The 143,653-nt window shown below is 44.4% G+C and overlaps 4 protein-coding genes across 4 annotated transcripts; 3 read left to right on the top strand and 1 right to left on the bottom strand.

Moving 5' to 3' along the window:
* The first annotated feature begins 51,645 nt into the window (after positions 1-51,645).
* On the top strand, positions 51,646-53,154 carry POU3F1 (POU class 3 homeobox 1). Its single transcript, XM_074191071.1, has one exon. It carries the CDS (start codon positions 51,646-51,648, stop codon positions 53,026-53,028), a length of 1,383 nt encoding a protein of 460 aa, XP_074047172.1. The 3' UTR covers positions 53,029-53,154.
* A 24,675-nt stretch (positions 53,155-77,829) lies between these two features.
* UTP11 (UTP11 small subunit processome component) lies at positions 77,830-88,660 on the bottom strand. The gene is made up of 8 exons (XM_074217583.1): positions 88,503-88,660; positions 84,583-84,644; positions 82,999-83,101; positions 82,170-82,283; positions 81,797-81,890; positions 81,559-81,689; positions 78,450-78,560; positions 77,830-77,914 (listed from the first exon to the last, which is right to left on the bottom strand). The coding sequence occupies exons 1-8, from the start codon at positions 88,563-88,565 to the stop codon at positions 77,831-77,833; spliced, it is 762 nt and encodes a 253-aa protein (XP_074073684.1). The 5' UTR covers positions 88,566-88,660; the 3' UTR covers position 77,830.
* Positions 88,661-97,947: 9,287 nt separating this feature from the next.
* Positions 97,948-108,410, top strand: FHL3 (four and a half LIM domains 3). Its single transcript, XM_074217582.1, has 6 exons — positions 97,948-98,046; positions 106,071-106,242; positions 106,480-106,654; positions 106,776-106,945; positions 107,358-107,544; positions 107,729-108,410. The coding sequence occupies exons 2-6, from the start codon at positions 106,087-106,089 to the stop codon at positions 107,881-107,883; spliced, it is 843 nt and encodes a 280-aa protein (XP_074073683.1). The 5' UTR covers positions 97,948-98,046; positions 106,071-106,086; the 3' UTR covers positions 107,884-108,410.
* An 11,684-nt stretch (positions 108,411-120,094) lies between these two features.
* SF3A3 (splicing factor 3a subunit 3) lies at positions 120,095-138,807 on the top strand. Its single transcript, XM_074217581.1, has 17 exons — positions 120,095-120,233; positions 120,449-120,496; positions 122,182-122,234; positions 122,343-122,448; positions 123,837-123,909; positions 124,390-124,481; positions 125,595-125,677; positions 126,603-126,741; positions 127,004-127,072; positions 127,548-127,615; positions 127,772-127,879; positions 130,003-130,072; positions 131,857-132,021; positions 132,111-132,221; positions 133,933-134,023; positions 134,833-134,888; positions 136,046-138,807. The coding sequence occupies exons 1-17, from the start codon at positions 120,138-120,140 to the stop codon at positions 136,121-136,123; spliced, it is 1,506 nt and encodes a 501-aa protein (XP_074073682.1). The 5' UTR covers positions 120,095-120,137; the 3' UTR covers positions 136,124-138,807.
* Positions 138,808-143,653: the final 4,846 nt, after the last annotated feature.

Here is a 143,653-nt window from a genome sequence, read left to right as displayed (position 1 = left end):
ACTTTCGGCTTTTGCACCTTATTCTTCTGACATGCTTTACTGCCCTGAAGCCACTTTGCAAAATTCATCGCGGCTTTCACACGCTCCGCTGCTTCCTGGGACCAATTCAATCTTGAACAATAGCCGCGTGAGCGGAGGAATCGGGGAATGGTACACGGGAGAGGCAGCCGGCCTGGCAAGGCGGGGGTATCTCCGCGACCCCCGGCAGACTGAAAAAACACGAGCCCGGCCTGCCCGGCCTGCCCGGCCTGCCCGGCCTCCCAGCGCCACCGGGAGGCCCGGCTGCCGGCCGGCCCGGGGAGGGCTGCGCCGGAGGCCGGCCACAAAGCGCTCCCGAGAAGCCACCTCCCCGGGCTCCCCTGCCAGGGACGGTCTGAGGGCTTTAAAAGCAGAACAAAGAACACCAGAGTGGGAGGAGGATTTAGAAAGCAGAACAGAGAATGCCAGGGCTAGGAGGGGTCTTAGAACACCGAATGTCAGAGTTGGGAGGGTCCTTGGAACAGAGGATGTCCAGGCTGGGAGGGTCCTTGGAACAGAGCATGTCCAGGCTGGGAGGGCCCTAGGAATAAAGGATGTTATGACTGGGAGGGACCTTGGAACACAGAATGTCAAGGCTAGGAGGGACCTTGGAACAGAGGGTGTCCAGGCTGGGAGGGTCCTTGGAACAGAGGCTATTATGACTGGGAGGGTCCTTGGTATACAGAAAGTCAAGGCTAGGAGAGCCCTTGGAACAGAGGATGTCAAGGCTGGGAGGATCCTAGGAACAGATGTTATGACTGGGAGGGTCCTTGGATCTCAGAATATCAGGGCCTGGAGGGCTCTTGGAACAGAAGGTGTCCAGGCTGGGAGGGTCCTTGGAACAGAGGATGTTATGACTGGAAGGGCCCTTGAAACACAGAATGTCAAGGCTGGGAGGAACTTTGGAACAGAGATGTCATGGCTGGGAAGGCCCTTGGATTTCAGAAATCAGGGCTGGGAGAGCCCTTGGAATAGAGAATGTCATGCATGGCTGGGAGGATTCTTGGAACATAGGAGTCAAGGCTGGGAGGAATCTTGGATCTCAGAATATCAGAGTTGGGAAGAAAGACCCTTGGATCTCAGAATATCAGAGATTCCAGGAAAGGGCCCCTGGAACAGAGGATAACATGGTTAGGAGGACCCCTTGGAACAAAGAATGTCATGGTTGGGAGGGCCCTTGGAACACAGAATGTCAAGGCTGGGAAGAAGCTTAGAACACAAATATTAGAACAAAGGGTATCAGAGCTGGCAGGGAACTGAGATTATGGAATATTGAAAAGAAGGGAACAAGAATTTATTAAGTAGCTACCCTACAGCAAGCCCTTTACAAATATATCATTTAAGCCCCACAACTACCCTGGGGGTTAGGCTTTATTATCACCTCCATTTGATAAATAAAAGACTGAGGCCTACTATTTCAGCTTTCTTCATCCATGAGCAGAACTGCAATCTAGGGATTTTTGGAGACTGGATGAGAAATGTACATATTTTGTGGGATGCTAGGAGCTTGAAGTTCAGATATCTGTTGACACCATTGTAGATGTATTCTGGAGCTCTGAATACAGACTTGCCCAAGGTCTCACAATAGCACGTTTGAATCCAAGTCCAGGACTTTTATACCTCACCCTGGTGAGACACTTAGGTATCTCTCAGAGGCCTAACCTAGATTTCTGAGCCCTGAGGTCATCCTTGAGGTCTTTTAGTCCATCTCTGAAAGATATGAAATTTGGTCAGAGTCAAAGGGAACAGATCCTGTTGTCAATACCTCCCCCCCTTTCTTTGTCCAATAGCAGAAAGACTGCTCCAGCAGCCCCTGGATTTTGGGAGGCTTATTAATTTTGCAGATGGCCAAAGATTAGGGGGTTGCCCATACCTGCTAACTCCATTGCAGATAGCTTCTGAGGCTCCTAAGAGCTGAGAGAACAGAGCCAACAGTCTGCCCCTTTTCTTTCTCTTTACAGGCATTTCACAGGCATTTCACAGACACACACACACACAGACACACACAGACAGATCCACATACACACAAGCTTACACACACCAGGACGTGGGTCAAATGGAACTGTCTATTAGGGGTGGGGGGAGGCCTGTCTGCAGTCCCTCGGAGCGTTCACATTTTTGCAGCTAGGGAAGGAAGTTGACATGTTAGCCAAGCTATGACGGTGTTTTGCATAAATGCTAATTTATTAATTACCATTTACGAGAAGATGCAATTAAAAAAGTTAAAATTTTTTGCCTCAGAAGCAGTGAGGCAGGTTCTCCAACACCCCCCCCCAGTCTGTCATAAATGGGTAGTCTACCCAGGAAACTGCCATGAACCCAATGCTCCCACCACTCACTTTAAGTCAGAAAATAGAGCATCTGAGTTGAAATGATTTTGTTTGATGAATGGGTACATAACTGGGAAGTGGAAAACCTGACTTCAAGTCCTAAGGCTGCCCTTGGCTTAATAGGGTGACTGACTATGGAAAAGCCCCTTCCCCTCTCTTGGCCTCAGTTTCCTCCTTTGACAAATGAAAGAAATAGACTAAATGATCTTTAAGGTGGTTTTTAACTAATGTGAATTGGAGGACTATTTTTGTATTTCCAATGCTTGCCATAATGAATAGAGAACTTTATTAATTGATACACACCAAAAAAGTTAAATCTCATAAGGAAGACAAAGTCACAAATACAAACAAAAAAGAATGGGATAAGACATGTGAAGGGGTTCAAACAAAATGCGAGGGGAGAGGGGGTAGAGATGAGGAAGAGGCAGAAGGGGAATTCTCATGGAGAAGGGAGATTTTTTTCTTAGCTGCCATTCGAGACCATGGAGACTTGGGTGAAGAGAAGGACTAAGAGACATAGTGTCAAGTCCCAGAATGACCAAAAGTACCCCCCACCCAGAGACCTCAAAGATCCCGTAAAGAATTAAGCAAGGGTCATTCAGAGTCAACAAAGGCCTCAGGGGCATTGTACCCACTTCAGCCCCCCCCCCCCCACAAAAAAAAAAGCCCCTGCAGAAGCTATGAGATTGATTGTTGAAGAATAGCTCATCAGCTTGTAGAAGAATTCAGTCTCTTACCTAAAGGTGATTTAAACCCAGAAAAAAACAAAAAGCAATGAAGAGAAAGTTTGAATCCGAACCAGAGAGGACAGCTCCTGTTGTCAACACCTCCCCCTTTTCTTTTTCCAGTAGCAAACAAACTGCACCAACAGCCCCTGAATTTTAGGAGCCTGGAAGGGAGGGAGGCTTATTAATTTTGCAGACAGCCAATGATTAGGAGCTTGCCTATACCTCCTGATACTATCACAGGTGGATTCTGAGACTCTGGATACATACCTATTCATTAGAGCTTTAGAGCATGGGTCTAAGCTATATCCTTACTCTGACATCCTTTGTTCAATAAGCTAAAGTCCCCTTTCGATCCCATTCTGTGGACATTCTATGTTCTAAGATCTATTCCAATAATAATAGCTAGCTTTATAATGCTTTCAGATTTATCAAGGCCTTTTATGGGTGTCAATTCATCTGATCCTTACAACAATCTTGAAAAGAAGATAACAATTATGCTTCCTATTTTATAGTTGAAGAAACTGAGGCACAATGAAGTCATGTGTCTTGATCAGGTTGTGGGAGAGGATTTGAATTCAAATCCTCTTGACTCCAAGGCAGCAAAGTGGTACCATAGTGCACAGAGGGCCAAGTCTAGAGTCAGGAAGGCCTAAGTTCAAATTCAGCTTCAGTCTCACTGTATAACCCAATTGTCTCCATGAAGGAAACAGCAAACCATTCCAGTATCCTTGCCAAGAAATCCCCAAAAATAGGTTTTGAAGAGTTGGACATGACTAAAACATGACTAAACAACAATTTCCTAACTCCAAGGTCTGCTTTCTTTCCTCTTCACCATCTAGTTACCTCTTGGACTGAAGTTTGGAACCTGAGTTCAAATCTAGTCTTAAATTAACTATTTGGTCCTTGCCAAGTCACTTGAACTCTGTTCCACAACTGTAAAATGCATATTCTAATAACAACAAAGGAACAAAGCACTTAGTATGGGATTGACACATAGTAGGCTCTTAATAAATGCTTATTTCCTTCCTTATGTTCTTAGTCAATCATCCTTCCCCCTGCATCTCCTCCCCATCTCCACCCCTCAAATTGAGCCCAAAAGGTCAGGAGCCTAAGGTACTGGTACTGAGGCCATACTTCAATGATGGCTGACATTTCTAATTGCCCACAGTCTGATTCCCTTTTAAGTTTACAATCTTAGTTCCATCTGCCTCAGGAGAACTGATAGCTTGGGGAGGCTCAAGGACCTGTGTCCTCAGTAAAATGTGCTGCAGGAAGCAGTTACCCTTGGTGAGGGAGTAGGGCAAGAATGGCCAGAGGAAGTAGAGGGTCCTTCAGTCTGGGGAGGGGCTCACCAGGGACTTCTGGGGCTCTGAAGTCGTCAGAAGGGAGCAGTGGGTCCCCACAGTGACCAAAGCTCCCTTTGTCCCAAAGGTCAGGAGCACCCAGCCAGCTGTGGGGGAGTTCCGCTTCCCCCCTCCCCAAGCCCACGGCCCAGATGTGCGTGTTTGCACAGCCGATCGGGTATACTGAGGGGGCCTTGTTAAGCAGGATGAAAGCGGGGCTTGTGGACCGGCTGTCAGCCTCCTCCCCACACCCCCATCTCTGGCCCGCCCGACTCCATGACACACATCCAGGAATGCTACTGCCACTGGATAGATGGAAACCTGCTCCCCCAGGCTCTTTGACTTTTCTTTTCATTAGAGCAGCCTCTCCCTTCCATAGGACCCACATTTTACAGTTCAGGAAAGTGAGTCCCAGAAAAATTAAGTGTTTTTTTAAAGTCACTAACTAGTGTCTGAAGTGGGATTCAGCCTTAGTTCTTTCTGGCACCAAATCTAAAAGAAGAAATAGAATCATATATCCATAAAAATCAACTTAGAGGGGCGGCTAGGTGGAGCAGTAGATAAAGCACCGGCCCTGGAGTCAGGAGTACCTGGGTTCAAATCCAGTCTCAAACACCTAATAATGACCTAGCTGTGTGGCTTTGGGCAAGCCACTTAACCCCATTTGCCTTGCAAAAAAACCTAAAAAAAAAATCAACTTAGAGAGCATCCGATCCCAATGCTAAAACTAGGACAGGGCAGCTAATACTTTGCCCCAAGGCCAGATTTTAAAGGGCATCAACTTTGTTGCCCCAGAAGCTCTTCCTTCCCTTCCTACCCTACCCTATCCTATAGAAACAGTACTCTGTATTCTATCTTCCCTTTCAAAACTTAGAAATGTGACTGAGTCCCAGATACACTTCTCCTCCCCTCTCCCAATATGGAGCTCCCAGGGGAGCCTACCCCACCGCACTAAACTCTATCTCAGATGCAGAAATTTCTATTTGCATCATTTTGCAGAGAAGGAAACTGGAGTCCAGAGAGAGAATAGAGTTTACCTAAAAAAACATATCAAGGAAAGAAGCTGAGGGAGAATTTGAACACAAACCTCATGACTCCTAGTAAGTTCCTTTTGTAATACATCACAAGAACCACAGTCTAGAGTTGAAAAATCATAAAGAAAAAGTTGCAGGCTTAATGTATTAATTAATAATAATACTACCAACTATAACCAACATTTATATTAGATTTAACATCTATAAATAACTTTCCTTACAACTGTGTTATATTTCCCCACATCAGAGATGAAGAAACTGATGCTTGGAGAGGTATGACTTATTTATTCAATGCTACTTGACTAAAGTGTCAATACTAGAACCAGAATTCCAGTGTCTGGACTCCTAGTATCCACAGCATCACACTGAACTTTTTAAAATGATAATAATAGCACATTACATGATAATTCTTACCACAACCCTGTGAGATAGATGCTGTTATTATCTCCATTTGACAGATGAGGAAACTGAGGCTGAGATTTTTAAGTGACTTACTCTGGACAAGCATATGAATGTTAAGGAGTAATATTGTTTTATAAGAAACCATGAATGGTCAGACTTTAGAGAAGTGTAGGAAGAATTACACGAACTGATATTTGAGCAAAGGTAGAACACTGTACATAGTAACAGCAACATTGATCAGCTAGGAGGGATGCAGCTCCTCTCAGCAGTTCAGAGTTCTAGGACAAACCTAGAAGAACTATTATGGACAACACCATTCTCATCCAGAGGGGGGAAAAAAACAATACAGAATTGAATGGATACTATGTTCACATTTTTAAAACTTCTCTTATGCCTTTCTTTCCTATCCCATGGTTTTCTTTCTTTTCCCTTAGTTCTAATTCCTAATATAATGACTAATTGTAAATATATTGTAAATAAATTAAGCACACATAGAATTTTTGCCAGATTGTTGTAGAAGGGACAGGGGTGGGAAAAGAAGGTGGTAGTAAAAGGTATAGCATATATATATATATATATATATATATATATATATATATATGTACATAAATGTATATATATACATATATAAGTGGATGAATGTTGAAAAATTTCATAACATGTAATTGGAAAAATAAAATAAGATAATCAAAAAAATCAAATGAGTTGGAGAAGGAAAACAAAAACAAAAACAAAAACGACTTGCTCAGAATCACACAGCTAGTAAATATCTGAGATAGCATTCAACCTTGGATCTTCCTAACTCCAGATCCAGAGTTCTATCTATTGTACCAGCTAGCTGCCTCAATAATTAGAGTTTCCCAAAAATGTTGAAGAAGTAAGGAATTTCTTGTCATTGGAAATGTTTCAGCAAGGACTGGGTGACTCTGTCAAAGACACTATAGGCAGAGGTCCTCTGAAAGAATGATGGAAAAGGAGCTATAAATTGGAAATCTCCAAAGATTCTTCCTTTGCAGATTCCTTATTCCACTTAGTCCATGAGTTTGTTGAATGAAAATGATCCTTTCTCATCATATACATTTCATGAATGATACCCATAAATCTCCTTCATCATGTCATCTCTTTCAGATGTCCACCATTTTCTCTCTGTTCTTTCAGGGGTGAGAAGGACCTTAATGGGCCCTAACCAGGGTGACCTGGGTCTCCTCTAAACCTTGGCCTGTTTGCCTCAGATATAGGAAGCAGATCTGGGGCTGAACTCTTGAGTCTGCAGTCATGGTATGGTCTTGCCTTAATGAAAACATAATAACAACTCCCATTTCTAGAGTCCTTTAAAGTTTACAAAGTGCTTTGTGCCCAACCACTTAGGAAAAGAAAGAATACAAATTTGTGAAGTAGTACAAAGAGCATTAGACAGAATGAGACATATATTTTTTGGACATGGCCAATGAAGGAATTTACTTTGCTTGACTATTCATATTTGTTATGAGGTTTTTGTTTTGTTTTGTTTTGCTTTTTTCAGTAGGCGGTCAGGAAACAGGAGACAGAAATATATTTTTGTTTCCATTTTAAATAAAATTCAATTAAATTTTAAAAAACAAAAATATCAATTTATTTCTATTAAAAATAAATGAAACAAACAAGTTTAGGGTAAAACAAAAGGCATCCTAAAAAGGGGGGGAATAAAAAACAGCATTAGACTAGCTGAGACTAGGAGACCTGGGTTTGAATCTTAGTTAGAACACTTGCTAGTCAGCAGACCCAGCATCCGTCATTTTGTATGTCTGAGACTTTTCAGAGACATGACAAAAAGTCAAAGACATTCTTTTATTATCTATCTTCCAGGGGAGAGACATGGTTTGTAAAACTTAAAACTCAATAGAAATGAAAATTGTTTTTACAAATGAGTAAACTGAGACCAAGATCACAAATTTTAGAACTTGAAAGAACCTTAGAGGTCCCCTAATCCACCATCTTCCTTTTACAAAGGAGAAAATCAAGGCCTAGAAAGATGAAGTAACTTGTCCAAGGTTATTCATAGAATAAATGGCTAGCTGGGATTTAAACTAGACCCTCTGACTCCAGATCCAGCACACACTTCCACTGAACAACATTGCCCTGAACAGGATGGTAGATGACTTGTCCAAGGCTATAAAGTTTATAAGCACTGGATCTTGGATTTGAACTCAGCTCTCCCAGTTTCCAAGATACTTGCCTCAGGGACCTCTTTAGATTATCTTCCAACTCTTCAGTATCTCCACCCTCCTCCTTGGTGGAGACTCACCATAGAAGCTGATATATAAACTTTCTTCTCTTAATGGAAAATGATCTCCTGGAAAAAGAGAAAACTAAGATTTTAAAAGACTTATGGGGACATGATCACTGCCTTCAAGATTCTGAAGGTCTTGGGGCGGCTAGGTGGCGTAGTGGATAAAGCACCGGCCTTGGAGTCAGGAGTACCTGGGTTCAAATCCGGTCTCAGACACTTACTAATTACCTAGCTGTGTGGCCTTGAGCAAACCACTTAACCTCATTTGCCTTGCAAAAACCTAAAAAAAAAAAAAAAAAAAGATTCTGAAGGTCTGCCATGTCTGACATGACCCAGAGGAGCAAGAGAGAATAGGAGTTTTGAAAATTAAAAAAAAAAAAAATGGTCTCCAGATTAGTCTAAGAATCACAGAAGGGATGATTCTATGGATTAAAAGATTGCAGTTTGAGTTGCTGATGAGATATAATATTGCTAAACTTTATCTATGGAAAGAAACACACCTATCTACATGTGTTTATTCAGTCATTTTTAATTCCTGTCTGACTCTTTATGATCCCATTTGGGGCTTTCTTGGCAAAGGTAATGAATAGCTTGTCATTTCCTTCTGCATTTCATTTTACAGACAAGGAAACTGAGGCAAAGAAGGATAAGTTATTTGCCCCAAACCCAACTTGCTTTGAATTCATGATGTGTCTTCCTGACTTTGGGTCCACTACTTTATCCATTGCTTTCCCCTACTTGCTTCTAGATGGTGCAGTAGATAGAACACCAGCCCTGGAGTCAAGAGGATCTGAGTTCCAATATGACCTCAGACACTTGACACTAACAAGCTGTGTGGCCTTGGGAAAGTCACTTAACCCTGATTGCCTTGCATTCAGAGCCATCCCCAGTAATCCTAATTCTGTCAGATGGCTCCAGAGAAGAATGTGACTTAGCGCAGCACCCTCTCATTCAAATTCAATTCTTATGCATGGCATGGCATCTCCCTGAGGTCATGGTCTTCTTCAAGAACAAAGGACAAACATCATCAAAGTCAAACACAGGCACAGGCATAAAGGTCTGTATGCCTAAAGAGGGCACACACACTCAGAGATGGGTCACAATACTGAAGATGGGGTTGGATGGGCTCCCAGTAGTAGATTCAATTCAATTCAATATTAATTAACCACTTGCTATATGCAGAGTCTTTAACTCTTTCAGTGTTAGGGACACATATGAAAGCTAACATAGTCCCTGCCCTCAAGGAGTTTACCTTTTACTGGGGGAATATAACAAACACACACACACACCCTCAAACAAGTATGATATAATGTAGAGTGTGGTGGGGATAAAGTATTCTAAGTATGATGTAAAATGGAGTGTGCTGGGGATTAACTATTCTAAAGAAATTCAAAGAGGGAGAAATTCTTTCAGCCTGAACCTGGGAAGGCTTCAAGGAGTTTTCTGACCTGGACTTTGAAAGAAGTGAGATTTCTACAGACAGAAATGAGAGGATGGGAGGAATGAGTATTAGTATACCCTTCCTCCCTTTCTAAGACTCTGAACAGCTCCTCACAATTCTAAGTCAAAAGTCATCTCCTCCAGGAAGTCTCAGCTCTTAATCCTCCCATCCCCAGAGTAAGGCTCTTCCCATTCAGACCTCACTTGGTGGCTCGGCTTTGTCATTCTCTTGAGCACTTATTTTTTAAATACTAAGTATCATAGTTACGTTGTGTTCTATCCCTCTTCTAGACTATGGGCTACCTGAAGGACTAGACAGACATACACAGTGCTCTAAAAATGATAGGTGCTTTCAGAATTGTTTATCATTGTTGTTGCTGTTGTTGAGTTCCTCAAGGGAGAAGAGAAGGAGGTGGGGAGAATGACCTGGGAATCTGCATGGAAATGAAGAACTTGGCCAGGAAAACTGTGAATCAAATCTGTTGCATAGGAACAAAGTGTGCGTGGTGTACAGGGTCAGACTTGAAAGGTAAGTTGGAGCCAGATTGTGGAGGACTTTGAAGGACATGCTAAGGGATGAATATTTTATTCTTAGAAATGGTGGGGAGCAACTGTTGTTTATTTTGTTTTTTGAGCAAGGGAGTGAAATCACCAGAGGCACTGTGCTTACAGAATCAATCAGTCAGCACTTATTAAGCACCAACAATGTGCCAGGACAGGATCCAACATGTTCTCTGTTCCGTCACAATTTGGTTTTATGAGCTACATTCTATAAATACTCCTTGATCACCAATTTCTTGTTGCAATCTCCTACCTCCAATGCCTTTACACAGAGCATGCCTCAAGCATGTATTTCTTCCATGTCTCCATCTTTCAAAATTTCTCTTTACTTTGGCAATTCTGTTCAGGTGCTCCCTTCTACTTTAACTGAAAATGATTTCCTCCTTTAATATTTTCCTAGAGTAGTGTATCTCAGTCTTCCCTTTGCTCCTCTCATATATCCTGTTTTATAGGAGTGATAATTACCTATGAATACACACTTTCCACTACCTTCCAGTGGAATATTAACTCTTTAAGGGCAGGGACTGAGTCTTTTTTTTAATCTTTGTATCCCCAGTACCAAGGACAGTACCTTGGACATAGCCACTTTAAAAAAAATGTTGAAATGAACTGAACTAAGTGGGAAGGGAAGGAGTGGCATATTTCTTGGAGGGAGGGGCTTTTAATTTCATTTGTTTCTAACCTCCCTAAGGAATAAAGAACCTTCTGTATATTAAAGCAGGCCAGAAAGCTGTTTTTCAGGGAAAAATGAGCATAGGTTTTAGTTATGCTGTCCTAGAAAGAGTTCTGATTTTGAAGTCAAGAGAGCTGGGTTTGGGGCAGCTAGGTGGCCCAGTGAATACAGCACCAGTCCTGGAGTCAAGAGGACCTGAGTTCAAATGTGATCTCAGACATTTAATAATTACCTAACTTTGTGACCTAGGGTACATCTAATAAATATTTTTTTTAAAAAAGAGAGAGAATTGGGTTTGAGTACCACCAGCTACACCATGTACTAGCTGTGCAACCTCATACAAATTACCTCATTTTTTCAAGCCTCAGTTTTTTCATTTGTCAAAATAAGGATAATACTTTCAATATCTTGGAAAAGTCATTAAGAAATCACTTGAATGTAGATAAATATAATATTTCCTGAACATAAAGAACTATTTAAATGCTAGATAATATTATTTTCTGTTCATTAATATTCTCTTCTGATGATCCTGAACTCTAGAAGAGATCAGGGGTACCAAGGTTCTGAAATGTTCTGCCAAGGTTCAGAATCTTCAGTGAGAAACAACCTAGCTAATCTAGGTGAGTCTCGTGATCAAAAATCACCAGATGAAGTCTTTTGCTCATAGTAGCTGATAAAGGGCATCTAACTAACAACAGGTTGGTGATAGAATTGATAGAGGAATTCCACTCTTGGAATCAGGAAGCTCTGACTTCAAATCTGACCTCAGACACTTTCTAGCTGTGTGACTTGGAGCAAGTTGCTTAACCCCTATTTGCAACAATTCCTCATCTGTAAAATGGGGACACACTGGAGAAGGAAATGGCAAACCACTCCAGTATCTCTGCCAAGAAAATCCCATGAACAAGGCCCTGGGATCACATGGAGTCAGATACTAAATAGCAAAAACATCTATTAAGTTATGAATAAGCTGAGCTCTTTATCAATGAAGGGCAGTCTTCCTGCACTCTTTTTCCAGTCAAGGAGATCACAAATTTGCAGGGATGGAACTTAAAGTCAGGAGAATCTGGATAGCTCAAAACATAGGCAAGTCTCTGCACCAATCTGAACCCCAGATTCCTCTTCTGACAGTAGGACAACACTACTTGTAATATTAACCTCACATGGTGGATGCCAAGAGCTCCTGTCAAAAGGTGTACTGTTCTTATGAAGAAATTTGTAAGAGATCTCAGAGGGAGACAGAGGGAGGAACTATTCTCCTTCAAAACTAGGAACCAGAGCTGACCCAAGACCCCCAGGCAATGCCAGGACCCTACCCCACCAGGAGCCAGCCAGAAGCTGGAGTCTCTCGCTACTGCTCTGAAATCTGGGTCCTCCAGGCAGGGAGGGCCCACCCACCCCACTCCCTCCTGGGACCCAACCCACCCCCTACTCGACCCCAGCCCCTCCAGGCCTCCGGTTCCCCCACCCCAGGCAGACCCTGAATGTACTTCTCCTTTGAATACCCTAAGCAATGCACTCTGCATATGAGAAACCGCAGTGTTATCAGAAAGCATTTCAAAAACATATGTTTCGCCGAAATGTGTTGACAACTGCAGAAGCCAAGTTTTTGTGAAGTCTCAGGAGTTTAGCCATGACAAGCAGTATTAATGAATGGAATTAATTAAAAAGCATTTCCAGATGAAGAGAGGGTCTGCGGCGGCCCGCGCGGCTCCATACATTGGAGGAAGGAGGGGGAGAGGGGGTGGTTCACATTATCATGAAGCCATTTGTAAGAAGAGGGCTTTCCGAGACCCCCCACCTCGGGCGGGCAGCGCTGGCAGCAAGCCCCTGCACTCCTCCTCCCTATGGGCCAGAGGGCTGGAGGCGGGAGCCTGGGGGAGGGGCTGGAAAGAAAGGAGAGGAAGGGGGCCTAAGCTGAGAGAGAGGGGGTAGAGCCTCGACAGCCGGGAGGAGGGGGTGGGGTGGGGTGCTGCAAACAGCAAAGCTCAGAGCTTCCCTCTGCCACCTCCCTCCCCAGTCCTTCGGGATGCAGGGCCCACCCCTCCCATCCCTCTTCTCCCCTGTCCTCCCTGATCCAGTCCCTAAATTCCCCCTCCAATTCTTTCCCCCCACTCAATTTCATCTCCTCCTCTTCCCTTCCAAGTCTCCTTTCCCTGACCATTTCCCTTTCTTCTTCTTCTCCTCCCTCTCCCCCAGTCCCACACTTGCCCCTGTCTCCCCACTTTGCTCCATTTCCTGCCCAACTCCGCCCTCCCCCCTCCACTCTTCTCCCTCTAACCCCAGTCCACCCCCCTTTCTCTGTCCTCCAGCTCCAGTCTTGGTCCACCCTTCCTCTCCCTCCAGGGTTCCTCTCCAGTGGCCCTCCCCGATCCAGTACCCTCCCTCAGTTTTTCTCCTCTCCAGATGCCCCTATTTTTCCTCCTCTCCCAACACCCATACCCCAGGCCTGTATCCCAGAAGAGCAGCTTCCCACATCATCAATCTGTGAACCCCTAAATTCACTGAAGGGGCTAGGGTTTGGGGGAGGGTAGCAGCTAGAGAAGCAAAGAGCAACCAAAGAAGGGGGTGGGAGGCAAGGAAAAGCAGGGAGTGGTGCTGGGCCTGCTGTCAAATCTAAAGATGGAAGAAAGGAGCAGGAGGTATATGCTGGGTAAGCTGACCCTTCTGTCTGCAATCTTTTCCTGAGTGACCCAAAACGGTTCCAGTGACCTGGGCAAGACCTGCCCAGGTAACACTCCAAAGCTGCTCTGAGAATTCCTGGAATGTAAGAACCCAGGACACCAGGATACTAGGGCTGAGGCTGGGAAAAGGAGACTCAAGCTCCTTCCTGCCTCATGATGTACATTGCCCTCTCCCTCTTTTTCTTGCCTCCTCTTTTTCCTCTTTCACTTCCTCTCCTCACTTTCTTTCTGATGACTCCTGGTGTCTCTGCTTCTTCTGTCTTTCTCCCCAGGCCCAGGCCTCGAAGCTGCACTAGACTATTCAGTGAGGAAGATAACAAAAAAGAAGAAAGAAAAAAGCCCTGTACTGGGAATGAGAAAAGCTTGATTCTAGTCCCCACCCAGTCAGTACAGTAACTCTCTTTGTGACCTTGGACAAATCACTTTCTCTCTCTAGTCCTTAGCCTGTAAAATAAGACACAGAATTAAATGATCTTCAAAGTCCCTTCCCACCCTAACATTCTCTAGTCTGACATTATATTATAATAACAATAGTTCACAATTATGTATTACTTTAAGTTTTTACAAAGCACTTTCTGTATTCTAAGGGCCCTTCCATCTGTAAGATTTTATGACTTATAAAATCCCTTTGAGATCTATATTCTTTTTTAAATTTTAAATTTTATTTAGTTTTGAATTGAGTTTTTATTTTTAATTTTTTTAATCACAAGCCTTTTTTTAATTCTTTTTTAAATTCCAAATTCTCTCCCTTCCCCTATTCCCCTCTTCAGCCATTGAAAAGGCTTTTTAAAAATTGCAAATATATAGTCATAAAAAAGGTTTGTATTATTCATTGGAAAGTATATAATCTAAGGGACTTTCTACGTTGAATATTCTATGTTCTAAGTCCCTTCTAGACCTAACATTTTATAATCCAAAGTTTTTAAAGTCTGACATTTATGTGTTCTCTGGTTCATCATAAATTGATCTAAATCTAGGCCCTAAAGTTCCTTCTAGCTGTAATATTCTCTTTTCTAATGTCCCTTTCAACTCTGACAGTGTGTATTCTCCTAGTAAGGTCTTTCCAAATTCTACAATTTTATGTTTTAAAATCGTTCCTAATGATAACATTTTATCATCTCAAGAACTTTCCAACTCAAATATTCACTGTTCTAAGGAAACTCCCAGATCAACCATTCTTAATCCTAGGATTCTGAGTCCTGCTCTGGCCAGCACTGTGCTTTAGGATGAGGGAGTGATTACTCTCTCATCAACCCACCCTCCCTCACATCACCATGGACAAAGGATAAGGAGAGGGTTATACCCTCCTGGAAAGTTGCCACTAGTTACACTTCTGATTAAAAAGCCACCATTGCCACCTCCAGCAGTTCACTAGGCCATCAACCCTACAGAAAGAGGAATTTCTCTCCCCTAAAGAAGGACAGGATATCTGCTGGGGCAGGAAGGTCTCTATCAGTCTTGCTCAATGCCAGTTCTCTGCTCTTAGTATTGTTATTTGGAGGGGTAGCTTACAGCTCTAGGGGAACCATTGCTGTAGGATGTTCATTAGAAATGGCAATCCTATTACTCAGCCTCTTACTCCAGCCCCCACACATCAATATTTAATTTAATTACCCATGTTGTGGTGCAAGTCACATCTGATTTAGGGGATAACCATACTTATTTAGTAATGAGAGATAGCATGCCCCAACTGTCACCTCTATCACTGGGAATCAGTGAAGAGATTCATAGAATGTCAGAGATGAAAGAAACCTTAGAACACAGAACACAGAACTGTCAAAGTATATGGATCCTTGGAACATAAAATGTCTGACAAGGAAGGGACCTCACAACAGAGAATGTCAGAACTTAGAAGAGATAGGCTGTCAGGACGGAAAGGTACTTCAGGGATTGCCTCATCCAACCTAGTCCTTTAACTGACAATAAGGCTGAAATTTAGAAAAGGCACATGCTTTGGCAAAGGTTACACAAAAAGTTAGCAGCAGATTTAGGGTCTCCCAATTTCCATTCCAATGTTCATTCTAATATTATATATTATCTGTTTTCAAACATGCATATATAGAGATATATGCATTGTATATTACATGTCTATATATACAAATACATATATGCAGCCTGTCAAGGAGGAAGCAAAGACTTTTCCATGCTTCCACACCTCAGTGTCTCCATAGGACACTAGAAGTTTCCTTTTGTCAAAAAAAAAAACCCAAACCAGTCATGAACTATTGAAACATTCTCAAGCTAAACTTATTTTTAAGAGAAGAAAACCAATACCCAGAGAAGGGAAGAGTCAACTTCTCAAGGGGACATAGACAGTAGCCTCAATGAGTCTCTTGGTTATCAGTCAATGTACAAGTTTCAAAAAACACCAAAGAAAGAAAGAAGGAAAAACTCCACTCCTAAGGCTGTCTCTTGTGCCTTCCAAAAGAGAACAGTCTAGGGGAAAGCCCCAGGGAGAGTCATTTCAACCTGGAGTTTTCTACAAGGCTTGGAAAGGTAGGGTCTGATGTCAGGTTCCTGTAGACTTAATGAAATGAAATAAAATGACATCGCCACTTTTGTTTCTGGCCAGGATGAATAATTTACATGTCTCATCAGTGTCTCCTTTATCTTAGAGGGACTGGGTGGATTTGAGTGAGGGAGGAGTTCAAGCTGATGGGGTTGTAAGGGGTCCTTTGTCTCTTTGCAATGGTTCTTTGTGTCATTTTTCCTCTGTGTATCCCCAGTACAGTGACTTACATATATTTTCAATCTTGAGCAGATCCTAAACTCCTTATCCTTGGGTCCATCCCAACCTCTCTACACAATTATAGGCCATGTGATCCATGTCTGTGGTTTCTAAAGATCCTAAACATCACAGAATTTCAGAGTAAGACGAGACCTCAAAGGTCACTAAATCTAACCCATATTTGCCCAAGAATTCTCCCCTGTCAAAAATCTGACAAGAAGTCATCCAGTTTTTTCTTGAAGGCCTCCAGGAAAGGGGATCCACTATCCCCACAGTAAAGCATTCCACTTCAGGATAAGCTCTTGTTAGGAAGTTTTCCCTGCCTTCAATTCTAATTTTGTCTTTTTATGATTCCACTACTTCCTTCCAGGACCAAGCAGAGCATATCCAATACTTCTTCCAAATGACAATCCTTCCAAATGGATTAATTCAATTCCTTCCAATCCAACATATATTAAGCACCTACTGTTTGCAAACATAGCTTGAATATAGCTACCATATGCATCAAAAGTTCTCTTTTCTCCAGGCTGAACATCCCCTACTCCTTCAAGATAGCCCCAAGACTCTGACATTCTGGTCTACTCCTCTGGATACAATCCAACTTATCCTTTCAAAAATATAGCACCCAGAACAGAAAGAAACTATCCAAACATCCACTTGATGTACTGAAGGTTTCCCTCTAATTCTTTTAGGATTTCATGTAACATTTGAGTCGTCCATCTGCTGCCTCACATTACTGATTTAATAAACTAGTAGTTTCTTGAGGGCAGGAATTGTTTCATTTTTCTCTTTGGATTCCCAGTGCCTAGCACATAGTAAGAAATTGGTAAATGCTTGTGTACTGACATGACCTGACTACAACAAAAATCACAGAATCTCAGAATAAGAAGGAAGTTCAAAGCCATCAAATCAACTATACCTGAACAGGAAACCAGCATCTCCAGCAAATGATTACTAACTTCCCTTGTTAGCTCTACTTGTTCAAAAGTTTTTCCTTAAACCAGAACAAAACCTGTTTCCCTACAACTTCCCCCTTCATAGTTCTGCTCCCTGGAACCAAGTCAAACATCTTTCTTGTACATGATAACCCTTTAGATGATGATGATGATGATGCTTATTCTTCATTCTCAAAGACAAGCACATGACAAGCACATGAATTGTATTTGAATGAGGGAGGCCTGTGCTAAGTCACCATCCTCACTGTATCCTCTGGAGCCATCAGGATCCAGTGGCCAGATATAGATCAGGGCAACTGGAGATGACCCTGGATGAGAGGCAATCAGGGTTAAGTGACTTGCCCAAGGTCACATAGCTAGTAGATATCAAATATCTGAAGTGAGATTCAAACTTACATCCCCCTGACTCCAAATCCAGTGTTCTATCCACTGTACTACCTAGATGCCTTATAATTATATATTCAGATATCTGAAGATAGTTAGTTAAGATGTCTCCTCTCCAAACTAACCATTCTACATATTTCAATCATTCCTCATATGACATGATCACCATCTTACTCAGAACTAAATCAGAGAGAACCATAGCAGTGGACTAAAAGGAAATTTGACTATGAACCTATAGAAACTTTAGCCTCAATCTCGGTATGCCCTAAACATAGGTCTTACCCTTCCTCAGTCCTTGCTCCCTGAGCCCTCCATGAGATGCAGGAAAGAAGAAAGGGCTCATAGAATATTGAATGTATAAGCTTAAAGGAAGCATAGAACATAGAACATCAAATAACTTAGAACATAGAATTCTGAAGTAAAATGGATCTCAGTCTACAAACATGAAGTTTCAAAGTAAGATGACATTGGACATTGATCATAGATTGTCAGAGCTAGAATAGACCTAGAACATAAAACAATATCAAAATTGGAAGGGATTTGAGAAAACTGTTAGAACTAGAAGAGATCTTAGAACATAGAACATCTGAGCTAGAAAATATTTTAGAACATTGAACAAAGATTATCAGAGCTGAAAGGGATCTTCATACATAGAATGGGCTCAAATTTTCCAAGGGGCTTCTTAAAATATGATGGTCAGAATGGAACACATTAGTACAGACATGGTCTGATCAGGGCAGTCTGATACAGCAACACTATCACCCCTCATTCTGGATCACAATCTCTCTTAATGGATTCTGACAGTAAGTTATTTCTTCTAGCTACCATTTCATTCTGTTAACTAGAACTGAGGAAATGTATGCCCTTTGACCAAGGGTCATTCTAGCAAGATACAAAGGGACTCATTAGCAAAGACCATTTACTAAGACATAAAGGGGTCATGAGTCATAGCAATGGCTGGAACTCCCACCCTAAAGAAATCACATATCTTTGAAGATATAGTTATTGTTCCTTTACAGCATTTTACAAAAGCACCTTTCTCCTAGAATCCTTATAAAGTAGATTCTTCAAATATCAATATCTCCATTTAAAACATGAGAAAAATGAGACAGAGGAAATGACTTGCTCAGGGACATAAAACTAATAAGTAGATCTCAAAACATGGATGTCCTTTCCCCTTTGTGCCAGGAAAAGCTGGTGAAAGGCAGAGGATCTTGTGGAATCTACAAGGTGCCCATGAGGGCACCTGATTTACATGACAGGAGGAGCTGTTGATGAACAAGTGCAACTGTGCCTCCTAACCTTTGGGGAAGGAATTGAGCAGACTCATGGCCCAGAAAAGTCAATTCCAGGTCAACTCAATCCTTGGTTTTCATAAAAGATAGAGTGACAAACTGCCAGGGTGATAGAATGTTGCAACTGAACCCAAACCAAGCCTGCACCTCAGAATGACTATCGTCATCCATCTGCAGTCCCACATCTGTTCACAGTGATGTCCCTTTGCAGAGTAACATATGTCTATAATAGCATCTGTCCACAGAATGAGGTCTATCTGCAGTGTGGACTCTTTTCAGTGTGAATTCTGTCTTCAGGGAAACATCTGTCCACAGAGTAGCTTCTGTTTGTCATGTGACATATTTCTGCAGGGAGAATATCCACCCTTGAAGATGACTGTCTTCAGAAGGATGTCCATCCACATTGTGGCATCTGTCCACAGGGGAATGTGTTTACAGGATGACATCTGTCTGCAAAAGGAACATGTGTCCACAAGGTATGACATCTGTCTATAGGGAAGCATCTGTCCAGAATGTGACAACTATCTGTTAGAGGTTATCTTTCTTCAAGATGACTTCTGCATGCAATGTGACATCTATCTGCTGGGGAGGAGGGAGGGAGGCAGAGATGACTTCTGCCTCCAGTGAAGTCTGGCAACAGAGGCATGTCTGTCCTCAGTCTGACATCTCTGCCCAGGGAAAAATCCATCCATAGAATTTTGCCTGTCCCTGGTGTGACTTTCCTCCTGGCGGTGGTATTTTGTCTAGATTTCTACTAGTCTCAAGAGGATCCCTGAAGCAGGATGTGACCTCCTGCAAGCCAGATGTTTGTACCTGAGGCCAGATACATCTGCTGCTTCTACTGTGCAAGTAAAGACAGAGGGAGGCCCAGGAAAAGGCGGAAAGATAAGGCAGGTATATGTCTCGTGCCTGTAGGAGGTTTCTGCCTGTACATCTGAAGCATCCAGTCATAGCAGTGGCCTCCAGGCTATCTGGAACCCATCCAATGGATGTCTCTTTGATCTCTGCACCTGCTGAATATAGCTGCTTCCCCTCCATCACAGGCTGTTCCCCACTTAGTATCTTCTGATTTTAGACCCTTAGAATGTTTTTGAGCTAGAAGACATCTCAAAGACTATATAATCCAACTACCTACCCAATTTTCAAAACAAGAAACGTTGTTATGTAAAGGCAGAAGCAGGGTTGGTTCACAGGCACTCTATCCTGACCCAATGTCCCTTCCACTATACCATACTGTCTGTCTTCTAACCTCTCCCTACCATGCTTCCAAGTCTTGTTCCTCCATGGCTTACTGGTTTTTCTTAGCTCTTCATCATACTAATTATTACTTCAGAGAGTAGGTGTTCTCCTGGCAGCAGAGAAATCTGAGGAAAAGTACCCATCCCAATCAGAGAACACCCTCTAAAAAATTATGCATTAGGAGTCAGGAACAGAGTCTCAGACTGGGAGTCTAGACACAAGGCACCAGACCTGTCTCAGGCATTGTTCTCCCATAGAATGTGATGCTTTCTTACTATTCCCCTCCTTCAATGAAGCTGTGGAGGAAGGCTTTGAACAAGAGGATTAAGGAGCTCCTGGTCTAAAAGAGAGGAATAGTCCCTGCCCTTGCAGACACCCAGTAAAATGGAAATCAAATAAATGTGCAAAAATGACATAAGAGGGACAGCTAGGTGGCACAGTGGATTGAGCACTGGCCCTGGAGTCAGGAGTACCTGAGTTCAAATCCGGCCTCAGACACTTATTTACCTAGCTGTGTGGCCTTGGGCAAGCCACTTAACCCCATTGCCTTGCAAAAAAAAAACCTATATATAAAACAATGACATAAGAACATATGAAGAATGACATATCAATGCATGCAAATACAAATATAAACTGAATTCAAAATTGCTGAAGGGACATAGAATGAAAGTCTTGGTTGCAGTTAGAGTCCTAGAATGTCAAAACTAAACAGTACTTCAAAACATAGAAGAACTGACAGGGATCTTGGAACAAAGAATATCAGCACTGAAAGTGATCTTAGAACATGGAATGTCAGAGCAGGAAGTGATCTTATAATATGGAATTTCAGTACTGAGAGGTGTCTTAGATTATAAATGGCCAGTATCTGAAAGGATCTTAGATTTTAAAATTCAGAGCTTGAAAGAACCTTTTTTGTTGTTGTTCAGTCATTTCAGTCCTGTCTGACTTTATGTGACTTGATTTGGGTTTACCTGGCAAAAATACTACAATGGTTTGCCATTTTCTTCAGCTCATTTTATAGTTGAAGGAAAGTGAAACAAAAAAAGAGGTGAAGTGACTTGTCCAGGGTCATACAGCTAGTAACTGTCTGGAGTCAGATTTAAATTCTTTCTAACTCCAGGCAGAGTATTCTATCCAGGGTGCCATTTTGAAGGAATCTTAGAATACAAAAAATAAAATCTCAGAGCTGGAAGAGACCTTAGAACATGGAGCATTATGGTTGAAAACAATCTCAGATACTCCTTTTACAGAATAGAAAACTATGTACCCAAGAGGAAAGATCATACAGTAAGTTGAAAGCTCCTTAGCCCAGTTTTGAAATCCATTATTCTCATCAGATCCATAAAACAAAGACTGTCTTTGCCTTTCTTTGAAACCTTGGCACTTAACACAATGCCCAACACATAGCAGATTGTTAAAAATGCTTGTTTACAGATTTGTTGCCCGAACATCCTATCCTTTTCCTTTTCAATATCAAATCTTGGCCTTCTCTTTCATCCCCCAGACTCCTCCTTTGGGATAGGAGGTAGATGGAAGAAAAGGATAGATGATACCTAAAGACCCAGAATTATCTTTGAAGGAAGAGTGATTTCAGAAAGCCCATAAAATCTGACATCCCACTGGCAGCTCTGAGTGAGGTTTAGAAATGCTGTTCCTTGTTAAAGTCTATCTGGATTTTTGAGTCTCTTTCCCAAGAAATGTAGCCATGATGCCTTTCATGGTTAATTCAATGTCAATTAGCTGATTGCTGGCCTCTCTCTAACTAGACCTTATTCAACAGTAGCCTAGAGTAGGGAAGGAAAGATGAGAGAAAGCCTTCAACAAGTTAGGCATTGCATCTTAATTATTCAGCTCTGGTCACTACCTCAAAATAGGTGAGTTTATCTGTCCCCACTTTATCAAAAGTGTCTGCATATTCCTGTTACTTCTGTGGCATGCAGATAATCTGAGATACCTAGATGTATAGTAGGCTAGGGCTATTTTCCAGACCAAAGTCATTAGAAGTTGCTCTCTGAAGAAGTCAAGAGCCCAAGTTTGGTCAGTAAGGAAGCTTTTTTCCCCTTCCCCAGAGTTCTTATGTCATTAGCCTAGTACCAGAGGAGGGAAAACCTTCCCTGCTCCCCATCTTGCACTAGATTTTAGAATCTGGACTTTTCAGCACCATGGCCAGTGATACCATTCATTGAGGGTGGTGTGGAGGAAACGGAAAAGAGCAAGGAGAAAAAGGATTGCTGAGGAGGAAGGTGCTGAGGGAAAGGATGAAGTATCAAACTGCAGTCACATTCTAGAGTCAAATTAAATGGTCTTCAAAATACCCTCTCACTACTACCACCCTATTTATAAAAGTTCTTTGGGGCCTGAAACAGAAACTAATACATTTTAATGAGGATGGAGAAAGGACACCAGAAGAGAATCCATCAATAAATATTTATTGACACCCTGTTTGCCAAGCACTCAGCTAGGCTCTGTGGAGGGAAAGTTTACTTTCTCTTACAGTTTACTCCCTGTTGTATAGCAGTATTTGTACAATTACATAATATACATTATGACATTATTATGCATTATACATTATTAATGTATAATATATACTATGCACATGTATATCCATTTGTAACATGTTATATCAGTTTATGTTTTATACCTGATATCACCATTGTATGTAGTAACAGCTATTACAAATAGGACTCAATTAGTAAGAATCATAAATCCCATGAAGTAGTCACCCTATTTGAATTCACACTGCATGTTTTCATCACACTGGAACCAATTTTCATATTCTATGACTTCATATTTATAACTTTGAAACATGTGAATTCAAATAATATGACCATTTGAATATTATGAATATTATGTGTGTATGAAAACAACATACCCAAGTCTGAAGCATATGCACTCATATAACATCAATGTTAGTACATGTTGATAGATGTCCATGTGGAAATATCATGTGCCTGTATGTCAGATATAGGTAGAGAATGCAGGTGGTTTGGGACACATTGTGAGATATGTACTGATTATGTACTACACATCTTTGTGGTTGTATGTGTAGTGAGTATGACAGAGGGAGGTTGGTGATATGCACAGGATGTCATATACAGAATAATGTGTAACATATAGATATTCTACCCTAAAATTTAGAAATAAAAGAGAACTAAAGATCATCCAGCCGACCCTACCCCCACTTTACAAAAAAATAAGCTGAGACCCAAAGAGGGAAAATTATTTGCCTAAAGTCACACAGGAAGCAAGTAACTGAGTGATTTGCATATGTATGCAATATTGTAGATATGTAACATATAGGAGCATGACCTGAAAAGAAATGTCATTTGTACAGGTGTGTTATAATCTCATGTCTTTTGATACAGGTGATTTGGATGAGATTTTAAAGTAAAAAGAACCTTCCCCATGAGGCTTCAGACTGCGGATGGCAAAGACATTTTCACTGAGACCAGGACTTTATAATTATGATGCAAGTGATGTAAATTTTTGTATCCCCTTGTTCCTTCAAACTCCAGAAAAGGGTAGTGTCCCAAATTTTAGACTCAGATGACTTCCATTCAAACTCAGCTCAGGCACTAGTTATCACCTGTGTGACTTTTCTTCCCCTCCTTTTCCTTGACTGTAAAATGAGGGAATTGAGTTGGATGAACTCTAAGTTCCCTTTCAAATTTCTAAATCTTTCCCCTAAAAAGTGATTCTGAACTTAAATCTAGAAAAGAGGCAAGAATAATCTCAGTTGAAATATAAAAACTACAATAAAACAAAACTGAATGCCTCATAATTATAATGAAAAAGCTTGGCCCCAGAGAAGAGTTAAGAAGATGCACTACACACATCTATCCCCCTCCATTACAGAGTCTGGGGGTGTAGAATATTACATAAACTCTCAGTGTGTTGATTAGTAGAGGAAAGAGAGCTGGCCTTGAAACAAGATAGGCACGAGTTCAAGTTTTGCCTCTAATACAATAATGACTGTGTGACCCTGCAAAAACTCTCTAGAGCTATAAATTACAAAGTATTGAATTGCATTGGTAGTGAGAGTTTCCTTACCTTCAGAGATCCCCATAGCAAGAAATCATATATCTAGTCCCTATTCTTATCATACCAGGGAATACTCATTGGGTAAGGGAAAATATTGCATATATTGGGAAATTAGTGTTGTAAAAAACCAAAAGCAACAATAAAAATAAAACAAAAATTCAGAGTCTTAACTATTTTAAAAGTAAAATGGAAGCCAACCTCCATTAACACTCTTCTGAATGCCTTCCCCTAGGAAGGAGGTGAGTGTGGCCTATTGAAGGTTATATCAATGGACCACAAACTACTGGGGCCTACTAAGCTATGGACCCCGCAGAGACCAAGTGACTGTCATTCTAGAACCACTTGAGCTGCTTAGAACAGAAAGTCTCAAAAGTTTGGCTACCAAGAAATGATTATTTTTTGGTATACACCCACACCAGTGAAACCTCCTCTATCTTTTGAGATATTGTAATAAAAAGAACAGAGTAGGGTTACTTTTGAAAGGCAAATGCATGCAGTAAAATCAGAAGATGGCTCTAGAATGTTACTAATTGCAGCAAGATCAGGAAAAAGTGGCTGTTGGATGGAGAAGCTGCAGCAAAACCCCCAGGAAAAAAAAGAGTAAGAATCAGAAAAAAAGGAAGAGATATAAAAGTTCCAGAAAAAAAGGAAGTATTTACAGGTCTAACAGAAACACAAAATGTTATGATTATTCTGTTGGCTTCATAATTATTAGCATCATTATTTGTTTGCCTGCATATGACTTATATATACTTAGTCAATCCCATAATATTGCCTCTATTAGTATATGAGCTTATTCAGGGTAGAGACCTTTCTTTGTATTCTTCACCTTAGTACAGTGCCCAACAAATGGTAATATTTAATAAATGCTTGTTGCCTGACTGGTTTGCTGAAAAGATGGGAAGATAGTCAAGAAAGTAGCCAGAGCATCACAATATGGCAGAAGGTTAAATAAAAGAAAGAAAAGCAAAAGGACAGGATATGTAGAATATGTTAAATGGGGAGAGGAGGACCAAGTTCATTGAACAGGAAGAGAAGAAGTTAGATATGAAGGTGAGGGCCAAGAACATCAACTGAGCTCCTAAGGAAGGTGATACTTTTAATTAGAAGAGAGGGAAAGACCTGAGGCCCTAAGAACAGACAATCTTCCTCCTCCAGAGAACAGAAGGAAGACTAAAGGTCACATCTTGATCTTAAACCTAGGGTGAGGGAAACAAGGCTGCACTGAGAGCTGCATCCCTGGTCAGAGACCTCTGGAGTTCCCTGTATAATCTTGGTATCTCATTTAAGAAGAGAGCTTAATACACTAGAATGTGTTCAGAGGAGGATAAACAGAATGGAGAGAGTACTGGACATTATGCCACTGGAAGATGGTTGGATTCAATATGGGACCAGGATCATGGCTCAATTTGGGGTTAGAATTAGGGCTCACTTTACAGCCAGTCAAGTGATGAAGTTAGGGCTCAGTTTGAGGACAAATAATTAGCACTCTCCGGGACTAGAGTTAGAGTTACTTAACTAGGATTAGCATCAGGGTTCAGAGTCAGAGTTTAGACTAAGACTAGGATTATGTCTTATTCTAGAGTTAAGGTTAGAGTAAAACCTATGACTAGGTCTGTGCTTCAACCTGGAGTCTATAGTTTTGCTATGCTGGGCTTTCCCATCCCAAATCTGGCTTGATACAACACAGGTGACATCTGAAAATAAAGATGGCCGAGGAAGATTAAGTAACTGCTAGGTCCATGATTTTGTCTTGGACTGAGATTGGTGCTGGAGCTCAGGGATCTGCTTCAGTTTATCTGGTCTCCAAACCTATAGGACTCCTATGAAAAATAGGAAATCAAGGAGAGCTTTCTTAAGTTTCCATCATTCTGTAAAGAACCTGCAGTCTTATGAGGAATTTTGTGAAAGGAAATCTATCACCAATATCTCTAAAGAGTCAGAACATGACTGGAAAGATGGGGCAATACGGTCCCACTCAGGGGATAAATGGCAGTCCTAAAAGGGTACAGGGAAACAGATAGAACTATGATGACAAGCCTGTTCTTTTTGCCAGCTTCACCTTAAAAAGCCTAGGGCAGGATTTCTGTGGCTTTGTTTCTTTATTATTTTATCACCTTATTTTATTGAAATTCTATGCATTTTATTGTATGCATTTAAAAACTTTCTGACAAGGGATCCATAGGCCTCGCCAGATTGCCAAAAGGATTCGTGATACAAAAGATTAAAAAGCAATGACTTAACAGACTGTAGAGAAGCATGAAATGAATTACAGGAACTGATGTTGAGTGAAGGGAGCAGAACCAAGAGAACATTGTACACATTAACAAGAGCAATGTGAGCTGATCAACCTTGATGGATGCAGCTCCTCTCAGTGGTTCAGACAGCTCAGACAATCCTAGGAGACCAGCTATGGACAATGCTATCCTCATCCAGAGGATGAAAAACAAAACAAAAAATTTTTAAAAGCCCTACAGAATGTGAATGAACACTACAATCACTTTTTAAAGTTTCTCTTATGGATATGATTTCTCTCTCATCACATTCAATTTGAATCAATGTATACCATGGAAACAATGCAAAGACTGGCAAATTGCCTTCTGTGAGGGGTGGGGGGAAGGAAGTAAGATTAAGGGAAAAATTGTAAAACTCAAAATAAATAAAATCTTTATAATTCAAAAAAATTTTCTCTTATGTATTTCTTTCCTATATCATGGATTTCTTTCTTCCTCATACTTAAATTGACTAATCTGTAAACATATTAAACATAAATGTTATGTGTATAATATTCACCTGGCTGTTCACTGCTAAAAGGAGGGTGAAAGGAAATCATGTAACTTAAAAGTAGGCATATGCATGTGAATGAATGTTGAAATTTTTTCATAACATGTAATTAGAAAAATAAAATATCAGTTGAGGAAAAAAAGAAGCTATGATTTAAACTCAAAAGTTTACAAAAAAATGAAGGTTGAAAACTATCTTTGAATATAATAGGAAAGAATAAAATAACTTTTTTTAAAAATTGACCTAAATAAACTTTTTCTTCAGACAGAGGTCAAAAGATTTTAAAGATACAATGACCTTGAAAACACCATGGCTTCTCCAGAAAGTAAGAGGTCTCTGCAGCAGCCTATACTCAAGTCATATCAACCTAGCATATACTAAAGACAACCTAGTGAAAGACACTTATAAGTCAGAAAATCACAGATGCATTTCACATCCCAGAACCAAAATTCTGGGTTTACATTGCCTGGATGCAGTCTTAGGCATGAGTTCTCAAAAATCTCTCTCCTTGGCTCATTTTGTCTCCAACCAGGTTCTTTCCTTCAAACATCAAAATTTGGTTCATGTCTCACCAAAAAGGTTCTAAGAGATCTCAGCTCTCATGCAAGCACTCAGGCTAATGATTTATGGAATACAGAACAAGCTTTTATTTCACATGAGAGAAAATGCAGAAATTTGTAACTAGATCCATAAATAGTCAAGACAATTCTCCTCTTTCTGGGAGCCTTCAGGACCCAATCCAAACCTAGACTTGTACCTTCAGCTTCAATCCCAGACCAGTCCATGCCTCCTCAGACAACCTTTCCACTTCTTCTCAAGCAACCCTCTTCCTCTCCAATAAGAGAGTTTTTCCCCAGCCCTCCACAACCGCCCTTGCTCTCTTCAAACCCAGGCCAGATCCTTGAGGGCTGAGACTGTCTTTTTGCTTTTAATTGCATTCCCAGACCTTAGTACTTGGCAAATAATAAGTGCTTAAGAAATATTAAGAGCTTTATCAATTTATTTATCTGCAGTTCTCTCTTGAAGTTGTTCTCTCTTAACTCCCATCATAGGAGAAAGAACTGTTTAGAAAATCAAGCATACCATCCCTTTCAGTCCTACCTTTCTCAGGGATCTAAATAGTCCAAACTTATAGACCAGCCCAAGAAGGCTTCCCTGTTCAGAGAAAGAAATGAGGATCACTAGAGAGCATACTTCCCTTCCCCTGGATCTGCAGGGTCCACATAACTCACCTAACTAGTGAAGGGTAAAGTCTGAGATTGGTCTTCCATACATATATACATATATATTTGGCAAGGCAATGGGGGTAAGTGACTAGCCCAAGGTCACAGAGCTAAGTAAGTAGCCATATTTGAACTCAGATCCTCCTGATTCCAGGGCTAGTGATTTTTCCACTGCACCACCTAGCTGCCCCTTGTCTTACATATATTTTAACTCTAACTCTTACTATTCCTTGGAGTCAGATTTAGTGTCATCCCACAACTCCTCCTCTGATCAAGGAATGCCTCCTCTTATTCCTCCAGAAGACTTGGATATAGAATTTCTTTTGTTTGTCCAAGAATGCCTCTGTGTACACTGGAATATACACTGATATATCAGCATTCTTGTGGCTCCTCCTAACCTGGGGCAATATGGGTTATGGACCACAGGGTTATGAATTGAAAAATTCTCTCATGGGAATTGGGAGTTTTCCCTTCTCAGTTCTGCGTCTCTCTCCAGTTGTGTGTTGTCCATTTAAAAAGGTCAAGTGGAATGGTGGGACTCAGTTGTATACTGAGTATACAACTCAATCAACCATCTTTAATACAGTACCAATGAAGGGATGTGGGAAATCTGGGATACTAATACATTGTTGGTGGAGCTGTGAACTCATACCACCTTTCTGGAGAGCAATTTGGAATTATGCCCAAAGCCAAAAAAAATGTACATACCCTTTGATCCAGCAATAGCACTACTGGGTCTATACCATGAAGAGATTATGAAAAAGGCTAAAAACATCACTTGTTCAAAAATATTCATAGCAGCCCTGTTTGTGGCGGCAAAGAATTGGAAATTAAGTGAATGTCCTTCAATTGGGGATATTTGAATATACATATAGAATGGGATACAATATAGAAATGGGAAGTTTTCAAATTCAGGAAGAAATCCCTTTTCTTCAACCTTGTAAGCTCTGGCCAGGATCCTCCTGGTTTGCCCCCTTTACAGATAGAGATGGCAGATTCAAAGTTCAATCTTGAAGCCAATTCTTTTCTAACTTTCCCTACACAATAATTCTTTCTCTCCAGTCCTTCCTCTCACCCTCTCCCTAAGCCTATTTCTTGGACTTTTCAAAAGGTTTTCTTACTCCTAACCTTCTAATTTTTTTCTATCTGAGCTTGGTTTCCATCTTCCTTCTTGCATCCCTAGATATCATCTCCTCAGCCTCCTGACAAGAGACAAATAACAAAAAACAGAATCCTAGACTCTCAGTGCTTGAAGAGACCTAGAGCATGAATCCCTTCATCAACAGCCTATAATAAAGTGATCATTCTCAGACTTTGAACTTGATTCTCTGGAAAACCTAAATTACTGAACACTTCCAATATACCTACTATATGGCTTCACAACCATACACAGAAACAGTGATGATTTAAAACAGGCCCCCTCTGATCTAGAGACAAACTGAATCAGGGTAGATGTCCTTCCAATATAAGAAAGAATTTCATTACAATTAGAGTACCCCAAAACTAAAATAACCCTCCTCCTAAGGAAGTAACCTTCCCATCTGTAACTTGAGGCATTCAGTTGGTCCTTAAATGACTTTTTGTTAAGCACATTATAGGGAAGAAGTTTGAAATACATGTCCACTGAGCTTTTTGTAAAAGATCTCAGTCACAAGTGACTCAACCATCCTCAATATGGTATCAATGAGCCAAATACTCAGGACAAAGGCATTCAAAGCCCACCAAGGAGATGCTATCAATGGCAGAACAAAGGCTCAAATGTAGCTCAGAGCTTCCAGCTCTGGAATCCAAAGATCTTCAAACTACACCCATGGGAAGTATCCCAACATAATACTGAAGAGCTGTCTGTTTGCTCCCCAATAGGTACCTTTGGGTATTCTCCTAAAAGGCTAAAAACAAAAAAGACTTCCTCAGTTTGCCACCACTTAGACTGTTTTCCCAAGTGTTTATCTGAACAGGACAAACAAATGATTATAAGCAAATCTGCCAATTCAAATGGACAGAGAAATTTCTCATGCAGCCTTTCCATTTCTGTATGCATCCATTTCTCCTTCCTCTTTATAATCTCTCCCTCTCCTTCTCTCTTTCTCAATCTGACTACCTCTGTCTCTTTGTCTGTCATTTTTTCTCTCTGACTCTAATTTCTGTCTGTTTATATCCCTCTCTCATTATATCTCTCTCATTTCAAACTCTCTGTCTCTAACACTCTCCCTCTTTTTCCCTCCCTCTTTCTGTAAATTCTGTTAAACAGTTTTAAATGACATTTTTATTCCGAACTTAATAAACACCAACTAAAATGGGCTCTATGTATACGAGAACAGAAATCAGAAGAGTGTATGGAAACTGCAGATCCCTATTCTGTTCAGCCAGAAGACAAAGTAACAAAATCAGCTTTCCATCTTGACCCTGAGAAATCACAGTCTTAGAGACAGAATGGAATTTAAAACAACTTAGTCCTTTCCCTCATCTTATGCAGGGAAAAACTGAAGCTTCCCTCAGGGGTATCGAACTGTCCAAGATCACAGTGAGACAGTGGCAGAAAGACCCAGTTCTCCTCATTTGCACAACTGGGTTTTTGCACACCAAGCTACTTCCTCTCTCTGATCCCTGATTATTTTTTTTTCCATTTTAACTTAAACCTTTTGTTTTAACTTGATGGACACTTCCTGACCAATACCCTAACCCTCAAAACACTTCCTTGAAAATTGTTAAACAAACTCAGGTTCTTCTCAGAAACAATGAATAAGCACCTATTTTGTGCCAGATACTATGAAAGGTACTGTTTTTACTTAGGTGTATAAAGAGGGATATAGGTTCCTTAAATGTTGCCCTTCTCTCTGAGGATCTCCCAGGGGGGAGTCTATTTTGTCTCAGCTCTAGCTATGTCATCTGCATCTTGTCACTTCAAAAGATCCAGTAATTATGGTTCTAGGGGGAGGGAACAGACTGTGAACAGACAGGTGTGGACAGTTGCTCAGAAAGTTCATACAATTGAAGCAAATTCAAAATGGTTTGAGGTTCCACCTCTGTGGTCATGGATTCCATGGATGCCCCTGCTCTCTTTGACTATTGGGGTTTTCATCCAACCCACCTGCTTGACTTTCAAGGACCAGCTACAACTTTTATCTTTCCCTTTTTTCCTGGAAAATCAAAGATTAAATTAAATTAGAATTTAATTAATTAAAACTCTAGCTGATTAATTTAATTAATTAATAGAATGTAATTCCAACTTCAGAGACAGAAAAGACTTCCAAAAACTCTAAAACCACCCAGACCAGAACAATATTACTCATTACAACACCCTCAACAAGAGGTCATCCAACTTGTTAGACGAATGTCTGCACAATGGAACATGCTAGCTCCTCCTACTTATGGGCAGTTCTCATTAATTATTACAAAGTTTTTCTTCACATTAAATTGAAATCTGCCTCAATGCAACTGACACCATTACTGCCACTAAACAGTCCATGCTCTGCCCATGCAAAGTAACTCTCATGTTATGAGGCTCAGTTTAAGGATTGGAGAAGACTCAATGATGGCAATATGCCTATATTCAATCATTTAAAGAGTAGCCCTGTGGAGGAAGGATATGGATTGTTCTCCTTAGCTCCTTAGCTCCAGAGAACAGAACTAGCAGCAAAGATATAGAATTAGGCTTCCTCCAAAAGTGGAGCAATTAGGTGGTATCATGGTTAGAGCACTGGACTTGTAATCAGGGCTATTTGTCTTCCTGAATTCAAAACTGGCCTCAGACACTAATTAACTGTTTGACCCTGGGCAATTCATTTAACCCTATTTACCTCAGTTTCCTCATCTGTAAAAATGAACTGGAGAAGGAAATGGCAAACTACTTCAGTATCTTTGCAAAGAACACCCAAAATTAGGTCATAAAGAGTTGGACTTGACTGAAAACCCACTGAACAACAACAACCAAAAGATAAATGGGCCACCTTGAGAAATGGCAGATACATTCTCTTTAGAAGTCTTCAAGATGACCATTTGACAGATAGATTATTGTGGGTATCCCTTTTGTGTGAAGGTCAGACCAGATGGTTACTAAACACTCTTGCAATTCTCCAATTCCGTGTGATCTAATTCCCTACCCCTACATGATAACTCTTCAGATACATACAGCTATCCTAATCTTTAACTGACCCAGTCACCATCTTCTAAAAACAATGAAAACTGTTATAGTTGATATGGAAGTTAAGAAGAAGGTCAAAGGAAGCAAAAGGAAAGAATAGGGAAGATGTGTGAGCAGGCCATTTTTGTTGTTGTTCAGGTCTTTTCAGCATGTCCTATCTTTATGATACCATTTGTGGTTTTTCTTGGCAAAGACACGACGTTGGTTTGCCATTTCCTTCTCCAGCTCATTTTACAAATGAGAAAACTGAGGCAAAACTGGGCTAAATGACTTGTCCAGGGTCATATAGCTAGGATCTAAAGTCAGATTTTAACCCACAGGACAAAGAGACCATAAGGGTAGTATAAGCAGCTGCCCATTCATTCTAGGCCTAGATCTGATTTGGAAACTTGAGGTCAGAGGCAGAAGCAAGCTCTAGTCAACTCCTATCACCTCCTCTCAGCTCTATAGGTCAGAACTTCTAAGGCACTGGAAATGGCAGTGGGTTCTAGCATCTAGACCAGAGAGTAATCTACATTGAACAAAAGCTAAAAGACCAAAATATAGTAACCTTAGGTAATGAACTGCTAAGCAAGAAATTTAGTGGGAGGTAACATCTTTATGTAGCCCAGCACAGAAGCCCAGGGTAGGATGGAGAACTGGGGTCTGCCACATCTCATCTGGCCAGACCCTGCAAAACTGGCCATTCCAAACTCTCTTTTGGCCCAGCAGTAGGAATTAATAAATAAAGCAAATCATTTAGTTTCAATTTCTTTCCAACTCCGTCTATAAAACACAAAGAAAATAAAGAGATGGATCAGATAATACAAGATCCCTTCCAACTTTAATGTTGGATGCCCCAAGGCCCATTTCTGTTCTAATATTTCTTGGACCCCGATCTACTATTTATTCTATGACCCCTTCCAGTTTTGACATCACACTGCCTAGATCTTCACACTTCTTTGTTCCAATTTCTTTGTTCCAAGGTCCCCCTCAGTTCAGATATTCTGGGTTCTAAAGTCCCTACCAATTTGACATTCTATTTTCTAAGGGTCCTCTAACATTCTATGTTCTAAGAGTGCTCCCAGCTCTAATATTCTTTGTTCTAAGGTCCCTTCCAGTTCTGACATTCTATGTTCTAAGGACCCTCTCAGCTCTGACACCTTGGTTAAATCAACAAGGTCCAGAGACAGAGATAAGAGTAGACATTGAGCCCTGGGGGAGAGGGAGAACTGGTGCATGGGGAGGGAGGAGAGAATGTAGGGAGTCAGATTCAAACCTGGGTGACTTGGGGCCAGCCCTGGCCTCCCACCCAAGACTGCTCTGCTGCCTGGGGGTGTGGGGGAAGAGGCTCTAGGCTTTGCCACCTGAGTTCTCTCCCTCCCCCAGTAGGTTATCAGCATGAAAACAGGAAGGATGGCAGCACCATGAATAAAACATGAAGCCTCTACTCTGCTCCCTCTCCCCTGGCAGTCAGGCAGGGCAGGCAGGCAGGCAGGCGACTCCCTCCTCCTCCTTCACGGAGCAAGCAAGCTTGGGGGTGGGGGGGTGGAGGTAGGGGAGCAGGAAAGCCAAGCCCCACTAAACCATCATCCCATTCTTCTCTTTCTCTCTTTTCTGAAAGCCTCCTGGATTCAGAGCTACCTGCAAATCTTCAGACCTGGGATTGTCTGTGACCTTCAGAGATCAGAAACCTTCAGTCTTATTGATGGGGGTTGGGGAGAGGGGGCCAAGAACAAGGAGGGGAGAAGGGAAAGACTTTCTTCTGGCCATGGTTGCAGCTCACTGGTAAGGGGTGAGAACTGGGACTGGCAAAGGCTCAGTGGAGATGCCTGGAATCATCTGCCCCCCTTTCTTCTCCAGTTACCCAGAAATACCTAAGATCAATTTTTCCCAAATCAAAGAGGCACTGCAGTCCCAGTAGAAAAAGCATAGGATTATGGGTCAGAAAACTTAAAATTCAAACCTAGCTCTTCCATTTCCTATCCTTGGTGACCTTGGGCAAGGCTTTGGGCCTCAGTTTCCTCAAAATGAATGAGTTGGATTAAAATGACTTTTAAGGCCTTTTCAGCTCTAAAGCTATGATCTGATCATCTAGAAATGATCAAATATTTCATAATTAAAGAGCCGACATAGTAGATAAAATGGTGGACTTGGAATCAAGAAAACCACCTTAATCACTAACAGCATCCCCCAGGCTTTGCTTAACTGAGTTTCTGAGATTCCATTTTCACCATTGTAAAATAGAGACCTCCCTCACTAGAATATTGTGAAGATGTTTCTCAATCTTACAGTCATCTATATGAGGACTATTATTGGAATTTGTCAATGTGGCACCAGATCCACATTTTTTCACTATTATGGGAGTTGATAGTATGGCTCAGTGAATAGGCACTTGAGTTCAGAGTCCCTATTTCTAATCCAGGCCTTGGCTTGTTCTTTAAGTCTTGGCCACTTTAGTACTCAGTTTCCCTCTCTATAAAATTATAGAGAATAGGCCATACCTGTGACCTAGAGCTTCCAGTGACTGTGAGACATGGGCTGAAGGGGAGGGGGAGGCAGCACTGTCAGCCAAGCCTGGATTAGCCCCAAAGCTCCCTGCATGATCTCTAAGTCGTTTCCTGCTCTTGGCTCTAACCTTGCTTAGGCTCTTAATTAGGATCAAGCCCACTAAGGTAACCCAGCAGGAAGCAGGAAACCTTTCTAGGGACACCCCAGGGCTTAATCTGTGACCCCAATGTTTAAAAAAAAGGCCAATCATGGCCCAGGAAATGATGGCCCAGACAAGTGAAAGAATTCTCTGTTCTGAAAGGGGAGAATGGAGAGCCCAGACCCTGATGATGATGATGCCAGTGAGGACTGGTCAGCATCCTGACCATGAGGACCCAACTGGAGAGAGGGCTGCACTCCAGCACCATAGTTGGAAGAAGGGCAGGATTACAGCCATAAGGGAAGCTCAGGGTCAGCTGAAGGGGAAATAGCAACCCAACTTTGCTGCCTCAACTGCTTCTGCTTCCATTCCTACTTCTGCTTGCTCAGTACAGGAGACAGAGCTCAGACTCAGGAGTCAGAACACCCAGGTTCACTATGGATCTTGTGTTTTTCTGTTTGCCAGTCACAAGACCTCCAACAAGTTACATCCCCTTTTTTTTCCCCACTATCTGTCTGTTCCTATATCTGGGACTCTATGTTAGCTTCTATCCCTATGGAGACCTTCCCACTGTACCCAGACCCTAATACATTCCCAAAGGAGGAATGACTTCTCCATAGGCACTCTCCTCTCCATCTGCCTCCTTCTTATGTGATAATGAATTTCTATAAAAGACCAGGTGGTTTAGATTTGGAAGCAGGGCTGTTGTGAGCCTCAAATGAAGGAAGGGATGTAAAGCACTTTAGGAACTGTAAAGCTATATAAATGACTGATACTAGTGCTGGTGCTGGTGCTGTTGGCCTCCAAGCTAGTGATGACTTCATTTCCTGAGTCTTCTACTGCCTGCCTCCTATGGTTGAAAAATGTTTATAGAAAAGTAGAGGGGTGGTGCAACCTGACTATTCAGAAGGGGAGAAAAAAGGTGCCCACATACTTCTTAATTTCATCTGCCTTCTTGATTTGTAGCTGCTGATTTCTGAAGTGGACATGTTCATATTAGACATTCAATAATTGAGTCTTCTATTAAAGCTAGCACTAGTAAAGCTCTGTCTGGAATGAGCTTGGAAATTATCTTAGTCCCCTCCATCCCCTGTAGATTCAGGGGAAGAAAAAGACTTGCCCAAGATTACATTGTCTCATTCCCCATCTCTCTGGCTCTCTTACCTTCTCCCTCTCAGTCTCTCTGCTTGACTCTCTCTGTGTCCCTCTGTCTGTCTTTCTCTATGATGGATTCTCTGTGTGTCTGTCTTTCTGTTGCTCTCTTCCACTCCTTCATCTGTCTGTCTCCCTTTCTCTTTTACCATTCTTTCCTCTTTATCCCTGTATTTCTCTGCCTTTCTCAACCTCTCAAGTTAATGGACACCCAGAAGAATCACTTCTTCCACAGAAATAACCTGAACCAATGCCACTCTGCTCTACTCAGGACAAGATCTGTGCTTGCAGTTGAGAAAAAGAACAACCAGATGAAGCTTCAAGCAGAGAAGCCTTTGATGACCATACGTACTGGGCCAACCAAAAAAGAAAAAAAAACTGTGGCAGAGGAGAAACTGAGGCAGAGATCAAAACCAAAAAGGAAGACAGGACCCTAGATGAATGCCTTCTTCTATATCTGCACTCATACATCTGGGCACCCTCACTAAAGGAGTCAAGATTCCTTGACCTTTGCAGCTGGAAATATTTTTCATTAGATTTAGAACTAAACAAACTTAGATCTTCCCATTCCTCCTATTTTACAGAAGAAAAAGTAGAAGGGATTAGTTAGTGGGAGACTGGAAGTTGGAGAGTCAAGATTCAAACCAAATGTCTTTCCTCTCCAAATCCAGTGCTCATTCTATTATTATACATTAGGCCCTATTACCAAAAAAAGGGCAGGGGAGAGGAAGAGAAATGGAAGTGTAGAATAGAAGATGAAATAGGATCTGAATTCAAATGTAGCTACAGCTACTTAACTTGCTGTATGACTCTGAGCAAATTACCTAATCCTGTTTGCTTCAGTTTTTCTCAGCTGTAAAATGAACTAGAGAAGGAAATGGAAAACCACTCCAATCCAAGTGGTGTCATGAAGAATCAGATATCATTGAAATGACTGAACTATAACAAAAAGAGAAGAGAAAAGGCAAGAGGTAAGGATCCTTCCACTGGAGTCTCCCCTGTGTGAATCAAGGTAAGCAATGTTTTGGGGATGCCCTTGGCTTCAACAACTGCTGACCAGAGTTAATAATGGCTCACTCTTTGCATGGATGGATACACTCAAAGCACCTTCAAGTCCTCAATTGATGTCTAAAATGAAGGGTTTCCTCTCCAACACCCTGACCTTAAAAGCTTCATCTCTCTGCTCTACTGCTTCTCATTATCTCTCCCAGTTTCTTCTCCCTCTTTTCTCTCTCCCTTCTCTTCTCTCTGACATTTTCCTCCTTTCCTCCTTGTTTCTTTGCCTCTTCCTCCACATTTGTACTCTCTGTTCTTTCCTTTTATCCCCCACAGCAGCATACACCCAATCCTAGTCCACTACCCTAATGCACTTCTCAGTCCTAGAATTTCTCTGCCAAAGATCTCTTTCTAGGACCTTCCCCGGGATCTAGCCTTTCTCGTCTTTGCTATTTCTTCAAAACCTCCCATCATGATTCATATTAAGGTATTAATGAATGATATGACATTGAGTCAATATATTACTTTTCTCAGCAAATATAGCTATGTTTCAGAAGGCATCTTCAGGAGACAATGCCTTAACCCAGACTCCAGTGAAGACAGGAGTCCTTTTATCAGACAGACAGAGACAGAAACAAACACTTGTGGAGATCTAAAACCTAGCAATATTCAAAATATATTTTAGATGTTCCAGTAGGAACCCTGAAGAGAAAAAAGAGTCAAAGAATTAATCCTCTCATTTTACAAGTCAACCCTCAGATTTTCAACGACTTATCCAGAGTTACACAGAAAGTATCTGATTCAGGATTTGAACTCTGATCTTCCTGACTTCAAGCCCTGCACTAAAACCACTGAACCACCTAACTTCTCCCTTCCCTTCTCCACCCCCCACCTACATGTCTTACTCTCTTGTAAAGCCTTACAGGTGGCCTAGGAAAGGAGAAGTTGATATTAATAAATTAACAATTTAATTAATCACATATGTTAATTAATACATGTAAATCAGATGCAAATCAATTTAGTTTTAATATTTAAAAATCAATGAGTCTACATCACAAGGTATCAGGTTATCTGAAAGTTGTCTGAAGGTTTTGGGACAGGGTTTTCAGAAATCTCAGAAAGTAAGATTCTATAGACAAGGTGAGTTAAGACATCAGTGATATTACTAATATAATTATTATTAGTTTAATTATGTTTATTTATATTTTCTATTTATAATTATTCATAATTGTATTTATATTTGTATTTACTTATATAATATAATTCATATTACACAATCATATTATATATAACCATGTATAATTACATATAATTATGTAGTGCAACTTATATTTCTATTTATTTATAATTTTATTGTTATATAATTATTAGTCATCACACTTTTAAGTACACCTGCCCCTCCCATTAGAACTATCTCTATGTCTCCTGGACCCATCTGGAATCTCCCCTAAAGGTCATATTGCCACCTCTAAAATTCAATTCAAAAACACTTGTCAAACACTACTATATATTCTGTGAATACATGTGAGAAAACTAAGGCAGCAAAGCTAGGTGACTTGCCTGAGGTCATACAAATACATGACTCAAGTTGGGTTTTAGACCAGGTCTTCCTTGCTCCAAGAGTGGTATTCTATCCATTTTACCACCTAACTGAAAGTACCAGAAGGATGCTCCCAACAGGACTCCTGGACCCGACATTACTGTTTGACTCTACAGCTAGGGAAGACATTGGATGAATCCTGAAAAAAAAAAACACATAAATCAATAGCCTCCTCTTTTAGCTCCCAACCTTTAGTAAGACTCCCCAACCTTCAGTTTTGTACTGCTTGACAGCCCCTTTGCAAATCTGGTTTCATTCATGTGGCATCTTGGGAGCATCAGAGAAGTGGGAAGTTAAATCATGCAGAAAAAAGAAGTAGTGAGTATAACAAGTCACCCAAGGGGGCCAGAAGAAAGAGCAATGAATTCAAAGTTCAAAGACCTGAGCTCACCAAGAGTGTGACTCGGACATGTTGGGACTCCTTGGTGTTTCCTCCCCTAGAAAATAAAGGTGTTGCACTGATTTCTAAGGTCCCTTCTAACTCCTATGATCCTGACCTGAATTAGAGAGAGCTCTAAGGCTCTAGCCAACCAGAATCCAAACTTGGGCTTTCCTAGAGTGACTATCCAAAGAGCCCTAGGCCCAGCTCTGCTACAGACTCTCTGGGAGCAGGCTCCCTAGGGAATCAGTTCTGGCCTGGAAAGAGAAGATAAACCAGAGGAGAAAAATTCAGCAAGACTCAGGAACAAAACCAGGTGATTTGGTCCTTGGCTGAATCAACTGAGATCAGGTGACCAAAGCAAGGGAAGAGTCCTGTGCCCTGTCCAGGCCATTTCTGGGGAATTGTGCCCAATCCAGGCCATGGACTTTAGGAAGGATGTTGCAAAGAAGGCAGAAAAATACAGTTAAAAGAGGGAAATTTTGACATCAGAAAATCTGGGTTCAAATCCTACCTGATTTCAGTATTTATTTGATGTTGGGCAAGTCTATATAATGTACCTGGGCTTTCATTTTTTGTCCACAAATAGATGATCCCTTCTGGGCCATTCTAGCTCTGGATATATGATCTTATGATTTTAAACAGAAAAATTACAAAGGGACTGAATGAACTACATGCCATATGAGCAAAATATATTTTTAGCTGTTCTAGTAGCAAAGAACTGCGGAAGCTTAAGTCTAGGGGAAAGATAAAAACATATAAAAGTATAATATAAACTAATTTAAGGCAAAATATTTTTTCAAAAGAATGGGGGGGAAAAGTCTGTCAAGGTATGCAGCCAGGAAGGCTGAGACTGATAAATTATTTGAACTCAGGATTTCTGAGCTAAAATATGGCTAATACACAATCAGACATCTGGACTAAGTTTGACACCAAAATGGTGAGCCCCCTGAGAAGTCAGAGAAAGGGGGTCTCTAGATTTCCTGAGGAAGGACACTAACCTCTCCAGACCAGAAACAGAGCAAGCAAAGCTCACATGCTGACCAACAGTGAGAGTGGGTCCTTGAATGGCTTACAAGATAGAGGCCCCATCTCAAAAAAAAGAGAAAAAGAGGCAGAGAGACAGAGACAAAGACTTTGGGGGAAAAGAATTACCATCTACAAGTCTCAGAATAGTCATGCAGATAAGGAATTGATTTTTTTTTTGGCTTAACCCCAATAGGAAATATCATCATCATCATCATCATCATCATCATAGTTATTAGTATTTATATAACATTTTAATAGTTATATTATATTAATAAATCATATATAAATTAAATTCTATCAATAAATACACCTTAATTATAATTTTATTAATATTATATTAATAAATAAAACAAGCACATATTTAAAGTACTTTACATGTTAATCCACCTTATGTTACATGTAAACTGATCTCATCCTCACCCTGGAAGTCAGGGTGCAATTATTATCTCCATTTTATGGAAACCACAGAAGGAGAGATGAAATTATTTGCCCAGGGTCACATAGATAGATAGTAGATAGATAGATAGATAGACAGACAGACAGACGGGTGGATATAGACAGAGTTAGAAAGACAGACAAATATATTTATATCACTGTATTTCAACCTTATTGGTTTCCTTAATAATCTTATACATTTTGTATATATAAAAACATGATTCTGAGAAAAAAGGAAATATTTACTTCCTAGCTTCAGTAGGCCACTAAAAAGGTTCAAAACAGACAAAACAAGTTAAAAGTGCCTGTACTAGATCATCTCTCAAGTTCCTACAAGGTCTGTTGTTCTATGATATCATGGCAGGCAGGAGGAGGTGTCCCATCTGAGGATTGTGGGGAACTGGGAAAAGATACTTGAGGGCCTAGACTCTCCTACCCAGGACCTATTGAATTCCTCCCAGAGCATCAGAAAAAGGTGTCTTCATTCCACATCAGTACTATCCAAGATGAAAGTAATATAATTACTGGGCCTTTATTGGCTAACTACTGCCCTGGAGCAAGATGGGTTCATCCAGGGAGAGTGAGTGAGTTAAGGAGCTGGCTGCTGAGAGCAGGGAAAGAAAAGAACATTCCTTCCCACCCACTCAGCACAAATATTATTGGGGGGTTGGGAGGTGCAGGGATTAGTTAACAGGTGTCCTGATCCATAGTATGCTTGAAAGAGTCCTAGACAGAAGATCAACATTCTGGTCCTAGCTCTGCAAAGAAATAGCTGTATGGACTTTGGGAAGTCCCTTTCTCTCTTGCCTTTAGTTTCCCCATGGGAAACAAATGAGAAGGTTATACTTAGTGATCTCCAGAATCACTTCCAGCTCTGAAATCGTGTGCTGAGGTTATCTTCAGAAACTAGGAAAAACATATTCTATGTTCTGAGTTTTCCATCTCCACCTCCACCCTACCCCACCCAGCTCTTACATTCATTTCTCATATTCAAAGGATAAATGACTTTGTGAGTGTGGACCTACTTCCCGCCATCCCATCTTCCCTCCTCGATGACCTGTATAATTCAAACCATAGGAGAAATAGTGCCTTAAACCTGAGTAAAGTATTATAGAACACAGGCACAAAGGGGTGGTGGGGAGAAGAAGATAGGAGGAATAGAGGAGGAGAAAGAGGAAGAGAAAGAGAAAGAAGAGGAAAAGGAGGAGAAATGTCCTGGATGAAGCCTTTTCACCACAGACTGAGCCCAAATTATAGGTGCCTTCTAGAAAGCTGGTCCCAAGCAGGCACCGAAGAATGGCTCATGAATATGGAATCTAATCCCAGAAACCCCCAAACAGAAACCTTCCCATCCCAACTAGCCTAGCCATCTAGCTAGACCTGAGGGTCTCCCCTGGGACCTTAAAGTCCCATCCCCTCTTCTCCCAGGGGTCTTTCTAATGGGATAAAGAATAACCTCCATTCTTGTCATAGGAGCTCCCCAGACCTAGAGAGAAGGAGGGGACTTGAGATATATAACTCATCAGCTCAGAAAATCAAGGCTGAAGGGCTGACTGGGCTAAGGATTTAAATTATCTCAGACTCCCCTCCCCACTCTCTTTCCAATCCTCCCCTCCTTCCCCTCTTCCCCCTTGTGGGGTGGAAGCTTAAGCCAGCCAGAGAAAAAGTTTGCTTTGTGAGAAATGAAATCTAGCCCTCAGCTTGGCGGGGTGATTAATCCCCCTAATGATTTACTGATTTGCAAAGAGCCTGTTTTGCATATCGAGAGAGCAGGGAGATACATTCAGCCAGTGCAATTCCCCTAAAAATGGATATAAATATCCCAAGCAATTGACCATCCCCAATTTGAATATTCTGCCAGTGCATCATGGGGGAGCTGACAGGCCAGGTCAGGGGGAAAAAAAGCCATGGAAATGCTTATCCTAGGGCAATATTTCATGCCCTCCATCAACCCGGAGCTCCGCCCCTCCATTCCCCAATCCCAGCTTGGAACCTGGCTCAACAGAATCAATAAATAAAAGCTGCCTACCCCAACCCTTCTCTCCAAGATCACCACCCCTCACCTCCTCCCGGGAAATTATCCTCCTGTGGGCAGCCACTGACCCTGGGCAAATCACTTCCTTTCTCTGAGCCTCAGTTTCTTTGCCTGTTACATAGGGATAATATACCACCAGCCCAGCTAAAACCTCACAGGATTGGTTTTGGGATCAACATGTGATAGTGGGTGGTCATTGCCCTTTGTAACTGAAAAGTACTATATAAAAATCTAAGTTATTTTTATTATTACTTTTTAATTATTAATATTACTGACTCAAGGTGATTCATAAGATGACTTCCTATTCCTTATGCAAAACAATAGAATGAAGAAAAGGAGTGGTGTGGCAGAAAAAATATTATTAAAAAATGATTAAAAAAAAAAAGATCTGGCTCTATTTCCTTACTATAACCTGAGTTGTCACCTCATCTCCCTGAGCCTTGGTTTCCTCAAATGTAAAAAGAAACCTTGGACTAGATTCTCTCTAAGGTCACTTCTACCACTAATATTCTTGTCACTCTAAGTGAACATTGCAGGAGGAGGATTAAAGACCAGATTTGGGAAGATCTTCCCAGAAGGAAGGTAGAAAGTTCTGAGGTCAGCAGCTAGGGCCCTCTTCCTTTCCTGGGGGGGTGGAGGCTGGGAGGTGAGGTTCCAGGAGGAGGGGGACATCAAGCATAAAGTAGGCAAGGGGTCACCCTTTTTTCCTGGACCGGGAGAAGAAGGGGAGGTGGGACAGTTGACCTCTGACATGCCCTGCTTTAGTTAGGAGTGTGTGTTTCTGAGAAAGCTGGGGTGATGCCAGGTGCCCCTCAGGTCAGATCTGATACACATTCCAACCCAGACATGCTGGGTTGAGTGAGGTAGGGAGGGGCAGCTCAGGTGCTGAGCATGTAAACAGCTGTGGGTGGTGAAGTCATTGCTGAAAAGATTTAGCAAGAGGCAAAGCCTAGGAGGACAGCACGGAGGGGAAGGTAAGTAAGAGGAGTACTTCCTAAGGAAGGTCTATCACTCTTTCCACCAAATCTTCTGACTTAAGGGTCTATTAAGAAATAGACACAAGTTCTCCTCTATAGCTAGAAAATAAAGAAGAATAGATGGATCCAGAAACAGATGAATAGGTCATTCATCCCTTAGAAACAAAATGGGTTATCAACAAAAATGGGGATCCTGGTCAGAAAAACACTGTCATTTTAAAGGTCACACTCAGGACCTCCACCAGCCCTAGTCCCAAACCCTTGCATGCTCCTCCACCCATTAGGTTTCTCTGATGGGACATCATGCTACCTGGGACAGTAAGGAGAGGGCCAGGGCTAGGACCTCAAAGCCCACTCCTCCAATGTATACCCAGTCAGGGCCCTGGTGTTTGTATGTAACTATGGAATGGGGGGCTCTCTGATTAGTGTCTGTAACTCTAAAGTACAGAACTATATTTGTAATATTTATTCGATCTAGATATGTAACTGCTCTTAGGCATGTTGTCATAAGTGACAAGTGTGTAGTTATATGTGGTTTCTACCTATTCCTATGTGGGATTTCTGTGTGACTGTTTTGTATTTAGTGGCTTCATTTGTGCTTAGTGGTTATGACCTTTCTAAATGAACCTGCCCTGAATTTGCTCATTTATTATCTCACACACACACACACACACCTGCAGTCTCCCAGGCTTTTTAAAGGAGGTAGATTTTGTACTCAGCAACATGTTGAGAACAAGGGTGAAGAAGCAAAATGATATAATGAGAAGAATCAGTCTAATGGATAGAATAGTGGACATGGAATTACCTGTAGATCTGAGTTCAAATCTTACTTCATATACTTACCCCAGGTAATTTATTTAACTTGTTTCTCAATTTCCCTATCTGTAAAACGAGCAAGTTTTGCTCAGAGACACAGAAGGGTCCCTTCCAACTCAAAATAAATGAGTTGAAAATGACTTAAAGATAATTTGGTTCAATCTTCAGTTATAAACTGGTAAGTTGAGGAAGAAATTCAAAACTCTGAGACTGAATCCTTACAGAGTATCCTCAAGGTAATAGGGCATAGACACATCCTTCTTCCTGAGCATCATATGTTCCATTCTATGAAAGGAGGTGAGGAGAGACTGAACTCAATGATTTCTACTATCTCTTCCCACATTGGCCATCTATGAACCTATCTGCCCACCCACCACCCACACCCACCCCCCTGCCCCAACATGGCCAGGACTTCACTTTCCTCTCTTTCTTTTCCAGACTTTAGTAGGGTCTTGTACCTGAACAGCTAAGGACTGGTAGTCTCCTGGTTAAAGGGTCTAAGACAGAGCTATACCCCCTGCTATAAGCAATCATAAAATAAAAGCTCTCATCCTGGCTGCCTCTAATAAACCTGGAACAATAGAGAGCCTCTGGTCTTCCATTCATAATTGTACATCCAGTCAAGGCTCTGGTGTTTGCATGTGACTTTGGGGTGGGGAGCTCTCTGATTAGTGTCTGTAACTCTGGGTTACAGAACTATACCTGTAATATTTATGTGATTTGTGAATGTAACTGTTCTTGGATGTGTTGTCATATGTGATATGTGGAGTTGTGTATGATTTCTGCCTAGCTATACTTATATGTAGTTGTGTGTGATTTCTGTGTGACTGTGACATTTCTGTGGCTTTGTTTGTACTTAGTGACTATGGCCCAATCTATGATATTAAGCTATAGATATCAGCTCAGCTTATATGTGTGTGGCTTTGGCTGATCTGTGGGATAATGAAGGGAAGCACTGGATGTAACGTGTGTGGTTGTGTCTGTGTCGTTCTAATATGTGTGTGGAACTGTGTGAATACACTGCCCTCTACAACCTTGTCAGAGGTCTGCAGGACTCCCCTCCCCTCTCCTACCCTATCTCTAAACCCTCCTTCTTGTCAGCCCCTCCCCATCCTGCCCCTTCCCCAGACAGCCCCTCCTCCCTCCTGAGACCCCCCACAGAGACGGGCCCATCTGCTGGACGATCAGTGACCTGTGTCAAATGAGGCAAGAGTTTGGGTAGGCCGGACTCATTCTGGGCCAGAGCAGGCAGGCGGCTATGCTGGGAAAGCCCCAGCATGAGAGTGGGGGGAGGGGGAGGGGGACAGATTGACTGATGTGATGGGGAGCCCTAAAAAAAGAGACTGGGGTGGGAGTAGTTGGGGGGGGAAGGAAGACAGACAGGAGCTGCCCTGGCAGGACTACTCTATGGAAACAATGGGAAAAAGCATTTGGGGGGGAGGGGAAGGCCCTGGGGATACAACTTTGGACACAGTGTCTATACCACAAGAGCCCTGATCTGGATAGTTGTCAGATATTTCAGAGGGAGTCTACCCCGGTGTGCTTTAGTGTGTTTGTGTGGGTCTGGGTATGTGTGCTAGCATTTATGTGTCTGAGTGTGTGTGTGTGTCTAGATGTCTATCTTAGTCTCTATTAGCATCTACTCGAGTTCATTAAGAGAAATTCTGCTTCTGTCTCTCTATCTTTCTACTCTGGCTCTGTGAGTTCCAGGAAGGCTGACAGTGTGCAAGTTTACATCTGTGTCTGTGGAGTGGTCTGCATCCATCTGCCTGACTTTGGACTTGTGTAGATCTATGTGTTTGTATCTATTTGTGATTGCATCCTTGGGGTCTGGGTACTCATCGGCACAGATCTGCCTGAAGGTCTGTGTTGTGCAGGGGGGGGCGGGAATTCAGCTGGGGGAAGGAGGAGAGGGACCACAGCAAAAAACCCTGAATTTGATTCCCAGCTCCATGCTTGGCTTTGTGTTGTGTCCATCACCTTAGGCAAGTCACTTTCCCTTAGTTTCTTCATGTGCCAAGCATGGCTAATATTCTGCCCTGTCTCTCAGAACTGCTCTGAAGATGACTGAGATCAGATGAGTTTTGAAGAAGCTTATAGCTCAACCAGTTCAGTGACCTCACTTGACTGAGAATGGATGGGAAAATGGGCTATAGCTATGAAGTGCTCCTGAAAATGGAAGCCAGGAGTATTATTTCATGTGAGGATGAGCTCTGAGCCAGAAAAAAACCCCTCTCCCTGCCCCCACCCTTTGAACAGAGGAACCACTTTGACCCAAGTTTGCCCTGGTTAAGTCCTTGCTGATTTGGGTTCCAAAGCCAGATGCCCTTCAGTGTAATAACTTGAAACCTCCACTCTCAAATAGGAAGGAATTTTGACTTAAAAAAAAAAAACCCTAATCATTAATGTTCTGAATCTTGAAATTCCAAAACAGGGGAACGAATTTGAATTTTTTTTCTCCTAAAAGGGAAATCCTATATTCTGTCTACTACATCTCTTCTAACTCTAATTGTCTGTAGTTAATGTTCTGGCCCAGACCAAAGCCTGGTTAGGGTAGCTGGATGAAATCAGGATAGGGAGTAGACCTTAAATATTGCCCTTCCCTGTATATCATCAGCTTCTACAGGCAGCATGAGATCTGAGAAAATGCTATTCAATTAGAGTAGCCAAATAAGTTAAAATAAAGTATATAGACTGCCAGAATGAGAAGAGACTGTAGAACATCAAACAATAAATGTCAGAGCTGTAAAGGACATTAGACTACAGAATTCTAGCTTGTGAATTGAGAGTGCCTAAGAATTTCAGAATTAGAAAAGATCCTAGAGATAGCCTAGTTTAACCCTTCCCTTTGACAGATGGGGGGAAAAATGAAGCTCCCTCAAAATAAATGTGAACCAATATCCAGCTCTTGAAATACCAAAGCAGAGAAGAGAATGTAACTTTTTCCTGTAAGTCCTACATTTCTTGTTTTAGCAACCCCATGAGGGACTTACATCATCCATAAGCCCCACTCAATCCCCAAAGGTTTGAAGTAGAATCCTTTTTGCCCCTGAGAATGGAGATAGCAGGCCCAATCTAGGTGCTCACTGATGACTGAGCCTGAACCTAGAATACTACTTGCTGTAATAAATCCATAGAGACAGAAGGAATTGTTCCTCTCCCCAAGATTTATCCACAGCACCTAACAGTGATCACTGGGTCACAGCAACCTCTACCTCATAAACTGAGGAGTTCTATGTCATTGGTTGCTGATTTCAAAGGCATGTAAGGACTGTACTGCTTTTAAGCATTTGTCATATTAACAGAAGAGTTCTGACCAACAAGAAATTAATGTTAAAGTTACATGGTCGATAGGGCAGTGTTCTCATAAGAGGGGTGAAGGCTGAATTCAGAGTTGTTGAGTAAGAGCAGGCTTTCATAGGCTTTTAGAACTGGAAAAAACTTGAAAGACCACCCTAATTCCATGGTTCTTTATCTCCCAAAAGTACTCAGGTCATCAAAGAATCTGGTTTCTCAATCCATCCCTGATGCTTACTGTGTGATCTTGGAGGATAAACTCTCTCCGAGACTCAATTTTCTCATCTGTAGAAATAAGGAGGGTTGATCCTTTTAGCTATTACTACCACAATCTAACCACTACTTTAAATGAGATCCAAGTGGAATTCACATTTATTGGTTCAGTATTTCGGGGTTGTTTTCCCCCTAGGCCAAGGAAAACAGGATGGGTTTGCTGTCTACACTTTCCTGTCACTGAACATTTTTTTTTCCTGGACACCAATTGAAACTCTAGCTCCTTTGTTCTACAAATGGGGAAGGAAGCTGATGCCCTCAAACCAATAGTTCAAGTTCACCCTAGCCAGGGAAGTTAGTGCCAAGGCTAGGACTAGAGTTTATAGCTCCTGTCTCCAAAGTCTGGGCTCTTTTCTATCACCTGGACTGAGAATCTTGATTTCCTGGTCCCAAGAAAATAAATGAGGGCGGAGGGGGAAGTCTTTTGAAAGATTAAAAGAAGAAACTTACCCAAGAGAAGGGTTCTACCTCAATATCATCAGAATGACATCATCAGAAGGAGCACAGCTACTTGACAGCCTGGAGTGAAAAGACATTTTGGAAGCATTTCATAGCTATCCTGAAGACTTCAGTTTCCCCAGACTTAGCCATATAAAGAGCCTAAGATAGAGACAGAGAGAAAACTCCTGCAACTCTGGGTGGTGACAGGGGAGAACTAGGAATTTGCCCTCATAGGGAGGTGGAATAGGATAACTGACAGAAGCATAAGAGATTCTTCTGGGAGCCTTCATGAGTTCAGTTAACAGCTAAGAAATCCATCAGTGTCATGGACAACTCTCAGAAGGGTCAATGTTTCCCCAGTCCACTTGGAAATCTCCAGATAATAATAATAGCTCCTTTATCTATAGCATCTTATGTTTTACAAAAAAAGATACTCAGAAAAGGATATGCAGTGCATTATTATACCCATTTTAAAGATGAAAAATGAAAGACCCAGAGAAAATAATTTCAGCTCAGATTTAAAGAATGACAATTCTAGACATGACCTTAGTCATCAAGTTTATAGATGAAGAAGTTGGATCAGAGAGGAGGAAGAATTTGCCTAAGATCACAATAGTAATAATTCGAAGATTTAGGTCTCCTGACTAAAGGCCTATAATCATTTTACCACCATGACTTGAAGCCAAGCCCTGATCAAAAATTAGTTGATCACTTTAGGTGATGCACTGATCACCTGCTTGGATAGAAATTTCCGGGCATCTTCAGTAAGAGTTTTCTGATAGTCTGTTCATAAAAAGCCCCCACTCACCTCATTCTGAGACACAGCCTCAATTGACAAACAGCAGCCTAACGGAAGAAGTAATGAGAGAGGAAAAGAAGGAAGAATGGAGAGAGGGAGAAAAGAAAAGAGGCAGGAGAAGAGAAAAGGAATTTCAATGGCAAAGAAGAGCTCAGTTGCCTCTGCCAGTCCTACAGCATCCATACACATGGCAAGCAGTCTAAGATCCCTAGGGATCAGAGATTTCTCTGGCTATAATAGAGCTGGGAAAAGACAGGAGGCTGGTGGATGAAGCAGTTAAGGAGAAGATAGATGAGGATGGGCTGTTAAGAAACTTGGATTCCTGGGAATCTGAATCCCTCCCTGAAGCCTCTGCCTCCTCTCCATGAAGTAAGAACATGATAAAACTTGTGAGAACTCTCTGCTATGGCTGAAGTTCTGCCCAAGGCCCTTCACCAGGTGCCAGAGCACCTTAGTCTCTGCAGGCTTAAACCTGGAGTGACCGGTAGAGTCCCTGAGTCAGGGCCTGGTTGTAACTATCTATCTGTCCTAGTTGGGGTTGAGGAGTAGGTCTATTAAAATGCCAGTCCCCTTCTTTCTTTCCTTCCCTCTCTCCTTCCTTCCTTCCTCCTTTCCTTCCCTCTCTCCTTCCTTCCCTCCTTTCCTTCCCTCCTTCTTTCCTTCCCTCCTTCCATCCTTCCCTCCTTCTCTCCTTCCCTCCTTCCCTCCTTCCTTCCTTCCCTCCTTTCCTCCTTCCCTCCTTCCCTTCCATCCTTCTCTCCTTCCTTCCATCCTTCCCTCCTTCTATCCTTCTCTCCATCCTTCCTTCCCTCCTTCCGTCCTTCCCTCCTTCCCTCCTTTCATCCTTCCCTCCTTCCATCCTTCCCTCCTTCCTTCCCTCCTTCCATCCTTCTCTCCTTCCTTCCCTCCTTTCCTCCTTCCCTCCTTCCCTTCCCTCCTTCTCTCCTTCCTTCCCTCTTTCCCTCCTTCTATCCTTCTCTCCATCCTTCCATCCTTCCTTCCCTCCTTCTATCCTTCTCTCCATTTCTTCCCTCCTCTCTCCTTCCTTCCCTCCCTCCCTTCTTCTATCCTTTTCTCCATCCTTTCTTCCCTCCTTCTCTCCTTCCTTCCCTCTTTCCCTCCTTCTATCCTTCTCTCCATCCTTCCATCCTTCCTTCCCTCCTTCTATCCTTCTCTCCAGCCTTTCTTCCCTCCTTCCCTCCTTCCCTGCTCTGGGACATATCCTGAAGACGGACGCAAATGGTAGGCGCCAGAGTGGGGCTCCCGAGGTTTCTGGGCTGGAGCTCGGCCCGGGCAGACCTGCCCGGAGAGCGGGCTGGACAGCTCCCCAGCCCGGCAGGGTGGCCGGACCAACGCCCCCCCCCCCTTCCCCTGCGGGGCTGCACGATGTGTCCGTGGGGGAGCGGCGACCCGGCTGCGGCCCCGGCCCCGGAGCCCGTCAGGCCCCGCGGGGAAGTGGAGCCGGGAGCAGCTTCCCGAGAGCTCGGGCCGGACCGGACCTCCCCCCCGCCCGCCCAGCCTCTGCGGGGCCCCGGGGCCCGCTGCGGGAGCGGGGTCCGAGCCCGGGCGCCCCCGTGAGCCCCGCTCCTCTGCCGCCAGTGGGGCCCGGGAGAAGGCAGAGGGGCCGTCGGACGGCAGCGCGCGGCCCGCGGCTGGGACTCACCTGGGCAGCGGCGCCGGGGCCGGCTTGGTCCGCGGCGCGGGAGAGCGAGCCCGGCCCGGGCCCGGCGCGGAGCTCCGGCTGCCTCGCCTTCTCCGGGGCGCCGGAGGCCCCAGAGCGGAGCCGCGGCTCGGGGCGCGCGGGCAAGGACGGAGCCGAGGCCGGAGCCCGCGGCGGGGGCGCGGGGACCCGAGCCGGCCCGGCGCGGGCAGAGCCGCGGCCTGGCGGAGAGGAGGAGCCGCGGGGCCGAGCGCCGCCCAGAGCCGGCCCCGCCGCCCCGGCCCGGGGCCCGCGCGGAGCCTCCAAGTCCCCCCTCGGCCGCCCCGGCCCGGAGCTGGCCGCGCTGCTCTCGGCCGCGGGTGACCCCGGGAGCCGGGCCCACGCGGGGAGCGGGGAGAGAAAAGCGGGGTGCGGTCCCCAGGCCACCCCCGCGCCTCTCTCCCACGTGGCGGCCGCGCCCCCGGGGGCGTGAGTGTGAGTGCGAGGTGTGTGTGTGGGGGGGGGGACTGGGGGGGGGGGTGGGGAGCGAGGGGGAGGTGGCGAGCGAGCCCCCTGCGGCCAATCAGCGGGGCCGGCACGCGGGCCCATCCGGAGCCGGAGGCCAATGGCGAGGGGGAGGCCCGCGGGGCCGGGGCGACGGGCGCGAGGAGAGGAGGGGGGCGGCGGCCCGGGCCGGGGGGCCGGGGGGGGCGTGTCCGCGGCCAGCCAATGAGGAGCGGCAGGGGCGGGGCCCCGGAGTACAGAGCGGGGCCCGGCTTTAAGCCGGCGGAGCGCGGCGGCGGGGCCCGCAGACGGAGCAGCGGCGGCGGCGCGGCGGCGGCGGCGGCGGCGGCGGCGGCGGTGGCGGCGGCATGGCCACCACCGCGCAGTACCTGCCGCGGGGCCCGGGCGGCGGGGCCGGGGGCGCCGGGCCGCTCATGCACCCGGACGCGGCGGCCGCGGCGGCGGCGGCGGCGGCGGCCGCGGCGGCGGCCGAGAGACTCCACGCGGGGGCCGCGTACCGCGAGGTGCAGAAGCTGATGCACCACGAGTGGCTGGGGGCGAGCGCGGGCCACCCCGTGGGCCTGGCCCATCACCAGTGGCTCCCCGCGGGCGGCGGCGGCGGCGGCGGCGGCGGCGGCGGCGGCGGGGGCGACTGGGCCGGCGGCCCCCACTTGGACCACGGGAAGGGTGGAGGCGGCGGCCGCGGGGACGACGGCGGAGGCTTCCACGCGCGGCTGGTGCACCAGGGGGCGGCCCACGCGGGAGCGGCGTGGGCCCAGGGCGGCACGCCTCACCACCTCGGCCCGGCCATGTCGCCGTCCCCCGGGGCGGGCGCGGGCCACCAGCCGCAGCCCCTGGGGCTGTACGCGCAAGCCGCGGGGTACCCGGGCGCCGCCGGGGGCGGGGGCCTGGCGGGGATGCTGGCGGCCGGCGGCGGCGGCGGCGGGGGCGCGGGGCCCGGCCTGCACCACGGGCTGCACGAAGACGGACACGAGGCGCAGCTGGAGCCGTCGCCGCCGCCCCACCTGGGCGGGCACGGGCACGGGCACGGACACGCGGGCGGGCTGCACGCGGCTCACCTGCACGCGGGCGCGGGCGGCGGCGGCGGCGGCTCCTCGGTCGGGGAGCACTCGGACGAGGACGCTCCGAGCTCCGACGACCTGGAGCAGTTCGCCAAGCAGTTCAAGCAGCGGCGCATCAAGCTGGGCTTCACGCAGGCCGACGTGGGGCTGGCGCTGGGCACCCTGTACGGCAACGTCTTCTCGCAGACCACCATCTGCCGCTTCGAGGCCCTGCAGCTGAGCTTCAAGAACATGTGCAAGCTGAAGCCGCTGCTGAACAAGTGGCTGGAGGAGACCGACTCGTCCACCGGCAGCCCCACCAACCTGGACAAGATCGCGGCGCAGGGCCGCAAGCGCAAGAAGCGCACCTCCATCGAGGTGGGCGTCAAGGGCGCCCTGGAGAGCCACTTCCTCAAGTGCCCCAAGCCCTCGGCGCACGAGATCACGGGCCTGGCCGACAGCCTGCAGCTGGAGAAGGAGGTGGTGCGCGTCTGGTTCTGCAACCGGCGGCAGAAGGAGAAGCGCATGACCCCGGCCGCGGGCGCCGGCCACCCGCCCATGGACGACGTGTACGCGCCGGGCGAGCTGGCGCCCCCCGGGCCCGGGGCCGGGGGCGCCTCGCCGCCCGCCGCCCCGCCGCCCGCCCCGCTGCACCACCACCACCACACGCTGCAGGGGTCGGTGCAGTGACCCGGCCCGGAGCCCCCCGGCCCGCCGCCCCGCCGCCCGCAGGACTTTCTGTTTGTTTGGATGTTACAGTTTTAAAAAAAAAAAAAAAAGGCAAAGAAACTTTCTAAATAAATAGACGACACGGACCCTCCCCTCCCTCCCTCCCTCCCACCCCCACCCCCAGAACCGGACGGACCAGGACCCCGAAATCGTCTCGGAGACGGCGGAGTAGCGGCGGAGAGGAGCCGAGAGCCCCGAGCCCACGTCCCAGCCCCGGACCGCCGCCTCCACGCGCCCCAGGCCCCCCCCCCCGACCCCCTGTCTCCCTCCCCTCCCTCCCTTCCTCGGGCTGCTCCGGGCGGGACCCCGGCAGCGTCCTCCCGGCAGCGACAGGTAACGCGATGGAGGGGGACGGGGGGTCCCGGGGACAGGGGCGGAGGAGAGGGCGCGCCCTGGCACCCTCAAGCATCCCCCCACCTGGGGTCCCGGCGGGGGAGGGGGACAGCGAGCGCCCTCAAGGGTTAATGCCCGGGGGGGGACCCCCGGGGAGAGGCGGGGTGCGCAGCGAGGGGACCTCATTGTTGCCCTCCACCTCTTTTTTTTTTCCCCCTTCCCAAATCTCGGTGCCCCCCCCCCCCTCTCCCCGGGTCCTCCCGGGGCGGTGGGTGTTGTCCGGGGTGGGGTTTTTCTTTTTTTTTTTTCTAATGTAATATTTTTTATTTATTCGTTGAGACGTTTTTCGTTTTTGGGTTGCCAAACTCCGCTCGGGTCCTTAATTTAAATCGCTGTTTACTGTATTTATCGGGGCTCTCGACGGGCGCGGGCGGGAGGGCGCAGCGGGCGGCGGGGGAGCCCGGGAGAGGAGAGCCGAGTCTGTGTGTCCGTCACACAGGAAGTAGCCAAAGCTTTCATCCAGTCCCCCCACCTCACCCCAGAAAACCGAAAACAAGAAAAGATGGATCGAAATCCCCAAACCCCGGGGATGCTTTCTGTTTCGTTTGATCCGAACCCGCATCTTTCTGAACACCCCTGCAGGGGGAAGGGGGGCTTTATCATTCCCCTCCCTCACCCCTTCGGGGACACTCGGAGGGCTGGGGACAGAAGGCCTTCGGCCCCCTCAGTATCCCCACAACCACCCGGGGGGGCCCCCCCTTTGTCCCCATCCCGTTTTGAAAACACTTTTTGGAAAAGTTAGATCCCTATTATTATTGTTTTTAAACCCAGCGACAGAACCCCCCCTCCCCCAGTCTTCCTCCCCCAGACTCTCCTCAACTCCCTTTCTGCCCCCCCCTTCAGCCCCACTTCCCCCAGCTGCAAGTCTGGGGACCTGGGAGCCCTAGGGAAGCTGGGGAAAAGTCCAGTCCCGCTTGGGGCGTTTGGGGGGAGACACTAGCCCTGTAAATATGTGAGATATGTATGCACAGGCCAGTGGTTAGAGGAAAAAAGGAGGAATCCGCTGTGCTGAGCTTATCTTGGGGGCTTGGGGTTTTCCATCCTAGCGAATTTTGTACGCTGCCTAATCTGAAGAGGATATTTTAATATGATTTCCGGATTTCTGACCGGTCCTATTTATTTTCTGGATGTGTCTGGAACTTCCCCCTCCTTCCCCTTCCTTCCCCACCCCACCACCCCCTTCCCCCAGTTCTAGGTCTGTTTGTTACAGTTTAAAAGTTTAATTTTATTATTTTTATTAATTTTTGGACAACATTTTGGTGCATTCTGTTTGTATTTTAATTTCTAAAAATTGTAGACTGGGAAGTTCCCCCCCCTTTATATTTATGTTATAGTAAATATTTTATTACTCATAAAACATGTACCCCATGGCTGTGTCCTGTTCTCTTTGCTGTAGCAGGGGCTGGGATGGGTGGCATGGGGACTATCTATGGGCATGAGTCTGAGTCTGGCACAGGGTTGTCATCCCAGTGCCCACATGGTAGGACCCACAATCAAGGGACAGGTGGCTTATTTCCATAAAGCCCCCAACCTCCTCAGCTTCTTTTCCCCAAGGTAGTGAGCCGGGAAGCCTGGTCTCAAACAGGAGAGAGCTCAAAATTGCTCAGATCGCCCTTCTCCTGTGGGCTCAGCTCTGACTCTGTTAACAGTATTAGAAACTAAAGTCTCAAGTGTGAGGCTTAAAAAGACAAAGCTATACCAGATTTCCCCTCTGGATAGGAAGACCCCCCCCACAAAAAAAAAAAATTTGTTTTCAGTTTCTACCACTCTGCATCAGAAAGCTGAACAGTCAGACTTGGGGGGCCAAGGAACTGGCTAGCCAGAGTCTGCAGCTCTGAACCCCTCAGGCCACACCTACCAGCTTCTAAACAAAAGCAACTTCATGGTGCTCGCACCTTCCTTGTCTCTTTCGGGGTCTGGGAAAGTCTCTTCTTGAGGGGGTCTTATGAGAATAGAAGTCTCACACACCCAGGCCACTGGCATCCCATGATCCCTCCTCGGCCTAGTTCTACTTTTTAAAATGTAAAGCAAGTTGGTCCCTAGTTTCCCATGGCTCGGTAACTGGAAGGGATGGAACTCTGACGGTCTGAACTTTCAGAGTCGATCACCCCTAACCTTAGACTTTCATTCTTCTCTTCTATGGATCATTCTTCTGCTTTGTATTTAGGAGCAAAGTCTCCAATTTTGCTTCTCATTGCAATGGTTTTTTTTTTTTAAATTTTCTGGGATATTTAAGTATAAAAGGCCGACAGCATCGTCTTCCCCTTCTGGATTCATACCCGTGTTCTCTTCCAGGATCTCTGGTTGAAGAAAAGTTCTACAGAGCAGATCCCCAGTTTCCCCTGATGCCTTTCTGCAAACTTTGGGTGCCAGTATGGAAGGGGCGCCCCGGGAGTCTGAGTAAAAAAAAAAAAAAGAAAGGAAAAGAAAAGGGGAATAAACAAGCATTTTTTGCGCTCCCACGTGCTAGATACTGCTAATAAGCAATTAACAAATATTATCTTATTTGATTTGAGGGGGAATATGAACACTTCCTACTGAAGCTAGGTGGTCCTTCCTATGCCCATAGAGTCAGAACCTCCCCTTAGCCCTTAAAAGCAGCTGACTGGATATTGGTGAAGCTTGTGTTTTGTAACAGGCTCTAGGGTCATGGATCTGGGCTTCAGCCAGTCTGGAAATTCAAAGACTTAACATTCAAAATCATGTTATTTGGGGCCTCTGACCAGTTTCATCAAAACCTTTTAGCAAAGATCAGACAGAGGTCTTAAATTCGCCAATAGTCTCAATATTCGCGCAAATGAATTTCATTTTCTTTAGAGAAACATGTTAACAGCAATATTTTCCTTACCGTCACTTTTTTCCACCTTGAGCCCTAAAAAAGAAAGTTCTATCCCATTGTGTTTGTGTGTGTGTGTGTGTGTGTGTGTGTGTGTGTGTGTGTGTGTGATGGTAAGCCAGGGCCCCCTTTACAGGACTCCATCTCCTGCCCACCTCTTCCCCTAGCCAGGTGGGTGGTCTTGGAACTTAGTCCTTCACCAGAGAAGGGGGTAAGGAGGGGGGAGACAAATGACTGAACCCAGGATGGTTTTCGTTTATTCTTGTTTTACTTCTACTGTCCTGTATATAGCGAAGGTCCAGGGTAGGGGCAAGACATTCTCCTTTGTCGGACTTCCTCTTACTATTTAGGATATATTTCGTAAGTGACCCTTCAACTCTATTTCAGGGCAAGTGGCCATACTCACCCACCAAAGGGTCTGAGGTTTTTCCCTCAGGACAAAGGCCATATCGGGTGTTTTCAAAGCCTCCAACTCAGACTTTCTATTTCTTTTTTGTCCTTTTTCTCTCGTGATCTCCGCCTTGTAGACGATCCACATGGATCATCAACAGCCGTCCAAGAGTCTGAAATTGTTGGTGTGCATGGGCAAGCAGGCGGGCAGAATCAGAAAACTCAGTAGTGATGGGACAGTGAATCCCTAAACTGATTTTCTCCCTTGGACCCAGAAAACACTGGACAATTGATGCCAGATCCCTGGCACCAGCAGGGCCCTAAAGCAAGCCGAGGCCTCATTTTGTTCCTTCACTCCAAATTGTTTCCACTAAAAATTATTTCTTTGTTTTTTACCCTCTTTCTCTTTATTTTTTTTTTCCTTCTCCCTTGATTTGCATCTCTGCCTGGACCAGACAGGGAAATAAGCTAGAGGGAGGCTTAGCAGAGGACAATAGGGCACTACCAGTGGATCCCCTTCTCCTGGGCCACAAGGCCAGTTTGGAGGGAGGATAAGAGCACTACTCAAAGGAAGATAGACTTCTCATTTGAAGAGGCTGATGGAACAGAAACCGTTTCCCTGGCCTAGTCTCCCTCCTGATTTCTTTCAGTTAGCTCTGAAGCTTGTTTTCCTAATTGTCCAGTTAATCCTTTGCAAGAATTTAGGTTTACCCTTTATAACAAGTGACCTGAAAAAAAAGCAACAGAAGAGGGAAAGTCCAAGCCAGAGCCAAGCTGGAACTGGGGCCAGCAAACTACAATTCGGAAAAAAAGTGATGCTGAGAAAATTCCCTGATCACTGCAACGTGGGTACCATAAGGATTTCTTCAAGTAACTCACACTCCATCATCTCCAGACCCCCTCTGTGTGCTTAGTGACCCTCATTTGTGGTTGGCCTTTTGGCCCATCACCTCAAACCCAGTTCTCCTGTTGGGGGCAGACCAAATTCATCCCAGCCACTACATTTTTCCTGGACTTTGGGGGTGAGTGGACTGGAAGTGGTTTTTCCACAGGGTACTTTTTTACCTTGGATCAAAGGGCGGGCAGGCAAGCAGGTACCAGCCCCTACTTCTCCTACCCAGCAATGCCTGTGCAGGGATATTGGTGTGCACATGGATGCGTGTCTGTGCATGGATGTGTCTATGTGTGCACACACTCACCTTCGGGGAAACCTCTCATTCTTTCCCAGAGACTTGGATGTCCCTGGGTTCTGAGACACCATGATGTTCCCCAACAAAAAAGACTTTTCTCCCAGATTTTTTTTAATCAATCATACCCACTAAGAGATAGCCTAGCTAAAGAAATAAGAGGTATTAGTCCACCATGTGTGCATGTGAATATGCATGCCTACATACATCAGTGTTGGTTGAGATTTGGGTGTGTTTGTGTGTGGCCCGGATTTTTGTTTGTACATTAATCTCTGTTCATTTATACATCAATTAACAAATATTCATTGAGCTCCTACTATGAGCTAGGTGCTGGGATCACAAATACAAAGAATGAAGCTATTCCTACATGCAAAAAGCTTTCATGAATTTTTGGGTTTCTTAGTATCTGTGTCTCTGTGGTTGTATATTGGTAAGTGTGTGTGTGTTCATGAAGCTGTCTGGAATCTGCCTACCTGTGTGTTTTTATGGACATTCACATTTTTGCATGTATTTCTGAATTGGGGTGTGTGTGTGAAAGAGAGAGAGAGAGAGAGAGAGCGCACACGATGGGTCCCTGAGTCACAGCAAGGGACTAGGGAGGAGTACAAATGAAAACAATGGGAAAACCTTAGGATGTTGGAGGGTTTAATATTCCCAGACCAGCAACTATCATGTTTGGGAAGATGGAGAGGCATCAAAATAATAGCCACTTAAGTTGACTCAGTCCTTTAAGTCATTAAAGACCTGGGCTTGGGGATGTATGTTAATGGCCAAATGTAGCCACACTATACATGCTCATAAGTCCATGGTTGTGTGTTCATGAGTGTATGTACATGGGACCCTCGGACTCCTGGACTGTTCTCTCAGTTGTAATCGCACAGTAGCTGAGGCTCCTGCCTGGTGATGGCTCTGCATTTGCTACCGTATCTCACCTCACTCTAGGGCCACATTCAACCAGGCTCACCCTTGCCTAGGCTCACCTGGCTCCGGGAAGCTTTTCCCTGGGACTGGAAGTTGTCTACCAAAAGGCGCAGCCAAGAGGGGCAAGGAATTCTTGGGGGACTGTTTAATGACTGCCAGGGAAGCGTTCAGACTGGCCCTAGATGCTCGGACCTCACTTGGACATCCTTCTGATGGTTCTGAACCAGTGGGATATGAGAGAATCCCCTGGGTGGATTGGGGGCCAACTCCCCACTGTTCCCTGAGTTTCCTACTCTAGATCTGGACACACTATGACCTCTGTGTAGGATCTATTGCTGCTCCTCAGTCTGCTAAACTGCATTCCGATTGTGGTGGATTGAAATTGCTTCTTGGAGTGAGGCAGCAATGCCCTAGTCTCCAGGCTCTCCTCGGCTCCCCTCCCCTCCGGCCTCCCAGGCCTCTTGTGGGAGAGGACTGCCCTCTATTGGTCTTTGAGCCAGGGGAATGTTAGAGCTGAGAGAAAGAGAGAGACAGAGACAGAGGAGAGATCGTTAGGATGATAGAGAAAATCTAAGAACTGGGCCCACCTGCTCCTAAGCCCTATCCCCATAGCCTAAGAAGAAACCGGCTTAGCCCCGGGGACTTGACCTCATTCCCTCCTATACACAGTCCCTTGGACTTTAGCGATTTCTCAGAGCCTTTTAAACACAATCTGTCAATCTTACACACACACACACACACACACACACACATACACACACCCCATAGCAGCAACGGATGGTCAAATCTAGGCCTACTCAGAAAAGCTGTTAGTATATAGATGCCAGGTTCCTGAAACTTGTAATAAAACTGGTGTTTATGTTGTCATCTAGGGGCCTATTCTCTAAAAATCTCCAAGCACCCCAGACTACCCACACTTTTCAAAATTAGCTAGTATCAACCTTCAGCTGCCCTCTCCTCTATTATCCCGAGTCCCCTTCAGATTATTGGCAGGACGACATGCGTGCATATGTATAATCCTATTTTTTAAACATACACCTCCACATATACATATGCGTGTGTATATGCAAACATATACAGACAGAGCAACCAACTATCTACTTGTGTCTCCACAATCTCACTGCCTTATATAAAATGCCAATCATGTAAATACACTCACAACAGTCATTCTGTAAACAGACACAGCCCTCCAGTGCTGCCACACATAGTTGTACACTGTGACACACACACATACACACACACACACACACACACATCCTTCACTCTCCTTTTACACCCTCATGTTCTAGTCAGTCACAGACCCATCAAACTGTCACCAACACACACAGAGAAGTCCACTGGCATGCCCACGTTTGGCCACCATATTATCCCCTCAGCACTGTCACCCTCACATACTGTTCTCCCGGTCCCACAGTCACGTCATCCAGATCATAGTCACACTCAAAGTCACGAGTTCACAGTCACACTAACACAGCAACATAGCACACACACACACTCAATCACAGGTACACTAGCACATCCCCAATGTTCCACTTGGGTCACAACTCCCATCTTTGGTCATTACCCCTGGACCCTCTTGCCAGGTGATGGGAGAGGGTTCTCTCTTTAAACAAGTGCCCCTGAGTTTCTGAGAGCTGCTTCCCCGAGCTGGTACTGGGTACGATTGGTTATTACTAGGCTACAGAGAAAGAACTGAGGCATATGGTCTCATACACAAGAAATAATGTTCATGTTAAATCAGACCTCATGCATAATGCATAATGCCTGGTGCCTGATCTCACATTATTTTGGGTGTTCGTCAAAATCAGTGTTATTTCTTGTAAGCTCTCCTGAAAAGATGGGGAAGTGGGGGGGGGGGTAGGGGCCGGGGGGGTAAAAGCGTATTTTAATTACCCACACTGTGTCATGGACACATAGCTGAGAATGTTCCTTGCCAAGGGGCCATCTCTGGCTCTTGAGTTCCACGTAGCCATCTCTTTCTCTGAACCTCCATCTCTCTCTGTGTCTCTGAATTTGGTGACTTCTCTGCAGCTCAGTGTCTGTCTCTGTCTCTGGGGTTCAGGCTGTGTGTGTGTGTGTGTGTGTGTGTGTGTGTGTGTGTGTGTGTGTGTGTGTCTGCCCTTTTCTCTGGCTTTCAGAAGGAAAGGGGGGAAAGTAGGTTTCTGTTGATGAAAAGAAAAGAGCTCCGTGTATCATTTTGAATCCTCCCGTTTGCTGGGCTTCTGGTCCCTGGAGGATTGGGGGACTTGCAGCCTCTGCTTCTGCTCTCACACCCGATTCATTTGCTGTTTCATGAACTCCCCGTTGATTCATCGCCTCCCCAAGTCAATGACTCACTCCTGATGGCTTTTCAGAATTTCTTTTTCAAAGACTCCTGATTATTCAGGCTTTCAACGGAGGCGACCTGAAGCTGGAGCTGCTGCCTGGTGAGCTAGCTAGCGGTGGGCTGGTGTACAGCAAGCCAGGAGATGGGGGGGGAGAATATTGTGGATCTATCCCAAGCCATCCCCCCCGGGGGGGGGCTGAGCCAAGATAGAGGAACAGGGCCAGGCAGGGGACTTTGCCCTTGCCCCTAGGTTCTGGGGTTGCAATCATATTAATAGCAACTCTTTTATGCTTGCATAGCATATTGGCTCATTAGAACCTCACAAATGTCAGAGGAAAAGGAATCAGCATTCCCATTTCACAGGTGAGGCATCAGAGCCTCAGAGAGGCCTTTCATACCTATACATTTCCATAGCAAATGATAGAGCCAGGGTCATCTCTCCCTGGGTCCAGGGTTTTTTTTTAAACTAACAATTGATCAAACAGACAATGTGGAGACAATGCTGTATCGGAAGTCACAAGAGACTGGGTTTGCACCTTAGCCCTACCACTTGCTATCCATGAACATCAAATTGCTGAACCTCAATTTCTTCATATGTAAAGCTGAAGGAATTGGGCTTGATGATTGTGTAAGTGCCCTTCCAGCTCTAGATCTATCCACCTAGTAATCAATCAGAGAACTGACCCAGGCCCAAGTCTCCCTGGCCCTCAGGAAATTCTCAGACTAGATCAGACACCTGTACAAGCCATATTACTGACAACAGTCTGAGAATATTCAACCCAAAGATGACTGGAAAGGGTAGATTTCTTCACCTATGGTTCCAAGGTCTGACATAGTTGGGAAAAAGTCTGAAGGTGGACTCTGACTTATTCCAGGAAAGCAATACTGTTTTGTGAACCAACCAGAACAGCTCCCTGGAGGAGGTGGGGTTCCAGGAGTTGTTGAAATGTTAGGCGTGGTGAAATGAGACGCAGAAGAAGTGAGAAATGGGGCATGGGACAACCCCCCATCTTCCCTAGAGATCTTTACAGATAGGCAATGCCTTTGTTCATTTGGGTTCAGAGAGGCCTGGAGGCAGGGGAATAGAGTGATACAATCACTTTTTAGGGATACCTCCAACTCCTGCCTATGGATGAGGCTGTTAAACACTGTTTTGTCCTTCATTTCTGAAGAAGACAACAACTTCAGGGAAGTGATGCCACGACAATCATGTGAATTATATTTGAGTGAGGGGGTACTGTGCTAAGTCACTAACCTCACTTTGTCTTCCAGAGCTATTTGGGTCCAGTGGCCAAATAGGAATCAGGACAAGAGATGGTCCTGAATACAAAGGACTCAGGGTTAAGTGACTTGCTCAAGGTCACACAGTTAAGTTAGAGTCCAGTGTCTGAGGTCAGATTTGAATCCACTGTGCCACCTAGGCCATTTTTTATTTAATCACTAAATTAAGTGACATGAAGTCTTGTCTCCTGGGCCACATTTCCCTCATGTGGTCTCCAATACCAATCTAAATAGACAGTATATCTGTATGCTCCCCCCCAAAAAAGGATCTTCATGATTAAAAGTGGGGGGTGAGGCAAGTGGAGGAAGTACAGAGAGAAAGAAGATGGGGAGGAGAAAATGATAAACAGCTACTATTTGTTGATCTAGTATATATATATATATATATTTGTGGATGGAGAGAGAGAGAGAGGAGAGTGGGTTCAGGGTTTCAGTCTGAGGAGAGGCTTCCTCTATGAGTACATCCCAGGGGCAGTAGGATAACACATCAGATCAAGGAACCTCTTGATGTCATCTCTTGCTAAGGCCAATGAGAGCCAAACTTACATCCCTATATATTTCTTATTACAGGACTAGGTAATGGGGCATCCTGCCTGTTCCCTCTCCACAAAAGACTGCCTCCCTGGCACTGCCTAAGTCCTCCAGAGTGCCTCCTCCCAATAAAATGTTGAAGTGACTGCCCTAGAAAGGGGGCTGCTCATCTCAGCATTGTAATGAGCTCATTTTGAGCTGAAGTAAGAATATAAAATTGCCCCCCTTCCATCCCCGCCTTGCGCTTAAGAAAGTAGATGCAAATGTTATCTTTTTTCTTTTCCTGTACCACCAGCCCAGCCCACCTACAGTTCACTCTTCCACTCCTTCCTTCACTCAGTCAATGTTTCCTGAGCACCTACTATAAACACAGTATATTATTATTTCAAATGAAATATAATTTTAAAGTTCTTAGTAGACTGCCTGGCACATAGTGGGACCTTAGTCAGTACTTATTCCCTCTCCCCCAACCCTATATTCAGTGTTGGTGGGACAGTGAAAACTGACACTTTTATTGACTGTCCTCATGGAGCTGATATTCTAATAGGGTGATGTGACTTGAACACAGAGAAGTAACATCAATGGAATGTTGTGGGGGGGGGGGCAAAGAAGGCAAGATCCTAACAATTGAGGAGGGAGAATTCACCTTCAGCCCCAGAGAAATCAGAAAAGACCACTAAGGGAGGGCTTGGAGTAGAATTCCATCCCTCTCAGTAGATCCTGAGATTATAGAATTAGAGCTTCCTTTCAAATTCCTTTTACTTTATTCACCCAAAACAACACTGGTTAGTGAGACAGGATCAGAATTCAGTCAATTTATCAAGTGCCTACTATATACCAGACATAAATTCTAGGGATACAAAGAAAGACAAAAGCTTTCAAGGGGCTCACAGTCAAATGAAGAAAACAACAAACACAAATAAGATATAGGCAAGATGAATTGGGGATGAGCAACAGAAGGAAGACACTATCACCAGCTCCAAGTAGAGATGGGGCTCTTGAGGTGTCCCACAGAAATCATTTAGTCCATCTCATTTTACATATGTGGAAACTGAGGCCTAAAATGATTAAATGACTAGCTAGTAAGGTTCTGGGTCATATTTGGACTCAGTGCTTCTTTATTCTCAGATGAGTTTCCTACACACTACCACACACAAGAGACACAAGGGGAGAAATCATTGTTTGGGTTAGGGAGGTTGGGAGGGTGAGTAAGGGGGCCAGTGAAAGAAGACAGCATTAACTGAACTGGAGCTTGAAGGAGGGGGAGGATTTCAACAGGCAGAGATTCCAGAATAATGACACCCTATATTAGAAAGCACTTTCACATCCATTATCTAATTAAAATCCTCAAAACAACCCTATGAGAGAGTTATTATCCTCCACAGGACAAATAAGAAAACTAAATAATTAACAGAGCCAGCACTTGGACCCAGGTATCCTATATCCCATGGAAAAAAAAGAGCCCAAGACCCTTTCTGTGGCCTCACCTCTGGCATAAGCCACAAATTTTTTCTAGACTTGCATGGGAAACCATCCTCTTCCCTACACTTGGCCCCCACCCCAGGATCCCAGAAGCCAGGAACAATAACATGAGAGGAAATAGGAGGGTAGATAGATCTCTGCTCCATCTTCCTCAGATGCTCTGCATGAAGGAGGTAAGCAATCTGGCCTAGGGGCTGTTCTCTGTTCCTGTGCCTGGGTTCCTCCAGACCAGGAAAAGAATCAGGACAAGGAAAGTTTTCAACATGTTTCCTTTCTCTCTTGTCATCAGACACAAGGCAAACCCAGAAACAGGGAGCTAAGAAGCCATGGATGAGAGAAACTTTGCTCTTGTCCTAATCAAGGTCATTCTGGGTCCATGGCATAGCTTCACTTTTTCCTGGCACCTGTCTCCACTTTTTCTTGGCTTTCCCTTGGTTCTGAAACTTACTACTTTTGTGAAATTGGACAATACCTGTAAGACTCTGGATCTCAATTGCCTTACCTGTACAATGAGCTACATAAGCCTCCAAATCTATGAAACTAGGAACAAGCATGATGCCCATTTTTACAAATGAGAGAACTGAGATACAGAAAATCAGATTATAATCACATTACTCCCTACTTCAACACAAAGCAGACCATAATTCTAGGTCCTAGAGAAGTTCTAGCAAGGGGTAACCCTCCCCTAAAGCTTCCATATTGGCAAAATTCCAATCACCTATAGCCCCACCCCTTTGATCCATCTGCTGTAAGCCTCACCCACAAAGTGTGCAACAGGGGCTCAAGAAGAGGAATTCAGAACACCAAGGTCCCAGGACCAGTTCTCCTGTGGACTTGCTATGAGAATTTTGGTTGAATTACTTCTCTCCCGATCCTGAGGAAGGGTCTGCAAGCTCATAGAGAGAGTAATCTGGAGAGGAAAGAACTGACCTATAGGCCAACATCTCCAGAAACCCTGTGTGATCCCAGGCAGCTCCTTTTTGACTCCACACACCAGGACCCCAAAGAAAGTCTGTCTGTATGCTGCCTCTGATCTGAGCCCCCTGCAGAGTTCTAGGTTAAAGATCCAACAAGTGACTGATAGATCTAAAGGCTGTCAGTGGTGAAGGAAGAAAGAACTGAAGAAGCAATTGATCCACATAAGGTGTCCCAAACACAATGCTAAAAGTTAAACAGTACCTGCCTTCAAAGAGTCAGGAGAGAAAACATCCATAAATAAATATATATACAGATCAGACACAAAATAAATGCTTTAAATTTGTGGGTAGGAAGTAGTCATTAACAAAGGTTTTATAAATAGCAGAATTTTGAAGGAAATGGGGGATTCTAGGAGGCAGGGAAGTGAATGTAGTTATGGAGGGACAAACTAAATACAAAGACATGAAAATAGGAAGCAGGCTATATGAGGAACAGTAAAAAAGCCAATTTGACATAACGCTATAATGCCTGCCCCACACCAGTCTCTACTGGGTTTCAGTTTGTCTACCTGGGACCTGCTTCTGAGGTTTCCCAGCAAATACAATTCACTTCAACAGCTCTCTTAGTTTGAGTCCTTTTAGCATCAAAGAACCAAGTTCAAATCTTAGCTCAGGTTAAAAGGCAATGTTATGCTTTTGAGAGAGATTTCATTTATTTAAGGGGGAAGGGAAAAGAAAAAGGAATTCCAACTGGGGCATCCCAGAAGACCTCTTAGAGGGAACAATATTTGAGTTGGGCTTTCATGGGAATGAAGTAACAAAGTTAAAATAAGAGAAATTGTTAAATGGGGAAAAATATTTGCATCAAATATCACTAATCACTCAAAGAATCATTATTTTCTATCATATTATATATAATATATATATAACCAAGAACCAATATAAAATATACAAAACTAAATATATAAATCAGAGTGCCAATCTCCAAAAGATACGTGATCAAAGGACACAAACCATTTTTAAAAGGATTATAAACTATAAATGACCATTTAAAATCATGAACCAAATCATGAAAAATCCAAATTAAAACTTTGGAGTTTTTAACCTCATACCCAGAAAACTGGGGGGGGGGGGGGGAATGACAACAGATAGGACTAATGAGCATGGGAAGGGTTTAGAAAGATGTACTTATATGGTATTGATGAGCTATTAAACTGGTCTAACCATTCTGGATATTAATTTGGAATTAAGCAATACAAATGACTAAAACCATCCACATATACCTTTTGATCCAGTCATCTCACTCCTAGGCATGTACCCAAGGAAGTCAAGAATGGAAACAAAGGTTCAATATATGCCAAAATAGTCATGGGAGTACTCTGTGACAGCAAAAACTGGAGGGGGGGGTGTCAAGGGAGGGAGGATGGAACCTCTTCAATTAGGGAATGGCTTTTTAAAAAAGACTAATAGTCTAATATAGATTTGGAGTCAGAGAGGACCTTAGAGGTCATCAGGTGTAAATATTCATAAGAACCCTAAGTCTTAGAGAGATTGAATTGCCCATGATAACACATCTAGTAGTGTCTGAATCAGGATTTGAATCCAGGACTTGCCAACTGCAATGACTGTTCTGCATCCTTGACAGCTCTGCTTCTCACATAAATGTAATAAAATATTATTATTCATTAAACAAAAAAATGATGAGGAATTCAGAACAACGTGGGAAGATCTGCATGAACTGATGCAAAGTGAGTTAAGTAAAACTAAAAGAATTATGTACATTATAATCATAATATAAATGGAAAGGTCACTAAAAAGAAAATGAATTCTAAGTAACTACCAAAAAACAGCAAAGATACTTGGGAACAGATAAGGAAGCAAATACATTACACCTTCTTAGTAGAGGAAGGGGGATACTGGCTTCCTATTCTGTGTTTTGCTTGTTTTTGTCTGTCACATAAGGGAGGATTGAATCTGAAATAGGATGACTGAGCAAAGACAAAGGTCAACAGTGAAGGTTTTTTAAAACCATAACCAGTCTGTGGAAATTCATCAGGTCAGGAGAGTGGGAAACAGGATTCTGTCAACATAGGAAACAGCATGAGCATAGACAGGGAGGCGAGAAGATATATGGAATGGATAAGGAGGAAAAGGTCATGACAAGCAAGACAATGTAAAAGGGCTAGAGAGAGAGAGAGAGAGAGAGAGAGTAGTCTCAGATTGTGGAGGGCCTTTAAGGTCAAACTGTCACACATCCCAGAACAGACCTTACCTAGAAGCAGCAATAGGGAGTTACTGAAGGGGTTTGAGCAGAGGAGACTCATATTCAGATCTACGCCTGCTAAGGAAAATGAATTTGGCAGCCTGTAAAGAATGGAGTGGGAAGGGATGGGAACAAAGCTTCCTACAAACCAAACCCACTCAGTCACCTACATCCCGACTCCCCCCAGGTCCCCTTCATACTCCCCATCTCTGGCATCCCAGCATCAGGGGTGGGCGGCTATTGGCTATACAATGAAGCCTCTCTAAACAGCCTACACCCCAAAGGGATGGAGGCAGGGAGAGGGAAGGGAGGCCCAGGAGCTGATGGGGGCTTGGCAGGCCCTTAGGTCTCCTCCTGCCTTTCACACCCTAGCCCCACCTCCTAGGACACAAACAGCCCTCAGTCCCCCTCCCAGCCCCACCATCACCCGAGGCTGGCCACAACCATCCTCCAACTGCCCCATGAATTCCCCTTCTGTGGCCCCCGGGGGAGTGTGGTGGATGATTGGCCTGGGCATCAGGGTGGGGCAGCATGAGGGGGCACAATGGGGGGCCTGTGGTAGCCAGAAAAAAAAGAATGCCTGGGTCTCTGGGCCATTGTCTCCTGCCCCTGGGGCTCCCTAGACCCTGCTGGCCTCCCTGGGCTAGTGTGGGGAAGGGTGGGTCAAGGCCCTGATGCCTAGTCCACATGTATGTGCCAGAAACATAGGGAGGTGGGAGGGCAGGGGTTGGAAGCAAGAGAGTCCAGAGTTTTTCTTCTCTCCATCCCTGACCCTGGAGAACATAGAGGAATGAAAGGGAAGGAAGACTAGATAAAAGGAATCATGAAGTGATATAGAGACAAGGATGACAGGAAGGATGGGTGGTGGAAATGAAAAAGGAAAGGAATGAGAAAAGAATAGATGAGGAAGAATAGATGGAAGGGAGAAGGGGAAGATATGCATGGGAGGAGCTGAGGCAGAACATACGAAGGAAGGGAAGAGGATTGGAGGAGAGATGGATGGAGACAAGAATATGAATGGAAAGAAAGAAGAATAAATAGAAAGGGGTGGGAAGAAAGAAGAGAGATAGTGGGAGAAAGGATGGCTGCCTGAAGAGGGAAGTAAGAGAGAAGGATAGTGTGGGTGAGGAGGGAATGGATGGATTCGCTCTTCCTGAGTCACCTAGCTCCACAAAACCTAGAAGAAAGTGAACCACAGCCTAAAGAAACCAGGCTAGATGCAAGAATTTTAGTTGGGATAGAAAGCGCATCCTCCGAAACTGATCCTACCTGGATGTCTGCTCCCATCCCTGGGGTACCTAGGGAGGTCTGCAGAGCTAGGCTGACCCTGGCAGCAGTGGGGGGAGGGGCCTCAGGGGAAGGGGAGGTGACGTTCAGCTCGGAGACCCAAGTCGTCCATCATAGTGGGGAGGGAGAGGGGGGGTAACCGCATTAGAATAATACAGGATTAGAGTGGGGTTGCCATAGCGACGTATTAGGGCAATGTATCATGAAGCCCCAGCCCCTCCATGATGTATGATGCTTGTGCTTAGTGAAAGTGGGGGGTTGGGGGTGGGGGTGGGCTATAGACATTCCACCCCCATTCTGGGGCTGGGGGATCAGGCAGTAAACTGACCACTTCATCAAAAATACTAGGGAAGACCTCAAAACCTACACCCCCTAATCCACACAAACGCATAAATGTACGCTCACTCACAAACCCCAGCTCCGGGACGGGAAGACTCACTCTGTCCTTCCCCCCCGCCCAGAGGCCCTGACCAAGAGAGGGACAGCCTTCGACTATTCTAGTCTCCTGCTGGGCTCGGTCTCCTCACCTCTGATGGGTCCCTCCGGGTTCTGACCCCCAGGCCCAGCGGCAGAGGCAGAGATCCTTCGGCCATAGCTGTTTCCTCTTCAGGACTGAGGATTAAAAGGGTGAGTGACTGAGGGTTGAACAGGTCTTTGAACAGGAAAGCATGGGGGGTGGGGGGTGGGCAGGGGCAGCAGAGAAGGTCAATGGCTATTTAGAAAGACTCCCTCCCCACCACATGCCTCCGAGACATTAACTGGGGACAAGCCTGGAAATAGAGAACAGGACTGTGCTTTCTGTTATGGCTCTACCTTGACCAGAGAAAGACCCAGCAGCCCCCTCCCCACCATCCTAGTGAATGGCCTTAGACAGGAGGGGAAGAGGCTTGGCCTCCATTTCCCCATCCTCACAGCATCTCCTGCCCAATGCACCAAGCCCAAAGCCTTTTAAAAACAGGAATGTAGAACTGGGTCCCTGCAAGTGTCTATCCATGTCTACAGAGCAATAAGGTGGGGGAGGCCTCACTCCTCACCCAGGATGATAATTTTTAGTTAATTCAATTGATTACAATAATTACACACCCCGAAAATTCTTCCTTTTTTCCTTCTGAATGCAATGCCCTGGCTCTGTGCCAGAGAAAGGAGAGGTTGGGGGTGGGGGGAGCTGCTGGCCCAGGGCCAGGGACAAAGACTGCGCTATCCAACCTTTTCTTCCCTATCTCTAACCAGATGCCAGGCCTCAACTCCAAATAAGAGACCAGGGCCTTTCTCAGTGATCCAAAGAATGTATCCTCAGCACTATCATATGAACACACTTCCCATACATGCGTGTGTGTATTAATATATATGCATGTAACTCACCTATATATTTTCAGAGGTGAGGAGAGCAGAGGAGAGAGGGGAGGGGAGGGGAGGGGAGAGGAGAGAGGAGGAGGTATGGAGAGGCAGATACAAAGAAAAACATGAGAAGTTGAGAGGAGAAAGAGGGAAGAAAGAACCAAGAAGAGAAAAGTCAAGAATTGAAAGAAGAGATAAGGAGACACCCACAGACAAAAGGAGGAGAAATGGAGACAGGCACACAGAAGTATGAACAAGAGACAGGGAGAGGAGAAGCAGAAGGGGAAGTGACCCCAGGACAGGTCAGGACAATTCCTGGGGTGGGGGCAGCCCCCAGCTGCATAGTCCAAGACCCCTTGGTCCACAGAGTGGGTGAACTGATTGCCTACTCCATTCATACCCCTTTCTTCTCAAGCCAGTAGCCAAAGGTCAGCATGTACTCCCCAGCCAGCCACGTGCTGTCCATCCCAAGGCCTTTCCATGTGAGGTTCCATCAAAACATTATTGTGTGCTGAGTTCACCCAGACCCCAACGCCCACTTTCCCACTCTGCTCAGTTCTTTCCACAAGATCCTGTCCAGGCGATCTGACCTTCCTAATGACCTACAGCTCTCAGATCAGGCACCTATCTGGTTCCCAATCTCAGCATCGGGAGAAGTAACCTGTAGGGAGAGCCCTACTCTGATACATGGAAAATAAGATGAAGTCTTCTCCTGCTTTCCCATCACATTCTGGAAAAGACCAAATCCTCCAAGCATCTGAAAGAGGGCAAGATCAGGGCCTGAGGGGGTGGCTGGGAGGGTAGGGATTATACATGAGGTCACTAAGAATCCTTGGAATGACATGCCCCCATCAGGGAGCAGCTGAACACATATAATGACATTTCATATCTTACCTCTCTCTGCTCATTCCTTCGAATGAGCTGAAGGAACAGAGGAGGAGCTTAGGGTCTCCCTGCGTCACCACGCATGTCAGTGGTGGGGGTCAGCCCAGGAAGCCCAGAACACTGGCTTCCATCCTGGCCCAGAACACAGGCTCCATTGTGGCCCCAACCCAGGGAGGGCATTTAAAGTCACTGGGCATACATGTCCTGCCCACAGTTCTTGGTGTGTGGTTAGCCCCACCAGAGGCAAGCTGGCCCCCTGTGGACCCTTTGAATTGCCCCCAAATAGGGTGGATATAGGTAGTGGAGGAAAGGAAAAGGTAGATGTCTGGCAGAAGGAATGTGCTTCTACAAAAAGAACCCTTGTGGTCTTTTTAGTCCCAGACTATTTGAGTGGAGTTACCACCTCCCCACCTCTCCCCCAACCCCATTTCCTCTAATTGGTATCCCAAACTATTAAAAGATGTTGGTAGATGAATGAATCATAAATGAATGAATGTATAAATCTCTGGGATCTAGATGGCTTGTTTTTGGGTCGGCGGATTTTTGTCATCTTAGGATAGGATGGAGGTTCTGACTTTCCTCACAAACGTTTCATTTATCCTTTCTTAAAACCAGGGAATCCCAAACCCCAGAGGAAGTCAGGTTTTGGTGGTGTTAGCACTAGCTACACCCTCTTCGTGGTGGGGGGCAGGAGTAGGTGGGGAGTGGTCAGGGAGTTGGGGGATAAGGAAATAGAGAATCAAAGAAATGAGGGCATTTGAGCTCGTCTCCAGGAAGGGGCAGGGTATTTCTCCAAAACTTCAGAGAGAGTAGGAAGAATTGGGGACTGTCAGAGTAAGTGATTAAATACAGAGACTAGGCAGGGGACCAAAGCTTAGTTTCCAAAAGGTGGCCAGGATAGAGGGTGTGGTATTACCCCTTTACACCACAAACAGGAAGGGCTAAATGAGGAAGGGTTCAGCTGGTGGGAGGTGACCGTATGAATTGCTCACCTTTTTCTCTCTTAAACACTCAGGGCGGTGACTCCCAAAGTCCAGGTCCTCTTCCTCCTACCTCATTTCTCCCTCCCTTCACCCAACTTGCTTTCCATCTTCCACCCATCTGTATATTGGTCCTCTTCCCTGCCTCCCCAGTTCTCTCACTTTTGTTATTATTAGGTTGTGATTTACATCTGAAACGCTGAGTCAGAAAAACCAAGGGTTCCACTGGCAGAACAAGGGAGGGGGAGAGGGGGTCCAAGTCATAAGGAGTTGGCCGTCATCTCTATGAAGAGGAAGCAGAGGGTGAAGAATGGATGAGGAGGTCTCTGCTTCTCGGTGAACAGGAAAATCACAGTTCCCAAGGTCTCACTGGCATTCTCCCCAGGTCTTACAGTCTCTCTCTGGCTTGGCCTCTGGGTCTCTGACTCAACCCTATCGGTCAAAGCATCTACACTGACAAGAGGAGGATGGGGGTTGGGTGTGAGGATGGGGGGATGGGAGGAGTGGAAAGAGAAGGGGGTGATGAAGAGCCCCTTGAGTTGGATCCCGATGCCAGGCTTTTGGGAAAATGTTCTTCAGCTCATCGGATTGGAAGAGCTTAATCCCCACCATCACCACCACCACAACCCTCATAACCACCATCACCGATGCCACCACCACTGCCAACCCAGTACCATACAGAAAGAACAGAGGGGAACAGGAAAGGGCAAGGTCTCAGGCTCTTCCTTTCTTCATTCCCTACAGGGGGCATAACTTTAAGTCAACACATTGGGAGACTTGGGCAAGGACTGGATTGATACCCATGTGGGCGTAGGGGGGCACACATGTACAAGCGTGTTTGGCAGGCAAGTGTGCCTGCTTCCACCTTGCAGGGCGGGGAGAGCCAACGTGAAAGGCAGAGGGGAGGGAGTGTGCTGGGCAGGTCTGTCTTTGCTCCCTGGGTCTCTCTGCCTCCCTGACAGAGGAACTGGGCATTGTTGCCAAAAATAAACGTTGGCGCTCCCGCTCCCCGGCTCATTAGGGATGCGTGGCGTTTGGCTTCGGGCCCACACCTTGCAGCTCATTATAAATATGCAGTCGCTGCTGGCGCTACCCCAATCATCTCTGCAATCAGAGCTTTTAATTAGGTTAATTAAATTGTATCAAATCTCGCAGGGACGCAGTTCACTGATGCTGATGAGGCAGCCAAAACAGACCCCGGCTCCTCCGCTAATGAAGGCCGCCGCCTGCCTGAGCGAGCAAGAGCAAACGGGAACGCATAATAAGGCGGCGTGCATGTCTTCCCAGAGGAGGAGCTGCTGCCCAGGTGGGGGCAGGGGGCTCCTGGCCCCAAGGTCCGGCAGGCGAGGGAGGGGTCCCAGACCCTCTAGGCTGGCAGCATGGGCCACAGCCAAGGGCTTCATCCAAAGAAGCAATGGGCGGCACTCCAGCACCCCCCCTATCCTCACCCAGGAGGCCCATTAATAATAGAAAAGGCCTAGCTTCAGAGGCTCTCATCGGAGTACCTCTAGGATGCCAGGCCAAAAGGCAGGTCCCATGGTTCAGCTGCTCTGGGAAAGGCAATGGAAGAGGTTATGCCATCACCCTTAGGAAGAGATGCTCTGTTACTAGGAGATACTGAGTGGGGTCCACCAGCTTTGGACTCACTCTGCCATAGTAGGCCCTCAGATGATGCTGCAGGACCTTGGAGTCAGAAGGGTTGAGGAACATTTAATTAAATCCAAGGAAACTGAGGCAGGCCTGCAAGAGGAAGGGAGTGAATATGAAGTCCCACAACTGATAACTGGCAGTTCAGAGAATCAGCTTTTGAATCTGGTTTCAGGTAGGTAGATGGATAGATGAATATGTATATACATACACATATATAAACATAACATATATAATATACATACCTACATATATATATATATATATATATATATATATATATATATATCAGCATCAACATTAGCAAAGGAGGCCAAGCTGCCCAGAGTCAGTCTCACCAATCAGTCCCATTGATCCCTTGATAGGGGAGGGTTAAAAAGAATCAAGGAGTTAGATGCTTACCAGGTAAGAGCATGAAGAGTGGACCCTCTCTGGCCATTACCCCTAGGTGACAATAATCCTAAATCCTCCTTTATTTTAGAGCCTGTTGCCCAATCCTTGGCAAGGATAACAAGGACCCTTCTCACCCTTGCCCCTTGCCGGTTGGTGACATCATTAAAGGCTTGGCTGGGTGCTGGAGCCTGAAGCTCAGACAAATGAGAAAGTTATTCTGTCTATAGGCAAAATATTCTCCCATTTGAGCTGGAATCTGGTTGAAGGGTCATGGGAGGTGATAGCCCACCATACTAGACGACAGAGCAGGGTAGGAGAAAGGAGGTAGAAGAGCTATATTTTCATCAGCTTCACACACAGGGGCTTGCTTCCACCATGTGTTATAGTGGGGGGGGGGGGGGGGGGTTAAGTTACTGTCCAGATAAAAGACAGTAATGAGAGAAATCTCCCTGTTTTAGTCAAGTGATTTTGTCAAGTTTCTGCCAAGGAAGTTGGGTGTTTTGGGATGTGTTTTGGAATTGGGGGGGGGGGGTACATTTAAAGCAGTTTTCTCACCCAGTTACATGAAAACATGAAACTTGAAACCAGTCTCCTCTCATTTGTCCCTCAGTGTCCTTCGTTTGTCCTTGTTGGGCTGAAAGGGGACCAAATAGTAAATGACTCAGTCTGGCTATGGGGAAGGTGAAGCTGCCCATCAGTTCACCAACCTTGGGAGATAACCTGGGTCATTGTGACAGATGCCAGAAAGGGGAGCAAGGATTCCTCCCCACTGCCTTCTACAGACTTAGTAACCCCGAAATATATCTGGATTCAGGGACAAATGGCTCAAGACCTTGTCTTCATCCTGTTCAGCCCAAAAGTATTCAGGTGAACACCCAAAGAGTTGCCCACAAGAGGCTCCTTCAGTCTGGGAAAAAACAGACATCACTGGAGGCTGAACAGAAAGAACTGGGTTTAAGCCAAAGTAGGAAGGACAGAACTTCCTGAACCTGGTTGTCAAGTTGACCAGGAATAGGGACTCCTTGCACATCTTCTTTGAATAGGAGACTCTGGTCAGACCAGAGGACTTTAGGTGTGGCCCAGCCTAAAGATGGTTGAAGGACTGCCTGACCTCTGCAAATCCCTCCTAGCCCCAGGGTGATGGAGCAATGGGGCCTGGGAAAGGGAAATAGAAGCCCATTCCCGCTCCACCTCCCATTGCTTCGCCCCTCCATGGGAAACTCCTCCCCACTACATTTGCTCTTTTCCCCCAGGCCTCTGGGGAGCTGGGTGGGAGCTTTCTCAGCAGGAAGGCCCCAAGACCTGATGAGTTGGAGGGGGAGCACCCTCTGACCCGAGGGGTGGCTCCACAAGCCCAAGAACCTGTCCTGGCTCGGCCTCCACAGAGCAATTCTGCTCTGCCCACAGCTCCTCCACCCAAGGCACGCCTCCTCGGCCCCCCCATCCCAGCACAGCTCCCAGGGCTGGCACTGGTGGAGAGGAAAGGGAGACAGGCCAGCAAAACCGGGAGACGCACACCTACTCTTATGGCTGCATGTCCCAACAGGCCCTGGCCCCACCGGCCTACACAAGTAGAGCACCCCGTCTCTCTCAGGCTGGGGGGTACGCAGCATTGATTGCACAATGTACCTGGAAACGGAGGATGGGGCAGCTAGATATTATGACATGGGAAGTTCAGGGTGATATTGCTAGTATTTGCAGGGAGCAGCCAGACAGAAGGGGAGAGAGGGAATGAGTCAAATCACTGGGGAGCCCCTCATTAGGGGGAGATATTCCCTGGGCTTCCCCCCAATTTGAACTGCAGCAGCACAGCTCTTGGACCCTCCGCGGACAGCCCAAGAAATGAACACATCCTAAAAGCTCTTCACAGACATCTATGGTGTGCCTACTACGCACAGAGGCAAGAGATGTTGCAGAAAAGGGACAGCAGTGCCACCTGCTGGGCCTGTTACTTCTGCGCCCAGGCCAGGAGCAGTGCCAGGGAATGAAGCATCCTCCCCCCCCTCCCTGGGAGAGCAGTACGAGAGACCTTAGCCCAGGCTCAAGCTGCCCATCAAAGGGGGCACCCCAGAACTGGCTGTTCTTCATTCAAGAGGCTCAATAGATGTGAGATAAGAAGACAGGGAGACCATAAGTGTCAATACAGAATAAAAGACTTCATCATGCTCTGAGGAAGCCCCCCCAACCTGCTTCAGAGAACCCCAACCCCCAACAGACCAGAGATGTGACCCCTCTGGAATCTTGGCTTCCCCTGGACCTGGAGGGGTGCACTCCAAATAACATGGTCTCACATTTCCTTCAAATACAGCCAGCCCAGTCAAACAACCTGAAAAGTATCTATAGATGTTGAGCTTTCTCCAGAGAATGAGGTCTGGGGTCAGTGAAGGCACCTCTCATCACTGAGTGAGACAGATGACTGCAGGAGACCCCAGTAAGAGGCCCGATAAAACCCTGAGAAGCATCCCAACCTAATTAAAACGTGGGCAAACTCGGATTTCATAAACACCCTTCAGCCTCGACTGGGCTCTTGGAGTGGCTCAGAGAAACAGGTGTTCTAAATGGGAACTCCAGTGCCAGCTTCACAGGGAAAATTCAAAGTATAGAGTTACAAAGCCCCAAGCCAGACTCCTGAGGGGCAACCCCACTTGCTCCTTACTGCAAATGCAAGAGTATCCACTGTACTGAGCTGCCTCTTACCTGATTAAGAAGTGGCCGAAAATAGCCTTCCACAACTCTTGGCCACACCTAATTACAAATGTCCATCTAAATAAAGAAGCTGCCAAACAGGATAAGGAGCAGGGTGCATGATGGGCAGTACCAGGCCCTAACTGGGGTGGGTTGGGAAAGGATGGGAAAGGGTGAGAAGGCTATGCCAAGCCATTTGTGGCCTCTGAATGATGATGATGATAATACTGGCATTTCTGTCCCCTTTGGGTTTTCGAAGGGGGTGTACTGTTATCCACTCTCGAGGCACCTAATAAAGGGGGCTCCCTCCAGAAGCCAGCCAGTGTTCCTTGGGTTCTCTGGCCTTTATGCATTCCCTTCTCTGAGAGGCTGGACCTCAACCCTTGTGGATGCTCCTTGTAGAAAGAGGCCACCTCACGCTAGGTTCTTTACTGAGCCTGGCAATCATGGGCACTTGTTAAGTGTTAATAATGATAGAAAGAAAAAAAACCATTAGAATCCACCCACAGCTGTTCCCCCTCCAGGGCAGTGCAGAGCTCTCCCCCACCCCCCAACCATCTGCTCTAAGCATGCTCAGTCCTGTTGGGCCTCCAGCCCACAAGCCCTACAAGGGCACAAGAGGCAGGTGTGATTCTTGGGGGAAGGGGAGGGGGAGCGGCTGCTGAAGCCGGGGGACTGTGTCCCCAGGGTGAGAAGGCTGTGCCAAGCCATTTGTGGCCTCTGAATCACAGGAACTCCACTAGAGTACAGGGCAGGGGCAGAAAGCCAAGGCTATTCTGCCTGGAGCTGCCCAAGCAAGGGGAAAGGGGTCCCTGGACCTTTGCTATCCTGGGACCCCAGCCCAAGATAATGAAAAAAGAAAAAACTCAGAAAGCTTGCATGTCATTTCTGAGGCAGTAAGTGCATCTGCCACTGAACTTATTAGTAACCACAAGGAGGAAAATCCTGTTTGACAGAATCACAAGTTACTAGAAAAGCAGAATTCCTGTGCCTAAAAAATGACCAGACAGACAAGAAGACTTTAACGTTTCCGTTGATTTTTAAATTTGTAAATAGCTGGGGAGTTGACTGTTTCATTCTTCACCTTTACTCTGGGGGTTTTGTCCTGCAAAACAAAGGCAGAAAATCAGTATAATGGATTGGGGGGGGGGGGGTTCTGTTGGGGAAGAAAATCTCAAAAACAGAGAAACAAATGAGGCTTTTTACATGAAAGTGACTAAAAGTATATGAGTACCTAAAGAGTCTGACATTTAGTGGATAGATGATAATAACATGGAAGTGTCATCGTAGACTCTTCAGCTCTGCTATTTAACTACACAATATCGTCTATTTTTAAACACCAGTGAGTGGCACTCACTGTTTTGTTAACCTGTTTAAATGTTACGGAGAGCTATTCATAAGCTATAAAGTTCAAATGCTGCCCGTTCCTACCCGATGCTGTTCCAAAGCACTGACTAATAACCCCCTTATTACCTTCTTAATCAAGGAACATTTCAACACTCCCGGAGTAACAGACATTGGCTCAAACTGTGCCCCTAAGGAGCAGACATTTTCACCGCAGCTGATTTACACACAGATGAAATCCAGCCTCAGTTAAGACCTTTAAAAGGAACGAAGGCCTGAGGCTTTTCTCTACTCACCAGAAGATCTTTGCGTGTTTGGATTTTCTGTGCAATAACAAACAATTCCTTCTCCCTCTCGATACGTTGCTTCAGGAGGCTGTATTGCCTTTTCCTCTCTCTAGCTAGCTTCTATAAGAGAAAAATGTACAAGTATTTTCAGCAAAACAAACAAATGGAGTAAAAGTCACTGAGAAATGCTTCTGAGCCCACTGGGAGACCAGGCCTGCCAGGGATAAAGCAAGCTCTTTTCATGACTCCAGGAGGAACCATTTGACTTTTGGGGGCTGTGCTGATTTGGACTCCCCAATAACTACAGCACCCTTTTGTAAAGCAATTCAGTTTACAGAAAGCATCATTCACAATAACCTGTGAGCTGGCTGATCATTATGTCAAGGAAGAAACTCAGACTGAGACAGGTGACTTGTCCCAGGTCACAGAGCATGTAAGCAGCAGAGGTGAAACCCGAACTCAGAACCTCCTACCTCCAACCTCCCCTCCCCTCCCTCTGATCCCTCCCCTTCAATTGTTTCCATTGTCTGTGTAGGGTCTGAACATCTGAAGGCCAACAGAAGTGGCCAGGAAAGTATGGCTTAGTTCTTTCACAGGCATTCTGTGAGATACTGAAAAATCTTCAGGAAAAGAACTGGCCCTGCCTTAATTCTGAGTCTCTCCCTGCAGATCCTTCCTTACGTTGTCCTTTTCAGAGAAATGAACCTACCTCCACAATGGTGGGGCAAAATCTCTGCCAATGGGCATGAAGAGACTAGTATCTTCTAATCCAACCCCCTTGAGAGAGGTGGACAGAAGGCCCCAAACAGTTGGATCACAAGGGACAAAAATACTGGCTAAAACAAGGCCAGCAGGGCAAACCCCGGCACCCTAACTCCCTCTACTCCCCTCCATTCACAGGTACAAAAGCAAGGTAACCACATAGGCCAGAGTATGATCTCTCAGAGACCAGCATTTAATCCTCAAGAAAGGCAAACACCCTTAACTATCACCAAAGCTAATTCACATACACAAGGGTCATCACAAGAGGTAATAGCAGAAAATCAATCTAGCTGCTCCAAATACTGTCTACGGAGAGGGAATATTCTTGGACCTGAGTCGACGACAATTCACCAACTATGCCAGTCTCCCAACAGCGGTTTCAGACAGCTTTTGTTTTCACTTTATTGCACACGCTGTCAAATTTATGGGATTGCCCAATATATTCAAACTAATTAGGGGTATTTATATTACTAAAGCAAGTTTAGCTGCCTCTGAGCTAGAGGAAACTGCTGTGAATTAAACATTGGAGGCAAAGCTGATGCTGTGTAAATGATTCAAATCACAACAGAACAGCTGTCTGCTTGAAACGCACAATTTTTTTTTTCAATGAATCAGTTAGAACTGAGATTTCAATTCTCTGAGAAACAGAGCATTACATTTCATAAACCCAATCACAATAATGGAAGAGAGTCATAAGGGGAAACCCAATAGAAATTCATCATTGAGGGCAGGGGGGTGGAAGACCCAGGCTCTGGCACCAATTACATCATCTCTGAGTTTTGTGAGTGACCTAGAACTAACAACTTCAGTCTCATCTGCAAAATAAGAGAGAAAGAACACTCCCCAGCACTGCTCCAGGGATCAAGGAAGATGGGCATGGGAGCATTTTGTCAACTACTAATATGTAAATGTGAGTTATTATTTATAACCAAAATTTTGGGGAGGATACATAATCACTGCTAAATATAAGGCCTCAGACCAAAATTGTCCAAGTGCTTTATTCTTCGATGATAACCTCTCCAATAGGATCAGAGAACATTATGATTTGAAGAGATTACCTAGTCCCTCAATACATGCACTTATAAATTATAAACATTTTTAACCTTTGTGAAATGTCTTGCCCCAAAAGAGGAAGGACCCTTTGACTCCACTCAGTAATCTCATTTGTAATTAAGTCATTATTTATAATAATAACAGCTTTTTGTTGTTCAATTGTTTTTTCAGTTTATGTCTAACTCTTTGTGACCCCATTTGAGGTTTTCTTTGCAACTGGAGTGGTTTGCATTTCCTTCTCCAAAACATTTTACAGATGAGGAAACTGAGGCAAACAGGATGACACAATGCTAGAAAGTGCCTGGGGCTGGATTTGAACTCAGAAGATGAGTCTTCCTAACTCCAGACCCAGCACTTTATCCATTGTGCCAAGTAGCTGCCCCAATGATTATGATACTTCAAGATCTGCAAAGTATTTCACTTATGTTACCTTATTTGATTCTTATAACAACTATGTGGGTTAGGGTACTATTATTGGCCTCACTTTTCAGAAGAGGAAAATGAGATAAATAGAGGCTAAGTGAGTTGTCCAGGATCACACAACTAATAAAATGTCTGAGATGTGATTTGAATTAAGATCTGATTCCCAAACCATCATTCTACACTTATATTGGTTTGATTAGTTTTATAACAAAAAAAGAACTCTGGATCAGAAGCCAGAAGACCTAGTTTTTTGTTCTGGCTCTGCCCCATACTAGTTATGTAAACTAGTGGAATTCACTTCCTTTCTCTATAGTTCAGTTTCTTCATTTGTAAAATGAAGCTCAGATTAAAAAACTAAAATTCCATTCATCTCTAAAATCTATTTTTAAAAAATTAAAAAACTGAGAATTCCTAAGTTTAGCTGGTCCAAACCTGCATTAGTAGCTCTTTAGCACCATAATAATAATCACTAGCATTTTCATTGTACTTTAAGGTTTGTGAAGTGCTTTATAAATATCTCATTTTTTTAATCTCATTTTTATCCTCACAAAAACCTATGAAGTAGTTGCTGTTGTTATCCCTATTTTTCAGATGAGGACACTGAAGCAGACAGAGATTCAGTTACTTGCTCAAGGTCACACAATAAGTGTCTGAGGCCAGATGTGAACTTAGGTCTTCCTGACCCAAAACTACCATGATCAATGAATTGATAAGTCCACCAAAGTCTCCAATCAAAAAAGATTGTGAGCTAGTTTAGTCTCAAAAATCCATATAACCAAACAAAGTATTTCTGTTACGCAAGGTGGCAAAAGGGGGGGGGGGGGGGAAGGTCCTTCTACTGCCTTTAAGGCTGAATGGACAGAACTTTGGCAATAAGCACCTCCACTTGGCTCCGCTGTGTCACGCCCTTCACTGCTTCTTTCTTCAAGGTCTCTATCCTCGGCCGATTATAGACTCTCTTCACCAGCTCGGGGACCGTCTGCAGGTGAGTGGCAATATCAAACTCTTTAACTACAAATGGAGACAGAGTTTCCTAGGTGAGCTGAGGACAGTGACCAGTCTGCCCCTGCTGACCCCCTCCCTCACCCAAGGTCCCAGGCCTCAGCAGTGTCCCATACCTTCCTTTTTGGTGTCAAAGAAGAATATGTGCTTGTTCTTCTGCTTCCCTGAGGCCTCCAGCAGGTGGAGCTCTGATTTCATCCGTTCAATTTTCTAGAGAGTCAAGGGAGAGTTGGCTTGGACTCTAGGGTCTCAGCCCACAAGTCTCAGAGGCTAACCTATTCCACCTTTCCCACCCCACCCCCAATCTGAGGTGTGCTCACAAGTGCTGAGACTTCATCTGGAAGAGCTTCCCACCATCCAAGATTCAGCCCTGCTGTGGATCACTCTTCAGTGATCACACTCTCCCAGAAAGAAACTGAGGCTGACAAGCCTGTGCATGACTCCATTTTAATGAGGGAAAACAGGAGGAAAGAATGCTCTCCACAATACCTTGGCTTCTGCCACCCTCTTCATCTCCACATATTTAATGTCCTGAGTCTTCATCACTTTCAGCTGCTCTTCAGTCACCTCATCTTTGGGCTGCTTGACCACGTGGACTCCATCCTAAAAGCCCAGTCCGACCCCTCAGAATTAACACACCTGAGGAGGAATGCCCTGGGGCCTCTCTAGAGGAGCAGCTCAAACTGCATAGGACAGGACAACTACCTTCCTTAGGTGCTTTCTTCTAAGGGTCGTTCATGAACCCTAGTTCTGCCCTTTAGGGTCAAGCTGAGGAAGTCTGATCCTGTTTATGATCATAAACAATTATTTCCCACAAAGTCTTCTCTTCTCCCTTAACCCTCTTCCATCCTTTTGGGTTTTGAGACCCTTTACCATCCTGGTCATCTTCCTTCAGAAAGACTTGTCCCTCCTAAAACATGGCATCCAGAGCTAGATAAAATACTGCAGGTGAGTTTGGACCAAAGCAAGTCCAAAAACTTTCTTCTAGTGATGCTGGCAGAAACTACATTACCTTATTTAATGGTCATGTCCCGATTACTGAATCATCCTGAGTCAGAGATCCACTAAGACCTCCAAGTTGTTTTTTTTAAACATATGAAGCTTTCTAGATTCATCCCCTCCCACATCTCTTCTGGCAATGACTGTATTTGCCACTTTCTTTTCCAGAGCAGCTAATATAAAATGTTTTATACCCAACTGTACCTGCTGGATATTAAGTGTGATAATAGGTGAACTGGAGATTAGTTTCATCTTGCTGCTCTCCCTTCCTACAATGGCAGGCACTTAATAAGTACTTATGGATCAATAAGACACTAACCTGGAGTTGAACCCGAGTCATCTTAAAATAAAACTCATCAGGATTTTTTTCCAGGGCCTTTTTCCGAAGGGCTCTGAGGTACTCTTGTTTCTTGTGGTAGTCACTGAAAAATACATTAAGCAGTGTTTACTGAACAACTTCTTCAGACCAGATCAATTGCAATATGCAAACTGTACAGGGATCTTAAAGTTCTTGGACAAGGAAGCCCACCATCCACTGTAGGCAATTAATTCGCCAACTATTCACATATTTCTCTTTCTCTCTCTCTCTCTCTCTCTCTCTCTCTCTCTCTCTCTCTCTCTCTCTCTCTCTCCCTCCCTCCCTCCCTCTCTCTGCCCATCCAGGATCCAGGTCATTTCTCTTCATCAAATGAAAGTATAATCTATGTCACAGAAGACATAGATTGCTGGTAAGGAGACCAAGGCCCAAATCCCAGCTCTGCCAATTACTTGCCATTCAGTCTTGGATAAGTCATTTAACTTCTCTGGACTTCAGCTTCTTCATCTGTACAATAGGAATAACCCTGGACTACTTATTTCTAAGGTACCTCTGACAGTCAGTCAGGTGGGGCATGTAAAGGGAAAGGCCCCTGTCACCAGTCAGGAGCTATGCATACATCAGTTATTGTCTGATCTTCCTCTCTCTCACCCTGTCAGATACAACCTGGGCTAGCTGGTCTACCTCAATTTAGAAAGCCTCCTGTCACTCAAGAAGCCAAGAGCCATACAATGTAAGAAACACGTCTCTGAATAGTAACCTGAATGCCAGACATCAAGGATGGAAAAAAATATGATTCAGGAGTGACAAAGACAGCAAGAGAAATAAGGAACATACTATCATGCCCATTTTATAGCTGGAGAAACCAAGTCTCAGAGACACTGCTTCACTGAAGGTCATACCACACCAGGAGAGGATGAGCCTTTGGATCCCTGATTTGGTAGTAGGGCCTACCATCTCCTGAAGGAACTAATTCAGTAAAATTCTGTAAAAGGCTCCTCCCTGTCTGCACTGGAAGTATAAGGAGAAGTTGGACCTCAGAAGGGTCACAGCAAGCACTCAAGAAGAATGACGGTGCTAAATGTGCTATCAAGGATGCACTATCTTGGACGTGTATATAGGGAAGCATAGGGAGGGCAAGGGAGGGAGGAAGGAAAGGGAAGGGCAGTCTCGTGGACCAACTTTCACATCTGAATCAAAAACTCCCCCATCCACACTTCAAGGGGATGTAAGAGATAGAACAACTGGATTTGAGATGACATTTGGCATTTCAAGAAATGGAGAGAAAAAACTTCTGTTTTTTGGCTCAAATACCAAGATGATCACACACAAAGTCATTCTGAGGAAATGAACCTGGACAAAATGGAATGAAAAATTACGTTGCAACCATAGTTACTACAAATATTACTATACCTAAACTAACAGACTAGTTTGGGGCTATGGAAAAATATCTGGGGGACTGCCAGAGGGTCAGCTACTTTATCAATGGCAGGAAATTATCCCCTTCTGGACACTGAATCAGTTGCGTCACAGTGCTTCAAAATTATCTTGTTATTTGCAGTAGCTTCAACAGAAAGATAAACTTACTTGGCACGAACTTTATAATCTTTCTTCTTTTCCAGAAAGCCCAGATGTTTTCGAAAGCCAGGCTAGAAGACAAAAACATGGTGTTTGGTTTCCCCAGCACATAACATACCCAATAAAGCTCCCACTTGACTGCCACCAGCCCCTCTGAAGAGACAAGTAAATCCATGTCCTTGGAGCTGTCCCTTCGCCCAAGCTTCTCTCCCTCCCATTGGCTCCATACTTCTCCTCTGCCAGAGGACAAGATACATGGCATTGGGTGCCAGGAGGTTTAAAAGCAGGCTTTCTTGTCAATTAAGGACAGCAGGAGGCAACAATGACTATGCACCATGTGAGCAGCTGCCAGCAGAACTAAAATTAATGTGAACTGGATCCAAGAGTTTGTAGAAAACCAACAGAGGGTCTAGGGTCCCAGTAAATCTTAGGGAAGGGAGGGAAAGTGTTTTACTGGAGGATGAATGCCCCTGGCAGGAAGGCCACAAGGATGGGGGGGGGGGGGCGGAGATAGGAAGGTGAGCGTGTATTTGTCACTGACACAGGTGGTTGCTCTGCTAGGCCTCCAGTTTTTATGGAGTGATCTGACTTTAAGAACTCTACTAATATACTCCACATTTACGAGGTCATTCATTGTTTCTGTCACTGTTCCAAACAAAAGCAAAAAAGGGCTTTAAAATTCTGTTAGTGGTTCCCAACTTTTTCAAGTTTGAGAAGCTCTTTTAAATATCAAAAATGTAACATATTCTCATATGATGATGAATATAATAACCAGGAATAAAGGAATATGAATATTGCTTTTTTTAAAAATTTACTTAAGAAATGGGATTAAGTCCCAACCAAGGTCCCAATGCTAAGCAATTATTAAGTGTCTGAGGCCAGACTTGAACTTAGGTCCTCCTGATTCCAGTCCTGGTGCTCTATCCACTACATTACCTAGTTGCCCCTGAATATTGCTTTTAAATGAAATTACATTCTAGTTATCTCAATAGCATCTACAAACATTTGAAAACTAGTAACATTTATATGTGCAAGATATTGTATTCACTCCATCTACAGAAGTAGATGTGTGCCTCGGAACAGCTAAGTAAATTGTGACAATATGATGGAATATTATTGCCCTTAAAAACATGAAAATGGGGCAGCAGATAAAGCACCGGCCTTGGAGTCAGGAGTACCTGGGTTCAAATCCGGTCTCAGACATTTAATAATTACCTAGCTGTGTGGCCTTGGGCAAACCACTTAACCCCATTTGCCTTGCAAAAACCTAAAAAAAAAAATGAAAATGAAAAATTCAGAGAAATATGAAATATTCAAAAAGAATGAAATAAGCAGAACTATGAAAACAACATATACATCGACTAAAGCAAGGTAAATGGAAGGAACAATCAAGTGAAAGTGACAGGAGTCATAAGAATGACCACACTTGGTCCAAAGACAATTCCCACTTTGATCATGAAGTAAGGACCTTCAAGTTTTCAGTGCTACCTTTGGTGTCAGAGGTGGGCTCATGAATCATTCATTTTTTTTTCTTCTATTGTCTATTAAAAGAGAAGGCTCACTAGGTAGAGCAGGGAAGGATGTAGTAAGCAATAAAGATGATATAAAAGCAAAAAGTTTATGTAATAAATAAAAGGGGAAAATATAATGTGAAGAGAGGAGGTTGGGAGGAATGTGGAGGGGAAAGTGTCCATCAGCAAGGCTCTGGAGTCAGGATCTGTCCTAGGAAATTCAGAAGAATTGGGGGAGAGGGGAATGAATTAAGTAAATTTATCATATCACTCCCCTTAAATACCTCCCTATCATCCATAAGGACAACTCTGTAACAAAACGTCAGAGCTGGAAGAGTCTTTGGAGAACATCTTGTTTGACCTCCTCATTTTGCAAATGATGAAACTGAGGCTCAGAGAGTATTAACAACCTACTCTGGAAAAAAACACCAGATGTCTAGTCATATAACCCTGGGAAAGTCACTGAACCTCTAGAGGCCTAGATTTCATCATCTGTAAAGTAAAGGAGTTGAACTAAATGATCTCTAAAAGTTTTAAATCCTATGAACCAATTGCTTGCTCAAGGCAAGTCCCTGTGGTACAGTCCAGCCATGCCCAATGAAGCCGCAGGATGATTCCCCTTTTCCAATCTGTCTGGCATCTTCATAAACAGGCCCCTACTTTTCCAGTTTCTTCTGCTTTACCCTTTTACCCCCTCACTCTATGAACTCCTTTCTGAACATTTTCACTGGCTGTCTCCCATGGCCAAAACTTTCTCCTTCCTCAACTCAACCCCTTGGCTTCCCTGGCTTCCTTCAAGTCTCAACTAAATCCTACCTTCAGCAAGAACCCTTTCCTAGTGGGATGGCTAGGTGGCGTAGTGGATAAAGCACCGGCCCTGGAGTCAGGAGTACCTGGGTTCAAATCTGGTCTCAGACACTTAATAATTACCTAGCTGTGTGGCCTTGGGCAAGCCACTTAACCACACTGCCTTGAAAAAACCTAAAAAAAAAAAAGAACCCTTTCCTGTTGCCACTTAATACTAGAAACCTCCCCAACAAATTATCTCCAATTTATTCTGTATATGACTTGGAAGTACATAGTTATTTACATGTCATTTCCCCTATTCGAATGGGAACTCCTGAAGGACATGGATTGTGTTTTGCCTTCTCTTCTTATCACCAGGGTTTAACCCAGTATCTAGCAAAAAGACATGTTTACAGACTGAATGGTTAAAAGAGTTAGAGAACAAAGGGTGAGACAATTCAGAGAATCCTAACTATACCATTCTAGTGCAGTAATTACTGTGATTAATCAGCCAGGCAATAAGTTCTGTAATATTTAAATATATAAAATTTAATATATATATATATATACATACAAATGTATACAAACATTTATTAAAGGCTGGTCATGTGCTATGCAATGGGATAAGGGCTGAGGATCTAAAAAGAGAGGCAAAAGACAGTCACAGCCCTCAGAACTCAAAAATCTAATGGGGAGGACAACAAGCAAACAAATATGTGCCAATAATATACAGGACACATAGGAAGTAACAGAAAGAAGGCAGTAGAATTAAGAGGGATTGAGAAAGGTTTGCTGTTTTAGTTGAGATTTAAAGGAAGTCAGGGAAGTCAGTAGGTGGAGTTGAGGAGGGGGGAGAATTCTAAGGCTTGAGGGGCAGTAAGAGAAAACGGTCAGAGCCAAGAGATGGAATGTCCTGGTCATGGAACAGTCCAGAGGTCGGTGTAGTAGGGAATAAACATGAAGCCTAGGGGGAAAAAAGGCAACTAGGCTATGAAAGGCTTTGAATGCAAAGAAAGAACTCTTATAAAAGTATATGAATTATATTACTGAATTGGAAAATAAAAATAAAAAGAACTGATTAGAATGACATATCCGTGGGCCTGAATATGACTCCTGGCTAAGCAATTCATTTAACCTCTCGCGGCCTCGGTTTCCTCACCTGTAAAATGGAACTCCCAGAAGATGCTACTTGGCACCTTCTCTAAAGCTTTTAAGCATCAGTGTCATGGAGCAAGGAGAGTGACTCGCCCAGGGTCATACGGGCAGGTTGTGTGTGTGACTCCCAGATCAGCTTCTACTCACTGAGGCTATTACTGACCTGTTGACCGCGGGGGGCCGGGGCCGGGCCGGGGGTCGTGGGCTCTCCGCGGTCCCTGGGGGGCCGCTAGCCCCGCCCAGGGCTCCAGATCTCCCGCCCCGGGAAATGGACGCTGGTGGGTTCCACCAGGTAGGAGCCCAGAGAGCGTGGCATGCAAATGAGGGGGCGGGAACGACGTCAAGGAACTGGACCAGGATGTGCGCGTGCGCAGGCGCCCGCCTGAGCTCCGAGTGGAAAAAGCCGGATCCGTGCCCCGGCGGCGTGGCGGGGCAAGAGGCCGGCGGAGCCGCCGGGAAGGAGGGAGGCGTTCATACCTGGCTTCGCTCTCGGTGCTCCCGCTGGCGGGACTTGGCCGCCTTTTTAAACGCCGCGGACATGTTGGTCTCCTTTTCCAACAGCCCAAGAAGCTCCTCCGGCTCTGCGCCGCCTCGGCCGCCTCACCGGAAACAGGCCGCGCCGCCGGATGCTCCTCCCACTTTTACCTCACAGCCTATCCCAACTCGGGCCAAACCCAGAGCTACTCAAAAGGCCTTCTGGGAAATGGAGTTTCTCTTAGGCTGGAGCCACGTGATGCCTCGGCCGGTATGGGGCTCGGGTCACGTGTTCCCCTTCCTCAGCCCTGGTGTTCTGCTAGTCCTTGCCTGTCAATCCATCGATAACGTTTTGTTAAACTCCTGAAGCTCCGGAAGTCGGGAAAACTCACCGTCCTGAGTTAAAATGTTCACTCAGACACTAGCTGTGTGACCCTGAACGTGTCACTTAATTCTCTGCCTCTGTTTCCCCATCTGTAAAACAAGCTGGCGATAGAAATGGCCAACCACTCCAGTATCCTTGCCAAGAAGAATGGGACAGGACAGAAGGATAACAACATGTGTCAGGCGCAGTGATAATGTGTTGGGAGTACAAAAGAAGGGTCAAAAATTCAGTCTTTGCCCTCAAGGAGCTTACAATCTAATCAGAAAGACCACATGCAAACAAAGCATGCTACAGGTAAATTGGGATATAATAAATTGGATAATAATTGCATAAATTGGAAATAATTAACCGATGGAAGGAACTGGAATTACTAGGGGATGGGTAAGACTGTAGAAAGGGGGATCTTAGGGGTGACTAGGTGGCACAGTGGGTAGAGCACTGGCCCTGGAGTCAGGAGTACCTGAGTTCAATTGTAGCCTCAAACACTTAATAAATTACCTAGCTGTGTGACCTTGGGCAAGTCATTTAACCCCATTGCCTTGCAAAAAACCTTTAAGGGGGGGGGAGGATTTTAGTTAGGACCCAAAGGAGAAACCAGGCAGGTCAATAGTTGAAATGGAGGAGGGATAACGCTCCAGCCTTGGAGGAGAACCAGAGGATGATCAGAGACAAGAGATGGAGGGCCTTGTTCAAGAAACAGCCATGAGCCTAGATGGAAGAGTACCCTATGGGAGAGTAAGGTGGGAAAAGAGTGTAACAGTAGGAGGGGGCCAGGTTATGAATATCATTTTTAAAAATTTGATCTTAAAGGTCATAATCTATTGTTTATCAGGTAGGAAGTTGACTCCAACAGACCTGTAATTTAATGGCAGATTGGAGGATGAATTGGAGTGAGGGGAGAGGCTTGAGTCAGGTAGACCCACCAATAGGTTATTGCAGTAGTATAGGCATGAGATGATGAGGACCTGCATTAAAGTGGTGGCAGTGTCATTAGAGAGAAGGGAGCTTATATCCAAGAGATATTGCAAAAGTGAATTTGACAGACCCGTATCAGCTTGATATGGGAGGGTGGGAGTGAGAGCCTGAAAGGCTCTTAAGGATGACTCCTAGGTTGCAAGCCTGAGAGACTGGAAAGATGCCCTCTACAGAAATAGGCAAGGGGTGGGAGTGATCTTGGGGACAGTGGGTGGGGGAAGAGGGAGGCTTGGCATGCAAGTGAATTGGATTTAAATGAGAAGAGGGCTATACAAAGTCAGCATCCTCACTTTCTCCTTGAGTCATCTGGGTCCAGCAGTTAGATATGGATAAAGACAACTGGAGATGGCCCTAGATGCAGTCAGAGACCCTGGCTTTTTTAAGCCAAGTTTGATTAAGGCAACAGCCCCCTTTTGGTGATTAAGGCTAGATAAGAATGAGGCAAGGAAGCAAAGAATGGCCACTTTTATCTAGTTCAAAAAAAAAAAAGAATCAGAGGGCAAGAGATTTGAGAATTATCAGCAGGAAGGTAGTCATTAAATCCATGGAGGCTGATGACATCATTAGGTGGAGTAGTAATAGAGGAAGAATGCCCAGTATAAAACCCTGTGGATTCCTGCAGTTAGAGGGTGTGGTCTAGAGGAGGATCCAGCAAAGGAGACTGAAGAGGGGTCAGATAGGTAGGAGGAGAACATGAAAAAGTGTGTCCTGAAAAAAAGAGAGGAGTCGGATCAACAGTATCCACGGCTGCAGAGAGAATGAGGAGAATGAGGTTTGAGAAAAGACCATTGGATCCAGCAGCTAAGAGATCACTGGTAACTTTGAAGATAGCAGTTTTAGTAACCCCATTCTGTAAAGAGTTAAGAAAATGAGGGGGGTGGCTGGGTGGCTAGGTGGCACAAAGGATAAAACACCAGCCCTGGAGTCAGGAGTACCTGGGTTCAAATCCGGTCTCAGACAGTTAATAATTACCTAGCTGTGTGGCCTTGGGCAAGCCACTTAACCCCCATTGCCTTTGCAAAAACCTAAAAAAAAAGAGAGAGAGGGAAAAAAAGTGGAGGTCCCTGTTATAGACTGCTTTTAGAGAAATTTAGCCCCAAAAGGCAGGAGAAATATAAGCTGATACTTAATAGGAATGGTAGGATCAAGGGAAAGATTTCAGCTTGTTGGAGATAGGTATGTTTGTAAATAGTAGAGGAAAAGACTGAGAATAAGGGAAAGAATTAAACTCATTTGTATATGTATATCCTATTATCAGATTGCTCTCTGTCTGGGGAGGGGAGGAGGGAAGAGTGGTAGAAAAATGTGGAACTCAAAAACTTGCAAAAATAAATGTTGGAAACTATCTTTGCATGTAATTGGAAAAAATAAAATAAGTGAAAAGTGGGAATGACAGGAGGGTTATCTGTTGGAGGAGACAGGTTGGATTGGAATTGCTTAAACAGAGGGGTTAGCCTTGGTAAAAAGAAAAGCCATTTCATCATATGAGACCAGGTGAAAGAGGAAAGATTGACATAAGGCATGTCTATGATAAGACATGAGGAAGAAGAGAGAAGAGGGATCAATTCTGTAAAATATGAATCGAGGTTCTCAGCTGAGAATGGGAGAAAGGGAACCAATGAGGAAGAACGAAAAGGTTTGGAGAGCCAATGAACAAAGCGGGAGAGTGAATCAGTGAAAGAAGTATACAGCAGGATTGCCTAGCAGCAATGAGGGTCGGGTAAGGGTTGGGTAATGAATTTGTAGTATGAGTGACCTTTGTTCTGCAACTTGTGTGTAGGAGCCAAGGGGACAAAAAAAGGAATGATCAAAGGCTGAGGCTTAGCTAAATGTAATCAGTGATATGATGAGGGGGTTAGGGATTGAAGAGACTGTAATGTAGAATTGGATTCACAAGGGATGAAGAAGGGGAAAAGAGAACAGAATAGCTAGTGTAGAGGAGATGGCCTTAGAGAAAACTGAGGGCTCAAGAGATAGGCAGTCACAGTGTGAATGAAGTAGGGTTATATAAATAAAGGCAGAGGGATAGGTGAAAAGCCACTAGATTATGACTGGATAAGAATTCTTGAACATAAAGGCAATAATTTGTGCTACCTTGGTTTGGTCATGGGAACAAAAAGATACTGATCTACAGTTCCTCTTAAATATGAAAATTAAGGCTTCTCTGAATTCTGGCCTTACTGAATAAAATTCCTCCTGTCTTTATAGTAATTTACAGGTTACTAACCGCTTTCACATCCATGTAAGATCCCATATACCATTTTACAAATTAGGAAACTGAAGTCCAGAGAGTAGAATAACACTAGTTCTCATTTCTGTACTATGGTTTACAAAGCATTTTCCCCACTGCCACCCTGTGAGACCAACAAATAAATACTATTTCTGTTTACCCTAAGTTACCTACCTGGTAAGAACAGGAGGCAGAACTCAAGGCCCTGAGATTTTAGAGTTTTAAAGGAGCTAAGGCCAACCCTCATTTTGAAAAACTGGAAACTTAAACCCAAATCTACCTTTTAGTCAATTAAGTAACTCATACAAGATCATGGGGTCACAGCTACAGCCAAAATTTGAAGGGGCCTCAGAAAACTTCTACTCCAGCCTCTCATTTTACTGATGGGGATACCAAGGCTCAGGGAAGATTGATGTGCCCCGAATTCCCCATCCCACCTTCCAAAGCCAAAGCCCTCTCCTCTTGTACCTTTCCTTTTACACTGGTAAGGGAATACTGGTAGGGAAGTTGTTAGGGAACACTGACCCGTCTAAGCACCAGCTTTAGCTTCCTGAGTACTCTAGCCCAGCAGAATCATTTTCCTTCTCCACAATCCCTGAACATTTTGGGATCCTAAACCACATACTTTTTATGTCATGCTCATATGTTTTCATACATTGCTTAACTTTTCACACACATTTATGACATTAGATTTTTGAGCTTTGACCATATATTTCTTTTAGATGTCCCTATTCCCCATCCTGATACCTTGATGAATCATTCTGTTTCCTTACAGATATGAGAAGGCACTGTGGTACAATGAAAAGACAGGAATCAGGTGACTGCCACAAATAAATTTTATGACCCTGGACAAGTCCCTTCCCCTCTATGTGTCAGTATTCCCACCTATAAAAATTATTAAACTGACCTAGATGACACAGTTCTTTTTATCTCTGGTAATCTATGACTTTAGATCCCTCCCAGTCCTAATGATATCCTATGTTCTAAGGACCCTCGAAACTATATTTTGTGTTCCCAGGTCCCTCTGTGTTCTAAGGGGCCTCTCAGCCCTGACATTCTGTGTTCTAAGGTCCTTCCCAGCTCTAACACTATGTTCTCTGGCACAAATTTACTATTGAGGGATAAAAGAATCTGAGAAATGGACTTGCTCCCTCTCACCAAGTCCCCATATTGATTTGTATAACTGGTCAAAACTTCCAGATAAAGAGATACTGAGAAATTCTATGTCCTTACTACTGTTCTGGGAGATTTCAATGGGAGGCTGGGCTGATATGTACCAAAACACATCTTGGAAAGAATTGCTTCTATAGCTTGTTCCCCAGACACAGCTCACAGCCCAGCAATCTGAGAAAAGATCCATTGTATTAACTCATCTCCAAGAATCATAAACCCATCAGTAAATATTTACTGAATAATCCCTTATATCTTTACTGACTTCTCCACAACCTCTACATACAATTATGTCATCTGATCCTCCTCATAACCATGCAAAGACAGGTTTGGTTTTCCCCATTTTATAGATGAAAACAATCTCAGAATGAAAATACTTGTCTAAGTTAGTAATAAGTTAGTAATAACTGAGGCCCAGGCTAGAAATGTCCTTCTCATTGGACCACCCTGCCTCTCAAAAGGGAGGGCCTTTCTGGGGCTATAGAAAGAATGCTAATTTTGCTTTGGTCCCTGACCAACTGTAGGCCAGACATAATGTCCAGTCACAGACACACACATATATACACATACATAGACATAGACATACACATACACACATATACATATACCATATATACACACACCACACATACCACATATATACACCACATATATCACACACCACAACACACGTACACATGCCATCCACACACACACACCACAAATATATACACAGACCACACACCCCCCAGCAGGATCTAGGATCTGATGCAAGTTGCACAGCGCACCCAAAAAAAAAAGATGACTAAATCCTGATGAGGAAAGAGATACAGTATAGCTGTCAGAGAAGATGATTAAGGCTGTGTTCATCCCATTTAGAGTTTTTTACATTTAGAGAAGGTCACAGTACCATGGAGCAACCTAGCTCCTTTCTATTCAGTGGAGCCTAGTCTAGGTTGGCCAAAGAGTCTGCATATGCTGTGCCCAGCCCTTCCTGACCCTTACTCCACAGTCCTCCTTTTCCCTGGACACCCACTGCCCCTATCCACGTGCTGCCAGGGGTGGATCAGGGGCAGCTGCCAGACAGCCTGCTCCTCCTGGGCACCTGTTCCATGGAGCCTCTAGGCTGGGGGTTAGGAGAGAACAGAAAGTCCAAGTGGCCTGACCCCTGAAAAGCCCCTGGTGGCATTTCCAGAGAAGCCAAAGACAGGCCAGGTGGGGATCTTGGTCTGTGGAGGGGGACAAGAAGGCACGGCCAGTTCTGCAGTCTACTCCAGAGCCTCCAGAGCCTCCAGAGCATGGCCAAGGAAAATGAGCAGTGACCCATCTCAGGATCCCAACCTTGCTACTTGGTGCCTTTGTGACCTTGGCCAATGCTATCTCTAGGCCACTTTTTCTCACCTGGAATTCTCCTGTTTCATCTCAGCCTCTCCCTTCAAGTTCCAGCTAAAATTCACTCCTAGGAAATCTTTCCCTGTCCTCCTTCATGCTGATGCCTTCCCTCTGTTGATAATCCCCAATTTACCTTGGTTATACCTTGCTTTGTACATAAACATTGGCTCCTTCTCTCCCTGGCAGACTGAACTCCTGATGGTCAGGGACTGTCTTTTACCTACCTTCCCCAGTGCTAAACAATGATGATCATGTTTGTCCTTCATTCACTCCAAGAAGACCAGAGGGGTCTTCACAAAAAAGTGGGGGGGGGGCTGAACTCCTCCACTGTCATCTGGGTCCAGTAGTCAGACAGGAATTAGGATGGCCCTGGATGCAAGGCAATAGGATTAGGTGATTTGCTCAAGGTCACACAGTAAGTAAATGAGCAGCTCCATGGCTCAGTGAATAGAACATCAAGCCTAGAATCTGGAGGATCTGAGTTCAGCTCCAACCTCAGGCATCTGACACTAAGCAAGTGGATGTTTAATAAATATTGATTGACTCTCTGACTACAAAAATAAGTGACTTCACTAGGTCTCTAAGGTCCATTTAAATTCTAAATCCTTAAAGCTTCCCTGGCTGCCTCTGCTAACTGAAGATGATGTCTGCTACCTCCTCATTCTCTGATTACATTGTTCCTTTCTTGTTCTCTTAGGTTCTATTCTGTATTGTAATTATTCAAGTGTTACTTATTTCCCTGATTGTAAGCTCCTTGAGGACAGGGTCCATCTTTTTTAGCTCAGCAGCTACCTCAGTGCAGAGCACAGAACTTTTGATACAATAATTGAATAATGTCATAGTGTACCATCTTACCTGTGCATTTAGAGTTAAGGGATCCAAGTTCCAACCACTGTTCCATATGAGACCTCAGTTTCCCCATCTGTAAAGTGAGTCATTCCCTCTACATGGTCTTTGAGCTCCCTTCCAGTTCTGATCTCTGTTCAAAGGTTCCTTACCACTCTGACCTTCTGTGGTTCTATCCAGATCTGATGGTCTCTGAATCTCTTCCATTCTTTCCTATCATTCCATTCCCTAGGTTCAGCCCTGTGACAATTGAACCCCTTAATGAGGAATGAAGAAAGGCATAGATCTCAGTCTCCTTCGTTGAGCCATGAAACTATAGTTTCTTCTTCATTACCTTCTTCCCCACAAGAAGCAGCCTCCTAGAATACATTCCAATCTTCAGTGCTTCTCCCAGGGTTCCCTCCCTTTCCCAGGGCAGAATCCCCTCCCTCTAAGTGGTAGGGCTCTCACCCCAGTAGGCCAGACCACAAGACAGTGGCCAATGGCACAGACCTCCAGTACTCCAGTATTGATGCCCCCTCATGGATCATTCCAGTTGAAAGGAAACTTAGATCATCTAGGCCAACCCTTTATTTTACAGATGAGGAAATTGGGGCACAGCCACTGGAAAGGATCTGCCCCACAACCACATGAAAAGACTAACAGGCCAGGCTTTCCTTCACCACAGGGCTCAGAATAAATTTAGCACTGATCTGAATCCCTTGAGTCTCAAGGAGAAAAGAAGCAGAATTAGAGGCCAAGAACCTCAGAATGGAAAGAAATCTAATGTGGGAGGTGGGGGAGTAGGAAGGGGGGACTGGAAAGGCTCTCCTGGGATTTGAATTTCTGTTCTTAATTGTCCCTGGAGCCAGTTTATCTGGAAGGTTATTTCCAGGATCAGTTTGTTGTCTCTTTATTTTGCAAACAGCCCCAGCAGAGCCTCCTCACTTTGCCTGCTGTCCCTCCCCCAATCACTCAGGGGCTATTTATTTCTGGTGACAAGCCCCATCATCCCTTGGTGAGGGTGTATCAAAGCATTGGAGGGGACAGGGTGTCACTGGCAGCAGGCAGGCAGTCACCCAGCCTCCTAGGGCACAGGAGTAGGTTGGAGGAAAAACAGCCCCAACGCCCCCACCCCCTGCCACTGGCCTTTTTCTTGCTTCTCTAAAAGTCCTGGGATCAAGGGATCAAGGATCATCCCCAGGGCTCCAAAGGTCAAGGCTATTTCTGGACACTGGGGAAACAGAGGCAGTAGAGTAGGGATATTTTTGGTGTCAGAGATGGGGCCCGAGGGTAGGCTGGAGAAAGAAGGCGTCTCCCTCCTTTCTACTACTCCTCCTTCTCCTCCCCCCATACAGGCTAGGCACAGGCACAGGCACACACTCACTCTGTCTCTCTGTCTCTGTCTCTGTCTCTGTCTCTGTCTCTGTCTCTGTCTCTCTCTCTCTCTCTCTCTCTCTCTCTCTCTCTCAGTACTCTGAACTCTTCAACAGAGAATTCTAGAAAGTCACAAATCTCTCTGTAGGAACCCTCCTTCCTGCTGTCATCACTATGAGTAACAGGAATATGTCCCTCCTCTCAAATCACCTAGGGAGAATTACATATTACGCATGTAACATTCTCTTAACCTGTTTTGATTTGGTGATTTTTTTTTCTTTATAAAACATGAAAGCTATGAGATCCCTGGTACAATGGGAAAGCACTGACTACAGCCAGAGGCCAGGATTCAAATTCCCCCAAAGATGGCCTTAGTCAGGTACCCCACATGTACAATGAGGAGGTTACAAGAGTTGACACCCCCACCTCACCCATAGCTAGGGATTCCTTGAGGCTGTTTCTTGGAATAGGGACTAGAAAAATTCCACCATGGAAAAAGGGAGAGATCAGTGAATAGTATTAGTCAGATGACCTCCTAATAGTAGAAACTGGGAAGGATTTAGAAGCCTAATTCCACTTCAAATCCTGGTTCTGCCCCACTCTGTCACTAGGGAGACCCTGGGCAAAATCGCACTGGATCTCAATTTCTTCATTTGTAAAAGAAAGGATTTGGACTAGATGACCTTTAAAAAGTCCCTGCCAGCTCTAAATCCACGACAAATGACTTATTCTAGTCACTTCTAGCCATTGGTCCTCAGTTTCTCAAGATACAAAATTGAGGAATTGGGCTAGATGAACAAAACTCTAAATTAAACCTGAAGCCTCAGGTGCCACCTGATGATTCCTACCTCCTTCCTTACCCTTGTCAGAGAGACCTGAGAAGGGTCTCAGAAGGGTCCCAGGAAGGTTTTCAGTTCAAAATGCCTACTATGTGCAAGGCCCAGAGTCAGAGGAGGCCCGGCACGGATAGGCCAGATTGGGGAAGGGGGATCGGGGAGGGGCTCTGGGCGAGGGGGCGGGGTCCAGGTTGTGGGGGGTGGGTCCGAGCGGCCTGGGCCGACTTGGGGGGAGGGGGCCGGGGGCGGGGTCCGGGCTGGGCTGGGCGGGCTCCCGCCCTCACTTCCTCGGGAGGGGTTAGGGACTCCGGGCTCAGAGCCGTCCGCAGTCTCCGGACCGGAGTCGCCCGAGCCGCGCGTCCGGCCCCCGGCCTCCAGGTAAGAGCCACCGCCCGGGGCACGGGCGGCGGCGGGCAGGAAGGCTCGGACCCCGCCGCGGCTGCGCCCCTCTGGGCTAGCCCGGACCCTGCAGTCTGCCTCCAGCCCTCCGCCCCGGGCCGGGCTGGGCCCCCACTCCGCTAGGGGAAGGTGCGGCCGGGGTGCGGGGCGCGGGGAGGAGATCCCGAGGGGCGGGTACCCCAAGGGTTAACGGCAGCTGTTCCTCCGCCTGTCCCCGGGAGGCCTGCCCGGCCAGGGTCCCGGCTTCCGAGCGCCCCCGGAGCCCGGGGACCGCGCCGAGCCCGGCTCGCCTGGCCCGGGCCGGGATGGCACGGAGCTCCCCGCTGCCCAGCCCCACTGACATCTTCCCCTCGAGGTCCCCCGCCCTGCCCCGTGCCCGCCGCCTGAGCTCCCCGCTGGGAACCGGCCGGCTGCTTTCTGATCCCGGCCAGAGAGAACCCCTGGGGGACAGCGAGGGCCGGGGGGCTCCTGTCGGGGGGAGCCCAGCTGGAGAAGGAGAAAAAGACAGAAACTCGGAGACACCCAGAGCCTAGGACACACCAATGGAGAGGCAAAGATGGAGGAGGCATCAGGGGAAAAGGAACAGAGCCACGGCCGCTCCAGGGAGGCAGGCGTACCTGGCTGGCCCCAAACTTTTATCTTCCAGTCCAGATCTCGGCCCCCGGGGCGAGAGACCCCATGAACCGGCTGGCCCTGGGCCCATGGGAGCTTCAGCCAGCCAGCCCTTTACCCAGGCTTTTCCTTTCCCAAGTAGCTTTGTCCTTCCAGGCCCCCTGGGTGGGGGTGGGGGGAAAGGGGAAGGATAATTTAGGTTTGGTGCCAGGCAGCTGGTAGGGGAGAGAGAGAGAGAGAGAGAGAGAGAGAGAGAGAGAGAGAGAGAGAGAGAGAGAGAGAGAGAGAGAGCAGTAGAGAGTGAGAAAGTGTGAGAGGGAATATGAGTGTGTAAGAGTGTGAGAGAGAAGAGAGAGACAGGAGAGTATAAGTGTGTCTGAGAGTGTGTGAGAAAGACTGAATGCGTTTGTGAGTGTGTGTGTGAGAGAGAGCGTGTGTGAGAGTATATGTGCGAGAGAGGGAGAGAGAAAGAATTTTCTCCCCCTGAGTATTCTGTCAACAATCCCACCAACTTCTGGAGTCTGGGGAAGGAGAAGAAAGGGGGAGGGGGCAGAGAGAGTGAAGGTTGCACTTCTAGTCACAGCTGGGAGTTGGGGGGCAGGGCAGGTTCTCTGTAGCCAGTGGGAAAATAAATGTCCTCACATTTGTATGTCCTTCCAAACAGGGGTGTAGTTAGTGGGCATAATGGGAAAATTTTATTGGGCAAGGGCATTTAGAGAGAACTGGGAGTGTCTGGCCCCCAGTGAGAGAGGAAGCAAAGGGAGTCTAGCCCCTAACTAAGCCTGTTAATGGTCTCTGTCTTCTGGCCAGCTTGGCTGAAACATTTCCAAATCTCTCCTCTCCCCTGAGAACTAACTCAGTATTGGCAGCCTCTTGGCAGCCAACGGTTCCTGCAGGCTCAGAGGCGAGTCACCAGGTGTGTCAGAAAGGACAAGGGAAGGGAGAGAGATATCTGGGGAACCCTGGAGCCTGGGGTTATGTAGAGAGTGGCTTTTCCCCGGGCCCTTAACAGATTGCTCCTGAGGGAATACCTGGGCTTTCAACTTGATTCTCATGCTGGTCAGACTGGTCTGGGAGCTCTTAGAGAGGAGCTCCATTCTTTGTCTATAGAGTCCACCAGTTCAATTCAGTTCAGTTCAATTCAATTCACCAAAAATGCATTACCAAATGGCTGCCATGCCCAAGAAAGGCACTATGCTGGGTTCGAGAGCACAAGACTGGCAGTTACTACTGCCCCTACCTGGCACATGCACCCTACTATGGGAGATCTGACTCAGTGGGAACAGAACTAAACCTCCTACCAGAGAGAATGGGATAGGAACAAAGGAGAGTTTAGGCCAAGCGCTAGGAGAAATTTAAGAAGGGAGAGCACACAGAAGGCACTCCCTCTTAGGGGGAAGAGTCCCAGGCTTGGACTAGAGCCTAGGAGGGGATGGAGATTCTCTAATCTCCCTTCTGCACCACAGCCACCACTACCACACTGGAGAAATTCAAAGCCTTACCCACTCTGAATATAGAAAAATCTGTTTCTTAGGATCCTGCCCCTGGCCATGCAGATAGGCTTCTTGAAGTTAGAACACTAAATGACTCAGTATAGATCTCCCAGAGGTGAGATTCTCTTTTTGATTGTAGCCCTGGTACCCCTGGGAGAAGAGAGAGTCAAATTCATAGGAACTCTGCATTCTGATGACTTCTGCCCCCCCATCCTGGCCAGCCTAGGCCTTAGGCCAAACCTAAGTTTGAGGGGCAGAGCGAAAGGAGAGTGACCTTGAGGACCTCTAAATCTCTTGGCTACTCTAGCTATACCAGAAAGACCAGACAAGACTATAATATATGGCATAGAAGTGTGGTTTAGAAGTCCGGTAGATCTGGGTTCAAGTTCTACCACAGGCAGCTAAGGATCATAGTGTCTGTAGTTGCTGCCTCAAGGGACTAGTGAGGATTTAATCAATCTATGATAGGTGCTTTATGGCTAACAGCTAGTATTTTGGTTCTCTGATCCCCGCCCCCCAAGAGGGGAAACCCCTTGTCTTAGGAGTTGGAGGCCAGGCCAGGGAGGAAGGAAAGGGTCCAGAACACTCCCAGACGGATGTCCTGTCACACTCCCCACCTGCACTGACACTCTCTCATGTATTGAATGGCCAAGCAGAGAGCTTCAGATGCTGGGCCAAAGGAAGCATAGGCTGGGGGAGGGGGGTGCAGGGTGAGGAATGGAGGGGGATAGAGCTATCCAGGCCAAAAGGGAGGAACACTGTGGAGAACAGGAACCTTCTTTCCCTAAGCTTTGCACTCACCCTTTCCCAGAGAGGTCTCCCCCTCTATACAGAAGGAGAAGTTGAGTCACAGAGCAATAATCCCCAGGGAACAAGTTCAGGGTTCCTAATATAGTCCCATATTGCCTGATAGACCTACTGAGGGAGACTTATTCAGGTAAGCATCAATTTCCTATTGTAGAACTACACCCTATACCCTAGAGGAACAGAAGCAGACTGCCTGTATCTTCAACTCCTCCCCAAACCACCATGGCCCAAGGGATTGACCTAAACTCCTGAATCCCAGGGAAGGATTATCCCTGGAAAGGATCATTGTAGTCAGAGTAGTCTAATCGGGAGTCCCTGATCCCCAGGAATAACTGCTCCCCAAAGAAACCTCAGCTCTTTTCTCTTGTTTCTTTCCCTAAATCTATTGACCCCATCACCATATCAGCAAAGATTGTGTGGAATTACTTAGCCCAACTTCCTTGGGCTTGTATGAAGTAGAGGGAGGCCAGGTAACCCTACCAATTTGAATCGAGGTCTAGGATGATCAGGTAACTCCCCCCACCCCAAGCTTAGATTGTGCTGGAGGGTGACCAAGGCCCCCTCTGCACCAACCTGGATTGAACTCAGCTCATTGGAGTTAGGTGTACTGGAGAAGAAACTTCCACTTGAGGGGAAGTGGAAGGAGTTCCTTTTTTCCTCCAAGTGGGAACAGAAGTATCCTAGGGAAGAGTTAGTTTCCTGTTCTGCCTGCAGCACTTCTTTCTTCCCTAGCTCTACTAATGCAGCTTGGTCTCTCAAGTGTGGCAGGGGAGAAGACTAGGAATGAGATTCAACGTTTAGGGAAGTGTGGTGGTAAGAAGGGTGGTAGATGCAAAGGATAAAATGAGGGGAGCTGAAGGGAAACTGAGAGGCATGTTGTAACCAGACTTGTGTTGGAGAGTAGGGTGGACAATGTAATGGGAGGCCTGAAGGTAACCTGAGGAGGGATGGGGAGAGGTGTGAAGGGCAGTTAGCTGACCAGGCTACTTTTTCCCTTATGGAATTGGATGCTTTAACTGTCCCTTTAACTTCCCCGGCTTTTCTCTGCCTCTGCCCCAGGGGCCTTCCCATCTTCTCCTCCTCCTTCTTCCAGCCCCTTCCTGTCCCACTCAGTTACCTTTGTCTGTCTCACCCCAGGCTGGGTTCCAGGTACCCCAAGGAGGCCAGATTTGAAGTCAGGGCCAAGGAGACTGGTGTCAGCTTAGGGGACTGGAGTCCCAGAAACTTCTGAGGAGGTTGGGGTAACCTGGGACCCCCCTCTCCCCACAACCCCCAGTCCCATTGACTCCAACTCCTGCTCCTGCTGCAGAGGCAGCTGCGCTGATGACCTCACCCCACAAACACGCTTTGTTCCTGAGAAAATGGAAACTGTCTGAGGTTTGGGGGCCGGGTGTCTGCAGTAACAGCTCCTAGGGCTCCCCTCCTTCCGCCTCCCCTTCCTTCCCCCTCCCCTAGGCCCAGTCGGGAGCCAAGGGGAAGTAGGATTTAGATTGAGGAAGATAAGATAATCGGAGCTCACATTTTATATGGCTCTTTAATGTTCACAAACTGGCTTTTTTTCCCTCGACAACTATGAGAAAGGCAGAGCAGGTACCCATCCCATTTAACAGTTGAGAAAACTGAAGTTCACAGAGATAGAATGATCTGTCCAAGGTCTTATAACTTGGTGACCAAGACTGAGTGGCAGATTGGAACTTGAACTCAAGTCTCCTGGAACTCACTCTAAAACATCATCTCCTGCCTCCCTTGCTCCAAATGCAAAGTCTTCTTTCTCTCTCTCTCTCCCCCCTCAGAAAACCAGGTAAGAGTAGGGAGAAGGAGCCATTCACTGTAGGAGCAGGGGAAGGGAAGGAATGACCTTCCAACTTTATGAGGCTCAACCTGGCCAGTCCCAAAGTCTGAGGAGTACATCACCAGGTGCATCAAGAAGGGGAATGAGATCAGGTCCAGCAGGAGGATGGGTAGTGAGTGACCCATCAGAGAGAGACAGTGCTCACTGCATAGCTTCTTTTTTTTTTTCTTTCTTTCCATTTGCTAGTGAATTTTGACATCTGGCCATCTGTGCTCCCCACAGATGTTGCATATGGTTGACACCAAGACTGCCAGTTCATGCTGTGGGAAAACAAATGGACTTGAGTGGCTGGAGGCCTGGGGAGTGGAAGGGAAAGAGACGGGCTAGGAGAAAGGGCCAAGAACTGGGAGGCTTCTGGAAGCCTTCCTGTTGCCCTTCAGCTTTTGAGAGTCTTCCCATACTGAAATCTCACCCTTGGGCTTCATTCTGCTTGCTGCCACCTCCTCCCATCTGCAGCCAGTTAATCAACAAGTGTTAATTAAGTGCCTGCCACTTGTTGGACACTTGGCTAAGTGCTGGCAATGACGAGAAGAAAATGAAATAACTCTTGCCTTCAAGAAGTTTACCTTCCACTAGAACAGGGCTTCTTAACCCCTGTGGTCTGCGAATTTATTCTTGAAAATTATTTTGATAAGCTTATGGTAAAATAATTGCTTTCTTTTGTATTTCTATGTGTTTTAGACATTTAAAACTGTGATTCAGACATGGGGTCCATGACACAGAAGTTAAGAACCTCTGTACTAGAGGAATAGCATATGTTCACAGAGAAGTAAATACAAGATATATGGAAAGTAAATATATGACAACATGATAGGGTTCATGGAAGGGAAGGGAAACAACCTGTATGTACCATCTCCTCTCATTTTTCTTGGGGATGGACCATGAAGAACTAGTACATCTCCCTCATCACCTACCCCATAACTTCCCAGCTGCTAGTGTCCTCCCTCCAGAAATTCCTTTCCACTTACTTGGTGCATTATTATTAGCAGGATTATAAAAGGCCCTCCTCACTTATAGGTCACCTCTCAGTCTGCTTCTTAAGTTGTACTTTACCCCAAGCTCTAAGGTAATCTAGAAGTATATTTATTTATTTCCTCATTAATTATATTTACTATAGCTATCTATAAACTAAGCTCAGGGCCCCACCTCAGTTCATCAAATATAACTTAATAAACAATAGAAATATCTTTTCTGAATCATAGATATTTGTTTATCTTTAAATATTAAGTTCCTTAATTTCACAAGATTAAGTAAAAATGTTTTTATCCATGAGAAAGATCACTGCTATAGTCACCTCTAACCATTATATTGTAACTGCAGATTACTTCTTACTTCTGGCAACAGTTTCACCATTCAATTCACTCAAATGAACTCAAAGTCTTTTCTCAGGAAATCTTAGGATCCTTTTTGAAAACCAATGGTTCAAACAATACCATCAAGAAAGAGGACTTCAGGGGTGGCTAGGTGTCGAAGTAGATAAAGCACTGGCCCTGGAGTCAGGAGTTACCTGAGTTCAAATCCGGTGTCAGACACTTAATAATTACCTAGCTGTGTGGCCTTGGGCAAGCCACTTAACCCCATTGCCTTGCAAAAAAAAAAAAAAAACCTAAAAAAAAAGAGGACTTTTCCATCTTCTTCCTGTCTTTAACTTCTTTCAAGTCATCACTGAATAGTCTCTCCCAGTACAGTTAAAACAGCAATTTTTCTACAACAATCCATTTGGCTTTTAAAGCAATATTAATAATAACTTCTGTGGGAAAGATTTTTGAAACAGATGCTGTTGCATTTATGTGTGTGTGTGTGTTGTTTTTGCACATAGAATGTAAGCCCCTGGAGGGTAGAGACGATTTCATATTTGTCTTTGGATCCTCAGCATGTACCATGGTCTCTGGCACATAATCTTATTCATTGATTATTGATCATAGATCCAAAACTAGAAGGAACATAGTAACTATTAGTTTAATCTTCTGACGTCCCCTTTTGCAAGCTTTAAAGCACCATATAATAATGGCTAGCTTTTATTGTTTCATTGATGAAGAAACTGAAGGTTGGATTTTGAATGAGAAGTGACTAAACAAGTAGTATCAGCCCTGGAATTTGAACCCCAATTTCTCAGACTTCGAATTTAACATACTTTCTAGGCCACTATACTGTTTCCTTTTTTTCCTTATCTCTGACCTTATCCCTCTGACACCCATCCCAGCTTCTAGCTTCAGTCTGAAGTCTCTGTTTGGTCTTTCCACGACCTCAGTTATTAGAATCATAGTTTGCTCCCAAAATAATGACATCTCTGTGATGCTTTCTGAGGACATAGGAAAAGGATAGAATTTGGCTTCAGATCTTTGAGGGGCAGCTAAGGCAGTAAGATGAGGCAGAGAGGGAGCCTGGCTTAGTATCACTCTGCCCCTTTACCCAAATCAGTCACTGGGGAAGGAAGGAAAGCTTGAGGGCTGGGAGAAGCAGTGAGGGGGGTGGGTAGTGGAAGGAACTCCTCAGAGCTAGGACAGGAAGTGAGTCACTATTGGGGGAAGGGGGTTCATCCCTCCATCAAGTTCTGCCAGGACCCAAATTAGGAAGCAATCTCTTCTTCCTGACCCTTACCTGACCCTTCTCCCCTGGAGATTCAGAGGGTGGGGTATCAATCCACAGAAGATGGGGAACCTTCCACATAATCAATTTTGGATGTGCATCTCCCCCAGGACCTCTCTATGGTCCTTTAATCCCTCCTTTCTCAGAACCAAAGGTGAAGTGGAGTCTTGCCTTGAGATTTCAAAGACCCCCACTCTTTCCTCAACACAGTTCTGCCCATTTTGGCTTCACCCTTGTGGGGCTTGTCTCTGACTTCTGGTGCCCCTCCTTGGGATGGAGGCTCCCCACTCAGTCCTAGAGCTGAGGAAAAAAAATATGCAAATTTTGAAAATTGTGGCCCTTGGAACTTGACATAACATATCTGTAGGTCAAAAGAGTGAGTGATGTGTTCTGGCATTAACGATCTCCATGTCTAAGACAGATTAGCTACAAACCAATATCTCTTATTGCACCATCCTGAAGGTTGTACCCATGCTGACCATCCACCTCATCTACACCTTTCACTCTTCCAGCTCAGGTTCATGCTGACCTTTATTATTTCATTGAATAGATCTGAAAGATTCAAATTCCGCCTTCTCTGTTTGTATTTAAACCTGTAGAATCAATGTCCTCAGGCCATAACCCCCGACTCTTGTGGTCTCTCTCTTCAGGGCTCTTGATACCACCATGAGTGAGGCCTTCGACTGCGCCAAGTGTGGGGAGTCCCTGTATGGCCGGAAATATATCCAGGCAGAGGGTGGGCCCCACTGTGTCCCCTGCTACGATGGTACCTTTGCCAACACATGCGCCGAATGCAAGGAGCTTATTGGGCATGACTCTCGGGTAAGGATGGGCACCAGCTGCCAAGCTGGTTTTAGTTTCCAAATACTTGGGTTCCATCTTATATCTCTTCTGGGCTTCAGGTTCCTTATCTGAGAAATGGGAAAGGGTCTTTGTGCCTCAGTGAAGAAGGATCTGTCCTGTAGAATGTTCAGAGGGCGTGTGATCTTGGGGATGGTGGGGAGTTTGGGTTGATCCTAGACCCAAGTGTGTTATTACTCTTCCTCCATTCCAACCCAGGAACTATTCTATGAAGATCGCCACTACCATGAAGGCTGCTTCCGCTGCTGCCGCTGTGAGAAGTCACTGGCCGATGAGCCTTTCACTTGCCAGGACAATGAGCTCTTGTGTAACGAATGTTACTGCAGCGCCTTCTCCTCCCAGTGTTCAGCCTGTGGGGAGACCGTCATGCCCGGTATAGGCACGGGGGCAGGGAGTGCCCTCAGATGGGGAGATGGGTACAAAGGGGAAGTGAAGTCACTGAAGGAATGGGCTGTGCCTTCTTGTCCTGTGACCCCTTTCTCCCTCCTAACCAGGATCTCGGAAACTGGAGTATGGGGGTCAGACCTGGCATGAGCACTGCTTCCTCTGCAGTGGCTGTGAGCAGCCCCTGGGCTCCCGCTCCTTTGTGCCCGACAAGGGCGCTCATTATTGTGTGCCCTGCTATGAAAGCAAGTTTGCCCCTCGGTGTGCCCGCTGCAGTAAGGTAAGACAGCTAGCTCCTTCCCAGCTCTGTTTCCTAGACTTTACTTTGTCTTCCAAAAGTAGCTACAGAATGCCAAAGGGCAATGCCCCCTGACCTCCCTACTTCATGTCCTATGTGTCCCAGACTGATAGGTCTTGTATCCCTCTGCCCTTAGTGTTTTACCCCCCTCTTATCCAGACCAGGGTCCTAACTCAGTCCCATGTTCCTGACCCTGGTTCCCCAGCTCCATGTCCTGTGTCCTAGACTAATATTTCCTATGCCTCTCTGCCATTAGTGCCATGTCCCCTCAAATCTGGACTAGGATCCTAACCCAACTCTGTGCCCCTGACCTTGGCCCCCCACTCCATGTCCCAGACTGATGTGTCTTGTATCCCTCTTCTACACACCCCTGACTGTGTCTCTGCCTCACCAGACACTGACACAAGGTGGAGTAACTTACCGTGACCAGCCCTGGCACCGAGAATGCCTGGTCTGTACCGGCTGCCAGACCCCCCTGGCCGGCCAACAGTTCACATCCCGGGACGATGACCCCTATTGTGTGAATTGCTTTGGGGAGCTCTACGCACCAAAATGTAGCAGCTGCAAGCGGCCCATCACAGGTGGGGGGGTTGGTCCCTGTTGGGGAGGGAGATTATTGTGGTGGGGGTTGATTGGGGAGGGTTTTCCTGCCATAGTTAATGGGGAGGCATCACACTGGCTGGAGGAGTGGAGGGAACTTTCTGGGAAGGGAGGAGGGTATTGGGAATCTGACTTCACCTTTTCCATTTCCCCCACCCCCAGCAGGACTTGGCGGGGGCAAGTATGTGTCATTTGAGGACCGCCATTGGCACCACAGCTGCTTCTCCTGTGCCCGTTGCTCAACCTCCCTTGTGGGCCAGGGATTTATACCTGATGGAGATCAAGTTCTCTGCCAAGGATGCAGCCAAGCTGATCTCTGAGGGAGCTTCCCCGGCTGGGGACCTCCCAGAATACTTCCACCTCAAAACTTGGGTCTCCTATAAATCCAGATGTCCCCTTGGCTGTCCCAATCCAAACTCAGGATGCCCCCCCCAATTCTCCCTAGTCTCAGATGAGGAAGTACTGAGTTCCTTGTCACTGGAGGTCTTCAAGCAGAATCTGAATGACCATTTTGTTCAGGTTCTTGTAGGCAGAGCAATCTCCCTGTTCATGTAGGGTATGGACCGAATGACCTCTGAAGTCCCTGAGTCCCTCACCAAGGACCTCCTACCCTATCTAAAATCCTAACCCCCAAGTCTCTAACCAAAGGTCCTTAAGCCAGAGACCACTTCTATCTAAATAAAACCCAGGATCAAGGACCTCAAAACCCAAAGATTTTCTTCACCCTCACAGAAGGCCTTAACCCCAGGCCATGTCAGCAGAGGTCTGACACAATCCTTCCCTATCTTCATCTGTCTGAGACTTGACTTGGCTTTGAAGACTAAACTGGGGTGGGGGTGGGGGGATGAGGAGGAGAAAAGGACACAGGGTCTTAATCGGGGCTGGGGGGAATAAAAGGGAAGGGGGGAAAAATTCATCCTTTCTCGCCTTTCTTGCTTCTGCAATAAAAGTGTGATGAAACCGTAGCAGTTATTTTCTGAACTGAGGAAGGGGGTTCCCCTAACCTCAGATTCCTCTTTTTTGCCTAAGAACCTTTTCTCTCTTTGAGGGACACAGAAGCTAAATACACATCTAGTCGAGTCTCTAGGGAGTGATGGTCATCCCTCTCTCCCACTGCCTAAGCTGTGGAATGGAGCCCAGTGAAAGTGATCACATCCTCTCCCCAACACATATCATCCCCTACTTTTCCCAAGGCCTGGCCTCCTGCTGCAGTTTAAAGGATAACTTTAATCTTCTGTCCTCTGTGGGGATGGAGAATGGTGGCAGAAAAAAAAAACCATCCTTAAAGAATTTTAAACTTGCACCCTTCTCTAATATCAGCTCAGTGGAAGCATCATTTTCACCATTTAACTGATGTGAAAACTGAGGCCTATGAATAGAAAACGACTTCTCTGAGGTCACGCAAAGTGATTATCAGAGAAATGCTTGTATCAGAAGCATTCTAACCCTACCCACCACCCATTTATATAGATTTATCCATATATATATATATGTTTATGTAAAATATAGTGTTACACAGGGTAATAATTTTAATGGCTCTAATTTATGTATAATTTTAATGGCTCATATCTCTGTATCCCCAGGGGATACCACAATGCTTCACACATTGTTGGTGCTCAATAGATGTTTGTTGATGGATCAGTTTCTGCAACTCTTTCTAGAGACAGGTCAGCGGGACAGTGGATAGAGCCCAGGGCTTGGAATCTGGAAGACTGTAGGTTGTAGTCTAGCCTCAGTCAGACCAGGGCAAGTCTCAATTTCTGCCTCAGTTTTCTCATCTGTAAAATGAGTATATTTAAAAGCAACCACCTCCCAGGATTGTTGTGAGGATGAAGTGAGATAAGCCTTGTAAAGTTCTTTTCCAGCCTTAAAGGGCTTTCTACATGCTCATTATTATAATAATCTTATCCTCACAACAGTGTTGTGAAGGAGATAATGAAAGTGTAATTACCCCCATTTTAGAGATGTGGAGACTGATCCGGTCCACAGGCATTCTTTTCATTAGTGTGGGGCTACCTCCTCTTTGTCCTCTAGAATCCCCCTCATCCTCCCCGCCTTACAAAGCTCCCCAAAGGGACACTCCTTCTCTTTCTTTGCCGCAGGCGATGTCTGGACCTCCCTGCCCCCCAATACTTTCCTGCGATGGGTAGAAGTGGGGGAGAGGGGGGCGGTCAGACATCCCCCCTTCCCCCCCGGGGATTCGCTCTCGGCTGCACGTTTTTAGCCAAAAAAGGCAAAGGAGCAGCTGCATGAGGCAGGAACATCTGGATCCGATTCCCGGCATGAATGGGTCACGGCCCCGCCTCCCCCCCCCACCCCCCTCCCGCTCCCTTCGCGGGTGATTCATGGATCGGTTTGGGAAAGGGGGCTGCCCCCCAAAATAGGAGGAGGGGGACTGAGGGAGGTCGGCGTCGGGATGACTCCGCACCCCTCCCCCTGGAGAGGCAGGAAGGGGGGCGGCACTCCTCCCGGCTGCCTCCGCACCCCACCTCCCCCATTCCCCCCCTTTCTTGGTCTCCTGCCAGCGGTCTCCCCCGCACCCCCTCCGTCACAGACCGCAGAAAGCTTGCTCGCTCCCCGGCCGGCTCCATGTGTCTTCTTTCTCTCAGACAGACAGACACAAAGACTGCCTGAGGTCAGTGGAGCCTAGGAGCTGAGGGTGTCTCCCTTCCCCACACCCACTTCAGGGGAGCTGAGGGGTGCCGAAATAGCCCAGTAGCCTCCTAACCGGTCCTCCGCCTCCACCCTCTAATTCAGCCTTCTGCCTGCCAGATTCTTCTTCATGCACACATGAGTCACGTCACTTGGTGAGATAATGCCGCAGGCCAGAGACATTAGTGCAGGAAAAGACTGGAGAGGCCATTTGATCCATCCCTTCATTCTACCGGCTGAAGAAACTGAGGCCGGGAAAGGGGATGTGACTTGTCCCCCCTCTCCCCCAATAGGTGACAGAACGAGGATTCCAACACTTACTACCTCCAGAGTCAAGTTGCCTCCCCACAGACAACAGTTAGTATAAATTCCATTTATGGCTGTCCACAAGTTCAAATTCATAGTCCAGATTTATCTCCTAGCACTCCCTTCCTTGCCTGTACTCTGTCCCTCTCTCTATCATTTCGTCTTCTCCAAATCCCTATTCCTGGAATGGACTCACCTCGACCCAATCCCTATCTGTTCAAATCTCTCCCTTCTCCTTCTCCTCAGCAGACCTTCCTAGACTCCCCAGGTGAAAAGTGATCTCTTCCCTCCTCACATTTTCCATAGCTCTTCTCAGGACTCTCCTTGGCCTCTTACCTCATTCTTCCCTGTATCATAGTTAATTTGTGTTGTGAGCCCTGCCCTGAATCAGAGGCATTATGGTGGAGTGAGGAGAACACTAAATTTGGAACTTGCCTCTGGGATCTGCTACTTATTGGTGGGACTGGGCAAATCTCTTCCCCTCTATGGGACTTATTCCAGCTCTAAATGTGACAATAGGGTTTTATTGTAATCCCAGCACAGGAGTACTTATGTAGTGGGGGATAGAAGTTGATAATAGATCCCATTTTTTTTGCATTTATTTTAATTTTTTTTTGCTACATATAAAAGTTTTTACATTAGTTTTTTTTTTTAATTTTAAGTTCCCATATTCTCTCCTCCATTTTGAAGCAGTATGATGACATTATAGATAGTGAGCTAGGACTGGAGTTGAGTAGACCTAAGTTCAAATATGGCCATATATATATATATATATATATATATATATATATATATATACTAGCAGTGTGACCTTGGATAAGTCCCTCCTATTCTGTTTACCTCAGGTTCCTCATGTATAAAATGAGTTATAGAAGACCTTTCATGGTCTCTGATCCAAATTAATGGAATTAGAAGGCAACTTAGCCACTGATTGGCCAAGAATTGCTAGTAAAAAGTGAGATACATTTTCTAGGACCTGAATTGAGAATTGAATCCAGAAACAAATTTGGACAGTATGACTGTTCAAACCAGCTCTGGATATTGAGAGTTGAACTTCAGAAACAGGCTCAGAGAGCCAGTTAGGCTAGCTACTTGCAGAGATATTGTGCGATAATGACACTACAAAAAAGGAAAGGAAACTGGGGGCAGGCAGATAAATTGCCTTTGCCCCATGAATTCTCTAGATGTTAGTCCCTCTGCTAGTATATGTCTACTAATCTCTCAACTAATACTATGTGTGATTGTTATGTATAGTTGCATATGTCCCAGGTTTGGGGAGGAGGGGTGGGTGGGTTGAGAACTGTGTTGTTACAATTATTTCTACCATCACATAAAACACTTTCATTTTAAGCAAACTATGTCACCCTGCTAATTATTAAAGATACATTTCCTGGTGGGGGCTCATAAGCAGTACCATATTTCCCCATGTATAAGATGCCCTCTTTTTAGAAAAATTTGGGGTCTAAAAACTAGGAGCATCTTATACACTGGTTATAGATTTTTTAAAATTTCCCCCTTTTTCGAGCTTTATGTTTTTGCACTCATTGTTTCCCATTTGTTACTAGTATATTATGTTACATTTTGCCATGTTCTTCCCAAAATGACTCAGAAAAGATTTTCTTACAGTGATGAATTCAATTAAAAATGATCCAGTTTGCAAAAGTGAATGGAAATCGTGCTGCCGAACATCTGTTTGGTCCTCCTCAACTGAGAACACAATGGGAGAATGGCTCCAGAAAGAAGAAACCCTACTGAAGATGCCCCAGCAGAAGAAGGCTATGAGAGACAAGTCAGCAAAATGGTCTGATTTAGAGAGACAAATGAAGGAAAGCAAAGGGCAAGTGGAATTCCTGTGTCCACAAAGATGGTTCAGCATGAGATAAGAAGAACTGCTGATGAAAAAGAAGTGACTGATTTTCAAGGAGGGCACAATTGGTGCTTCAAGTTCATGAAAGGGAATGGATTAAGCAGGTGTCCATGCACCATACTTAACCAAAAGATGCTTGAAAGCTATGAGCAGAAGGTCCTTTAATTTCATGATGAATAAAATTTGAGTTCAATAACTTTATGTAATACATTTTTTTTTTCAAATGTTGGGCCCTAAATTAAGGTGCATCTTATAAGTGTACCTAAACCTATGGATAGTCGTTCCCTAGAGATCAACTTACCAGTTAGACTTAGCGGCACTTCATAAAGGATTCAGCAATGGACATTGAAATGACTAAACTAAACTCCATTGTTTCCATTCTGTCTGCTGTGATTGCTGTCCTCCATTGTCAAAGAGAACCAAAGTGGTATCACCATGTTGGGGTCACTGTACAGTATATCCAACTCAATATGAGGTCATAAGGTTCAGTCATGGGAGAGGCACAAATGGACCACATGAATATTTGGAGTGGAGATATGTCTAAATGTGTACGTTACCTTTTTTTTTGAGCTACTGTAATTCTGTTTTGCTCATAGAACACAGCACCTTCTTTGATGCAGGCACACCATGCAGGGAAGTTGTAGACCAGTGTCTCCCATGCTTCATAATCGATTCTAAGGTTCTTCAAATAGATCTTGAGAGTGTCCTTGTATTGCTTCTCTGACCTCTGGATGAGGGCTTGCTTGCCTTGTGTGAGTTCATCATAAAATAATCTTTTAGGCAAACATACATTTGGCATTTGAACAATGTGGCCAACCCATCTGAGTTGCACTCTCTGTAGTAGAGTTTGAATTCTTGTCAGTTCAGCTCAATAAAGACCTCAGTGTCAGGTACTTTATCTTGCCAGGTGATCTTTGTAATCTTCCTAAGACAATTTAAATGGAAGCAATTACGTTTCCTAACATGGTGCTAGTTTCATGGAAGTATAACAATATTAGCAAAATGTTTAGTTTAGTAGACAATCTAATACCTCTTCTTTCCCAAACTTTTCTCTAGAACTTACCAGACAATGAATGAACTGTGGCAATGTGTGTGTGTTAACCTCATCATCTATCCACTAACAGGATGTGAGATGTGTGGCATGGAGTGGAGTGTTAGACCTATCATAGACTTATCCTCTCCAAGCTAAACACTCAAATTCAACAAAAGCAGTGGCCCCAAGGCAAGATGACTTACCGGAAGACATAATGTCAACAGATTCTATTGCTCCTTCATGGATGAACAGTTTGTTGCTAATTTGGAGGGAAAGTTGAGCCAACAGTAAACTGGTAACAGTAGAGGAGAAAAAGATTTGGTGTACAGCACCACATTTATTCATCTGGATCAGAAACTGCTAAGAAAAAAAAAATGAGACATCTGTAGGGTTTACCAGCAAGATACTTCATTCATCTCAAGAAGGTAGTGTTTAATTTCATCTAAAGTAAAGTGCAAGTGAAACTCAAAGAGATGCAGGCTTCTTAGTTAAGTGAGAAGGTAGATGAAATTCAGTTTTATGCTTATGGCAACAACCGAAAGTATTATTGTTGCTGCTGTTGTTGTTTTGGGTGGACTGAAGGCTATTTATTGGTCAAAGATCTATGGTGCATCTCAACTAACTGTTGCTGATGGAGCCACATTGATTAGTGATAAGAGTAAGATCTGGAAGAGATGAACTGAACACTTCCAACAGACCATTATCAACCATTGCCGAGATCATTGATTGTATACTTTAAGTTTAAGTCAATCTCTCTCTAGTTGAACTTCCAAATGAAAAAAAAAATAAGAGATTTTGAATGTCATTGGGTTCCTCTTGTGCAGTAAAGTGTCTGGCAATGATTCTTTTCCTGCTGAGATTCACAAGACAGGGGGTTCATTGCTCATTCAAAAACTGATTGAAATCTTCCAGGGTGTCACATCAGGTGTTCAAGGATGCCTCCACTGTACATCTCTATAAAGGAAAAGAAAATAGATTGTCCTGTGGCAATCACAACAGAGATCTCTCTCTCTCTCTTAGCCAGTGCTGGCAAGATGCTTGCCAGAGTCCTTAACAGGCTGATCCTTTACCTGAATAATAGTCATCTACCCAAGAGCAAATGTGACATCAAAAAGGGCTAAGGAATGGTTTGCTGCCCAACAATTCCAGGAAAAATACCAGGAGTAGAACTAGGGTCTGTACACAATACTTGTTGATCTGACCAAGGTCTTTGATTCTGTCAATGGTGAGGGCTTGTGGAAGAACATGGAAAGTTTGGTTGTCCAGAGAAGTTTAGTATTATGGTTCTGGAAAACAAACTTTGATCTTGAGCTTTCCCAGTCACCAATGGAATGAAACAGACCTGTATGGTTGCTTCCATGCTCTTTAGAATATTTTTCAGTGCAACAATCAGGCATAATTTTGGAATATCTGCGATGGAGAATACCATCTATATCCAGAGAAAAAATTGTGGAGTTTGAACAAAGACCAAAGACTATTACCTTTAATTTAAAAAAAAAACCCAACATTATATTATTATGTAATTTTGCTATCTCTTATACTTTATTTTTTTCCTTAAGGATATTATTTCTCTCTCATCACATTCAATTTAGATCAATGTATACCATGGAAACAATGTAAAGACCAACAGACTGCCTTCTGTGGGGGGTGGGGGAAAGGAAGCAAGATTAGAGGGAAAATTGTAAAACTCAAAATAAATAAAATCTTTCTTGAAAAAAGAATATTTTCATCAATATTGTTGGGAACATTCAACAAGGGCAAAAATGGCATCATGGACATCTATTGATCTGACAATAAATTATTTAACTTGAAAAAATGATCAGTAAATAAGTTGCTATAAAATGTGTATCAATTGGAAGGTGTCTGAACAAATAGTGGTACATAAATTATGGGATAATTTTGCATGCTAAGAACTTACTAATACAATATCAAAGAAAAATGGAGAGACTTGTATGAACAGATGAGAGTGAAGTAAACTAGGGGGCCAAGACAGACAATAATAATGACTATGGTAATGGAAAGTTAAAAAAAAAACAACACTAAAAGGAAGTCAAATTTTGATAAACTGTGCCATCTCTGGTGTGGTGACATTGGCCAGCTGTGTCCACAGAAAGGAATTAGTGTTATTCTACTGAGGGCACTATCTCTGAGCAGTTCCCAGAGACTGAAGTTTCTAATACTATCACTCATAAACCTCCATTCAGTATGACACTTCTCCTGCCCTCATTATGTAACAACCAACTGATAGTAAAGGGATATTTATTGAGAAGGTATAGCAAACAGTTTATTGCAAAATAATTCCCCCAAATTGGGGAGTATGCTCTTTCTTGGAAAGAGGAGGCTAACATGAAAGTGGTTTAAAAGCCCCTACAACCTATATCAGATTGTTTTCTGTAGAGGAAAAGAGAAAAATGTAAAAAATCAAAACCTGCAAAAAAAAATTGTTAAAAACTACAGAAGCAGGGCGGCTAGGTGGCACAGTGGATAAAGCACTGGCCCTGGAGTCAGGAATACCTGGGTTCAAATCCAGTCTCAGACACTTAATGATTACCTAGCTGTGTGGCCTTGGGCAAGCCACTTAACCCCACTTGCCTTGCAAAAACCTAAAAAACAACAACAAAAAACTACTGAAGCATGTAGTTGGTAAAATAACTAAATAAAATATTAAGGAAAAAAAAGCCACTACAAACTATGGGCCCTCCCCAATCAGGAGCACACTCTCCTATCTGCACAAATTCATTTCCTGGGATGTCTGAATGCAATCTTAAAGCTACTGAGACACCCATGTAGTGACCAGGTGCTTCTAGATATGAAAGTCTTTGGAGCAATCCCCCACCAAATTCATTTCTTGGAGAGAAATCATAGGTAAACAAATTGCTCCTGGGTTCCATTGGGCTAGTTTCATGTAGAGTGGGACTAGTCAATCCATTCCTGGGCTCAGTCAAACAGATTACTTCTAAGAATGGGCTCCTCTGGATTCAAGTATTGCTGCTACTGGCTCCCAAGACCTCTGCTAGCAATTTGATTTGTTGAGGGGATAGTTGGGGGTTCTTCTCAACTTTTGAAGCTCAAAAGGGAAGTAACCACATCTATTATATCTTTATATTACATATTCATATTCCATCTTCATCTAAGATCAGGAAAGAAAAAAAACAACAGAAACAGGCACCATATATATTCAAGTATGGAAGCCTGAAAACATAAGGCTACCCCTTCTCTCTACTGAGGTATCCAACAGTTCTTCCTCATTGGAAAGTCAACAAAAGAGAATAAATGGAGATGATTCACTTGAATTTTTTGTAGTTACTTTCAGTTCTGGCTCAATATCTCCATTATCAGCACTTCCAGTTTCTCAACCAATGAACATGACCCCAACCAGCTTCTGGAGTTGAATTGGTGGCAAGTAGGGACTATTGTTTATGTGTAACCAGAAAGGCAAATCTGTTCATGCTTTATGGACTGAGTCTTCCTTTCATGAGGAAGTCAGAGAAACGTATAAAGACTTCTGTGAACTGATGCAGAATGAAGTCATCAGAACCAGGACAAAAAATACAATGATCACCACAAAGTAAAAATGATAAAAAGAGAGAGAGAGAGAGAGAGAGAGAGAGAGACACTAAATGGAAGCCAACTCTAAAAATCATGGAGGTTCATCTTAGTTCCAGAGAACAGCCATGAAATAAGCTTATTTTTAGAATACTGTATGGAGGGAGGGGGTATAATATGGGTCTTCAGGGAGGACTAGCATCTCTGGTGTGAGGGCTAGCTGAGCCCTTTTCAGGACTCTCCCAAATTTCACCTGTGTCTCCATAAAGCTATAGTAGGTGCAGTGGTCATAACCCAGTAAAACTGTCTTGGCATCCAGGCTAACACAGATTGAGGGTAATTGGCAGGCCTCAAACCTGTCATTGAATTAGGGGGCTGTATAATCCAAGCCTATTAAGACTTCCTCCTGTAGAATGTATGGATAAGGATAATTTGTTCCAACAGCCATGAAGGCATGAAGCTGAAACAGGTACTATGGACTTAGAGCTTAGGTGGAAGACACCAAGATCATCCACTGTAGCACAAGCCATTGTCAATCACCTTGTCTTTTGGGACTTCAGTGACTCTGGAAGAGAGGATGAGATTGACAACTTTATGCAATTATGTCTCATTTAAATCCAATTCACTCATATCAAGACATTACTCTATGATGTCGTTGATCTTCAGAAACAAAGGACAAAAAAACCCCCCCAGAGGAATAAAACTCAGAACACAAGTGGGACCAAAACCAGGTTAAAATGTAATTGGGAAATGTTGAATAAAATAAATTAAAATGTGGTACAACATAAAGTGAATTTGTGGTTTTCTAAGTTAATATGTGGCCCGCAGCTTTTTGGAGCCACTCATGAGAATTGGGGGCACACCAAAGATGGATTCCATTTGCCTTTAACACTGTTAGTTACAATGATGGACACCATGTTAGTTAGAGAGGTGGACATAGCGATAGTTGGTTGTGCTTAATTGATTCCATGTTAAAAGGGAGGCTTCAGTGGGAGTGAGTCAAGAGCAAAATCCAGAAATGACAAAAACCTTCAAGAAAACAAAATCCTACCTTGATATCACATCTTGGTCTGGGGGTTATCTTGAGTTCTCAAAGATTATACCAGAGCAGTGTATATTCTGACAAGCTCTGTCCATCATGCTGGAAAGATTTTGAATAATCTTCAAAACAAATGGTGTTGACTTTTCTTCTTGGAACAACTTAGCTGAAAATAGGGTTTCATCACTAGTAGTAGGCTGACCATTTGATGATAAATTCTGTGGTCATGGTAACCCAAAACTTTTTTTGTTTTTGTTTTTGTAAGGCAATGGGGTTAAGTGACTTGTCCAAGCTAGGTAATTATTAAGTGTCTGAGGTCGGATTTGAACTCAGGTCCTCCTGATTCCAGGGCTAGTGCTCTATCCACTGTACCACCTAGCTGCCCCACAAAAATTATTTTTAAAAAATTGAAAATAATTTTATGAAATGATGATGTAATAGATGTTACATCATTTTATCTAACTATTATGTCGGTTTCTTCCCCTTCCTTTCTCTTACTGGGGCCCCAATTACTTAGGGACCTCAGGCATAGGCTGGGACACCAGACATTAGAATTGTCTGTATGTGGTGGGAGAGAGGAAGAATGTGTTTTTTGTGGTTTGGGAAGGGACTAAATTCTAGGCAAAAGAGTTGACTCCAAAGTCTCATCTGACCCCTATTTAACACCATTTAACAAGGGAACTTTAATAGATAGTAGGTGGGAAGAATAGTCAGGAGACCTGGGTTATAGCTGTGTAATCCTTGGCAAGTCACTTCATCTGGGTTTCAGTTTCTTCATCTGTAAAATGGGAAGGATAATGTCCCAAGACTGTGAAAAGAGGGTTGTGTAAATTTTAACAGGCTATGGAAATTGCTATTCTTTGGGTCTCCTTAGAGCAGTATCTCAACCAATAAATATTTATTAAATATCTACCATGTACAAAGCACTAAGAAAGGACTGGTTTTTAGTCCTAAACTCTCAAGGAGTTCAGACAACAGGCAAATAACTAAATGCAGATAAGGTGTAGGCAGGATAAGCTGGAGATAACCATCAGAGAGAAGTTACTAGAATTAAAGGGGAAAAAGATGGGATTTGAGTTGGGACTTGAAGGAAGCCAGGGAGGTCAACAGTCAGCATGGAGGAGGGAGAACAATTCAGTAAGGGGCGGCTAGGTGGTGCAGTGGATGGAGTCAGGAGTACCTGAGTTCAAATCTGAACTCAGACACTTAATAGTTATCTAGCTGTGTGGCCTTGGGCAAGCCACTTAACCTCATTGCCTTGCAAAAACTAAAAAAAAAAGGATTTCAGTAAATGGGGGACAGCAGAGGGAAAGAAGAGATGGAGTAGACCAATCAAGAGGGCAGTATCACTATCATCACCACCATCATCATCATCACCATCATCATCATCATCATCATCATCATCATCACCATCATCACCATCATCATCACCATCATCACCATCATCATCCAGGATGGTGAATAAGGTGGTAGAAGACTAGAAAGGGAGGAGGGTGGGCGGTAAGTAATGACTAACAGGGGATTGTGTTTGATTCTGGAGACAATAGGGAGCCACAGGCGGGCACTGGGTGAGGGAGGGACCTTTGGTTTGCTGTTTTTGACAGCTGTAGGGAGAATGGAAGAGTGGGAGTCGGGTTTTGTTTTAACCATTTTTAACCATTTGGCTTCCTCTGAGTCTTGGTCTTTGACTGCCGAGGCAGCTAGGTGGCGCCGTGGAGAGAGCACCGGCCCTGGAGTCAGGAGGCCCTGAGATCAAATCCGACCTCAGACACTTCATAATTAACCCCATTGTTTAAAATTTAAAAAAAAAGCCCGTGACTGCCCCTTCCCGGGGGAGGCTGCCCCGGGTGACGCGTGTCTAGCACCGTGCGGAGAAGCGTGGGCTTGTTCCCGGCCCGGAGCCTGCGCACAGGCGGCGGCCGGACGCTTTGTCTCCGTGCGGCCAGCAGGGGGGCGCTGCCGCATCGGCCCGAGTCGCCGGCCCCTCTCGGTGTTCCTTCCTTTATTGTCCCCTCTCCGTCCGCCGCTCTCGGGGGGGGGGAAGGACTTCCGGTGAAGGAGGAACCTTGGTGCGGTGGGGTGCGAGGCTCGGGCGGCTGCGGCAACTTCCGGTGTCGGTGGCGGCGGCAAGATGGAGACTATCCTGGAGCAGCAGCGGCGCTACCATGAGGAGAAGGAGCGGCTCATGGACGTCATGGCCAAGGAGATGCTCATTAAGAAGTCCACGGTGAGCGGCCGGAGGGAGGACGCCGGGCACAGAAGGGGGAGAGAAAAGGGGGGGAAAAAAAAGCGGCCACATCCGGGCTCCTGCCCCTCCCCCTCCCCGGCCCCCAGGAGCCCCCGCCTTCTCCCCTAAATCCCGGGGTCAGCTTGGGGGTGAGACGCGCAGGGGGCTTCGGGGGGCGGGTTGAGGCTGACCCGCCCTGTGTGTCTCCCCTGCAGCTCCGGGACCAGATCAACTCGGACCACCGCACGCGAGCCATGCAGGACGTGAGTTGTGGGCGCGCCGGGCCCGGGCCTCCGTGGGTGACCCCACGCGCAGCCCCAGGAGGGCCTTTTCGCCCTTAGCCGGGGTCTCCCCAAGCGCAGCCGCCCTTCTGCCCTTTGGCCTAGTGCTTAGGCCGGGGCCTGTCAGCCCTGGGGCTCAGAGGGTGCTGGGGGCAGCAGAGATTAGCCCTCACAGCCCGGGGCAGCTCAGGGGCCCTTCACCACCTCCTCTAGTCAGCTTCGGAGAAAACTACCAGAAAAGGAAGAGTTTGGAGTCTGAGCGGGAGCAGACCTGGGAAAGCGTGGAGTCTGCATGTTTTTGGACTGACCTGGCCCTTCATGGAGTGCCTTTTCTATAGCAAATAAACACGAGTTTGAATCCCAGCTGGGATCTGTGTGACCCTGGGCAAGTCACTCTACCTCCGTTTCCTCTTCTATAAAATAGGGGTACTGTTAGCACCTGCCATCCAAGGTTGTGGTGAGGTAAACAAAAAACAGCTGGTGTTTGTAAAAGAACTTTGCAGAGCTTAAATGGATATATAAATGCTGTTATTAGTGTTATTATTAGTTTTATAACCTCAAGCAAGATGTTTTCTTTTCTAAAACAACTATAATCTTATTTGCACAGGATTGAGTGAAACACTTTACAGTCTTTGAAGTATTGAGTTAATCCTAATTGATCTTATGACTGGAAATAAGGAATGTGGAAATGTTATTTGCATGATTTTCATACATTTAATGGGGTTTTATTGCCTTTTCTCATGGGCCTGAGTTTTTTACTCATTAGTTACCTAAACTACAATGGGTGGGGGGGGTGGAGGGAAGGAGGAAATTCAAAAGTGAAAACACATTTTTTTTTAAATGGATTGTTACTAGTACTACTATTACTCCTATTACTGCTACTGCGCTACCACGAAGCCTGCCTTCCTTCTAGACTTCTTCCCCCCTTATCCTGGTTTTTATGAGGCAATGGGTTAAGTGACTTGCAAAGGTTACACAGCCAGTAAGTATCAAGTGCCTGAGTCTGGATTTGAACTCAGTTCCTGACTTGAGGTCCAGTGCTCTATCACTGCCCTTAGACTTATTTCTTTTTTTTAGGTGTTTTTTTTTTTTTGGCAAGGCCATGGGGTTAAGTGGCTTGCCCAAGGCCACACAACTAGGTAATTATTAAGTGTCTGAGGCTGGATTTGAACTCAGGTCCTCCTGACTCCAGGGCCGGTGCTCTATCCACTGCGCCACCCAGCTGCCTCTAGACTTGTTTCTTAACCCCCCTTTTTTTAGATTTTTAGTTTTCATCCCATCTTTGAATGAGCTGCTGACTGCTAGTCTTAAGTATAAAAAGTCTTTAATAAAGTAATTCCTATTCATGTTTTAATGACTGAGGCCAGTTAATTGGGCTCTTAACTTTCCAGTAAGTCAGATTTCACCTAGTTACTGAACTAAAAAGAAATTCTCCAAAAATGAAATATTAGAAAATGATGGTGGGCTGGTAGAAGAAGAATTTGAATGGGGAACAGACCTTTCTCCTCAGATTATGTCTCATAAATAATATCTTTACTGTCTGCTGAAGTCTTTGTGCCTTTAATTTATCTTGGATAATCATTGAAGAATCTGTGTTGGATAAACAACTTGGGGGCAATGTAGACTGTTTATATTGATGAAATTTTTTTGTTTGATTTTGACTTTAGAGATATATGGAAGTCAGTGGAAACCTGAGAGATTTATATGATGACAAGGATGGGTAAGTGGCAGTGCTAGGCCGTATATGAATGTTTCTGGGGAGCTGTTGTCAATCAAACTACTGATCCTGCTTTTCTGTTGGCTCTCTTGATCCTTTTGGGAATCTCAGGTTAAGAAAGGAGGAGCTCAGTGCTATTTCAGGACCAAATGAATTTGCAGAATTCTATAATAGACTCAAACAGATTAAAGAATTCCATCGCAAGCACCCAAACGAGGTAGGTGCTTATGGTTGTTGATGAAACATGGCATACATTTTCAGAGTGAACTAAGATAATGCTACAAAAAGAAGCAGCAGGGAGGAGGAATATTACTGAACTTGGGTTTTTTACTCATCATTTTACTAATCTGCACCTTAGAGTTGTTTTGAGGACCTATAATTACAGAGCAGCTGATGTTATATTTATCATTATATAACAGTATATAAGACAGATTTTGACAACTGTTGTCTCCATCTTTCCCTCTTTGCTATATTAATGCCTTTTGCTGTAAAATTATATTGTATATGAATATAAATTATTTTTATTGTTATTACAGCATGACAAATAGACTTTTTGGTAAAGTGGCACAATAGAGTGTTGTACTTGAAGTGAGGAAAACAAGTTCAAATCCTTCCTCTAATATTTACTAGTTATTTGACTATGGCAAATAATTTAGTCTTTCTGAGCCTCAGTTTCCCTATCTGTAAAATAATAATACCTGTATTACCTACCTCCCAGGGGTGTTGGAGAGTGTTTGCAAGCTTTAAAGGATTATATGAATGTCCATTATTGTTGCTGTTGTTGTTATTATTGTTATTACCATTGTGGTATATAATATTTGTTCAGTGCCTATTATATGCAGCACTTCAAAAGAAGTCTAAGACTTGGTTTTGCCCTGAGGTCAAACTATAGATCTTTGAATTTCAGATTCAGGGATATAAGAAGGTTATTTATGTGAAAGAAACAAATTAGAAAAGGTATTCTACCGGTGGTATACAGGCTAAATTGATTGCAAGGACCAAGAGAATGGTTAAAATCATCTAGCTATAAAGTGATATAGACTTGTACTAAATTGGTGCTAGTGGGATTGAAAAGCCAAGATGATGTGGAAGGTGAAAAGCAGAGCAAATGTGGGCCCAGTAGCTAAAGAAGCACATCTGCCATTGTGAAGTTGTATTTACCATTCTGAATGATCACCTTCTGGTCCTGAACAGATTAGTAATTATTAAGCACTGTACTAAGTTCTAAGTTTACACAAAGAAAAGCACACAAGAAAAATCAATGAGGATCTTTTCAGGAGCCCACCTTTCTAATTATTGGAGAAGATAGGAATGTGGGAAGGGTCAGAAAAGAGGCTTTAGTTGTCCTCCAGGCTCTGTGTCCTTCACTTGAATTGTTTGGTCAGATGTCAATGCCCTGAGGGTTTGAAAGGCAGAGTGTGAAGCTGATAAGGATAGGAATGACAGTGAAGGCTCAGGTATCCTTCAGCCACCTTACTGTGATAGATTAGGGTCAAAGACAAGGCTGGAAGCCACCCTACACACATAGCCCTACAGATGAAACAATGCTGCTTCTGTCCAGAGGAAGTGGAGCATCCATCTTGGGCCTTGTACTTTCTCTTTCAGATTTGTGTGCCAATGTCAGTGGAATTTGAGGAGCTACTGAAAGCCAGAGAAAATCCTAGTGAAGAAGCACAAAGTAAGTGGAGTTTCACATTTCATATTAGCAAAATTACAGCAAATGTTCATCAAGTTTGTCTGTAATTGCAGCTGCCCTCCCCAACTCTGGAAAACAGAGTCTCCCAGAGAAAATTCATGTAAGTTCCCTCAGGCTACCTAGTGAGGTGAAATCTTGGCTTGGTTTCTTGCTGTGGGGGATATCACTTAGAAATCATTTGGCTTCAGTTTCCATAGTCACCTAAATCAAATCAGGACTCCGTGGAGTGGACAGTTGCTGCCTGGGACCTTACTTCCGGAGTTTACTTAGCTTTCTGTGGCTTGGAAAGTTTCTCAGCATGTTATGATCAGCTTGCTCCAGAAACTTCAGGGGATAGCTTTGTGAATAGATTTTACTGTAGTGAAGAAGCAAACAGGCTAAATGAATAAGCTGATGAGAGGTTTTTTTGTAAGGGATTGTTTTCTTCATTTATTTGGGGCAACTGTTCTCTGATTCCTTCAGACTTGGTGGAGTTCACAGATGAAGAAGGATATGGCCGTTACCTGGATCTTCATGACTGTTACCTTAAATACATTAACTTGAAAGCATCTGAGGTAAGGATGTTAAAGAGAGGTCTTGATTCACAGAAAAGGATTCAGGAGGTTGAAAAGGGGACACTGACTCTGAAGCAGGTACTCCTGCGCATATTCTTCAAATGAACCTCCATATTAGAACTAAAGATGTAATAAATGTATGCTGATGGATATACAAGACAGTGTGCTAAGTGCTATGCATTAAGCATTTGAGAATAAAGGAAAATATCTTTATTAAGTACTTCCTATGTACTAAACACTTAAAGATCTGACACTATGAATCCAAAAGCAAGACACTCCCCATCCTCAGTGAACCTTCATCCTGATGGGGGAGACAACAAATATGGAGAGGAGATGGTCACCAGAGGAAATCAAATTGGAATATTGATTGAGGAAATCACAGGGATGGTGAGCAGAACTGTAGAAAAGGTGATTGACATACCTTTTCCAGTAGCAGTGGCAATACAGATTTGAAAGGGAGAATCTATGTTCATAGGCAGACTAAATGGAAGAGAAAAAGTTGTGACTGAGAAGTTGACTAGATGTGTGGGTTTGTGCTCATGCACAAGTAGGAATGGCAAAGCTGAATGGCTTAAGTGCCCCAGGGTGCAGCAGTAGGAATGGAAGACCAGAAGATGGCCAGGGCAAAAGCATAAGTAATTTACAGTATAGTTGATAGAAACATGAATTCATTTCAACAAATGTTTATGAAACATCTAGGTAAATGTCACTAAAATGCTAAAAATTTTAAATTGGAAAAAGTTGACAAATAATAATTCGTAAGTGAAAAACAGACACTTAATTTAAGTAAGATCAAAATTGAAAAGAAACAAGTTAAGTCCCCAAAAGTTAATTGGCTCTGCCTGGAACAACCCACTAGCAGAAGAAAATCTGTTTGTGAATTTATAATTTTTTTGTCACTCTGTGCTTCTCTTCTAAGTCATTGCTTACTGATGTAGTGCAGGCATTGAATGTTGGAAAAATGGCTCAAGAAGAAAAAGATGAAACAAATTTTTTTTAAATTTGTATCTTGTAACATTTAGCTCTCAAAAGTGAATCTTTTATAGAATTGATTATACTGTATCTTTGAATTTTACACACCCAATTTACTCAAACCTCATGTGTAATTTTCAGAAATTGGATTATATCACATACTTGTCTATCTTTGACCAGTTATTTGATATTCCCAAGGAGAGGAAGAATGCAGAATATAAGAGGTAAGCACTATCAAATTTGTTGGCTTTTTTTTAAAATTAGAAGCTAACTTCTAATTCTCTGCTGAGTACTCCTGATTTATAGAGTTATTGGTGAATATGGAACTCTTAAAAATCCAATTTTAGAACATTTATACTTCACTAGTCTCAGAATGAATATACTTACAAATCATGAATTTGACAAATTGAATTTCATACTTCTGTATATAAAAAACAAAGAATTTTAGTGAAACTGAAGCTTATGTAGTTTGGTTTTTGTAAAATGTATCTTACATTTAACATATTTTAAATTTAAACACTGTCCTGCTTATCTGTCCCCTTCTGAAATTCATGTTCTTTGCCATGCATTTTTAAAAAATTTTTTTGCCATGCATTTTTAAAAAAATTTTTTGCCATGCATTTTTAAAGTATTTATTGCTACATCTTTCATTTTTTTTAAACACAATCCCTTTTTTCCTCTTCTCCCCTTCCCCCAAATAAAAACCTTCTCTTCTATGGTTAAGCAAAAACAAATCCATACATTGGTCTGAAACAGATTCATCTGTACCTGTAGTTCATCAACTCTACCAAGATCAGTCTTGGAGAATGTTTTTCTTTCTAGTGCTGTAGTCATTGTCTTAATTGTTCTTCCAACTCTGCTCATTTTCATATGCATCAGTTCCAACAAGCCTTCTTGGTTTTTTTCCTGAACCTGTTCTCATTTCTTTTGGCACAATAATAGAAGGAAGATGATTTTTGTCATCTTAGGACCAACCTGCAGCATCATTACCATGCCTCAGAAGCAGGATAGAGTTTTCATATTTAGGATTCTGGGGCTGCAGTAAGGTGACTTGCCCTCTGCCTGAATGGGAAACAAGATTTGCTTTGCTTAGTCACCACCATCACAGAAAGCACCTTGACTTTGTCTAACTAACTCTCCCTTTGTTAGGTACCTGGAGATGCTGCTTGAGTACCTGCAGGACTACACAGACAGGGTAAAGCCCCTCCAAGACCAGAATGAACTGTTCGGGAAGATTCAAAATGAATTTGAGAAGAAGTGGGACAATGGAACTTTTCCAGGCTGGCCGGTTAGCTGGAGGGGTTGTGTTGGGAAACTTAATCATGACTCTTGAAACTCTCTGCATTTTAGTAAAGGGCCTGATAGTAAATGGTCCGTTCACCTTCATTTGTGACCCTGAAACATTCTTTGCTTTGTTGTTTTATGAAATTTGCTTTTCTTTTATGATTTCTTTTGGAAATTTCTAAGACTTAAATATATGAAGGTAGGAATGATCCATTGCTATTACCCTCAAGCTGGCTATTAATAAGATTCTTTATTGTCCTTGGCAGAAAGAGACAAGCAGTGCGTTGACCCATGCTGGAGCCCATCTTGACCTCTCTGCATTTTCTTCCTGGGAAGTATGTTTTCTTAACTCCATTTGCTTATTTATAACACATTCTTTTCTTTGCAATAAAAAAACCCATAGGGTGTTGTAGAATTGGGCATTTGCAGAAGAAAAATCAAATAGGCTTATACTTGAATAATTGTAAAAATGCCCTATTAACCACTATTGCTTCTCTATGGTGTGGGGAGTACCTAGGTATCTCAAGTTCAAGCAGGTCCTTCCACTTTATAGGGGTTTCACATGCTGGATGAATGTGGGACTCTATATGTGACATCTGTGGACTAATTTGGTTAAGTGCAGCCAGGTTCCTCGACAGAAGCTGACAATTTTCTTTTTCTGCCATAGCTACATGTGAAGTTATTTGTTAAAATGTAGCATAGTTACTTTCTTCACTAGTACCCTATCCACTTCTACAGGATAGCTTTTGAAGCATTTGATCTCAGGAGTAATTTTCTTCAGTATCCTAACTCAATCCTCTTGTTTTGTAGGAACTGGCCTCCTTGGGTCTGGACAGACTGAAATCTGCCCTCTTGGCTTTAGGGCTGAAATGTGGCGGGTAAGAGGCAAGATCTTATTTCTTTCTCCACCTGTTCACCATAATCTTAAGAGGGGCTTAAGCTCTATCTGTCTGACTACTGTAAAAACCAACCAAGTTCAGGTGAGAATGCTTGATAATAACTAGGGAATTCTTTATCCCTCTGTCTTTACACAGCACACTGGAAGAGCGAGCTCAGAGGCTGTTCAGCACTAAAGGCAAGTCCTTGGAATCACTTGACTCCTCTCTGTTTGCTAAGAATCCCAAATCAAAAGGCACAAAGAGGTGAGTGATCTGGTAGGTTCTATGTCCCCTCCTACAGTTGGTTCTTTCTTTGTCCTCTTCCCTGGCAAGTAGGATGGGGTAGTCAGGGGAGCATGGGACTTGGAGGCAAAGGACCTGGGTTTAAATTCCATCTTTGACACATTGGCATGTGTCACTTCTGAGTGTGTAAAATGAGAATAACAGTACTTGGTTCATCTCAACCCTATAGACTTACATCAAAATGATGTAACATGGATTATTTGCTCTCATTGTTTAAAAAAGATTTTGTTGAAGTCTGTTTTGCCATCACTGATTCATAGTTACAGTCAGTTGTTATGTATCTGCATTGCTGGAGGGAAGTTGTATCAATATTTCCGAACTTGTTTAGAGAGTTGACTCTAGACAATGCTTTAGAAATATTACTTCAATTAGCTAGAAATGCAAATTAAGCAAAAACTGAAATTTACCAAATACCAATTTGAAGCACTTGGGATGAAAGCCAAAACAAAACTCTGCCCCTCTACAAGTTTAGTCTACATCAGGGCTGTCCAAAATGCAGCTTGGAGGGTGATTTTATGCAACCTACCTGTGGGTTTGCTAAATGCTTTAGTAAACAAAGCTGTGCTACGGCAGAGCTCTCACTAAAATGGCAAATCAAAATATATTTCTATTGTTTCAAAAAAAACCCTTTAAAAGTAAAGTTGGACAGCCCTGGTCTGCAGTTTGTAGCTATGGTATGTACCCAGATGAGCATAATACAGAGGCAAGAGATTAGGCAGAGGCAGCTAGATGGCTCAGTAGAATGGGCACCAGCCCTGGACTCAGGAGATCAAATTTGTCCTTAGACTCTTAATAATTGCCTAGCTTTGTGACCTTGGGCAAGTCACTTAACCCCATGGTCTTAATTTAAAAAAATGAGATACAAGGCAAAAGAGAACATGGCCTGGGGCGGCTAGGTGGTACAGTGGATAGAGCACCGGCCCTGGAGTCAGGAGTACCTGAGTTCAAATCTGACCTCAGACACTTAATAATTACCTAGCTGTGTGGCCTTGGGCAATCCACTTAACCCCATTTGCCTAGCAAAAACCTTAAAAGAGAGAGAGAGAGAGAGAGAGAGAGAGAGAGAGAGAGAGAGAGAGAACATGGCCAAAGCGCTCTTAAGAGAATTTGAGTTGGGAGGGACCAGAGAGAGAGAGAAAGCTTTGAGAGCTAGAGGAGAAACTTCATCTGAGATAAGCCTGGAAGAGAGGGGTTTCTGAAAAACATTGAGGAAGAAGTGGAGGAAAAAGTATATTTCTGATATTGAAGATTACTTGTGAAATGTAATGTTTGCTGGCTAGATTTGTCATGGTGATATAGGGAATTCAGCTTTATTTTAAAGTCCAGTGTGGTGGTAAAATCAATTGTATTAAGGCATGTAATATAAGGTATAGCTGGAAAGGCAGGTTGGAGTCTCATTACAGTTCAGATTAAAGAGTATGTCTTGGTGCAGGGGATAGAGCACCATCTCTGGAGACAGGAGGACCTGAATTCAAATGTGGCCTCAGACATTTGACTGACTGTTTGATCTTGGGCAAATCACTTGACCCCATTGCCTTGCAAAATAACGCCAAACAAACCCCCCAAAAGAGTCTGTGTCTTATCTTAGTGGTAATAGGCAGTTCTCAAAGGTTTCTGATACTAACATTCAGGTAGCTTGTATATATGAAAAGAAAGTTAGGAAGAGGTATTATGAAATTAAAAGTGACTTTAGAAATTTTAGATATGGGGGAGGGGAGGAAAAGAAAGGGAAAGTTCAGAAATAATTGTTTATTGGTGATAGGTCAGTGAACCTCTTACCCCAGTATTCTGATATTCTCTGACAGTGACATTAAGTGTGGTCATTGCTTCTGTGACATTATTTTCAGATTTCTAGATGATTCTATATACTCTTGTTTCATCAACCCGTTATGTATTGAGTTGTTAAACGATTTTTAAAAATTACTTCTCTAAAGGAAATGTTTGTTTACAGGGAGTAAGGTACCAAATGGAACCATTCCCTAGAATTGGGAATTGAGTTTTTATAAAGAAAACTCCTGTTATATCATTGTTCTTTGGAAGATTTCAGTCTTCTTTAAATGACCTGGATCACTTCTTATTCACAGGGATACTGAGAGGAATAAAGACATTGCTTTCCTTGAAGCCCAGATCTATGAATATGTAGAAATTCTTGGGGTAAGTATATAACTTTGAAAATAATGTAACCACAAAATAATATACACTGAAAAGCTACCCACCCATATCACTTTTTTTGTTCAGACAGTTAAAAAAGAAAGAGACTTATTGATATCAAAAGGTTCTCCTTGAACAATTTCAGGTATTGCATGCTGGTCTTGGGCACAGCCTGAGTTGCTAGTCTTCCCAAGCATATCTAGATGGTTAGTATCCCTCTGCACTTTAGAGAGCATTTGATTTCTGGAATAAGTTCTGACCTTTGGAGGTTTGAAGTTTCTACACCTTTGTCTACACCTTAAGGCAATCTGATCCCTACAGTAAATGATTTTAAGTGAACAACTAGAATCTTGGACTTTTCCCTTCCAGATTAGGAGGTAGATATTGACCGGAAGCTCTGAAACTGTTTAGATTAGAGAAGTCCAGTAAGTCATTTGCTCTTTTTTTTTAAAATCTATAATCCTTATCCTCCCAGATAATACAGTAGCATCTGCTATAGCCCATTGGCACTGTTCCTGAATCCATGTCCCTGGATATGAGGTATCAAGAACTTTGGCAAGTTGGGAGAGGTTGCCCTCAATAACAATAGCTGGTATTTAATTTAGCCCTTTAAAGTTTGCAAAACAATTTGTACATTATTTCATTTGGTCTTCACAACATCCCTGTGCCATTAGTTTCCTAAACTGAAGCTAAGGTTTAATGACTCACCCAGGGTCACAGAGATAGCATATCTCAGACTGACTCTAGGCCCTATACTGTATCCACCATAACACCTAGATACCTTGCTAAAAATGTATTTATCTTTTTATTTCTTTTTATTTTGAACTTGATAAAACATTAGCAAAGTTAAATATTTTTGTATTTGGAGAACAGAGAAAGGACTATATGAATCTTATTACTTATTATTTAATATCTTTATGAATTTTCTTATATATTATTATTACAATCACTTAATTTTTTGAAAATTTGAAATAAATTCAACTTGTTAATCCAAAGCTGTCCTGCTTCCATGTTTTTCTCCTATTTTCTTCCTATACTGATTAAAAATAGATCAGTAACACTTTTTTCATCCCTTTTTGAGGCATCACTATTATTAGCCCCTTCCTCCATTAAAAAAAATAAAAACCTAACTCTTGTAACAAGCATTACCAAGCAAAATTGATCCACACATTGGCCAGGTCTGAAAATGTTATTTGTTAGACTGTAACATTAGTCTGTCTCTGTGTCATGTCATTGTTAGTTCTTTGGAGTTGTAGTTGGTTTTGCATTGATTTGAGTTTTTAAAGTCTTTCAAAGTAGGCCATGCTCTCTTCCAATGTTGTAGTTATATAAATTGTTCTCGTTTTATTTATTCCATTCTGCAACAGTATATGCAAGTGTTTCCACTTTTCTCTTAATCTGTACTTTTGTTATTTATTGTATTGTAACATTTTACTAAACATATATACCATAATTTACTTAGCTATTTTCCTGTTTATGGGCAGCACTCCCCCCAACCCCCCTTAGTGTCAAGTTCTTGACTGTAACAAAAAGCATTCCTGTGCATTTTTATACATAGGGTCCTCTCCCTCTTTATCTCTTGAGTATACTCATATAAGTGGTATAATAGAGTCAGAGAGGTTGCTCTATTTTATGACTTTGGGGTGTAGCTCCAAATGGTGTTCCAAAATGACTGATTCACTTCACAAGAGATTTCACCCATAGTTCATTGGTAACTATCTTTGTCCTTCCAATTGGGCTGCACCTCTCCTGCCTGTTTAGTACTTAATTTATCTTTTGTCCTTTAGGAACAACGGCATCTCACTCACGAAAATGTACAGCGTAAACAGGCTCGGACCGGAGAGGAAAGAGAGGAAGAAGAGGAAGAGCAAATAAGTGAGAGTGAAAGTGAAGATGAAGAAAATGAGATTATCTACAACCCCAAAAACCTGCCCCTGGGTTGGGATGGCAAAGTGAGTGCTTGTTCTCATGCCTATGCCAGAGGCTTGGATAGCCCTTCCCATCTGCACACTTACTCTGTCTTGTGTCTCATTTCTTCCAGCCCATCCCCTACTGGTTATATAAGCTGCATGGCCTCAATATAAACTATAACTGTGAGATCTGTGGCAACTATACCTACCGAGGACCCAAGGCCTTCCAGCGGCATTTTGCGGTAAGGAGTCTTGGGGCTTGTTCATGGCCAAGGGAAGGAATATCTTTGAATGAGGACAGCCCATAGCCAGCTCCTTGTGTGGACTTAAGGTGGAGTTAAGAGAGAAGAGGAAGAATGATTAGACCTTGTGCTTAGAGTTGTTGGAATGTTGGCAGGGTACCCTGAACCAGTAGCATATACCTGTGCAGCCAGCCTCCTGCTGGACCTTCCCCTGTGGGCTGCTTGGTTGTAAACATACATAGGCCAAAATCTTAAAGTGAGCCATGTGGAAAAGTGTGCATGCACCCTTTCTTCAGCTTCTATAATTCCATACAAATATTCCCAGACTTTGAATTTTGTTTCTTTTTCTTCATTCCCATTCTTTTCCCTTGGGTTTTTCTGTCTTCTCAATATCTCTGCCTTACACTTGACTTAGAGAATTTCATAATCCATCAGTGACATTAAAGGCCGGGATAGATAAAGGCCCTGAGGTTGTTGTGGGTTTCTATATCCTGCCTCCTATAGAAAATAAAGCAGTTTATAACAGAAAGAGGATAGTGTTCATGGTAGCATTTTTTTTTTTTAGGATTTTGCAAGGCAAATGGGGTTAAGTGGCTTGCCCAAGGCCACACAGCTAGGTAATTTTTAAGTGTCTGAGACCGGATTTGAACCCAGGTACTCCTGACCCCAGGGCCAGTGCTTTATCCACTGTGCCACCTAACCGCCCCTATGGTAGCATTCTTAAAGCAAATTGTTAATGAGAGGATTTACCATGGCCAACAAAATAGCTTAAACTTCTTATTTTTACTTATTTCTGCTACTTAGAAGGAACTTTTTCAGGAAGAAAAAGGCTTCTAATTATGGTATAGTAAGGAGAAAGAATGTTAGATTTTAAGTAACAAGCCCTGGCTTATTGCTGAATTTTGGTACATATTTGCTGAGTGACTTGAATAAATCACTTAACTTTTAGACCTCAGTTTTCCTTTCGAAAAATGAGGTTAATTATAATAAATACTTCTCTTGTTTCTCAGGGTGGTTTTCCAAAAAAAAAAAAAAAAAACCAAACCCATAGAAAAATGTCTTTTTGAAACATTCATTCATAATCATTATCATATTTTAAGTCTTTCGTAGACCAACAATGAAATTAATTTATTGTTATACAAAGATAATACTGGCCAGTTATTACTAAGGTATAGGTTATTTTCCTTATAGTGATTATGGTTTGTGTCTAGCCACCTTCCTTTCTCACCCACTTATCCTTGAAACAGCAGTATACAACGAGTAGTTTAGAAGGTTGATGAGAAGAGTCCCCTAAGGTCATTGAATGATGGAACTAAGAAATTTGTATTCTGACCTCCATGTTTTACAGATGAGGAAACCTATTCCCAAAGAGAACTCATTTGCCCATGGTTAACAGCTAGCTAGTTGTAGAGCTGGTACTTAAACAATACTGTGCAGATTCCCTCTCCAGTACCCTTTTTGCCACACCATGATATTATTTTTCATTCTGTGGTCAGAGTGATTGACTGCAAGATGGACTGGCCTCTAAAAGCTAGGTAGAGAAGTGTTTGGGACCAAACAGCGTGATACTTTTTTGAATCATCAGCTTCCTGTGATGTTAATTACAGTCTTTCTGCTATGGAGTTTCAGGATTTAGGGATGAAGTGAGAATAATGTTTTGTGGATAGTTGGTGCTGTTTCCCATTGTCCTTCTGACTTTTTTCCCTTCCAGGAGTGGCGCCATGCTCATGGCATGAGATGCTTGGGCATTCCAAATACAGCCCACTTTGCTAATGTGACCCAGATTGAAGATGCTGTCTCTTGTAAGTCACCTTTAGTTCTCTCATGTTAAGTTCCTTCTCCCTTTACCACTTATTACCCTCGGTACCTGTGGTGAATCAGCTCTCCCAGCAACATTATTGCCTTGTGAAAGGCGGGGCAATCTATCTTTTCTCTTGTCTTGCCAAACTGGAAGAATAGGGGTACCTATGTCAGACCCCTCTCTCATATCTGATAGGCACTGAAACAGTGTGCTTTCTCATTAAGTATCTTGGAGATTTCTGGCTCCTGAACTCTTCATATTAATGTCAGTCTTAGTGTGGACACATTGCCAGCATTAGCCCTTCTTGAGACCAGCTCAAGAGGTTCACCAACCTCAGCCTCCCCAGTGGAATTATAGGCATGTGCTTGCATGCTTGGCAAAATGGAGCAGCCTTAAGTATCTGACTAATGTTGAAGTAAGCTTTCCTTTATTAATATGACCCCCAAGATGCATAGTCATCTTTTTCCAAGGTTCTTCTCATTCTGATCATCAACCAGTTCTTCCTTATCATTTACTTCCAAGACATTTAACCAGTCATGCTCCCAGGCTGCTCTCAAGGACTTGAAGTTGCAGAGCATGTGCCCATCCTGTGCCAGTGAAATCACAACTAGGGTAAAGTGTGAGGGATAGGGGGCTTATGTGACCTACTTTTACAGAGTTGAAAGGGCTTTATAAACTTTAAAATGTCCCATTAATGTCAGCTCTTATTTCCACTACTCCAAAGTTCTAACAGACATGGAGCTCTTGGATTTTGAAGCCCATGCATCCCCTGGATACTATTAATACTAATTGCTGGTAATTGCTTTGTAGTGTGGGCCAAATTGAAACTGCAGAAGGCTTCTGAACGGTGGCAGCCTGACACTGAGGTGAGTAGTCATGTTTGGGGATCACTAGTAGAATCATTTAGGGACGCTACTAAGCAGAGACCCAGATCTTTTATCCAACTGCTGTAGACACTGACCTGGCCTTGCTCTTTTGAACAGTGATTCTCTGATCATGGCATATGAACTCCTGGCAGTGGTCCAGATAGATTTGAGGTTTAAGGCTTGTGAGAGTGGTGTTTATAATAAGAAAATGTACATCCTTTAGTTTCTGGCATGCATTAGAAATTTACTTGGGATGTATAAACTTTACACTGTTGAATTCTTTCAGTATCCCATTGTTGTATGGTGGTGACCCTTTGTTTTCAGAAGTTATGCCTGTAAAATTAAAGTTCTGCTAAGTCCCACCAAACTCAAAGGTTTTCAGTCGAGGCCTAATGGAGGGTGGGTTCTGCATCTGGCATACAAGGACCAACCTAGCTGAGTAAGGAGAACCTTATTGCCAGAGGGGTGACCACCAAGCACAGAATTTTGTGAGCATAGTAACTCATAAAGATTGCTTCCTTTATAATCTTCATTGGAGGGAGTGCCAACACCAATAAAATCACAAATTCTTGAAGCATGTCATAAAACCAGAAGTCACTTTACTTGCCTTTCTTCAAAAACAGTGTCATCTTTCCATTAATTCTGGCAAGGATTTGTTAAACTGCTTAGCAGTGATTAGATAAGTTCTTTTGTCTTACCAGAGTCAACCAGCAGCCACAAAAAATTAAGAATGATTGCCCTCTAGCAGAATGTCTGTGTCCTGGATCTCTCAGGGCAGTCCATTTATTTTTAATGTATAAAATAAAATATATAGAATTATGAATGAAGCCAATCATATTAAAATATCAAAATATTAAAATATACAGGTTAATGGACTCCCAAATTAAGAACCCCTGCCCTAGGAGTTGATTTGACTCCTGTATAGATGTGATTATCAGTAACAAGAATATCTCCCTTGATTTGGAGGGATGAGGATGAAGACAGAGTGCAGATATAAGGCCAACATCAAGTGGGGCTTACTAAAGTGGGCACAGCAGCTATGTTTTGCTCCTATACCTTGAGATTGTGCAGAAGTGACCTAAGGTCATTTCCAAATATCAAATGCTCCTTTTCTACAGGGTTAATAAATTTACCCTTTTTCTTCCTCCCCCTTTTAGGAGGAATATGAGGATTCCAGTGGAAATGTTGTGAATAAGAAAACTTATGAGGACTTGAAGCGCCAGGGATTGCTCTAGTGTCTTGAGGACAAACTCTGTGACTGGTTGAGCATCCTAGGATTTGCCATTTTTTTATTCCACACAAGCACATGTTCCCAAAGACTCTGCTACATTATCTAACATTCTAGCATGTGTCTTGTGAAGATAAGAATTGTGGACATAGTGAAGATTTGAAATATGTTTAAACTTTCGTTTTATATTAAAAAAGTTTCTGCAAAAAAAAACAAAAAAAGCTGAACTTGATTTGAATTTGGCATTCCTAGATCCTGGTAGGGAAGCCAGTTCTTCAGATCATTAGTTCCTATCACTTTCTTGTGCCTAGACTAGAAGGTCAAAGGTTGAAAAGAAGAAAGAACATGTCAGAAATCAGCAGACTTCTCTGTCGTTAATGTGAAACAACACTGAGCTGCCTCAGTGCTCTTTTCTCTCTTTCTCCTCTCCTGATGGCACCTGGGAGCCCCACCAGCGGCTCCTTCCTCTGCAGAGAGGAGGAGCCTGTGATCTTTAACTCTACCTTTCCAGTGTCCTTATCTTCACATTCAACTTCAACAAGCATCTACCATTGTGCTATGTGCTGGGTCTGGGGATACAAGTGTAAAAAGTGAACCACTCTTCATGTTTTTGTCACAGGCCTGAATTCTCTTGTGACTTCTCAGGAGATCTTCTCTTCCTGATTTGTCTTGTGTAACTCCATTTTTCCCTGATGACCTAGAGAAAAGAAAGGCTTTCTCTAGCTTCTGTCTTCTCTTCCTGGAAGGTGACCAGGCTATACTTGGAGTACAATTTATGGGTCCTTGGTCGCAACAGAAAGACAAACATTTTCTCAGCAGGAAACAAAGTAGTTTCCTTACTCCCCATACTCAATCTGGCTTCAAGGAAGAGATAGCCAGACCTCAGACTTGCTGCCAGGACTTTGGATGTTTGCATTTCCCATGGGATGGGTTATCCAGAGAGGTGGGTATTGGCTTGGGTTATACTGTGGCACCCTCTCTCCAGGAGAGAGGGTTCTGTTCTTAAGACCCTGGGGTTTTATAAGGCCTGGCGGTGAACAGGGCTGAAGCTGCTACTTTGGGGTTTGTCTCAGGAAAGGACCAAGGAGTTGGGGGCACCTGAGCTTTACACAGGGTTGTCCCTAGGGATGTTTGAAGTAAGATCCTCCCTCACTCTTGTTGGAAGGTATTACGATTGACAAACTTGCAAGACAGGTTGCTGTGGTAAATTGACTGTTGGCCTTGCCTGCTCACCCCCTGGAGGCATAACTTTATCAGAGTCTGCTTAGCTTTCCTGCCAGGATGAAGCTACCCAGCTCAACTTGCTTCAGTTCAGCACCTGAGGCTGTATACAGAAGACACTTAAATGTATCTCCATTGTCCAGTTTCAGAGAGCTGTAGTTTACCTAATGATAGCACAGGAAAACACATCCCTATTCCCCCCAGTCTCTAGTCTTCGGGGATGTGAGTTCATCTGTAAAATGCAGTCAGGAAGGGAAGATTGGCCTGAATCATTTCTGAAGCCCCTTCTATCTCTAAAGCTCTTGGGGTTTGAACCTCACTGCTATTTACTAGCTATGTGATCTTAAGTCATCTCCCTCTTCTAGACTACAGCTTCCTCAAGTAAAACAAGCAGTCCAAGATGACCAAGCCCCACAGCCTCTCCCAAGTTCCGTTTCCTACAAGCTATGGTCCCAGATCGCTCTGTGCTGTGCTCAGCCCCAGCAACCTCTGGAATTCTTCCTGTCCTAGGCCATGGTCACCTCCCACCCCTTCACCTGAAGGTTTGGCTGTGGATGACAAGACTGCTGAGCCTGCCTTCTGTTCTTTCTTTGGGCATTTCCCTTACCCTACATTAATAAAAGTTGCCCTGTATACTATGCCTTAAGGTTCACATAATATTGGATGTACTTTTTTCTCATTTTTCTCCTTATAATCCTATGAAGTAAGTTATACATTTATCATCCACAATTTATAAATGAGAAATCTGAGGCTCAAAGAGATTAATTGACCTTGCCCTTAATTAAACTAGTAAAGTGTCAACAGCAAGAAAGATTTGAGCCTCACTCAATCTGGCTTCAAGGAAGAGATAGCCAGACCTCAGACTTGCTGCCAGGACTTTGGATGTTTGCATTTCCCATGGGATGGGTTATCCAGAGAGGTGGGTATTGGCTTGGGTTATACTGTGGCACCCTCTCTCCAGGAGAGAGGGTTCTGTTCTTAAGACCCTGGGGTTTTATAAGGCCTGGCGGTGAACAGGGCTGAAGCTGCTACTTTGGGGTTTGTCTCAGGAAAGGACCAAGGAGTTGGGGGCACCTGAGCTTTACACAGGGTTGTCCCTAGGGATGTTTGAATTTGAACTAGATTTCTATTGTCCCTTTTATATTATACTGATTTATTGGAAGCTCACAAGAAAAATGTCTATAATTTTTTCCTAATGAATCCCAGTCACTCTTAAGACCGACTCTCATGCTCTCACCTCCACAGCTAGTGGCTATAGCCAGACAGTCCTCATCCTAGACAACATTCTCTCAAAATGGGAAAGAGATGTTAGTGATAACTACAATAAATTACGGAATACTACTATGGTCACTGAAGAATTGAAAATGGAAATTACCATCACCCAGAAGGCAATGAAGATGGACCAGGAAGGATAAGAGAAGAAACAATCAGGAAGAGATTTGGAACAAAAGATGTCTACAAAGAAATTATCCAGGGGTGGCTAGGTGGCGTAGTGGATAAAGCAACAGCCCTGGAGTCAGGAGTACCTGGGTTCAAATCCGGTCTCAGACACTTAATAATTACCTAGTGGTGTGGCCTTGGGCAAGCCACTTAACCCCATTTGCCTTGCAAAAACCTAAAAAAAAAAATTATCCATTTTTCCAACATATAAAAAAATGAGCTAGTTGTGTGAGGGATAGCTGATGATTGGCTCATGGTTTCCATTGGCATCCCTATGATGTCAGGAGAATTAACAGGAAAGTCATGGGCACATTGGGCAGACCCCTTAAGGAAGGGTTCAAGTTAAAGTTAACAGTCATTTATTATTAGGGACTCAGTGTATCACGTACTGCACTGGGGGCTGAGGAGCCAAAGAAAGGTTAAAAACTCTTGTTTATAGTCTAATAAGGATACAATACTCAACAATACCCAAACAAGCTATATTTGGAAAACTAGAGATCCCAGAGGGAAGCCTCTGAGAAGGACTGAGAAGGGGCTTCTTATCAAAGGTGTGCTGTTCAATAAGACTTGAAAGAGTTACAAAAGAGAATTCAAGTATTAGGGGGCAGGCAGAAAAGGTGAAGAGCTGGGAGACTGAGGATCTTGGCCAAGGAGGAGCAAAGGACCAGAAACTGAATCAGAGGACTGCAAGGGGAATAAGGTATAAGAAAACTAGAAAGAGGCGAAGTTTGTATATTTGATCTTGGAAATCAGTAGGGTGCCACTGGAGTTAATTGGATGGATGTGTTAATGTGTCTGGGTTGTGCTGTATGACATGTGGTCAGTCCTGTACTCTAGAAAGATCAATTTGACAGCTGGGTGGAGGATGTACTAGAGTGGGGAGAGACTTGAAGCAGAGAGAGCCATCAGAAGCTATTGTAATAGTTCAGGCCTTATCAGAGAAAAGAAGGGATAGATACAAGTGATGTGACAAAGGTAAAATAATGATAGACAACATTTACATAGTATTTAGTGCTTTACAATGTTCTCTTTTCTCCCCCACAACAACCCTGGAAGCTAGACAGGTAGTATTATTCCCATTTCACAGATGAAGAAACTGAGGCAAACAGGTTGTGAATTACCCAGGGTCTGAAGTTGGATTTGAACTCAGGTTTTCCTGACTCCAGGCCTGGTGTCTATCCACTGAGCCACTTAGCCTTGCAACTCATTGGATATTGGGGGTGGAGGATGAGAGAATGGACAGATGTAATCACAGAGAATGTACAAGCAAGAACTGCAGGCTCACAGTCTGCATCATTCTCCCATTTCTAAAGCTCTCTATCATAAGCATTTCTATTACAGTTACTCTATGAAGCAGCTGAAAGGTTTCCACATTTGTAAAATGAAGAACCAGGTGACTTAGCAGGATGAAATAATTTGCCCAGGTGCATCCAACCTGGTACTGTTGGAACTTCAGCTCAGAATTCTCATCCCACACCTGTAAATGTAAAACCTTCACATACTGGGCTGTCTCCTCACGTATCCCACAGTTCCCCGCAGGGTTTATGAGTGTACAAGAAAACAGCTTGCTATGCCTCAGAGCTCAGAATACTAAACAATCAGTGAGCTTCGGGTCTCTACTCTGCATCAGCTTCCTGCCCAGTGCTACGAGACTGAAACCTCCCTCTCAAGGAGCTGGATTCTATGGGGAGACAAGTACATAATTAATTACAAGTAAATGCAGAATAAATAGAAGGTAGCGGGTGGCTGGAAGGACACTAGCCTAGGCTTGAGAGGAGCGAGTGATCAAAAAGTGTTACCTGAGCTACAAGGTGAAAAGGAGTGAGTGCATTCCAGGTCTGGTCCACACAGAACCCTTGCAATGTAGAAAATGGACCATCATGGGTGAGGAGCAAAGAGAAAGCCAGATGGACTGGAAGCATGAGGAGGGGAGGAAGAGATAATGAGGCTGGAGAGATAGATTAGGGCTAGGTTGTGAAGGGATTTAAAAGCTAAACAGAAGAGTTTATATTTTTTCCTAGGGAGCCATTGAGATCAGCCATTAGGATAGTAGCATAGTTCTTTACCCTTAGGAAAATCACCCAGACAGATTGCCGTGAGGAGAATGGGCTGAATGGAGAAATAATATAAAACTAATCCATGTGCTCTACTCAGAGTTCAGTCTCTCCCTTGGGCTCCCTAGGGCCCAAGGGCTATGCCTCACATAGTAGTTTATAGATTAGTTCCTGCAGCTGTTAAGACTACTGTCTCTTGGGGTTGTAAGATAACATGAATGGTATTTAAGCTTAATTGGGTCATTCAGAAAGGCTTGATTACTGTAATGAGCCACTAGGGTGATCAGTGCCAGGGCAAGCCAAAGAGACAATAAATTGACAGGACAGTGAGTGGGGCTGCCTGGGCAGTGAAGGGCAAGGTCAAGCCCACTAATGTGTGAGAGGCAGAGGGATGTGGTGGGAGGAGGACTCACCGGTCAGATCTGAGTTTCCACTTCTGGAACTTCCTAGGGCCATGTGACCAGGGCCAAGAAACTTCTTTGAGCCTCAGTTTCCTACTCATAACCTGTACTACCGACCTGGGGATGCTGGGGAGTGGGAGGGGAAAACAAAGAGGGGGGAGGGGAGGAAGTGGGGAAAATGTGGAACTCAAAATCTTACGAAAAAGCAACTTTACATGTAATTAGAAAAAAAATTAAGAAAAAATTTATAAAGAGTCTACTATGTACCAGACTCTGAGCCTATGCCAGGGTTACAAAAAGGGACAAAAGTCAATCCTTGCCCTCAAGGAGCTTACAATCTAATATTTATTTTATTTATATTATATTGACTAGATCGAATGAACAGTAGGTAGAGCGCCAGCCCTGAAATCAGGAGGATCTGAATTCAAATCTGGCCTCAGACACTTAGCAACTGAGTGACCTTGGGCAAGTCACTTAACCCTGATTATGTCGCAACCAGGACCATCTCCATTCATCCTGATTCATATCTGGACCCAGGTGGCTCCAGAGGAGAAAGTTAGGTTAGTGACTTAGCACAGCATGCCCCTCACTCCAATTCATGTGTTTGTCATGACATAAGATCTCCGATGTCATGGTCTTCTTCAAGAATGAAGGACAAAAATCATCAATCACCAATATCCCTTATTTCACTTCTCTGAGCAATATGGGCAGTCCATCACACACACACACACACACACACACACACACAGCCCCTGGTAAAGTCTAATACTGTTTTTCCTTCCTCCTAGACCTCCCTCCTTTCAGTCAATCCTCTGATATTTCTGACCCAGGAGAAGCACTTGCTGGAAGAAGAGGGGAATAAGAAAAAGCCTTTACTATTGGTTTAAGATGCAAGGATTCCCCTGAGTTTTCTCTGGGGAACGATGTGGGATACCATCCATGATTCATCTTTAGTCCCTGTGGGGTCCTTCACTACATCAGAAAGCAATGTGAATAAGAGGTGGCTCTCCTGAGTTCCAGCCTCACCAGAGTGAGCCAAACTCCTGCTGTGACCACTGCCCTCACATATCCTTACCTATCCCCAGGTAGGTGGGCTGCAGGAGTCCCTGTGATAGAACTGACTTGATGGGAGGGCTGGTCAGAGAAATGGAAGCATTCATGTCAAATAGGGAGTGAGAGTGTGGGGCTTTTCCTGGCCCACAGATTCAGTCTCACCTCTCACTGCAGTGACTCTCAGATGCTTGGAGGGTCCTTCAGGACAGGAGATATCATCACCAGGAATCAGCGTGATCAAAAAGAGCTGACTCTAAGCACTAAGCCCCTTAGTTCTATTTCCTGTAACCCCCCCCCCCCAACTGCTCATACCACCAGGTCAGGAAGTCGTTGGTCTTGGCTTACTGGGCAGGATGGTCTGACCCTTATGCCTCATTCCTTCATAAGGACATAGTAACTTTGGGAAGATCTTCCTGGTGCTCTCTCTGCCTCAGTTTCCTCCCAGAAAGGTTGAGGGTCCCAGATGTGTTGAAGGTCTCTTGAAGAAGTACTAAGTAGATGGAATGGGGAATCCATCCAATTACTCCTTGAATATTTGGCCTGAATTCTCAATTGATGATGTGGGCTAAGTCATCAAAGAAAGGGATAGAGGGACTGATCACCACCATTGGTCAGGGCAATATTTGTCCAGGAAGTCCCTGCTGTAACCAAAAGAATAGTGGTAAAGGCAGTAGCCTTCCTCCCCCATCATCATTTAACCAGTAACATCAGTCTTCCTCAGCAAGTGTTGCCTTGTCCTTCCAAAATGCATAGTATTAGGTTGCTCAACCCACAATCCAGAGTAGGAGGCCCTGACCAGAAAGGAACAACCAAAGCTCTGTCTTGGATGCCCTAGTTGTGTCTGTGGGGGATTCCATTGACCTCTGGGACAGCTCCCACTACTGCTCCATGAACGCAGATCTGAGGAGTCCACTGCAGGGGCTTGGAATCTGGGTACCCCCGGGACCTCAGGGCTTTGTTGGGGAGGGAACCTCTCCTATTGGCATTCTTTAGGGGAAGGGAGCAGAACTAGTGCTTTCTGAGATTGTGCTCTCTTTGCTTTGGAGAGGGGTGAAGAGGGACTTGCTCAGGTTCCTTCCTCTTGATGGGTGAGAATCTTGCCCTGGGGGGGTTCTGTGATCTGCTCAAAGCCCAGGACTTATCTAAATGAAGGGGCCCTGATGGAGGACTATGTCTTGCCCTCTGGGGAACCTGAGTGCTGGGGAGATAGGGCTTTTAGGAATTGGGGAATTGCTGGGGTTTGCTTCATGATGTGATTGATAGGATCTGAGAGCTGCCTCCTGCCCTACTCTGCCTGAAGGCAAATGGAAGATGAGGAGAAGACCCACAGTTTGGATATAAATTCTACAAGATCATAAGATGAATACC

Source organism: Macrotis lagotis, chromosome 1 (genome assembly GCF_037893015.1).
Source record: "Macrotis lagotis isolate mMagLag1 chromosome 1, bilby.v1.9.chrom.fasta, whole genome shotgun sequence".
Lineage (NCBI taxonomy): Eukaryota > Metazoa > Chordata > Mammalia > Peramelemorphia > Peramelidae > Macrotis > Macrotis lagotis.
The sequence above is the reverse complement of the archived record's forward strand: the minus strand, read 5'-3'. Positions and strand labels throughout refer to the sequence as shown.

Excerpts from the sequence above, each read along its gene's own strand:
- POU3F1 (XM_074191071.1), top strand. The coding sequence starts at position 51,646 with ATGGCCACCACCGCGCAGTACCTGCCGCGGGGCCCGGGCGGCGGGGCC.
- UTP11 (XM_074217583.1), bottom strand. The coding sequence starts at position 88,565 with ATGTCCGCGGCGTTTAAAAAGGCGGCCAAGTCCCGCCAGCGGGAGCAC. Across the intron at positions 82,284-82,998 it reads TGACTCGGGTTCAACTCCAG|GATGGAGTCCACGTGGTCAA; the intron begins GTTAGTGTCTTA and ends CTGGGCTTTTAG. Across the intron at positions 81,891-82,169 it reads AGAGGGTGGCAGAAGCCAAG|AAAATTGAACGGATGAAATC; the intron begins GTATTGTGGAGA and ends TTGACTCTCTAG.
- FHL3 (XM_074217582.1), top strand. The coding sequence starts at position 106,087 with ATGAGTGAGGCCTTCGACTGCGCCAAGTGTGGGGAGTCCCTGTATGGC. Across the intron at positions 106,243-106,479 it reads TTATTGGGCATGACTCTCGG|GAACTATTCTATGAAGATCG; the intron begins GTAAGGATGGGC and ends ATTCCAACCCAG. Across the intron at positions 106,655-106,775 it reads TGGGGAGACCGTCATGCCCG|GATCTCGGAAACTGGAGTAT; the intron begins GTATAGGCACGG and ends CCTCCTAACCAG.
- SF3A3 (XM_074217581.1), top strand. The coding sequence starts at position 120,138 with ATGGAGACTATCCTGGAGCAGCAGCGGCGCTACCATGAGGAGAAGGAG. Across the intron at positions 127,073-127,547 it reads CTGCATTTTCTTCCTGGGAA|GAACTGGCCTCCTTGGGTCT; the intron begins GTATGTTTTCTT and ends CTTGTTTTGTAG. Across the intron at positions 132,022-132,110 it reads CCCTGGGTTGGGATGGCAAA|CCCATCCCCTACTGGTTATA; the intron begins GTGAGTGCTTGT and ends CATTTCTTCCAG.